The 141193-nt window shown below is 47.6% G+C and overlaps 6 protein-coding genes and 2 long non-coding RNA genes across 17 annotated transcripts; 3 read left to right on the top strand and 5 right to left on the bottom strand.

Annotated features, from left to right (window-relative positions):
• Nucleotides 1-4697: 4697 nt before the first annotated feature.
• Nucleotides 4698-8645, top strand: LOC126086321 (protein FAM187B-like). Its single transcript, XM_049902473.1, has 2 exons — nt 4698-5413; nt 8273-8645. The coding sequence occupies exons 1-2, from the start codon at nt 4698-4700 to the stop codon at nt 8643-8645; spliced, it is 1089 nt and encodes a 362-aa protein (XP_049758430.1).
• A 15340-nt stretch (nt 8646-23985) lies between these two features.
• Nucleotides 23986-46557, bottom strand: LOC126085502 (uncharacterized). Its single transcript, XR_007519289.1, has 3 exons — nt 46476-46557; nt 29244-29391; nt 23986-24071 (listed from the first exon to the last, which is right to left on the bottom strand). It is a non-coding gene; the product is annotated as an uncharacterized LOC126085502 (long non-coding RNA).
• Nucleotides 46558-60293: 13736 nt separating this feature from the next.
• Nucleotides 60294-73640, bottom strand: FXYD5 (FXYD domain containing ion transport regulator 5). Of its 5 annotated transcripts, XM_049901182.1 has the most exons (10): nt 73503-73640; nt 73010-73135; nt 72622-72758; nt 70929-71009; nt 70152-70208; nt 68088-68186; nt 65180-65251; nt 63375-63410; nt 63220-63294; nt 60294-60611 (listed from the first exon to the last, which is right to left on the bottom strand). In XM_049901182.1, the coding sequence occupies exons 1-10, from the start codon at nt 73628-73630 to the stop codon at nt 60562-60564; spliced, it is 861 nt and encodes a 286-aa protein (XP_049757139.1). In that variant the 5' UTR covers nt 73631-73640; the 3' UTR covers nt 60294-60561. The 5 variants fall into 5 exon arrangements, with proteins under 5 accessions (XP_049757139.1, XP_049757140.1, XP_049757143.1 ...); XM_049901183.1 differs by lacking the exon at nt 73010-73135; XM_049901186.1 differs by lacking the exon at nt 73010-73135 and having other exon boundaries at nt 72698-72758; nt 73503-73585.
• LOC126085610 (uncharacterized) lies at nt 72489-83001 on the top strand. The gene is made up of 3 exons (XR_007519315.1): nt 72489-72550; nt 73214-73270; nt 82654-83001. It is a non-coding gene; the product is annotated as an uncharacterized LOC126085610 (long non-coding RNA).
• FXYD7 (FXYD domain containing ion transport regulator 7) lies at nt 74038-88617 on the bottom strand. Of its 2 annotated transcripts, none has more exons than XM_049901187.1 (6): nt 88485-88617; nt 83022-83051; nt 80717-80791; nt 80552-80594; nt 80350-80390; nt 74038-74549 (listed from the first exon to the last, which is right to left on the bottom strand). In XM_049901187.1, the coding sequence occupies exons 1-6, from the start codon at nt 88513-88515 to the stop codon at nt 74527-74529; spliced, it is 243 nt and encodes an 80-aa protein (XP_049757144.1). In that variant the 5' UTR covers nt 88516-88617; the 3' UTR covers nt 74038-74526. The 2 variants fall into 2 exon arrangements, with proteins under 2 accessions (XP_049757144.1, XP_049757145.1); XM_049901188.1 differs by having other exon boundaries at nt 80561-80594.
• A 164-nt stretch (nt 88618-88781) lies between these two features.
• FXYD1 (FXYD domain containing ion transport regulator 1) lies at nt 88782-93069 on the bottom strand. Of its 3 annotated transcripts, none has more exons than XM_049901250.1 (8): nt 92959-93069; nt 91816-91880; nt 91369-91401; nt 90851-90925; nt 90617-90653; nt 89285-89334; nt 89039-89090; nt 88782-88941 (listed from the first exon to the last, which is right to left on the bottom strand). In XM_049901250.1, the coding sequence occupies exons 2-7, from the start codon at nt 91874-91876 to the stop codon at nt 89068-89070; spliced, it is 279 nt and encodes a 92-aa protein (XP_049757207.1). In that variant the 5' UTR covers nt 91877-91880; nt 92959-93069; the 3' UTR covers nt 88782-88941; nt 89039-89067. The 3 variants fall into 3 exon arrangements, with proteins under 3 accessions (XP_049757207.1, XP_049757210.1, XP_049757208.1); XM_049901253.1 differs by lacking the exon at nt 92959-93069 and adding an exon at nt 92556-92644; XM_049901251.1 differs by lacking the exon at nt 92959-93069 and adding an exon at nt 92273-92353.
• LGI4 (leucine rich repeat LGI family member 4) lies at nt 92654-107510 on the top strand. 3 transcript variants are annotated; one of them, XM_049901249.1, is made up of 9 exons: nt 92654-92730; nt 98489-98560; nt 98789-98860; nt 100263-100391; nt 100521-100592; nt 100822-100991; nt 104005-104169; nt 104284-104789; nt 105916-107510. In XM_049901249.1, the coding sequence occupies exons 2-9, from the start codon at nt 98541-98543 to the stop codon at nt 106228-106230; spliced, it is 1449 nt and encodes a 482-aa protein (XP_049757206.1). In that variant the 5' UTR covers nt 92654-92730; nt 98489-98540; the 3' UTR covers nt 106231-107510. The 3 variants fall into 3 exon arrangements, with proteins under 3 accessions (XP_049757206.1, XP_049757204.1, XP_049757205.1); XM_049901247.1 differs by lacking the exon at nt 92654-92730 and adding an exon at nt 97927-98096 and having other exon boundaries at nt 100263-100334; XM_049901248.1 differs by lacking the exons at nt 92654-92730; nt 98489-98560 and having other exon boundaries at nt 98580-98860.
• An 81-nt stretch (nt 107511-107591) lies between these two features.
• FXYD3 (FXYD domain containing ion transport regulator 3) lies at nt 107592-115052 on the bottom strand. Its single transcript, XM_049901254.1, has 8 exons — nt 114830-115052; nt 111281-111342; nt 109907-109939; nt 109775-109798; nt 108839-108913; nt 108725-108761; nt 108147-108184; nt 107592-108033 (listed from the first exon to the last, which is right to left on the bottom strand). The coding sequence occupies exons 2-8, from the start codon at nt 111318-111320 to the stop codon at nt 108023-108025; spliced, it is 258 nt and encodes an 85-aa protein (XP_049757211.1). The 5' UTR covers nt 111321-111342; nt 114830-115052; the 3' UTR covers nt 107592-108022.
• Nucleotides 115053-141193: the final 26141 nt, after the last annotated feature.

Below are 141193 nucleotides of genomic sequence, written 5' to 3'. Positions count from 1 at the left end.
GACTTGATACCATTAATCAGTTTTGGAAAATTTTCAGTCATTATTTCTTCAAATATTGCTGATGTTCCTTTTTCTCTCTCTTTTTCTTCTGAGTCTCCATTTACATGAACAATTGAAATTTTTTGCCATGTTTAATGTCTCTTATACTCTTCTGTATTGTCCCATCTTTTTACTTTGTATGCTTCTGTCTAGATTTTTTATATTCTGCTGACCAGTCTTTCATTTCACTAATCCTCTCTTCTGTTTTGTCTAACAGGTTGTTACCCCTTTTTGTGAATTCTTAATTTCACAAATTTTACTTCTTAATTATACTGTCCCCATTTGATTCTTCTTGTAGATAGATTAAAACTTGTCATCTTGTCACCTCTTGGACATATTCTCTTAAAGTCCAAATTTGATAACCACAGTATCTGAATCACCAACGTTCTGCTACTGTTGTCTGCTTTTTTCTCTTCGTTTTTGATCTTTTGTTTCTGTCTCCTGGCATGCCTGGTAAATTTATTATTATTATTATTATTATTATTATTATTATTATTATTGAATGATGGACCTTGTATATGAAAAATTGTAAACATTCAGGATGATGTTTTTCTCCCCCAGAGAAGGCAGTTAGAGCGGGGACAGATCCCTTTGATATAATCAGGGAATGAAATATTTGTAGATGTACTTAAGGTTTTATGGGGCCTTGTATATGAGTCGGAATTGACTCAAGGGCAATGGTCTTGTTTTTGTTTTTATTTGTCTGTTTACAGTTTTCCCTTCCTCCTAGCTTGCTGCTCATCATGGGTTTCAACTGAGAATCAAGGAACTTACTAAGGCTTTTTCTCCTTGTTAGACCGTGAACTCCAACTTCTGTCTCTCCAGCTATGTGACATTGCGGTGAGCTCTGTTCGTCCTTTTTCTTGTTAGTAGCTGTTTTATGTTGGTTTTGTGTAATAACACATTAACCTTACCCAAAGAGAGGTCTGGTCTTTGCCCTCAACTCCTGACTATCTCTAAGCCCTTGGAATGTTCTGCCTGCCAGGACTGTCGTTGTTTACCTTGGGGCCTTTGACCACACTGAATAGTCTAATAATTTTATTCATTATGAGTTATTTGGGCTGTTTGGTATCAGCTCAACCTCCAGAGGGGCTGGAGACTGATGGTCAGTTACAGAAGCAGTCACCCATGTCTACATAGTTAAGCCCCAATAAAAACTCTGTATACCAGGCTTCTGGTGAACTTTCCTCATTGGCAACACTTTATACATACTGTGTTGTAAGGTTTCCAGGAAACTAGCACTGTCCATGACTCCACTGGGAGAGGACAATTGGGAGCTTCCTGTTTAGAACTCTCCTGGACTCTGCCCCATGCATCTTGTCTTAGTCATCTAGTGCTGCTATAACAGAAATACACAAGTGGGTGTCTTTAACAAAGAGAAATTTATTTTCTCATAATGTAGTAGGCTAGATGTCCTAATTCTGGGTGCTAGCTCCAGAGAAGGCTTTCTGTCTTTGTCAGCTCTGGGGGGAAAGTCCTTGTCATCAATCTTCCCTGGACTAGGAACTTCTCCACACAGGAACCCTGGGTCCAAATAATATGCTCTGCTCCCAGTGCTGCTTTCTTCATGGCATGAGGTCCCCTTGTCTCTCTGCTCGCTTCTGTCTTTTATGTCTCAAAAGAGATTGGCTTAAGACACAATCTAATCTTGTAGATTTAAACATAACTGCAGCTAATCCATCTCATTAACACCATGATGATAGGATTTACAGCACATAGGAAAATCACATCAGATGACAAAATGGTGGAAACCACACAATACTGGGAATCATGGCCTAGCTAAATTGATACACATATTTTGGGGGGACACAATTCAATCCATGACACATCTTCTCCTTTGGCTGATTTTAATCTGTGTCCGTTCACTGTAATAAGCCATCACCATGACTATAACAGGTCCAGTGAGTTCTGTGAATCTTTTTAGTGAATTATCAAACCTGAGAGTGGCTTCGGGGACCCCCAAAATTTCAACTGGTGTCAGAAATGGCGGCAGTCTTAGAGATGCCTGAACTCTGCAGTTGGTGTCAGAAGTGAAAGTGGCCTTCTGGACTATTCCCTTGTTTTGTGGTTGCTGGCCTCTTGCCTCCATGCACCTTAGTATTCTGCAAATTTCTTGAGGACAAAATCTTCACAGAATGTTGGGATTTAACTCACTTCTCTATGGTTTTCTTTCTCTGAGGTCTCAACTTTCCAGGTCCTGGCTACTTTTGTCTTCTGAAATCCAGTTTTTGTCTCCCCAGCCCCCATGAGACTACCAAAAACTCTGGACAGTCATTTTCTGATTGGCCTTTATGACCCAGGACTAGAATCAGCAAATGCCCCAAGGGGAAAGAACAAAAGTTAGACTCTGGTTCACTTTAATGAGTCTACATGCTTCTCGAGATCTTGGCCCCTCAGGTCTTAGCTGTCTTGATGTCACGCTGGAGCCTTCAGGAGTCTGTTTTTTTTGTTGTTGTTGAACCTGGCCTTTATAGTAGTTACCAGTAAGAGGGCTGGTCTGACACAAGATACTCAAATGTAGCAATAAGCAGAAGACTCATCCAAATTATTTAAAGGATAGTAGGGAATCTGGATTCTCATATGAAATCTCTTGGATTTTACACATTGGTCACTGATTTAAATATTCTAAAAACATACTGGAGAAGCCAATCAAAACATATATTCAGGCTGGATTCAGCCAGTTTGTTACTTCTCACCTGGATAAAATGAAAATTGGAAGTGGAGTTTCTCACAGTCTACCCATAGCCCATCTTATCCGTCTGGAAAAGATTCCCTAGGTGGGGAAAGAGAGACAGAGACAGAGAAGATGGGAGATGGAGGGAAATTAATAGGGGTATAAATTTTAGTGTGTCTCAGATAGAGGGGCTGGGAAGCAGGCAAAAATGCTAGATGGTTTTGTGGATCTGAGAGCAGAAGGGATACATACCCCAACTCTCCACTCCCTGAGTGAGGGTGACAGTAAGATACTATAGAAGGAACACTTCTAGAGAAAGTCTAAGTTTACAGCTTATGGCAAAAACAGCCTGTAGAGGTTCTTGGGTTCCCATATGGGGTAGGGACATGACTGAGAGACAACTGGCCATAAAGAGACACTTAAAGAGGAAGGCGGGATGTCTTGGTAGAGATCTAGGAGAATCCCTGACACCATCTCCCACCAAACCCGTTGTTGTCAGCCAATTCTGACTTATAGGGACCCTATGAGACAGAGTAGAACTGCCCCATAGGGTTTCCAAGGAGCAGCTGGTAGATTCAAACTGTGGACCTTTTGGATAGCAGCTGAGATCTTAGCCGTTGTGCCACCAGGGCTCCATCTCCCACCATGCTCCCCCTTTCCCACTCCCTCATCCACTCTGGCATCCATGCCCTTTAAATACACTAACAAGGCAGTTATGTTAAGGACTGACCCTGTGTTGGGAATATTCTTTCCTCCAATGGCCACGTGGCTCCTTATCTCTCTCCACTCATATGTTTGTTGAAGACTTATCTCCCCAGGGAGGCCTAACCAAAAAACGAAACACCGAAACTATTGCTGTTGAGTCGATTCCGACTCATAGCGACCCTATAGGTCAGAGTAGAACTGACCCATAGGATTTCCAAGGCTGTAAATCTTTACAGAAGCAGATGCCACATCCTTTTCTCGTGGAGCAGCTGGTGGGTTCGAACCACTGACCTTCTGGTTAGCAGCCAAGTGCTTAAACCACTGTGCCACCAGGGCTCCTTGAGGCCTGACCACCCTCCCTCAGATAGCTCACACCCACATGTCACCCCACCACTTTCCCTGTTTCCTTGCCCTGTTTTCTGTGTAGCGATCACCATAATCTGACAAGAAGTATTATATATTTGTCTGCTGCCCATCTCTCTCACTAGAAGGCAAGCTCAAGTAGAGCAGGGGTGTTGTCTAGCCTGTTCAAAGCTGTGATTAGAATAATGGCTGGTGCGTGGTAGAAATTCAGCAAAATTTGTGAAGTGAATGATGGAAGCTCAAGCCGACACAGAATTATTTTTAATTTTAGACCAAGAAGGAGTTTAGGGATGAGATTGGGAAGGGGTCAACAGAGAAAAAATATTTATTCATTTGTTTAAAATGAATTGAGTTAGGCAGATGTCTGGAGGAAGAGCCAGGGACTGCCACTTGCAAAAGTCCTGAGGCAGGAGCCTGCCAGCTTGCCTGACATGTTCAGGAAACTGGGAGGCCAGCGTAGCTGAAGAGAAGGGACTGAGGTGGAGAGGGGCAAGAGGTTGAATGATGACCAGAGAGGCAGGGTTTGTCCACTGCTCTATCCCCGGCACCCAGTATACTCAGAACATGGTAGGTGTTACGGGAAAATGTGCTGAATGTTTACATTTGATGCCTTAATTCTCTAGGGACCTCTCTGAGACTGCGGACTTACCCCTTGAGAAAGCAAGAGGATAGTATAACAAAACCTGAATAGACAAATTAATTTCCCCCCTTTCCCAGAACAGAGAGCTTGGAATAGAAATTAAATAGGGTTGTCAGCTTTTCACACACACACACAAAATAAAACAGGAGCGTGACCTCATACACCTGTACTGTGGACTGTGACTCATCCTGCTGCCCAGAGCTGAGCCCTGAGTTCCACAGATGACCTCACAATCGCCAAGGTGGTGCCCAGCCCCCCGCTGCAGTTCAGTCTACCATGTCGACCACCCTGGGGCTGCTGCTCAGCCTTGCTCTCCCTGTGCTGGGGACCTATGTTTCCATCAGCTGCCCCGGCCACAAGCAGTGCCAACAGGCCCTACTCTCTGGTAATGACATCCTTCTGCACTGCAGCTCCCCTGGGGCATATTGGTACTACTTTGTGACAGAGGAGGCCAGCCAGCCCATCAACCTCTCCAAAGTCCCCAATGTAGAAATACTACCTCAGGGCAGCCTTGTCATTAGAAGTCCGCTGCCATCCCAGACGGGCTTCTACAGCTGCCAGAACGAGAACGGCACTCAAGTGGTGCAGTACGAGATCGACTTCCAGGATGTCACCACCCTACATATTACTCACAAAGACCTGGGTCAAAAACCCCTGGAAAATGAGACCCTGAGCCGAGGTGAGGGGACAATCATCTTCACCCGCTGGGAGCCCTGGCAGGACTGTAACCGCTGCGGGGAGCCAGGAGAGCGCAAACGCCTGGGGTACTGCTACATCCAGGAGCCGCTGGCCGAGGCCATGCCCTGCTGGCTCTATCTGGAAGAGATGAAGGTGTGGTCCAGCCGCATGAGGCCCGAGCTCCAAATAGAAGCCTGCCTTGAACAGTGCAAAACTTCTGGTTTCCACTGGGAATATGTCACCTTTGACAGCTTCAGTTTCAATGAGGAGTCAGACTCTGTGTGGCTCACCTGCCCCTCAGGATCCATGTACAGGTGATAGAACCCAGGCACGAGCCCAGTCGCTGGCCCCTGCACAGGCTCTGTATCCCAACCCGTGGCCTTCATGGTCAATCTTTGCAGAGAAGAAGGGGCTGTCAGTAGGTCAGGCCCACTGGTTTTCTCCACTGGCTTGTTCAGATATTGGTTTGGGAAGAATCCTCTGGTGCTCACGCACTATCAAATAATATGCATAGAATAACACTCAATGAGAGCTTAGCTGATTGTGTCTGGCCTGTGCTGGGCAATGCTGAGCACAGAGCAGTCATCCAGACAGCTCCAGGCCTTGCCCTCAGGAAGCCCACAGTCCAGCAGGGAGAAAGCCCAGCTCAGTGCTGTGATGGAGGAGCACCAGGCAGAGTGATGGGGCTTTCATGGGGACCTGGGCAGAGCGATAGGGCTGTGATGGGGGAACCTGGGCAAAGTGATGGGGCTGTGGTGGGGGAACCTGGGCAGAGGATGGGGCCGTGGCGGGGAACCTGGGCAGAGTGATGGGGCTCTGGTGGGGGACCTGGGCAGAGTGATGGAGCTGACATGGAGACAACACAGGAGGCTGTGGCACTAGAGAGAAACCTGTTTCATTGGGGAGGATCAGCAAGAGCTTCCTAGGGGAGGGGATGGTGCCCTTTGACAACATCCATAGGAACTGTATCATGAAGCTCACACTCATCCATGTTCATGTCTTCCTGCCTGAAGCCCCTGGAAAATCTTCTCTTTACCGCCTCTTCCACAGCCCTTCTTCTTCCCCACCCCTTCAGTAATAAGGAATAGAGCCGCTCACAGGCGCTGAGCTTTGCTGAGGGCCAGGCCCTGGTAGGCTGTTTTCATGGACAGCGTCCTTCACTCTGTCCTCCCCGGCCCCAGGAGCTGTGGACTCAGAAGGGGCCCATTTTACAGGCAGGAAAACTGCACCTTGGAGGGTCACAGTCCTTGCCCAGGAATCCATGGTGGGATGTTGCAGTGTGGGCCCCAAAGCCCACAGACTTGGCCATTGGGTTCCCCATTCACTCTCCTTCCCCACATGCTAGGGGAAGACACTAGGGGTGGGAGCGGGGCACCCAGAACAAGGCCTGGTGCCTCTGTGGCCCAGTGAAGGCTCTGTGGAACTCTGGCTTCACCGCCTCCATCTGGTCCTCTGTCCTTGTTTATTCCAGCTGTGACTTCTAGGCCTCTCTTTCTCTCACTCTTTGACATTTTTGTCTCTCTTTTTCTCCTTTCTCTTTTAAGTATAAAAGTCATATCTGCTCCATAAGGAAAACACAATGCAGAGGTGAAGGAAACTGAGCTTGAACCCTTCCTCCGTCTATACTGGGACACCTACTCCCTGTCACGGAGCCCTGGTGGCACAGTGGTTAAGGGCTTAGGCTGTTAACCAAAAGGTACGCAGTTTGAATCCACCAGCCACTCCAAGGAAAACCTATGGGGCAGTTCTACTCTGTCTTCTAGGGTCGGTGTGTGTCAGAATTGACTCGACGGCAACGGGTTTCGTTTTGGTTTGACTCCATGTCATTGGGAGAAAAGAACTCCCGAGTGGCAGTCACAGAGAACCTGTGATACCAAGGGAGGTTATCAAGGATTCAAGAGTTGACCATGTCTTTAGGGAGAGCAGCGGATTGGAGTTCCTTGTGAGGTTTCTGTCCTCGGCTCTGGATTCAGCCAGGCCTGGCTTCTCATCCCAGCTCTGTCACTTTCCAACTGTGTGGCCTTGGGCTTCTCTTTGGGCCTCAGTTTTCTCATCTGTAGAATGCGGATCTTGCTGGCCCTGACCTCCTGGGGTCATTGTGATGTTTAAGGGGTCTGATGCATGTAAAGTGCTTACAACCATGTCTGACAAATAGTTACACACTCTGTATATACCAAAACCAAAACCAAACCCAATTCATAGCGACCCTATAGGACGGGCTGGAACTACCTCATAGGGTTTCCAAGGAGCAGCTGGTGAATTCGAACTGCTGGCCTTTTGTTGAGCAGCCGAGCTCTTCACCACTTTGCCATCAGGGCTCCACACCCTATATAGGTGGTAGCTGTTGCATTTACGATTATCTGCCCGGTTACAATAGCAGTTAATGTCTGCAGAGCATTCCCTCGGCCCCTTAGCCGTGCTGGGCATGTTACATACCTGATCCCCTTATTCATTTAACATATATTCACTGAGCACTTACATTCCAGGCACTGTTCCGGGCACATGGGGTACGGTCAAGGCCAAAACCGACAGAGACTCCTGCCCACATGGAGGAATAAACCAACTACATGGGTAGACATATACAGTGTTTTAGATGGTGATAAGGGCAGGAAGGGGCATAGGGAGTAGAGGAGATTAAAATTTTAAGTGAGGAAAGGGTCAGGGAACACCTGTCCAAGATGTTTCCATTTCAGCAAAGACTTAAAGGAGGGGAGGGAGACATGTGGACCAAGAAAGAGCACTCTAGGCCAAAGGAACAGCCAGGGAAAGGCCCTGAGGTGGGAGTGTGGCTGCCATGTCTAGGGCCCAGTGTGACAGGGGTGGAGCGAGTGAGGGGGAGAGTGGAGGAGGTGTGGTCAGGCAGGTAAGGGGGCACAGCATTCAGGGAATGTCCTCACTAATTCCTCCAAATAACCCTATGAGATAGAGACAGTTGTTACAGCCCTACTTTTCAGATGAAGAAATAGACGCTCAGAGGGCTAGAAGCATTTGCCAGGTGGCCCAGCCAGGAAGGCCTGGAGCTCCGTAGCTGCCCCCCACCTGCCACTTTTAATGGGAGGGATGTTCTGTATCTGCTGTCCCCCCAGGGAGGAGATGGCACTATCTCCACTTCCCTTGGATGCTAGTCCCCCCTTCCTCCTGGAGCCCTGCAGCTGACCTTGTCCTCCTTGCAGGCCCGTCATCTGGGAAGCCAACAACATTCCCTTGACCTGGCGCATCCAGCTCTCTGGTCAGGACTTCAGCACCGTCATGGACTCCTCCAATGGTGGTAGCCGGCTGCAGGTCTTCCAGCCTGCCATTTACTCGTGCTTTGTGCAGCAGGAGCTCATGGCTCGATTCAACCCCACATCCAACCCAGAGGTGCTGGAGGCTCAGAGGACAGTGGAAGGTGGACGGCGGCAAGAGGCAAGGAAGGCCGACTCCGTCCTCAGGGGACTAAAGCTCATGCTGCTAGTGGGCACAGTCCTGGTCCTGGTCGGGGCACTCTTCAAGGTCCTCCGCCCTTCCCAGGGCAAAAAGTGCGATCAGGTACTGCTGGTGAAATAAAGTGAGGCTTCAGAGCCTGAGCGATTTGCTCCTTGTCCCTTCATTGCCTCAGTTGTACCTCCTATGGCAGCTGCTCCATGCCCGTCTGGCTCTGAGATGCTGTGTGAACCAAAGCAGACCTGTGGCAATAGCACCTTAGCGCTTCCCAACGCCAGGCCCTGCTGTTAGCTCCTTAGTAACCCCCACTCCACAGATGAGGAACCTGAGGCAAGACCCCTTATCTACTCGTTTAAGGGGGACTCCAGTTCAAACCTGGATTGCCTGGCTCAAGCCCTGGGTTCTTCAGAAGGAGGAAAGGAGGAATAGGACGCGGATGTTCTCAGGGTGAGCTTCCCGTACAGTAAACGGTAGCCGCCTCACCCACTCCACTCCCCCAAGGACAGGGACCAAGATGGGGGTGGGTAACTCCCAGACCTCCCAGGTCTGCACGGGGCCCCTGCCTTTCCTGCCCTCTCCCCCATCCTGCCCTCCTCAAATTGTGCCCACAGCATCTAGTCTAGCTATATCTCCCCAAGTCAGAGGGTGCAGGGGAGTGGCGGCCCAGAGAAGTGAGAGCACACATCACTTGGGGTCCAAGAAGGAAAGCCAGGCCCCTTCACCAGGACAAGGCGCCAAGCCTGGCCCAGCCAGCCAACTCATGGGAATCACCAGGCTGGCTGTTCCCAGAAATTATACACTCTGCTTAGCAGAGTGAGAGAATAAGAAATAAAATATTAATGCCTTTTAAAATTCATTGCCCTAATATCCCATAGTGAAGCAATGACTGTGGGATAGATCTGAAACTCTCCCCAGAAGTTCTGCCCCAAGGACAGAGGCAAGAGCTCACCCCTCACACACCAGACAATGTAGACATAAAGCTTAGGGCTTTGCAGTAGGTACCCAGTGGCTCAGCAACACCTGCAGAATGAGGGGATGCTCATTGAGAATTACAGGGGCTTCACTGGAAAGCAGAAGGAGAGAGATAACAGCAAAGATACTAGCAGACATTTTGGACACACTGGTGCGGTTAGAACTTAAATCTTTCACAAGTATTATGTCCTTGGAACCACCCACAAGGCTAGCATTACAATTATTACTATTAACCTCATTTTGCAGCTGAGAACACCGAGATCCAGAGGGCTCAAGCAACCTGCCTGAGGTCACAGCTTGGGAATGGGCCAGTGACAGGAGACCTCTGGAGGACCCCTCGGACTGCTCCCAGGGACCCCCTGGTTTCTTCTACCCATACCAGCCCCTATTGTGTGTATAGTGGCTGGAAGTAGGACAACCAGAGCCAAGCACAGGTGCAGTGCCCAGGCCCATCTGCATAACACTGAAGGCCACACGAACCTCATAACCACACCTGTCAGTGTTTACTGTGGCAGACGGACCCTCAGGTGACCCCCAGTGATGTCCCACCTCTTGATGTCCACGCGGAAACTCTGGTGGTGTAGTGGTTAAGTGCTATGTCTGCTAACCAAAGGGTCTGCTGTTTGAATCTGCCAGGAGCTCCTTGGAAACTGTATGGGGCAGTTCTACACTGTCTTATAGGGTCTCTATGAGTTGGAATCGACTGGATGGCAATAAGTCTTTTTTAAAGGGTGTCCATGAGGAGCCTTGGGGGGTGCAGCAGTTAAGAACTCAGCTGCTAACCAAAAGGACAGCAGTTGGAATCCACCAGCTGCTCCTTGGAAACCCAATGGGGCAGTTCTACTCTTCTTTCAATCTCTTTTCCTCTGTTGTTCAGATTCGAGAGTCTCTATTAACCTATCTTCAAATTCATTGTCTACTCTATCAATTTGCTATTGAGTCTATTCAGTAAGATTTTTACCTGGGTATTATTTAGTGCAACAATTTCCATTTGGCTCTTCTATTTCCATTTTCATACTTTCTATTTTAATATTTGCTTTTAGGGGAACCTTAACTGAGACGCTGGGGTTGCTAACTCAATGGTCTCCAGGAGCCAAGCAGACAACAAAAAGGAGGGGCAAGGCCTTGGGGAAGCTGTGGGGTTGTGGAGAGTTCTCATAAGTGGGGTTAGGGGAGTGAGGGCTGTGGAAGTGAGTCATAAAATTTTAGCTGGTTTGCTGATTGCTACGCAGGAACATAGGCCTGGTCCTCCTAAAAGTTTCAAGTGATTCTGGAAATCAGGATTTTTTGTAAAACTCTCCAATTTATGAATGTTGTTGACTCAAAAATAAGTTTTCAAACACAATGCAAGCCAAATAAAACATGTCTGCTGGCTAAATTCAGCCCACAGGCTTTATTTTGTGAGATTTCAGCTTCAGCCTTTATTAGAATCAAGGGTATATCTACTTTTTCAATTATTCATTCGACAAATATTGAGGCGGAGCCACCAGGATCAGCTTCTCTGTAGAGGTGATGTTTTAGCTCATACTGCCAAAAAAAAAAAAAAGCTGAACAAGTAGAAATCTGGATGAAGGGTGTATTAGTTTTCTGTTGCCACTATGACAAGTTACCACAAACTAAATGGCTTAAAACATCACAAACTTATTGTCTTACAGCTATGGAGGTTAGAAATCTGAAATGGGTCTTCCTTGGCTAAAATCAAGGTGTTGGCATGACTGCGTTTCTTCTGAAGGCTCTAGGGGAATATCATTTTCCTTGCTTTTTCCAGCTACTAGAAGCCACCTGTGAGGAGCCTTGCTGGCACAGTGGTTAAATGCTGGGCTGCTAACTAAAACGTCAGCAACTTGAACCCACCAGCCATTCTGTGGGAGAAAGATGTGGCAGTCTGCTTCTGTAAGATTACAGCCTTGTAAACCCCATGGGGCAGTTCTACTCTATCCCATAAGGTTGCTACGAGTTACAATCGACTCAGCGCAACAGGATTTGTTTTATTTTTGGTTTGAGAGGCCACCTGCATTCCTTGGGTTCTAGCCCCTTCCTGCATCTTCAAAGTCAACAGTGTAGCACCTTCAGATCTCTCTTTCTGACTCTCTGGCCTATGCTTCCATCATCACACCTCCTTCTCTGACTCAGACCCTCCTGCCTTGTGATTAGATTGGAGGAAGACCCATTAACAGCTTGCGATATGTAGATGACACAACCTTGCTTGCTGAAAGTGAAGAAGACTTGAAGCACTTACTGATGAAGATCAAAGAGTATAGCCTTCAGCAGGGATTACGTCTTGACATAAAAGAAAACAAAAATCCTCACAACTGGGCCAATAAGCAACATCGTGATAAACAAAGAAAAGACGGAAGTTATCAAAGATTTCATTTTACCTGATCCACAACCAACACCCACGGAAGCAGCAGTCAAGAAATCAAAAGACGCATTGCTTTGGGCAAATCTGCTGCAAAAAAAAAAAAAAGCAAAGATGTCACTTTAAGGACGAAAGTACGCCTGACCCAAGCCATGGTGTTTTCAATTGCCTCATATGCCTGTGAAAGCTGGACAATGAATAAGGAAGACCGGACGCTTGATGCCTTTGAATTATGATGTTGGTGAAGAACATTGAATATGCCACGGACTGCCAGAAAAACGAGCAAATCTGTCTTGGAAGAAGTGCAGCCAGAATGCTCCTTAGAAACAAAGATTCTGAGACTTCATCTCACATTATTTGGACATGTTATCAGGAGGGAGCAGTCCCTGGAGAGGATATCATGCTTGGTAAAGTAGAGGGTCAGTGGAAAAGAGGAAGACCCTCAACAACATGCATTGGCACAATGGCTGCAACAATGGGCTCAGGCATAACAACAATTGTGAGGATGGCGCAGGACAGGGCAGTGTTTCATTCTGTTGTACATAGGTTCACTATGAGTCGAAGCTGACTTTACAGCACCTAACAACAATGCTCAGATAATCAGAATGATCTCCCCATCTCAAGATCTTTAACTTAATCTCATCGACAATGACTCTTTTACCCTGTAAAGTAATATATTCACTGGTTCTGGGGATTAGGAGTGGACACCTTTGGGGGCCATTATTCAGCCTACCATTAAGTAGTTCCAGGCAGAAGCAATGTATGTAATAGCCCTAAAGTGAGTGTTTGTTTGGTGGTTGTAGTTAACCAGGGTAGGAGGCAGTCACGGAGGGAGAGGACATCAAGGATGTAGCCAGGGGACAGATTACATAGGTCCCTGTAGGCCAAGGTGAGAACTTTGGACTTTATTTTGTGTGAAATGGAAGCCACGAGAGGATTCTGAGCAGAGGAGAGACATGATGTGATATTCATGTAAAATGGTGATTCTGAGAACGGGGAATCCGTTACAGGCAAGGGTAAGGCAGCACTTAGGTTGGGGCAGGGAGTAGCAGGCATTTTCCATGGCCGACTGGACAATGAGAAGCTTGCAGCACCAAGCAAGAGGAGCAGTAAGGCCAGGCCTCGCCACTCCCTCCCACTCCCTGCACAATGCAGATAAAAGATAAAAGTCTTATATTTCATTTTTAACCATCCTATTCTGCCCTTTTCCTTTCTGTATTGTGATTTTTAACTTTGCAGGTCTACTTAAAACATGGGCAGAGAGAACATGGAATCAGGTTCAGGCTTTGAAGTGTCTTTCGCTTTGTCCACGTTCCATTGGCCAGAACTCAGTTACATGGCTCCAGTCTTAGTCATCTAGTGCTGTTATGATAGAAATACCACAAGTGGATAAAGCAGAGATTTATTCTCTCACTGTTTAGGAGGCTAAAAGTTAGAATTCAGGGTGCCAGCTCCAGGGGAAGTCTTTCTCTCTCTGTTCTGGGGGAAGGTCCTTGTCATCACTCTTCTCCTCATCTAGAAGCTTCTCAGAGCAGGGACTCTGAGTCCAAAGGACACGCTCCACTCCTGGCTCTTCTTTCTTGGTGGTAGGAGATTCCTCTCCTCTCTGCTAGATTCTCTCTTTTATATCGCAAAAGAGATCGACTCAAGATACAACCTAATCCTGTAGATTGAGTCCTGTCTCATTAACATAACTGCCTCTAATCCTGCCACATTAGCATCAAAGAGGTTAGGATTTAAGACACATAGGATAATTACATCAGATCACAAGATGAAGGACAACCACCACACAATACTAGGAATCATAGCCTAGCCAAGTTGACACACAAAATTTTGGGGGGACACAATTCAGTCCACAACTGCTCCCATCTAACTGCAAAGGAGGCTGGGAAGTGTGGGCCTAGGAAGAGGAGACACATTGTTGGGCACCTAGTCAATTACTACCACAGTACAGCCTTCAAAGATGGTGACCATGTCCTCTGAAGGCAATTTTAACCCCCAGAAAACTCTGTAATTCTGATTCCTTGTCTTAATGATTCTTTACCTTGGAGTGATATTTCCATCAACATCTTTGAATTTCTAAAGCTTATAAATACTCTTGTTTCTTTGTTCAGGCATGAGAGGATCATTGGCACCTATCTCTTTTCTCACATGTAGGTAAAAATAAAGCTTCAAATCTGCCAGAGTCCTATTTATATAAAGAATGTCGATCCTTTTAACAACAGCTCCAGGCACATCCTGTTGGACTTCTCTGTGAGCTTCCAGCCATATTCCTCCTGAATTCTCTAGCAAATCAGAGATAAATTTGCATGTGCTTAAATCCCCATGACGCCCATTCATTGCTCCTAGAATCAAGCTTCTCTTCCTGGCCTGCGAGGTCTGCACTCCTGGGCCCCTGCTCACTTCTTTCCTTACACCACACTCACTCCCTCCCTTCTCTGAGCTCCAGCTACACTGGCCGCCTTTCAGCCCCTCCAACTCATCACCTTCCCCACCACGCTAAGCTCTTCACATGGAAAACCCTTCCTTTCTCCCTCCTCTTAGTTATTCAGGCCTCACCTCAAGTTCTATTGCCTCATGGAAGCCCTTCCTGGCTACATACACACTTTCGGAATGGTCGTTAGCACTGCTCACCAAGCCTCCCTGGCTCGCTGCCTTCCAGACACAGAGTAAGATGGCACTTCCCAGCCTCCTTGAGGTTGGGTTGTACCATGTGACTAGTTCTAGCCAATGAGATGTGGACAGAAGTGACACATGTCTCTTCCAGGCCACAGCACTTAATTGCTCAAGCAAGACCCTCTAGAATGTTTCTTCCCCCTGAGTAGAACCCATGATACTTGAGATGAAGGCTGTTCTGCCAGCCTGGGTTGAGGAGTGAGGAGATGTGGAGCAGAGCACCAGCTAACCCACAATGTGCATGACACATAAATAAGAAATCAACTTTTGTTATCATAAGCCACTAAAACTTGGGGGAAGTTTGTTACTGCAGTATAACCTAGCCCATCCTGACTGATAAACTCTCCTTCCAAAAAACACTTGTCACTTTTGCAATTTTTCACTTGTAGAACTGTCACTATTGGATTGATATTTTTCTCCAGTCACTGAACTGAGAGCTCCATGAGGCTGGGGATCATTTTTGTTGTTGCTGTTCCCCCATTATATCCCAGCTCCTGACAGAACTGATGCAGAGTAAGAGTTCAATGTATGTCAACTGATTGTTGGAATACATGAATGAACAACTTTAGAAAGCAGGTACTATAATCCCCATTTTACAGGGATGAAATGGAGGCTCAGAATGGTTTCATTGCTTGCTCAATGTCACATGGCAGATAAGTGGCAGAGATTGGATCATAGCCCAGGTCTAATGGAGTTCAAAGCTTGTTATAACCACCATGCTGCTACCTCCCCTGAACAGAACAGCCTTGGGGTACTGGGTATACCTTTTGCCAAGGACATTGGGCTCTGCTTCCAAGGGCTGTCTCTGTGTTGGTGATACGAAGGGCTAAGTGTCTTGGGAAACTCTAGCCCATTAGGCGTCTACTCTGGAATGATCCATTGCTGACCAGACAAGGCAAGGAGCTTCATGGTGGGAGTGGTGATTGTCAGCCGTCTCACTGCCCTTCATTTTCTTTCTTTTTAAAACAATTGCCATTTAATGAGCACTCACACTCTGCCGGCCACTGTGCCAAGAGCTTGAGGATCGTTACCTCATGGCATCCTCACTACCATCGCAAATGGCCCTTCTTTGTCACAGGAAGAAACTGACACCTGGAGAGCTGACTTCACTTGCCCTGGATACAAAGGTATTAATTTGTTATGGTTGTAAGACAAACCATCTCCAAAATTAGAGATTTAAAACAAGTATTTATTATTGCTTATGAGTCTACAGACTCACTAGGTGGTTCTTCTGGTCTCACCTGGGATTGCTCATGGCTCTGCTGATCTTAAAACCCAGCCATGTTCAGGGGTCGACTGGCTTTAGGCTGGATTAGATACTGTCAGCAGAAGCATCTGGGCTCTCTTCCATGTGGTCTCTCAGTCTCTAGACGGCCTGCCCAGGCTTGTCCAGATGGTGGAAGAGGCCCAAGAAACTCACTGTAAACCGCAGGACCTCTTGGGACCCAGACTCAACACCACCAAAGACTGAGAATAGGGAGGTCTGAGTTTGCCATGTGACCTGAGGGTCAGGTTCTTGGAAGGCCCCTGAGCAAGGTTGGATTAAACCAGATATATCTGTTATCTATCGCCTCATAAGAAATCACCCCTGAATACAGTGGCTTAAAACAACATTTATTTATCTCTCCTTTCTGTCGGTAATATAGGCTGGGCTCAGCTGGGTGCTTTTCTGGTCTTGACTGGGCTGACTTATGCATGTGTGGCTAGCTCTGGGTCAGCTAAATGGCTCTGCTTCAGGAGGTTGGTGGCAGTTGGCTAGGGAGCCTCTGGTCCCTTACCCGGCACCAGATTAGCCCAGAGTAGTTCACAAGTTCCAGGAGAGCAAGGGTCCAGGAGAGAAAGCAGAAGTCTCAAGGCCCCTTGAAGCTCATGCTTAGAACTAACACAGCATCACTTCCACCATGTTCTATTGGCCAAAACAAGTCAAAAGCCCAGATCAAAGAGTGTAGAAATAGACACCAGCTGTTCATGGAAATAATAGTGCAGTCATATTGTAAGAGTGTATAGACAGAGGGGTTGTCTTAGGCTGGGTTCTCTAGAAGAGCAAAACCAGTGAAGCCTATGTATACACATACATATATATGTATGTGGCTACATATATAAAGAGAGAGAGAGAGAGATTTATTTCAAGGAAATGGCTCACGCAGGTGTGGAGCCTGGCAAGTCCCAAATTCAAGGGTCAGATATCAGGCTGGAGGCTTCTGATGACTCATGTGGTTGTGGGGGCTGGTGAACCCAAAATCTGTAGGTCAGACAGCTGGCTGCTGGCTCACATTCCAAGAACCAGAGGTCAGGATCCAGAGAGAGCGAGCTTTGCCAAAATATCCATATATATTGGATGCAGCCACACCCCCGAGGAAACTCCCTTTTCAACTGATTGGCTGCTCACATCAGCGCCAATCATGGAGGATGAGGACACAACATCTGCTAAACCACTGAGAATCATGGCCTAGCAAGTTAACACATAATCTTAACCATCACAGGGGTAAAGGATCGCATCCGTTTTGCAATTACTCTGCCATAGGCAGTGTCTTAGGCTGGATTCTCTAGAGAAGCAAAACTAGTAAAGTGTATACATAAACCTCCATTTTGTGATGTAATGTAATCATCTCCATAATATATGATCTAGATAGATAGATCAGATCACATTACATCGTGGAGATGATTACATTATACCACAAACTGGAGGATAACTGCCTTATTACATAACTGCCAAACCACTGAGAATCATGGCCCAGGCAAGTTGACACATAACTTTAGTCATCACAGACAGTAAGTGACAAAGCCGGGATTCTAACCTAGGAGGCACACTGTGCCCATATATCCTACTTTTCTCAAGCTGAATCACTTTTGTTCCTTTCCCTTGCTTCCCTCACCTCTTTGCATATCTTCCTTATATGTTATTTGAGCCCCAAATACCCTTCTGTATTAGAACATATTTGGCTGCGAGTAACAGAAATTCAAGCAAAATGATTTGAGCTAAGAAGGAATTTATTGGCTCTTGTAATAAAAATGTCCTGGGGTAAGTTTTGCTTCAGGTACAGTTAGATCCAGGTGCTCATATGACGTCCTCCAAAATTTTCTCCCTCTATCTCTCTGCATCACTTTTTTTTTCTGCATTGCCTTGACCCTCAAGCAGACGCTTCTCAAGAAGAGATGAGATCTCGTTCAGTAGCTCCAGGATTACATCAGAGCAGCTTAGCAACCTTCGTGGAAAGACAGCACACATCTCATAATAACAGCAACAAAAATGGAGTTCTTACTGTGTGCCAGGCACGGTTCTAGGTACTGTGCAGGTGTCAGTGTATTTAATCTTCACAATTTATACCTTGTTGTTGTTGTCAGGTGCTGTTGAGTTGATTCTGACTCATAGCGACCCTATGCACAACAGAATGAAACACTGCCTGGTCCTGCGCCATCCTCACAATCCTTGTTATGCTGGAGCCCATTGTTGCAGCCACTGTGCCAATCCGGCTTGTTGAGGGTCTTCCTCTCTTTCACCAAGCACGATGCCCTTCTCCAGGGACTGATTCCTCTGACAACATGTCCAAAGTGTGTGAGACCCTATGAGGTATAAATAATCATCATCCTCATTTTACAGATGAGGAAACTGAGGCAAGGGGAGTTTAAGACCCTCGTGTAAGGTCACCTAGGTGGTGCGTGTTAGGCCTGGGAGTTGAACCCAAACAAGCCGCCTTCTTGCTCTTAACTACCACATAGTTCCAGCAGAAAAATAGTGTCCAAGTAGCAATCCTTCATTCAGAGAAGTTACACTGTGCCCCACGCTATTCTGAATGCTTAACATAGAATAATTCGTGTAATCCTCCCAGCAACCCTATGAACTAGCTACTGTTATTACCTCCATTTCACAGATGGGGACACTCAGGCCCTAAGAGGGTGGGTAGGCCTGAGGTCACACATGGGGCAGCTGGGACTTTGACCCCAGCAGTGGGGTCCAGGGTCCGCATCTGCCAACCCAAGGGTGCCAGGTCTGGTCTTTGGCTCATCCTTGAGCCATGGGTGAGGTCATCCGCTGAAAACTTCGTGAAGACGCAGTGGAAGGACGTCCCAAGGGCAGTTCGGTGCTCTGGCTACTGTGTGTCCACTTCTCCCGTCTCTCCTTCCACATGCTGCCCAGCATAGCCTTCCCGGAACTCTCTGGTGAATGGGCTGACCTAATGCAGGCTGGGCCAGAGGGTGAGTCCAGGCAAACAGGCCGGGGGCTGGGACCTGAGTCACCAGGCAGGGAGGCTCGCCAAAGGCTCAGAGTGGCCAGTGTGAGCCTGTGTGCAGGAGCCCGTGGGGGTGGTGGGAAAGACACCAGGTGCCACAACGCAGCTGGGGTCCCTTCAGGTCCTGCCTCATGCTCCTCCACCTGACCGTGACCTTGACACCTGTTAAGCCTCTGCAGAACGGTCCTCACCCACCACCCTAACAGGAAGCCTGGGCAAGATGACAATTCATATTTAACACATTTATGAGAAACCAAGAAGTGGCTATTTATAGCCTTTTGATTTGTCTGCCAAGTGAGAACTGGGTAAATATACTGACATCTCCTGAGCAGAAATCATGTAATGCCACCTGCCTCTTGACCAAGACAGCAAGCATGGCCTTGTCAGATGATCAGGTCAACCCGTGGGAATGGGGACAATTGTCCCAATTTTGCAGGGGGGTGGCTGAGGCTTGGAGAGGGGAGGCGGCTTTCCCAGAGTCTCACAGTCAGTGAATGGCCCAGCTGGGAATAGAATCCACGCGGACTTTTAACTCCTGCACCAAACTGCCTCCTCTGCACAGTGGGTACAGAGCTACCAACACCTTTAAGAGTAGAACCCTTTTCTATTGTTCACAGAACTCTTTTGAAACATTGTGTCTGCTTCCTGCTAACCTTAGAAGGTTCCCACATGCAAACTCACCCAGCCTCAGTTGGTTCTCTGATAAGTACCACAATTGTCCTCATTTCGCAGATGTAAGAAAGTAATACACCCATTAAAAAAAAAATTCACACTAAGCCCATTGCCGTGGTGTCGATTCCAACTCACGGGGACTCTTGGGTCAGTATAGATCTGTGCTCCATGGAATTTCCAATGGCTGGTTTTTCAGAAGGTGATAACCAGGGCTTCCTTCCAAGGTGCCTCTGGGTGTTAGCAGCCAACCTTTCCGTTAGCAGCCAAGCATGTTAGCTGTTTGTATCACCCCCCGGGGACTCCATGATGAGGGAAAACCTGTTGCTGTCCAGTCGATTCCAACTCATAGTGACCCTACAGGGCAAAGTGGAACTGCCCATAGGGGTTTCAAAGACTGCCTGGTAGATTCCAACTGCTGACCTTTTGGCTAGCAGTTGATCTCTTGACCACTGTGCCACCAGGGCTCCAGTACACCTGTACCAGTTGAAAAAGATAGCCAAGGTGGCTCTTCCAGGCTGAGCGTCCTTTGATGGGTTTGCGATTTGCATTTTTCCTGCCACTGGTCTTTGGCTCATCCTGTTCTCTCAGCATTTTCTCCCAATGTTGTTGTGTTCTCTGCAGCTGAAATTCCAGTGAGGACACCAGCAATGAGTTAAGAAAATGTCCACCTTTGGAGGAATCTGACATTTGATTTCTTCTTATTCTGCAGTGGCCTTTTGTGGCAGGGGGTTCACAGAGGGTTCCCAACTCAATGGCCTTTCATGAGGCCATCTCTCTGCACCTGTTTCCCTGTATGTCAAAGGGATTCAGGACTAGTACCCACCTCATCCATATTGCTGGGAGGACTAAATGAATCCATACATGGTGTCTGCGTCATCTAGTGCTGCTATAACAGCAATACCACAAGTGGATGGCTTTAACAAAGAGAAATTTATTTCTTTACAGTTAAGCAGGCTAAAAGTCCAAATTCAGAGTGTCAGTTCCAGAGGAAGGCTTTCTCTCTCTGTTGGCCTTCTCATCAACCTTCCCCTGGACTAGGAGCTTCTCTGCACAGGGACCACTGGTTCAAAGGACACGCTGTGCTCCCGGTGCTTCTTCTTCTTTTTTTTTTTTTTTTTAATGTCTTCGTTCATTTTATTCGGTGCTTCTTTCTTGGTGGTTTGAGGTCCCTACTCTCTGGTTGCTTCCCTTTCCTTTTTATCTCTTGAGAGATAAAAGGTGGTGCAGGCCACACCCCAGGGAAACTCTCTTTACATTGGGTCAGGGATGTGACCTGGTAAGGGCGTTACAATCCCACCCTAATCCTCTTTAACATAAAAATTACAATCACGAAATGGAGGACAACCACACAAAACTGGACATCAGCCAAACTGATACACATATTTTGGGGGAGGGGACATAATTCAATCCATGACACATGGGTAGTGCTTAGAACAGTGGCTGGCACAGAGCACGTGCTACATGGATGCTTCCTTTGGTTGGTGGTGGCCTTGATATCCGACCCTGGCTTTGGAGAGCAAAGCCCTCCACCCAGGTGTGTCCACGTGGACTTTCCTGGCTTCATGCTTCCGAGGTGGAAACTTCCTTGTGAGCAGGCTGACTGCGCTCCAATGGCGACCGCCAAACCCTTCTCACTGGCTCTGATTTTTGTGTCTGTTTTTCCGGATCTCAGCTGTGGGAGTATGGGATGTCCACATCACTGAGATGCACAGACACCTGGACCTCGTGAGGGGAGTCCTCCAGATTTCTAGACTCATGGCTTCTGGCCTCATTTCCTGATTGTCTGACACGTTGATCTTGCCACAGACCCTTGCCACTCTATCCTACCCTCCACCACTTCCTCCCTGAGGCAAGCGCTAGTCACGGCTTGTGCCGTTATTCCCATGGTCACAGTCCTTACATCTCTTAACAAAACGTTTATGCCATTATTCTCTGATTTATTGACATGACACATGTTAGCTGTTCTCTGTCAACTTCTTGCTCTGGAGGGGGAGGTTTCAATTCATACCATGTCCCTTCTGATACATGGATACCAGCCAACTTCCTTGGGCCTTAGTTTCTACATCTGTAAAATGGGCATAATAACGGCACCTACTTCATAAGGTTGTTGTAAGGAGCAAATGACTTAATTCACATAAAGCACTTAGAACAGGGCCTTGCCCACGATAAGGATGGTAGACATGTTGGTTATTATTGCTATTATAATTATTGTCTTCATTTTTGGTTTCCCTGTTAGTTACCTTCTGTGACGGATTGAATTGTGTCACTCAAAAATGTGTGTCAACTTGGGTAGGCCATGATTCCCAATATTGTGTGGTTGTCCTCTATTTTGTGATCTGATATAATTTTTCTATGTGTTGTAAATCCTAATCTCTGCTTGTGGTTAATGAGACAAGATTAGGTTATGTTAAAGAGGATTAGGGTGGGATGCAACACCTTTACACAGGTCGTAGTTCTGCTCCTATGTAAGGGGAGCTTCCCTGGGGTGTGACCTGCATCACCTTTTATCTTAGGAGAGAGAAAAGCAAGCAGAGAAATAGGGACCTCCTAACATCAAGAAAGAAGAGCCAAGAGCAGAGCACATCCTTTGAACCCAGGATCTCTGCACTGAGAAGCAACTAAACTAGGGGAAGATTGATGACAAGGACCTTGCCCTGGAACCAACAGTGAAAGAAAGCCCTCTCCTGGAGCTGGCACCCTGAATTTGAACTTCTAGCCTCCTAAACTGAGAGAGAATAAATTTCTCTTTGTTAAAGCCACCCACTTGTGGTATTTCGGTTATAGCAGCACTAGATGACTAAGACACTTTTGTAACTTCCAATAATAGAATCTCCATTTCTTATCCTTGTCTTTCCCCTTCTTTAGCCCAGAAAGTGGGCATGGTGGTCATGAGCTGCTGAAAACAACACCTTTGGGGGGCAAAGCAGCTGGGGAGAAGGGCCCAGAGCCTGATGCTGTGGCGTCCACACAGACCCTGGCTGTACTCTCCCTGAGGAGGTTATGGACTTCTGCCTGGTTTTAGCCACAATTATTTTGAGTATCGGCCCCAGCAGCAGACCCCATTTCCTAACTATACATAGGATTTTATTTTTCCTCAACATATTATTATGAAAAATTTCAAACAGAAAATTTGAATGAATTTTACCGTAATACGCGTACACCTGTCACCTTAATTGTTAACATAGTCCTATATTTGCTTTACCACATACCTGTCAACCAATCCATCCATTTGGGCTTTTTTCTGATGTATTTTAAAGTAAGTTAAAGTGTTTTAAAGGAGCTACCGGTACTCTTTATGCCTTCAAATTTTCAGCATTTATTTCACTAGAGTTGAATGTTTACAGTTCTTTTGTTTTAGGTAAAATTTGCATACAGTGAAAAGTCACATCCTAACCATACATTTGCTGAGTTTTAACCAATGCATACATTTATGTGATCCAAATCTCTATTAAGATCATCTTTCCATCACTCCCCAAATTTCCTTATACTCACACCAGCTGTACCCCTAAAGGGAACAATGGGCCTGATATCTTCATACCTTGACTATTACATTGTCAAGTGTTGAAGACATGTATGTTCCGGGAGTGGCCTTAATTAAATCATCTGGTCTCTGTCCAGAGGTTGGTTACTAGAGTTGGGGGGAAAAAAAAATTCACTGCCCTCTTCTATAGAATAATGTTATGGTTTGAATTGTGTCTCCCAAAAATGTGTGTCAACTTGGCTAGGCTATGATTTCCAGTATTGTGTGATTGTCTACAATTTTGTGATCTGATCTGATTTTCCTTTGTGTTGTAAATCCTACCTCTATGATGTTAATGAGGCAAGATTAGAGGCAGTTATGTAAACGAGGCAGGACCCAATCTACAAGGTTAGGTTGTGTCTTAAATCAGTTTCTTTTGAGAAGTGAGCAGAGAGACATGGGGGACCTCCTACCACCAAGAAAGCAGCACCGGGAGCAGAGCCCGTCCTTTAGAACCAGGGTCCTTGCGCTGAGAAGCTCCTAAACCAGGGGAAGGTTGATGACAAGGACCATCCTCCAGAACCGACAGAGAGAGAAAGCCTTCCCCTGGAGCTGGCACCCTGAATTCGGACTTCTAGCCTCCTAGACTATGAGAGAATAAATTTCTCTTTGTAAAAGCCATCCATGTGTGGTATTTCTGTTATAGCTGCACTAGCTAAGACAAATATGAAGACCATAATCAACATGATCTATCCTGAAGATAACCTTCGTTCACCATCGTACACGGCATTGATGGGGCTTGGAGGCAATAAGGGGCTCTCATTGTTGACAGCCAGAGCCCCCCTGTTGGGAGAGAGGCATTGGCCTGGGCACGGAACTGGCCGTGTGGTTTAAGATCCTGTGTCAGCAGCGGCTTTCCCACCTGGTGAGATCACTCACCCTGGGGTGGTGTATCATGCAGGATGCTGTTTGCTGCAAGTAAAGGAAGACCAAATTCCAAACATCTTAAAAGGCAAGGGCCTTTATTATTTTACAAAACAACTAGACCCGCCAAGATAGGGGGTTCTACAGTGATTAATGCATTATCTGAATGGTATCTTCACGGACCCAGACTCTTGGTGTGTTGACAGCATGATCCCTCATGGAGGTAACGTGGCTGCCACTGTCTCAGGCATCACCTGTTACAGATGGAAAACATTACAACTCTGTAGGTCCCGTTGCTAAAATCTTACTTGGCCCCTTTCCTCCCATATTGGTTTTGTCCTTGATACCATCTAATGGGGTTTGAGGATTATAGGCTCTTCAGAGTGCCGGTCCAAGGAATTGCAGAAAGATAAGGAGAAAAATTCTGCACAGCTGCAGAAAGACAGACGCTCTTTAGCATCATAAAACTCTTCTTGCAAATGTTTTGAGTAGGCCATAGGAACTTCAGAGGTCATTACCAAGTTGTGTAAAAAGAAACATTAATCCTCCAAAACCTGTAATCCTGATTGAGTCTCTTACTTAATAATTTATTGCTTTGGGAATAATGCTTAAATTGTTCTGTGAATTCTGAAAGGAATAAATATTTGAGTTTTTTCTTTGTTAACCCAGAAGAAGGTTATTACCGTTCCTTTTTCTCCTGCATAAATGGAGGGGAAAACAAAATAAATGACTGTCATATTTCAGCTTTAAACAAAGACTTTGAGAGAGTCTACTTTCATTTCAATTAATGCCTCGTCACACTACCACCCTTTCTGCAGGAGGCAAATAAGGGGCTTTTTTTCCCCTACATTACTTTTTAAGAGCAAATCCATTTTCCCCAGAAGGCTCCTAATAACCACCCCCCAGCAGACTCCTCCTTACATCTTCACGGCCAGAGATGCATCAAAACCCCTCCCAGACCCAACCATTGACAAGGAGACTAAAGAACTACTACTGGCTCCAGGGCTGAGGTTACTCTTCTGGAAGATATAGAGAGAGGGAGGAGGAACAAGCACATAGAACCAGGCTCTACCAACAGAGAAGATGGAAGGAAAAGGCTTTTGTTTATTAATAACTCAGGTTCCCAGTTCCTGCTGCTGGCTGTGTGGCTGCTTTTGTAGTCACCCCACCTCTGGCCTGACACCTTGATTCTGCTCTTCTCCCTCAGCTTGAACCCAAACCACTCAGGCCTGTTAGAATAGGAACCTCCGGAAGGGGAAGTGACACCTGCCCACCTCTCTTAAGAGGAAGGTACCTAAGCTTGACTGCCTGCATGTATTTCAGGCTTGGTTATCAATCGGGCCTTCTATTGCAAATGACTAAAACCCAAACTAACTTGAACACAAACACTTCTTATAAAAGAGACGTACAGGAGGTGTGTGAACTGCAGGTATAGCTGGATCCAGGTGCTGAAAAATACCCTCATGACTGTGACTCTCTCCCTCTCTCACTTCTGCTTTCCTCAGTATCGATTTCATTTTCAGGCAGGTTCTCTCCTCGCAATGGCAAAGACGGCCCCCTGCCGCTCTAGCCTTACAGCCTACCATATAATTAACCACCAAAACCCACTGCCGTTGAGTTGATTCTGATTCATAATGAACCTATAGGACAGAGTAGAACTGCCCCATAGGGTTTCCAAGGAGCGGCTGCTGGATTTGAACTGCTGACCTTTTGGTTAGCAGCCGAGCTCCTAACCACTGTGCCACCAGGACTCCCTATAGTACCAATGAAAGGCCTGCAGCTCTCTCTCATTGGCCTTACTTGGATGTTATGCTTATTTCTCGTGCTGGAGAATGGGAACCAAACCACATAGACTGAGAGAAGGGAAGGGTGGCTCCCAAAGGAAAATGAGAAGCAGAAAAGGACGCCTGGCAGGCTACTATCTCTCTCTGTCTCTCTCTCTCAGACCGCTCCTGGGAACATCACTGTATTCCATTTTATCGTGAAGAACAGTTCACCTCCCTCAAGAACCATCTTCACACCTGCTACCCAGTTCATCAAGGGGCCCATCAGAGCTGAGCAACTGGGAAGGTTACACATATGAAAAAGAAATACACATATTGGAAAAATATTTCTTAAACAAGACAAAAAAATCAACTCAGATGGATTGATAAATTTGGCTATATGAAAATTAAGAATCTTTGTCATCAAAAACACCTTCAAGAAAGTGAGAAGACAAGTTACGAGTTGGAAGAATATATATGCTGTATGACTAACTGATAAAAGACAAATATATAGAATATTATATAAGGAACTTCTCAAATCAATAAGAAGAAGCACAAACAAACCCATTGAAAAATAGGCGAGGGGTATGAACAGGCAATTCACAGAACAGGAACCAGATCTGACTGGTAAACCTATGGAAGCATGTTCATTGTCACTAGTTGCCAGAGAAATATAAATCTTATCTAACGTCTTAGTTATCTAGTGTGCTATAACAGAAATAACCACAAGTGGATGGCTTTAACAAAGACAGATTTATTCTTTCACAGTCTACGAAGCTAGAAGTTGGAATTCAGGACACAAGCTCAAGGAGAAATCTTTCTCTCCCCTTCAGCTCTGGGGGAAGGTCCTTGTCATCCAGCTTCCCCTGGTCTAGGAGCTTCTCAGCACAGGGACCCTGGGTCCAAAGGATGTGCTACCCTCCTGGTTCTTCATTCTTGGTGGTGTGAGGTCCCCATGTCTCTTTGCTTGCTACTCTCTTTCATATCTCAAAAGAGATTGGCTTAAAACACATTCGTAGATTGAGTCCTGCCTCATGAACATAACTGTCACTAAGCCCAACTTAATTAACATCACCGAGGCAGGATTTACAAAGCATGGGAAAATCCCATCAGATGACAAAAAGGCCAATCACACAATACTGTGAATCATGGCCTAGCCAAACTGACACACATATTTTGGGGGACACAATTAAATCCAGAACATCTTATTTCACCTTATCTTGGCACCCGTCAGATAGGCCACGATGAAAGTGGTCAGCAATGCCAGTCTCTGTAAAGGACGTGGAGTGCAGACAATGTTGCCCCTGAGAATATACACTGTATAACAGCCTTAAAAACAGCTTGGCATTACTTCCTAAAGCTGAACATGTGTGCACTCCATGACCTGTAGTTCTACTTTTAGACACACACAATAGGAAACTCCCAGAAGCGATCCAAAACCAAAACAGGGGATGGATGAACTGTGTGGCATGTTCACCCAGAAGTCAAAATCAATCAACTACAGCAACCTGCACCAAAATGGACGAATTTTATCAGTGAAACACGAAGTGGAAGGGAAAGTTCCAGAGGTTATAGCAGCATGATTCTCTTTACATGCCTACGTAATTTATTTAATTTTTGTTACTGTTGTTGAGAACATACACAGCAGAGCGTACACCAACTCAACAATTTCTGCATGTGCTATTCAGCAACACTGATTCCATTCAAGTTGTGCAACCATCCTCACCTCTTTTCTGAGTTGTTGCTCCCCCATTAACGTAAACTCACTGCCCCCAAGTTTCTAACCTAATCTTTCAAATTGTTGTTGGCAATTTGATCCCATGTAGATGTAGATATATCTTAAAGGAGCACAGTGCTCGAGGCAGACACCCTTTACTCGTTAAGGTAAACTATTGTTTGGGTTTAAGAAGACTTCGGGGGATATTTTTGGTTTCAGGTTTAAAAACTATTTTAAGGCAGTAGTTTCAGGGATTCATCCCACCTCCATGGCTCCAGAAAACCTGGATTCCATGAGAATTATAAATTCTTTCCTACATTTCCCCCCTTTTGATCAGGATTCTTCTATATAATCTTTGATAAAAATGTTCACTAATGGTAGCTGGGCACCATCCAGTTCTGGTCTGATGGCAAAGGAGGCAACAGTTGTTCCTGAAGGCAATTAGCCACACATTGTATTTCCTCCTCCTATTCCAGACTCTCCTTCTTCCTCTGTCACTCCAGGCAAATAGAAACTAATTGTTTTACTTTGGATGGCTGCTTGCATTCTTGCAAGTTTGTAAGACCAGGTACTATGCAACAAACTAGGAGGTAGAACAGAAACACTAAACATGTTATTAGCCCAATTAACTAGAATGTCCTGTGAATTCATGACCCTAAATCTCCACACAAAGAAATCAAATTCCATGAAATAGTTGTTCGTATATAAACAGCCTCAGCAGCTGCTCTTTTTCCTTTCTTTTTCTCATTTCTAGAAGTACGCCTATTACACAACTTTGGCCAATTCAACATTTTACAAGTGTACGATTTATTGACAGCAATTATATTGATTGGCTTTGCAATCCTACCCTTAATCAATGCAGTTTTTCCATCACTGTAAACCGAGACTCAGTGCTCCATAGCAACAATCGCCCCCTTTTCCCCTCCTTCCCACCACCCCCCATAACTACTAATGAACTTTGGTCTCTATATGTTTCACTGTTCTTGCCTTTTTATGTAAGTGAGGTCATAAATATTTGCCCTTTTGTGATTGTCTGATTTCAGTCAGAATAATGTCTTCAAATCCCATCCATACTGTGGCATTTATCGAGACTTCATTTCTCCTACTGGCTGAGTAGTATTCCATTGCATGTGTGTACCACATTTTGTTTATCCATTCATCCATTGATGGGTATTTATGTTGTTTCCATCTTTTGTCTATTGTGAATAGTACTACAATAAATATTGATGTACGAGTCTCTGCTTTCAAGTCTGTTGGGTATATACCTAGGAGTGGAATTGCTGGGTCACGTGGTAGTCTATTTTTAGTTTGAGGAAATGCCACACTGTTTTCCACAACGGCTGTGCCATTTTGCACTCCCATAATCCTCTTTTATGAAGTTATAAACACCTACACACATATACTTTTTAGGAATCACAGATGTGCAATAAAACAATATACATATCAAGGAAAAATAAGTAGAAATTGCTTTCCTCTTTACACCACCGTGGGAGAAAAACATATAAACTTCTCTTTAGAAAGAAAACACCTCTTAATCCGTGTCTTAGTTTCCTGATGCTGTGTTAACAAAAATACCACAAGTGGGAGGCCTTAAAGAAGAGAAATGTATTGTCTCACAGTTTTAGAGGCTAGAAACCCAAATCGGGACATCAGCTCTAGAGGAGAGTTCCTCCTTGTTGATAGCCCTGGCATTCCTTGGCTTGTAGATGGGCTCACACATGGTCTCTTCCCACTGTGTGTCAGTCTCTGTGTCTGTTCTGCTCTCTATCATTGGACACCTCTCAGAAGGGATTAGGTTTAGGACCCACCCTACCCAGCTGGCCTCATTAACATAACAAAAGAACAACTGTACTTCCAAACAGAGTCATATCCACAGGTACAGGGTCAGGACTTCAGCATACCTTTTTGAGAGACACAAATCAATCCATAACACCCTGCCTCCTCACCTCATGGCCAAGTTGGGCTTCCTCACAGCATGGTGGTCTCAGGGCAGTCAACTTCTTACATGGCACCTGGCTTTCCTCAGAATGGGTGTTCCAACATGGAAGTTGCAAAGCTTCTCATGACCCAGTGTTTGAAGTCCCAAAATGTCACCTATTGGTTAAGGCAAGTCATTGAGGCTAGAGAGGAAAAGAATTAGCTCCGTCTCTTGATGTGAGGAGAAGCTTTTGTTCAGGGAGAAGGGGAATTAGTAGTGGTCATGCTCACAGGTGACTGATCGAGATGGGGTGGGCATGGTGTCTCTGGGATCTTCAAAAGTGGGATTTTATTTGGGGCTCTCAGCCTGGGGGTAGGAAGAAGAACACTGTTTCTTGGAGAGGGATACCATCCTTTTCACTCTCTCCTGGGTGCTTCTGGCCTAGCCCTGATCCTTCTCCTCCTCTTCCAGTAGATACACTCATGGACAAGCCATCCTGGCCCCCAGATGCCCATTTCCTCAGCATCGAGCCCTAAGCCTCTTCAGTGTCAATGTCACTTTCACTGCTCTCCAACCTCATTTCCCCTGAGCTGACTTCATGAGTCCACACCAGCCTCCTTTCTCTTCCCCTGACCACCAAGCTCCACCCCTCTTGTTGGCCCTTGCCCTCGCTCTTCCCCCTGAGATCATCCTTCCCATGACTTCTCATCACTCAGGTCTAGGTCTCAGCTCAAGGACCGTAATAGTCTGCCATCCATTCATTCCGCAAATATTTATTGACCCATTATGTGCCGGACCGTGTTCTAGGCACTAGGGACACAGCAGTAAGCAAGACCTTGCTACCGCAGAGGTGAAACTCTACCTGAGGAAACACAGAACATGTAAATAAACACATAAGACATATAAGTGTGTCCATAATAAACGTTACAACTAAAGGAAGGAGGCTCAGAAGTGGCTGGGGTAGAGGGATGCAATTTCAAAGAGGGAATCAGGGAAGGCCTCACTAAGAAGATTAACTTTGACCAGAGACCTGATGGAGGATACGGAGGGAGCCATGTGGATATACGAGGGAAGGGCATTCCAGGCAGAGGGAACAGCAAGTGCAAACGTCCTGTGGCAGAGGCATACTTGGTATGCCAGATGAATGGCAAGAAGGTTAGTGCATCTGGAGCAGAGTGAGGATCAGAGAGTGAGATGGCGTCAGAGGATAATGGGCGATGAGATCATGTAGGGCCCCAGCCCAGTTTGAATATCACCTCTCCAAGGGAGACTCCCTGACCCACAGGCTGACATTCCCTCTGCCGCCTGCTCTGTGTGACTGTATTTCTCTGTCTTTTTAATATCTAGGCCAGTGCCTCTTGCCAGAAAACTGGTGCTTCATTCATTCATTCCTTCATTCATTCAACAAGTAGGTTTTGAGCACATTGTGCTCATTCCTGTAGTTACTACTGGCGAGGAGACATGAGACACAAGAATCACATTCTAAAGAGGGAGGACATTGTAATCAAGTAAAATAATAGTAGAACAAGATAACTCCAGAGAGTGATACGAAGAGAAGAAAACAGAGTGATACACCAAAATCGTTCCCGATTTTGACTCATAGTCACCCTATAGAACAGAGTAGAACTGCCCCATAGAGTTTCCAAGGAGCACCTGGTGGATTTGAACTGCCAACCTTTTGGTTAGCAGCCGTAGCACTTAACCGCTAGGCCACTAGGGTTCCCAGTGGAGTGATAGGGACTACATTAACCTTGTGGTCCAAACCAAAAAAAAAAAAGAGAGAAAACCAAATCCCTTGCCGTTGAGTTGATTCCGACTCACAGCAACCCTATAAGACAGAGTACACCTGCCCCATAGGGTTTCCAAGGAGAGGCTGGTAGATTCAAACTACTGATCTTTTGGTTAGCAGCTGAGCTCTTAACCGCTGTGCCACCAGGGCTCCAGGGAAGGCCTTTTCAGAGGTGGAAATGTTGGAAGTAGAGCCCTGAGGAGCGGCAGTGTTCCAGGAGGAGACACGTGCAAGGGCAAAAGTCCTGAGGAAAAACGACATTTGATGTCTAAACACGGGGATGAGTGAATAAAAGAACAGATGCGTCCAGGCAGGGACTGTCTACAGAGCCCCATCTCCCTGCTCACAAGGAACGCATGAGCCCCCATGTGGTAAGAGGGGAGCTAGAGTTGAGAATGTAGACCTTGAGCGGGGAAGTGGAGAGTGCAGATGTCTCCAGAGAGGAGAAGAGGGGGAAGGAGGGTGTGGGCTCCCCGAGATCCAGCAGGAGGGGCTGACAATGGACCCCACCTAGGGGCCACATCCCACACCCCTCCCTTCCCCAACCCAAACCGTCCTCTCTCCCACCCCTCTCCCTCTCCCTCATCCACCTAGCTTCCTTTTTATCTTCCTCAAACGCATCAAGTTTGTTCCCACCTCAGAGCCTTTGTGCTTGTTACTGCTACCTGGAATATCCCGCCCCAAGAGCTTCGCGAAGCCAACTCCTTCTCAGCCCTCAGATTTCTGCCAAGGTGTCCCTCCTCAGAGCAGCCTTCCCTGACCACACCAACTGAACTAGCCCTCTCCCCTGAGTCCTGTCACCATCACACCACCCTGCTTTACTTCCTGTCTCTGAAACGTTTAATGTTTGTGGGTCGGTTGTGGTCACAGCTGTCACGTCAGTGCCCTGCATAAGGCCAAGGTCTTGAGACCCAGTACCTCAGAGCCTTCACCACCAGGGACCTAACTTGGGTCCCTGTCAGTTCTCCCATGGTCCTCTCTGTCCCTCGTTTTCTCCCTTTCTAGAATGAGCATAACAATAGACACAGTCTGTCATAGGTTGAATTGTGTCCCTCCAAAATGTGTGTCAACTTGGCTAGACCTTGATCCCCAGTATTGTGTGACTGTCCACCATTTTGTCATCTGATGTGATTTTCCTATGTGTTGTAAATCCTACCTCTATGATGTTAATGAGGCAGGAATAGAGGCAATTCTGTTAATGATATAACACTCAATCTACAAGATTAGGTTATGTTTTAAATCAACCTCTTTTGAGATATAAAAGGGAGAAGCCAGCAGAGAGACAGGGGGACCTCATACCACCAAGAAAGCAGCGCTGAGAGCAGAGCGTCCTTTGGACCTGGGTTCCTGCACTGAGAAGCTCCTAAACCAGGTTCTCCCCAAAGAACCCACAGAGAAAGAAAGCCTTCCCCTTGAGCTGCACCCTGAATTTGGACTTCTCTCCTCCTAGACTGTGAGAGAATAAACTTCTGTTTGTTAAAGCCATCCACTTGTGGTATTTCTGTTACAGCAGCACTAGATAACTAAGACGCAGTCTCTGAAGACAACAAATTTAAAGCACATGGAGCAGTGACGCGGTCAGAGTAGGTGTTCCATTATTTTAAAAAAAAAAAACACGAAGCCATCGAGTCAATTCTGACTCACAGCAACCTTATAGGCAGAGTAGAACGGCCCCTTAGGGTTTCCAAGAAGTGCCTGGTGGATTCGAACTGCTGACCTTTTGGTTAGCAGCCAAACTCTTGACCACTGACTTGTCATTATCACCCCCGAGTTGTTGTAAATGTCTCTCGGAGGGAGTTGGGTGCAGCAGTTACCAGCTTGGACTCTCCAGTGTACGGATTCCAGTCATGACTGTGGCTTCATGGCTGTGAGACCCTGTCCAAGTGGCCTGCCTGCTCTGGGGTGCAGTTCCTCCCTCCATAAAATGGGGCTCATTGCAGCACCTGCAGTCCCCTCTGCTCCCCCAGCCCCCTACACACACACACACACACACACACACACACAGAGCACAGTGGTACAGGTTTAATGAACTTATACAGAAAAAGTGTCTTGTGCAGGGCTCCAGGCGGCAAATGGAACGTGACATATGATGCAATCAGTACAGCCAACTGCAACCCACAAAAGGGTTTCCTGGCAGGACACGTGACCTCACTGAAGGCCTAAGTCTGGTTTCACCTACAATCCTCCCACCTCTCCCACCTCAGCTTTCAAGGATCAGCTACGGGTGGGCTGTCCTTTAATGCAGGAGGATAGGGACAATGAACATCGTCACCAGGATGCTCCCTGTCCTGTCCATGCTGTCACCAGGTGAGGGCAGCTGGGTGGAAATGTTCCCACAGCTCTGGGCTGGGCACCCTCACCCAGAGTAGTTTGGGCTTTGGGTGGGCAGGCCAAAACAGGAAGTTCCTGGGCTTCCAAGCCCGACCTCTCTAGGAATCCTTTCCCCAGATTTGGGAGCTCAGTGGTCTTAACCCTTTAGGTCCCTGGGGATGGGAGACAGGGACTTGGGAAAGCCAAAGTTTGTTTTTAGACTTTGGAATACTTTTTTTTTTACACAAACTTGTAACGTGTACAACCAAAAAAATACGAAGTCTGATGTAGTGTTCCTGCTTTAAAAAATTTTTTTTCCATATAAGGACATAGAATACAGGGCAAAGCTACTAAACTAAATAGAATTGCTGTTAATAACAGTGGCTTTCAAATGTTTTTTGACTGAAAGAACATGATTTTTTTTACATTACAGGACAGGACGCGCACACGCACTCACAAAAGTTGCCCAAAACACTACTTAATGATTGCCTAAGATGAGCTCTGATACAGTGACATTTTCTCTTCTCTTCTACTTGATTTCATTTTTTAAAAACATGTTGGTCAGGATGTTCTAAAATGATCTCATGAACCACTAATGAGTCTACTCACAGTTTGCAAAGCTCTAACTTACATGCAGGAAAACTCAAACCAAACCTATTGCCATGGAGTTGATTCTGACTCACAGTGACCCTATAGGACAGAGTAGAACTGCCCCATGGGGTTTCCAAGGAGCAGCTGGTGGATTCGAACTGCTGACCTTTTGGTTACCATCCCTAGTTCTTAACCACTGCACCACCAGGGCTCCAACATGCAAGGGAGGATGTCTTAACACTAGGGAAAAGTGGGAAGGTTACATCCATAAAATATTTCTTTAAACTGAATACATTTTCTTGATGAAAACCCACACTTCTGCTTAAAAAAAAAGAAAAAAAAAATCCCCCTGGAGAGGATGAAGAGTTTGTCACGAGCCAGCATAGGTAGGGGAAGCTCTGCTTTGTGGGACTAATTTTATTCATTCATTCAACAAATCTGTGCTAGGTGCTGGGGACTCAGCATCAGTGGTGTGCTGGAGCCAACTTATACCAGCTCACGAGAATCATTTGCCAAAATTTTCAGGAATTTTATCAGCTGCTTGAAATCCCATTAGCTAAAAAAAAAAAAAAAAGAAAAACTAACCCATTGCCATCAAGTTGATTCCGACTCATAGCGACCCTATAGAACAGAGTAGAACTGCCCCATAGAGTTTTCAAGGAGCACTGGGCGGATTTGAACTGCCAACCTTTTGGTTAGCAAACATAGCTCTTAGCCACTACACCACCAGGGTTTCCTAAGATCACATTGGTAGCTTCAAAGTGGCCATGGTGAGAGATTTATATCACAGAAATCAGCAAACTCTACCAATCAGCCCACTCCCTCCCCCCAGCTGGTTGTTGAACACTGATCAGCACATTACACAATTACAAATATAAACGTAATCATGATAAATACTATGAAGGAAAAGTATAGGGATCCATGAGAGCGTATATTATAGGGGGCTCCAAGAAGATTTCCTTGGAGATATGAAATTTGAGCAGAGGCTTGAAGGATGAGAGGACTTAATTGGAATAAGGAATGTGGGAAGGGTATTTCAGGCAGAAGGAATAGCATGTGCAATGGCCTTGTGCCAAAAGACAGAATGATGAGTCTCAGCGATTTAGCTGGATAGACAGAAAGTGGGAGCAGGACGAGAGGTGGAGAGAATGGGCTGGAGATGTAGACATTCAGGCCAAGGAGGACCTGTACGCTGGGTGAGGGGGTGCTTTTTATCCTAAGAACAATCAACACAAGGCTGCTTGCATGTTGCATGGGAGATGTTCTTGTGAATGTCCTTTCCATACCGTATTCCATCAGATTCTGTGAACTAGATGTATGATGCAGCATTTTACCACCTCCTTCACTGCTGCAGGGGAGCGAGAATATCTCCATTTCTAATGACGAACACTGGAAGGTTAGCAGTAAGCATAATAAACAAAAAGCAAACCTGGAGAGGTTAAGATTTTACTTGCACAATGGAGAAAGGGCTGAGTTTGAAGTACTACTGAATCCGTGGTGACTTTACCATTTTCTATTCCTCTTGTATCCCCTGACTTGAGTTCAACACAGCCAAAAACCTGGAAGTGATGTCTGTGGTGCAGACAGAGAGACATCTAGGAGAAGCTTGGCTGAAGGAGCAGAAAAGGGAGCTTCTGAAGCTCAGACAAGGCAAGGAAAATCCCCAAGTCTTTGTGTTTCTTTCTTTTTTCTCTGTTCTCTTTCAGGCAACCCCTTAGCGGCAGCCATGGCAGCAACAGCAGCTGACTACAAGAGCCTGTGGGAGTCAAAACTATAAGGGAGGGGGACTTTCCTCTTCATTTAGTGGAATCCCAGCTCTAAGAGGGTAGGACCAAACCCCATTGCTTTCCCCCCTTCCCTCTCCTCTCATCCATTCGTCCTAGACCTAGCACAATCAAGGAAGTGAGCAGTTTCTGGCCAGAATACAAAAAAGGGGAGCTCATGAAACTAGAAAGTGCCAAGAAGATAGTGAAGAGGGAGGGGCTTAGGAACATCTCTCCATAAAGTTATTTATGATCTCTTGAGCTCATCTGGCCCTAATTAGCCTACTGAACACTTTGAGAACTGAGCTAGTGGTTAGATTTCTGCCTAGGTATCAAACTGTCCATGGGGTGGCACATATGTGGACAGATACAACAGCACTACAAAGTCTTCAAAAACTAAACTGACATTGGAACCACAGATCACAGACGGCAGGTTGGAACTTGTAACCTGGACCTACCCAGGTGAACTGGCGGCTAAAACAAAAATTTCAGCATTCTTCATAGGTTTTAAACAAGACAAGGAGTACCATAAAATAATATTCAAAGTGTCCAGGATGCAATTCAAAATTACTTGTATATGAAGAAGCCTGAAAATCTTAATTCTCATGGGGAAAGAAAATCAATAGATGCCATCAAAATGACACAATTGTTGAAATTATGTGAAAAATAATTTAAATCAACTATTATAAAAGTGCCCGCATGCGTCTGTCAGTTTGTCGTACTGTGGGGGCTTATGTGTTGCTGTGATGCTGGAAGCTATGCCACCAGTATTCAGATACCAGCAGGGTCACCCATGGAGGACAGGTTTCAGCTGAGCTTCCAGACTAAGACAGACTAGGAAGAAGGACCTGGCAGTCTACTTCTGAAAAGCATTAGCCAGTGAAAACCTTATGAATAGCAGCGGAACATTGTCCTATATAGCTCTGGAAGATGAGCCCCCCAGGTTGGAAGGCACTCAAAAGATGACTGGGGAAGAGCTGCCTCCTCAAAGTAGAGTCGACCTTAATGATGTGGATGGAGTAAAGCTTCTGGGACCTTCATTTGCTGATGTGGCACGACTCAAAATGAGAAGAAACAGCTGCAAACATGCATTAATAATCGGAACCTGGAATGTACGAAGTATGAATCTAGGAAAATTGGAAATCGTCAAAAATGAAATGGAACACATAAACATTGATATTCTAGGCATTAGTGAGCTGAAATGGATTGGTATTGGCCATTTTGAATCAAACAATCATATAGCCTACTATGCTGGGAATGACAACTTGAAGAGGAATGGTGTTGTACTCATTGTCAAAAAGAACGTTTCAAGATCTATCCTGAAGTACAACGCTGTCAGTGATAGGATAATATCCACACGCCTACAAGGAAGACCAGTTAATATGGCTATTATTCAAATTTATGCACCAACCACTAGGGCCAAAGATGAAGAAATAGAAGATTTTTATCAGCTGCTGTAGTCTGAAATTGATCGAACATGCAATCAAGATGCATTGATAATTACTGGCGGTTGGAATGTGAAAACTGGAAACAAAGAAGAAGGACCAGTAGTTGGAAAATATGGCCTTGGTGATAGAAACAATTCCAGAGATCGAATGATAGAATTTTGCAAGACCAATGACTTCTTCATTGCAGATACCTTCTTTCACGAACATAAATGGCAACTATAAAAAAAAAAAAAAAAATTTATACACATGGACCTCTCCAGATGGAACACACAGAAATGAAATTGACTACATATGTGGAAAGAGACGATGGAAAAGCTCAATATCATCAGTCAGAACAAGGCCAGGGGCCAACTGTGGAACAGACCATCAATTGCTCATATGCAAGTTCAAGCGGAAACTGAAGAAAATCAGAGCAAGTCCACGAGAGCCAAAATATGACCTTGAGTATATCCCACCTGAATTTAGAGATCATCTGAAGAATAGATTTGACGCATTGAACACTACTGACCAAAGACCAGATGAGTTGTTGAATGACATCAAGGACATCATCCATGAAGAAAGCAAGAGGTCATTGAAAAGACAGGAAAGAAAGAAAAGGCCAAGGTGGATGTCAGAGGAGACTCTGAAACTTGCTCTTGAGCATCGAGCAGCTAAAGCAAAAGGAAGAATTCATGAAGTAAAACAACTGAACAGAAGATTTCAAAGGGCCTCTCGAGAAGACAAAGTAAAGTATTATAATGACATGTGCAAAGAGCTGGAGATGGAAAACCAAAAGGGAAGGACAAGCTCGGCGTTTCTCAAGCTAAAAGAACTGAAGAAAAAATTCAAGCCTCGAGTTGCAATAGTGAAGGATTCCATGGGGAAAATATTAAATGATGCACGAAGCATCAAAAGAAGATGGAAGGAATACACAGAGTCATTATATCAAAAAGAATTAGTCAATATTGAACCATCTCAAGAGGTGGCATATGATCAGAAACCGATGGTACTGAAGGAAGAAGTCCAAGCTGCTCTGAAGGCATTGGTGAAAAACAAGGTTCCAGGAATTGATGGAATATCAATTGAGATGTTTCAACAAACAGATGCAGTGCTGGGGGTGCTCACTCGTCTGTGCCAAGAAATATGGAAGACAGCTTCCTGGCCAACTGTTTGGAAGAGATCCATATTTATGCCTATTTGCAAGAAAGGTGATCCAACCGAATATGGAAATTATAGAACAATATCATTAATATCACACGCAAGTGAAATTCTGCTGAAGATCATTCAAAAACGGCTGCAGCAGTATATCGACAGGGAACTGCCAGAAATTCAGGCTGGTTTCAGAAGTGGACATGGAACCAGGGATATCATTGCTGATGTCAGATGGATCCTGGCTGAAAGCAGAGAATACCAGAAGGATGTTTACCTGTGTTTTTTTGACTATGCAAAACCATTTGTGTGGATCATAACACACTATGGATAACACTGTGAAGAATGGGAATTCCAGAACACTTAATTGTGGTAATGAGGAACCTTTATATAGATCAAGAGGCAGTTGTTCGGACAGAACAAGGGGATACTGATTGGTTTAAAGTCAGGAAAGGTGTACATCAGGGTTGTATTCTTTCACCATACCTATTTAATCTGTATGCTGAGCAAATAATATGAGAAGCTGGACTATATGAAGAAGAACGAGGCATCAGGATTGGAGGAAGACTCATTAACAACCTGTGTTATGTAGATGACACAACCTTGCTTGCTGAAAATGAAGAGGACTTGAAGCACTTACTAATGAAGATCAAAGACCACAGCCTTTAGTATGGATTACACCTCAACATAAAGAAAATAAAAATCCTCACAACTGGACTGATGAGCAACATCATGATAAATGGAGAAAAGATTGAAGTTGTCAAGGAATTCCTTTTACTTGGATCCACAATCAACAGCCGTGGAAGCAGCAGTCAAGAAATCAAAAGATGCATTGCATTGGGCAAATCTGCTGCAAAAAACCTCGTCAAAGTGTTGAGAGCAAAGATGTCACCCTGAATACTAAGGTGTGCCTGATCCAAGCTATGGTATTTTCAATCGCATCATATGCATGTGAAAGCTGGACAATGAATAAGGAAGACTGAAGAAGAGTTGACCCCTTTGAATTGTGGTGTTGGTGAAGAATATTGAATATACCACGGACTGCCAAAAGAATGAACAAATCTATCTTGGAAGAAGTACAACTAGAATGCTCCTTAGAAGCAAGGATGGCGAGACTGCGTCTTACATACTTTGAACATGTTGTCAGGAGGGATCAGTCCCTGAAGAAGGACACCATGCTTGGCAGAGTACAGGGTCAGAGGAAAAGAGGAAGACCCTCAATGAGGTGGATTGACACAGTGGCTGCAACAATGAGTTCAAGCATAACAACAATTGTAAGGATGGCGCAGGACCGGGCAGTGTTTCGTTCTGTTGTGCATAGGGTCTCTGTGAGTTGGAACCAAGTGGACAGCACCTGACAACAACAAAAACAACATTATAAAAGTGCTCAAAAAGAAATCGTGAACACTGTTTAAACAAATATTAAAATATAAAGTATCATCAAAGAAATAGAAAATATCAAGAAGAATCAAATGGAAATTTTAAAACTGGAATAAATACAACAACCAAAATATAAAGTCACTAGATGGACTCAATAGCAGAATGGAGATGAGAGAAAAAACTCAGTGAACTTAAAGATAGACTGATAGAAATTATTCAACCTCAACAGCAGAGAGAAAAAAGAATTTTAAAAATGAGCAGAGTCTCAGGAATCTCTGGGACGACAACAAAAGGTCCAACATTTGTATCACTGGAATCCCAGAAGGAAAGGAGAAAATGCAGTGCTGAAAAATTATGTGAAGAAATAATGGCTGAAAACTTCCCAAGATTAACGAACTACATAAACTTACAGATTCAAGAAGCTAAGTGAACCCAAGAAATCTATGCACAGACAAGTCATAATCAAACTTCTGAAAACTAACTGCAAAGAAGAAATCTTGAAAGAAGACAAAGAAAAACAATGCATTATCTATAGGTGAACAACAATTCAAATGATTTAACATTTCTCATCAGAAACCACTGAGGCCAGAATGAAGTGGTCCAATATCTTTAAAGTGGTGGGGGAAGAAAAGAATTGTCAACCCAGATTCCTAATATCCAGTGAAGATATTTTTCAGAATGAAGATGAACTAAAGGCATTTTAAGATGAAGTAAAACTAAGAAAACTCGTAGACAGAGGAACTGCTCTATAAGAATTGCTAGAGGAAGTTGTTCAGACAGAAGAGAAATTATATCAGAAGGAAACTTAGAATATCAGGAATGAAGGAGTAGCAACAGAGATGGTAACTATCTGGGTAAATATAATAGACCATTTAGACTATGCACCTCTGTAATCCTCTAAAATCTGTTTGACAACTAAGATTTTTAAAAATTTCATTGCCTGATGGAGTTTTCAACAATGTAGATGTAATATGTTACAAATATAGCTCAAAGTGGGGAGAGTAAAGGGACCTATTATAAGGCTTCTATATTTCCAATGAAGTAGTAAATAGTGTTTCTAAATAGACAGTGAAAAGATCAGTATACACTTTGTAATCCTTAGAGCTACCACTAAAAAAAAAAAATACCACTAGATATGGTCAAAATCATGATAACTTAAAATGGAATACTAAACAATTTTCAAATAAGTCAACTGAAGTCAGAAAAGGGGAAAGAGGAACAAAAAACAGTGAGAACAAATAGAAAAGAAATAATAAAATGGTAGACCTAATCCAAAGGTATTAACAATTACATTAAGTGTAAATGATCTAAATACACCAATTAAAAGACAGATACTATCATAATGGACCAAAAAACATGTCTCAACTATATGCTGTCTACAAAAACTCCTTCAAATTTAATGATATAGGTAGATTAAAAGTAAAATAGTGGGTAAAGAAATACCATGAAAACCTTGATCACAAAAAAGCTGGAGTGACTATATTAATATGAGACAAGGTAGACTTCAGGGCAAAAAATAAATAAAAACTACCAGGAGTAAAGAGGAACATTACATATTGATAAAAGGATCAAATACCAAGAAGAAATTATAATTGTAAGTGTGTATGAACCTAACAACAGAGCTTCAAAATACAGAAAGCCAAAACTGACAGGACTGAAATGAGAACAGATAATCCCACAATTGTAATTGGAGACTTCAAGACTTCCCTCTCAGAAATAAATCAAAATAGTAGAAAATTTAATAACCAAGCATATCAAAGTATTGAAAATATCATCAACCAAATGGGTTGACTCAACATTTATGGAACATTCCACCCAACAGCGGAACAAACATTTTTTTAAGTGTCCATGGAATATTCACCACGATAGACCATATCAGGAGTCATAAAACAAATCTTAACAAATTTAAAAGAATTGAAATCATTCAAATCATTATCTTTGACCATATTGGAATTAAACTAGAAATCAGAAATAGAAAGATAACAGGAAATCTTCAGTCACTAGGAATTTAACCAGTCAGTGTACATTCATGGGTCAGACAAGTCTCAAAGGAAATTAGAAAATAATTTGAATTGGAAAAAAAATAACAAACATCAACATTTGTGGAGTGCAGCTAAAGAAGTGCTTAGATGGAAACTTATAGCATTAAATTATTATATTAGAAAAGAGGAAAGTCTCAAATCAGTAATCTAAGCCTCCACCTACAGAAACTAGAAAAGAAAGAACAAAATAAACCCAAATCCAGAACAAGGAAAGAAATAATAAAAATAAGAGCATAAATCAATGAAACTGAGAACAGAAAAGCAATAGAGAAAATCAATTAAACAAAAAGCTGGTCTTTGAAAAATCAATAAAATTGATAGGATTCTAGAAAGATTGAGGAGAGAGAGAGAGAAGACAGAGACAGTAAAAAATTACCAGTATCAGGTAGGAAAGAAGCGATATTACTACAGATCTCACGGATACTAAAAGGATGATAATGGAATACTAGAAACAACTTTACATACATATATTCGACAACTTATATGAAATAGATCAATTCTTCAAAACCCACCAACTACTAAAACTTACCCAAGATGAAATAGCCTGAATAGTTCTGTAGATATTAAATTCATTGCATTTGTAGGTAACAACCAACCAAAAATTAAATCTCCAGATCCAGGTGGTTTCACTGGAGAGTCCTATAAAAGGTTTAAAGAAGAAATATCATCCAACTTTTCATAATTTCTTACAGAAAATAGGAGAGGTAGAAGCACCTCCTAACTCATTCTATGAGACTAGCATTACTCTGATAATAAAACCAAAGACATACCAAAAAAAAAAAATTTCATAACAATATCCTTCATTAGTATACATACAAAAATCCTCAACAAATATTTGTAAATTGTTAGAGCAATATAGATGAATAATAACAAACTATGACCAAGAGGGGTTTATTCCAAGAATGCGAGTGTAGTTTTATATTTGAAAATTAATCAATGTAACCTAAGATATTAACAGTCTAAATAAGACTGTAAATTCATATAACCATATAAATATATGCAGAAAATATATACACAAAACATCTGTACATAATTAAAAAGGAAAACTTAGAACTAGAAAACTTTCTCAATCTGATGAAAGACATTTACAAAAATATTAAAGTTAATATCAAACTTAATAATGAAAAATAAGTGCTTTTTCCCTTAAGACTGGGAACCAGACAAGAATGTCCACTATCACCATCTCTATTCAATATCATACTGGAAGTCTTAGTCAGTGTATTAAAGCAGAAAAGGAAATAAAAGGCATACAGATTGGAAAGGAAGAAACAAAATTGTCCCTATTGCCATGTGACATTATTCTCTATGTAGAAAACCTCAAGAAATTACAAAAAAAAACTCCTGTAAGTAATAAATGAGTTTTGCAAAGTTGTAGGAAACAAGGCCAACACACAAAAAGCACCCATATTGCTATATATTTGCAATCAGCAATTGGAAACTGAAATCAAAGAACATGAAAATACCATTTACAATCACCCCAAATAAAATTAAATATTTATGTACAAATATAATAAAACATATATACAAGTTCTTTATGCTGAAAACTATAAATGTTTGTGTACAGGTATTTGCGTGGACTTAAGTTTTCATTTCTCTGAGATACACGCCTAAGGGAGAAACGGTTGGTTGTATGGTAAGATACGCTTAGTTTTACAAGAAACTAACAAACTATTCTCCAGATGGAGTAAAATTGCTCGGAACTACACACACACACACACAACTGCATGTGGAAACCGGTAACATCAAAATAAGGCCTGTGGTTTAGTTAACCGTATTGCGTTAACATCTGCTTCCTGATTTTGATGTTACACTATGATTATGCAAGATGTTACCATTGATGGAAACTGGGTAATGAGTGCACAGGACTCTCTGTACAATTTTTGTAACTTCCTGTGAATCTATAATTATTTCCAAATGATTATGTATTTTTTAGTTAAAACATAAAAAAAGAAAATTAAAAACTTAATGGTGAAAGACCTTGTTAAGAATATAAAAAGACAAGTTACACAGTGGACAAAAATATTTGAAAATCACTTATTTGACAAAAGACTTGTATCCAGAATATATAAAGGAGTCTCAAAACTGAACAATTAGAAAAAAAATGGATTAAAAAAAAAAAAACCTTAGACAAACCACCAAAGAGGTTATATAGATAAAAGCACATGAACAGATGTTCAACATCATTAACTATTAGGAAAAGTGAATTAAAACCACAATTTTATACCATTACACACCTATTAAAAAAAAAAAAAGCAACAATACCAAGAGGATGTGAAACAACTGCAACTCTCATATGTTGCTGGTAGGAATGCAGAATGACATGGTCACTTTGGAAAATGACTTGAAAGTTTCTTGTAAAGTTAAATATACACTTACCATATGACCTAGCTCCTGAGTATTTACCCTAGAGAAATGAAAGCTTACGTTTAAACCCAGCGTTCAGATAGGAAAGATAAAAAACCAAATGGAAATTTTGGAGTTGAAAATTACAATAACAGAAATGAAATACTCACTAGAGGGACCTGACAGTACATATGAATTGGCAGAGAAAGATTTAGTGACTTTGAGGATAGATCAATAGAGATTATGTTACCCAAAGTACAGAGAGGAAAAAGAATGAAGAAAAATGAACAGAGTCTCAGAGAAATATGGAACACCATTAAGTGCACCAACATATGTCTAATAGGAGTAGCAGGAGAGGAGAAAGAGGGAAACAAGGACACAAAAAAATTCAAAGAAATAATGGCTGAACATTTTCAAAACTGAAAAGTGTTAATCTACACATCCAAGAAGCTCAGTGAACTCCAAGTTGTATAAAGGCAAAGAGGTCTACAGACACAGCACAGTAAAAATGCTGAAAGTTAAAGACAAGGAGAAAGTCTTAAAAGCAGCAAGAAAAAAATGACCTGTCACTTCCAAAAGAACTCCAATAAAATTAATAGCTGACTTCTCGTTAGAAACAATGGAAGCCAGAAAGCAGTGGGATGACATATACAAAGTGCTCAGAGAAAAAAACTCTCACCCAAAAATTCTATATCTAGTCAAAACATCTTTCGAAATGAAAGCAAAATAAAGACATTTCCAGGTAAAAACAGAGAAAATTTATTGCTAAGAGACCTGTCTTACAAGAAACACTAAAGGGAGTTTTTCAGGCTGAAAACAATAATTTGAACTCACATGAAGAAAACAAAGCACTGGTAAAGGTAATTATGTAATTATAAAAAAAAAAAAAGAAAAAAAAATTTTAAGACTGTGTAAATTCGTATTTCTTCTTTTTCTCTTAACTAACTTAAAAAGCAATTGAATAAAACAGTATTACACAATGTATTGTTGCATCTATAACATACAGAAATGTAATATATTCATCAAAAATAGCACAAAGGAAGTGGATGTAAGCAAAGATCTATTGGGCTAAAGAAATGGCTCCAGATGGTAACCCAAATGCACAGGAAAAAATGAACCAGAAATGATAAATAAGAAGGTTACTATAATAAAAACTAAAATATGTACTTGATGTCTTTTCTTCTCTCAGCTTCTTTAAAAGATGTACAATTACATAAAGTAATAATTATAACAATATATTATTGAGTTTGTAACATTTACACATGCAATATGTATAACAATAATATAAAACGTGGGAAAAGGAATACAGCTTTATAAGAGCTATATATCACTGGAATTTAGTGTTAATGTGAAGCTGATTCTGATACGTTAAGATGTATATCATAAGGCCTACAATAATCTCTAATGAAATAACTCAAATAAATAGTGAAAATCATTAAGGAAATTAAAACGCTACATTGTTTTGTTGTGGTTGTTAGGTGCTGTCGGGTCAGTCCCAACTCACAGAGATCCTGTGTACAACAAAACAAAACACTGCCCGATCCTGCACCATCCTCACAATCGTTGCTATGCTTGGGCTCATTGTTGCAGTCACTGTGTCAATCCCCCTCATTAGGGTCGTCCTTTTTTTTTTGCTGACCCTCTACTTTAGGAATTGAATCCTCAATTTTCTCATCTTTGGCATTAGTGGTTGGTGCATAAATTTGAATAATAATCATATTAATTGGTCTTCCTTGTAGGCGTATGGATATTTTCCTATCAAGGAAAGCGTTGTACTTCAAGATAGATCTTGAAATATTCTATTTGACAATGACTGCAACACCATGAAGAATATTCAATTAATGCAAAAGAAAGCAGTAGAGAAGGAATAGAGGAACAAAAAGAACACAAGAGACATAGAAAATGAAAAGTAAAATGACAGACATAAATTTAACTGTGTGAATAACATTAAATATGAGTGGGTTGAACAATCAAATCCAAAGACAGATGTTGTCAGACTGGACAAAAAAAAAACAAGATTTAGGTATATTCTGTCTACAGGAGACACACTTTAGATTCATAGATACAAATAGATATAAAATACAGGGATGAAAATTATCTTGCAAACAGCAGCCATGAGAAAGTTAGAGCAGCTATAAAACCAAAAAAAAAAAAAAAAAAAACCCAGACCCATTGCTGTCAAGTCAGTTCTGACTCACAGCGACCCTACAGGACAGAGTACAACTGCCCATAAGGTTTCCAAGGAGTGCCTGGTGGATTGGAACTGCCAGCCTTTTGGTTAGCAGCTGAACTTTTAACCATTATGCCACCAGGGTTTTCTAGAGTGGCTATACTGATTTTAAACAAAACAGACTTTGAAAAAAATAAACAAACAAAAATGCTACTAAAGATTTGTTGCTGTTGTTAGGTGCTGTCGCCTCAGTTCCCACTCATAGTGACCCTGTGTACAACGAAATGAAACGTTACCTGGCCTCGCACCATCCTCACAATCATTGCTATTTTGGAGCCCATTGTTGCAGCCACTGTGTCCACCCATCTTCTTGAGAGCCTTCCTCTTTTTAGCTGACTTTCTTGTTTACCAAGCATGATGTCCTTCTCCAGGGACTAGTCCCTCCTGATAGTACATCCAAAGTAGGTGGGGCACCACATGATCTTATCAATTGATGCAGAAAAGGCATTTGACAAAGTCCAACACCCGTTTATGATAAAAACTCTCAGCAAAATAGGAATTGAAGGAAAATTCCTCAACATAATAAAGGGCATCTATGCAAAGCCAACAGCCAACATCACTCTAAATGGAGAGAGCCTGAAAGCATTTCCCTTGAGAACAGGAACCAGACAAGGATGCCCTTTATCACCGCTCTTATTCAACATTGTGCTAGAAGTCCTAGCCAGAGCAAGTAGGCTAGACAAAGAAATAAAGGGCACCCAGATTGGCAAGGAGGAAGTAAAATTATCTCTATTCGCAGATGACATGATCTTATATGCAGAAAACCCCAAGGAATCCTCCAGAAAACTACTGAAAGTAATAGAAGAGTTTGGCAGAGTCTCAGGTTATAAGATAAACATACAAAAATCACTTGGATTCCTCTACATCAACAAAGTAGGTAGGGCAAAGTTTTGCCATCCTTGCTTCTAAGGACCATTCTATCTGTACTTCTTCCAAGACAGATTTGTTTGTTCTTCTGGCAGTCCATGGTATATTCAATATTCTTCGCCAATGCCACAATTCAAAGACGTCAATTCTTCTTCGGTCTTCCTTTTTCATTGTCCAGCTTTTGCATGCCTATTAGTTGACTGAAGATATCATGGCTTGAGTCAGGCGCTCCTTAATCTTCAACACAACGTCTTTGCTTTAAACACTTTTAAGAGGTCTTTTGCAGCAGATTTACATTTAATGCGTCTTTTGATTTCTTGACTGCTGCTTGCTTCCATGGGTGTTGATTGTGGATCTAAGTGAAATGAAATCCTTGACAAATTCAATCTTTTCTCTGTTTATTATGATGTTGATTATTGGTCCAGTTGTGAGGACTTTTGTTTTCTTTATGTTGAGGTGCAATCCACACTGAAGGCTGTGGTCTTTGATCTTCATCAGTAAGTGCTTCAAGTCCTCTTCACTTTCAGCAAGGAAGGTGATGTCATCTGCATATAACAGGTTGTTAATGAGTCTTCCCCCAATCCTGATGCTATGTTCTTCTTCCTATAGTCCAGTTTCTCAGGTTATTTGCTCAGCATTCAGATTGAATAAGTATAGTGAAAGGATACAACCCTCATGCACACTTTTTCCCATTTTAAACCACTCAGTATCCCCTTGTTCTGTCTGAATGGCTGCCTCTTGGTCCACGTACGGGTTCTGCAGGAGCGCAACTAAGCGTTCTGGAATTCCCATTCTTCACAATGTTATCCATAACTTGTTATGATCCACACAGTTGAATGTCTTTGCATAGTCAATAAAACATGGATAAACATCTTTCTGGTATTCTCTGCTTTCACCAAGATCCATCTGACATCAGGACTGATATCCCTCATACCATGTCCTCTTCTGAATCTGGCTTGGATTTCAGGCAGTTCCCTGTCAATGTACTGTTGCAACCGCTTTTGAAGGATCATCAGCGAAATTTTACTTGCACGTGATATTAATGATATTATTCAATAATTTCTGCATTTCATTAGATCACTTTTCTTTGGAATGGGCACAAATATCGGCCTCATCCAGTCAGCTAGCCAGGTAGCTGTCTTCTCCAATTTCTTGGGATAAACAAGTGAGCACTTCCAGAGTTGCATCCATTTGTTAAAACATCTCAATTGGTATTCTGTCACTTCCTGGAGCCTTGTTTTCCGCCAATGCCTTCAGTGCAGCTTGCACTTCTTCTTTCAATACCATTGGTTCTTGATCATATGCTACCTTCTGAAATGGTTGAATGTCAACCAATTCTTTTTGGTGCAGTGACTCTGTGTTCCTTCCATCTTCTTTTGATGTTTCCTACATAGTTCAATATCTTGCCCTTAGAATCCTTCAACATTGCAACTCAAGGCTTGAATTTTTTCTTCAGTTCTTTCAGCTTGAGAAATGCCAAGCGTGTTCTAACCTTTTGGTTTTCTAACTCCAGGTCTTTGCACATTTCATTATAATACTTTATTTTGTCTTCTACAGCAGCCTTTTGAAATCTCCTGATCAGCTCTTTTACTTCATTATTTCTTCCATTTGATTTAGCTGCTCAAAGTTGAAGAGCAAGTTTCAGTCTCCTCTGACATCCATTTTGGTCCTTTTTTCTTTCCTGTCTTTTTATTGACCTTTTGCTTTCTTCATGTATAATGTCTTTGATATCCACAACTCATCTGGTCTTCAGTCATTAGTGTTCAGTGCATCAAATCTGTTCTTGAGATGGCCTCTACATTCATGTGGGGGTATACTTGGGGTCATACTTTGGACTTGTTTTAATTTTTTTCAACTTCAACTTGAACTCGCATATGAACAATTGATGGTCTGTTCCCCAATTGGCCCCTGCCCTTGTTTTGACTGATGATATTGCATTTTTCTCATCTCTTTCCACAGATGTAGTCAATTTAATTCCTGTCTATTCTATCTGGTGAGGTCCACTGGCAGAGTTGCCATTAACGTTGTTGAAAAAAGGTATTTCCAATTAATAGGTCATTGGTCTTGCAAAATTCTATTATGTGATCTCTAGTGTTGTTTCTATCATCAAGTTCATGTTTCCAACTACTGATCCTTCTTTGTTTCCAACTTTCAAATTCCAATCACCAGTAACTAACAGTGCATCTTAATTGCATGTTTGATCAACTTCAGACTGCAGAAGTTAGTAAAAACTTTCAATTTCTTCATCTTTGGGATTAGTGGTTGGTGCACAAATTAGAATAATAGTGGTATTTACTTTCTTCCTTGTAGGCATATAAATATTATCCTATCATTGACAACATTGTATTTCAGGGTAGATCTTGAAATTTCCTTTTTGACAATGAATGTAATGCCATTCCTCTTGAATTTGTCGTTCCCGGCATAGTAGACCACATGCTTGTCTGATTCAAAACAGCCAACACCAGTCTGTTTTAGCTCACTAATGTCTAGAATATCTATCTTCATGTGTTCCATTTCATTTTTGAGAACTTCCAATTTTCCAAACTTCTAATTTTCCTAGATTCATACTTTGAATGTTCCATGTCCCCATTATTAATAGGTATTTGCAGCTATTTCTTTGCATTTTGAGTCACACCACAACAGCAAATGAAGGTCCCGAAAGCTTTACTCCATCCATGCCGTTAAAGTCGACTCTGCTTTGAGGAGGCAGCTCTTCCCCAGCTATATTTTGAGTGTCTTCCAACCTGAGGGGCTCATCTTCTGACACTGTACAGGCAGTGTTCTGCTGTTATTCGTAAGGTTTTCACTGGCTAATTTTTTAGAAGCATATTGCCAGGACCTTCTTCCTAGTCTGTCTCAGTCTGGAAGCGCCACTGAAACCTGTTCACCATGGGATACCCTGCTGGCATTTGAAATACCAGTGGCATAGCTTCCGGAATCACAGCAATGTACAAGCCACCACAGTATGACAAAATGACAGTTGAGTCATGGCTACTAAAGATAGAGGGACATTTTATAATAAAAAAGGATTAATCCATCAGGAAGATGTAACAATCATAAATGTAAATGCACCAAAAAACATGAACCAAAAACTGACAGAATTGAAGGATGAGATAGACCATTTAACGATAGTAGTTTGAGTCTTCAATACCCCATATTCGATAATGGATAGAACAACTAGGCAGAAGACCAACAAGGAATTATAATGATGCTTGAAATTATTAGTTATCAGGGAAATGCAAACAAAAACCACAATGAAATACCCCTTCACATCTACTAGGATGGTTGTAATAAAAAAGCAGAAAATAACAAGCACAGAAGAAGATGTTGAGAAGTTGGAACTCTTATCCACTGCTGTTGGGAACGTAAAATGGTGTAACCACTTTGGAAAATAGTCTGATAATTTCTCAAATGATTAAAAACAGAGACTTACCATTTGACCTGTCAATACCACTCCTAGGTATATACTCAAGAGAAATGATAACATACGCCCACATGAAAACTTTTACACATATATTTATAGCTCATTATTCATAATAGCCAAGTGGTGGAAACAGATCAAATATCCATTACCAGCCAAATGGGTAAATAAAACTACATACAATAAAAAATATATATGTTATTCACCACTTTAAAGAAATACACCTTACAACATGGATGAACCTTGAAAATAATATGCTTTGTGAAAGAAGCCAGTCACAAAGGGCCACATGTAATATGATTCCATTTATATGAAATGTCTAGAATAGGCAAACCTACAGAGGGATAACATTGCGAAGAGCAGGAATTCTAGAACACTTAACTGTGCTCATGAGGAACCTGTACATAAATCAAGAGGCAGTCGTTTAAATAGAACAAGGGGACACTGTGTGGTTTAAAATCACGAAAGGTGTGCGTCAGGGTTGTATCCTTTCACCATACCTGTTCAATATGTATGCTGGACTATATGAAGAAGAACTCAGCGTCACTCATTAACAACTTCTGATATGCAGATGACAGCCTTGCTTGCTGGAAGTAAAGAGGAGTTGAAGCATTTACTGATGAAGATCAAAGATCACAACCTTCAGTATGGATTGCACCTCAACATGAAGAAAACAAAAATCCTCACAACTGGACCAATAAGCAACACCATGATAAACAGAGAAAAGATTGATGTAGTCAAGGATTTCATTTTACTTGGGTCCGCAATCAACATCCATGGAAGCAGAAGCCAAGAAATCAAAAGGCACATTGCATTTGGCAAATCTGCTGCAAAGGACCTCTTTTAAGTGTTAAAAAGCAAAGATGTCACCTTGAAGAAATAAGATGCATCTGACCCAAGCCATGGTGTTTTCAATCACCTCATACGCGTGCAAAAGCTGGACAATGAATAAGGAAGATGGAAGAAGAATTGAGGCTTCTGAATTGTGGAGTTGGTGAAGAATATTGAACATACCATGGACTGCCAAAAGAATGAACAAAATCTGTCTTGGAAGAAGTACAACCAGAATGCTTCTTAGAGGCAAGGATGGTGAGACACACTTTGGACATGTTATCAGAATGGACCAGTCCCTTAAGAAGGACAACATGTTTGGTAAAGTAGAAGGTCAGTGAAAAAGAGGAAGACCCCCAAGGAGATGGATTGGCACAGTGGCTGCAACAATGGGCTCAAACATAGTGAAGATGGAGCAGGACTGGGCAATGTCTCACTCTGTTTTACACAGGGTTGCTATAAGTTGGAAATGAATCAACAGCACCTAACAACAACAACAACATTTGGGGAGAAGGCAGCTGGAGATTGGGTTGTAATTCAGCTCTCCACACGATTAGACTTTGGGCCTGGTTTTCAAAATTCTTGGCCCGGTGACTACAAAAGACAAAAGCTTCTTTTAGGGAAGTCATTTAGGAGCTCTCGGGTCCCTATGTTACAGGTATCTACAGGTGATAACTTGAGTAACTTTACCTCTGGAAAGATCATTAATGCCCTTAAATCTAATCAGAGCAGAGACCCAATTTCAGAAAATCCAGTACCAATTCAGAGAACTCATACTTAAGATCTTGTTCCTCTGGTACTACTTTTAGTACCAAATTTTGTATCAGCAAAACAGAACAACTAACACACACACACAGGTTTGCTGCAGGGATTTGATGGTATGCAATTATGGAAGCTGTAAGGCTTTTGTCTCTCTGTTTGATGCTGGAACTTGGAGTTCACAGTGTGGGCAGTCAGGAAGGGAATATAGATGTAAAGTAGGGAATAGCAAGAACATGTCGGAACCCATAAGCACAAGTTGAAATCCACAAGAATGGCCTGAACCCCATGTCAGCTCTTGTTGCCTTTGACCTTGGTAGTGTGAGCATCTTGCCAAAGTCAGAGCCCTTCATCATGGGACTAAGCACAAACATCTAGCTCTGGAGTTGGAAAAGCTGAAGGAGAATTCAGGGGCAAATGAAACCGTTGCAGGCCCAGCTGCTACCCTGCGCCAATGAGGAGAGCCAGCAGATAAGGGACAACAGGTGTGAGCCACAAAATGGCTCCTCCACACACAAGAGCTCCCACAAGAATGTCCCTTGAGTCCTACCCTAACTAGAATGGTACAGGGAAGCGAATTCTGGGAAGTGTACCTTAGCCTAGCCAAGCTGATACATTACAAAGCCATGACAGTGGGTCCTAGACTCCTGTTTAATCTCCCACCAGCAGGAGCTAGAGTTCATGGATTCTCCAAGCTCCTTAGAAGCAAGCACAGTCACTGAAGCAAGCAAGCATTGGGATTCCCTTTCCAACTCCTCAAGAAAAGCACAGTCTCATAGTCTCTCATGAGGAAACTAGATTCCTTCTAGTTAATGTGATTTGGCCTCAATCCTTCCCAAACGAGACCCGTAACAGAATTGTGTCTAGGAGCCTGGCTGCATTACAAGAGCCTCTCCATCAGCTCCTGACAGAATCTCTCTCCTGATGTAGGAGGAAAGGAGGAGGCTTCAGTTGAGACCACTACACAACAGAAGAAGGGTGCCCCATGCTGAAAAGAGGTTTGGGCAGCAGACGAACAACCTTCTGGGGGCGCAGGGGAGGGGAGCTGTTGGAGAGACCCCTGGAGGTCTCTCCCAACTCTGTGGTTCTACGTTGCTGTACCCTGCAGAGACTAACAGCCCCCAGTCTTAAGAGTTAAGTTTTCCTTTCCTATTTGAATAAAAACGGGTTGAGCCTCTATTCCTTGACTTGGGGAAGCCTAGCTTCCTCCCCACCAAATCAACAAATTCTGGGGGGTAATGTTATCCCTGATGATAGTCCGGGTGGCAATAGGCTCGGCTAAAAGACTACACTGCCCCGCTTCCTTCCTCCTAATAAACCAAAAAAAAAAAAAAAAACCCCAATTAGAAGGAAACAAAAGACTTTGGGAGGGAATCCTGGGAAGGCTCTTTAAAAGGAGCCCACACTCCTGGCTGTGCCTTTTTTTTTTTCTTCTCCTTTTTTCCTGGATGGTGGGCATGAGGCTTCTGCAGCTATTTTGTGATCTTGAGGATTAAAGATACATGCTAAAGGTGGCAGAGCAGCAAGTCAGTAGGAGCCTGGCCACTTAACGACATCAAGCAACCCCACCCTGGCCTTGGACTACATACTCCAGAGTTCTTCTTCATGAGAGAAATAAATAATGTTGTTTAAGGCACTGTTGCTTCTGGCTTCCACCTCCTACAACTGAATACTGACTCCAGAATTCTTGCTATGTGTGATAATGAACATACTTTGTAGTAACCTGCAGTGTTGGTGTTAGTTATCTAGTGCCACTATAACAGAAATACCACAAGTGGATGGCTTTAACAAACAGAAATTTATTCTCTCACAGTCTAGGAGGGAAGAAGTCCAAATTCAGGGTGCCAGCTCCAGGGGGAGGCTTTCTCTCTCTGTCAGCCCTGGTGGAAGGTCCTTGTCATCAATCTTCTCCTGGTCTAGGAGCTTCTCATTCCAGGGACCCTGGGTCCAAAGGATCCACTCCTCTCTTGGTTCTTCATTCTTGGTGGCAGGAGGTCCCCATGTCTCTCTGCTCACTCTCTCTTTTGTATCTCAAAAGAGATTGACTCAAATTACAGTCTAATCCCTTAGACTGAGTCCCACCTCATACCATAACTGCCTCTAATCCTGCCTCATTAGCATCATAGAGATTAGGATTTACAACACGTAGGATAATAACATCAGATCACTAAATGGTAGACAACCACGCAATACTGGAAATCCTGGCCTAGCCAAGTTGACGCACATTTTGGTGGGACAGGAATCGATTCCAACTCCAGCTCCCTCCCTACAGAGGGATTGTACTGTCCCACTCTACTGAACCCAAATGTGGCCATGTGACTTGCATCGGCCAATGAAATATGCGCAGAAATGAAGTGTGTCTCTTCCTGGCAGAGGCTGCAAGAGCAGGTGTGGGTCTCATCACCTTGTTTGCTTTTCCTTCTGTCATGATAACAAGAAATGTCTCTGATAGTGGCTGCTCAGAAGCTTAGGTCCCTCCATACCTCCCATTTGACCCACAGTGGACATGCATTTTGAGAGAGAAACTAACTTAGTTGTAAGCCACTGAGATTTTGGGATTATTTGTTACTGTTGATTTTAAGAAGAAATGAGCTGGTTTGATATAGGGAATTAGAGGCTGACAAGTTCTCTGGAAAGCCTAGCGGGGAGGGCTCTAGGCTGAAACTCTGCAAATGGTTTCCAGAATAAAACCTAACTAACTCACCTGGGAACTTTTTGTTTGTGATGGTTAAGATTGTGTGTCAGCCTGGCTGGGCCATGATTCTCAGTGGGATCTGCTGAGTAGCCAGTCAGATGAAAGGAAGTTTCCTTGGGGGGTGTCGCCTGGATCTGAATATAAGCAGACGTTCTGGATTTTTGCTCACTCTGGATCCTGCAGCTGCCTCTTATTTGTCTGTCCTCCAGCTCTTGGGACTTGAGCTATCAGCTTATCTGCCCGATCATCACAGCCTATAAGCAGAGCCCTGCTCTTTGACCACAGATCTTGGGTTCGCCAGCCCCTGCAGCTTCGTGAATTGGGAGAAGTCTTGCGGTCTTGACTACCAATCTTGGGATTGCTCAGCCTGTGAGCTAGAGCCCTGCTTTCCGACCTGCCTATCGGGTTGCCAGCCCCTGTGGCTACGTGAATCAGGAGAAGCCTCTATCCTAATCCATGGACTTGGGACGTTCAAGCCTCTACAATCTCTTGAGCCGTTTCTTTGATATAAATCTCTCTCTATATATATATTTATACGCTTTACTGATTTTGCTTCTCTGGAAAACCCAGCCTAAGACACCCCTCCACCCCTGTCTTCAGGAGGCCCTGTTGGGTGTGTCAATGTCAGGATCGTGTTGCTGTGAGATCCAAGAATCAGGAAACCATCACCACTCAGGACACAACTGCCTTTTGGTTTTCAGTTTTATTTTATTTCATGTTGAGTTGTAGCTTATATGTAGTAAAGTACACAAATCTTAAGTATAATGTTTAATGAGTTTTGACAAATATACACATTCTCGTACTCTAATACGTACCACTATCAAGGTACTGGGGTCCTGGTGAAACAATGGTTAAGCATTTCGCTGCTAACCAAAAGGTCAGCAGTTCGAATCCATCAGCTGCCCCTTGGAAACCCTGTGGGGCAGTTCTACTCTGTCCTATAGGGTCGCTGTGAGTGGGAATCGACTCAACAGCAATGAGTATCACGGTACAGAACATTTTGATCCACCAAGAAAGTTCTCTTAAGCCACTTCATCGCTTATCCACCCACCCCCAATCCCTGTAGAGACAACTGCTATTCTGACTTCGATTACCAGCACTCAGTTTTGCTTATTCTAGAACTTCATATAAATGGAATTTTACAGCATGTGCTTTTTTTGTATCCAAATTCTTTCTTTCACTCAGGAAAATGCTTCTGAGAGTCATCCATGTCGTGCGTATCAGTTGTTCTTCCTTTTTATCGCTGAGTAGTATGGCATTGTATGAACCTACCACAGTTTGTATCCATTCATCTGCTGACAGACATTTGAGTTGCTTCCAGTTTTTAGGCTATTATAAATAGTACTACGATAAACATTTATATACAAGTCTTCGTGTGGACATATAATTTTACTTCTCTTGGGTAAATACTTAGGAGTTGAATTGCTCTGTTGTGTACCTTTTGAGGAACCCTGGTGGCACAGTGGTTAAGAGCTTAGCTGCTAACAGAAAGACTGGCAGTTTGAATCCACCAGCTACTTCTTGGAAACCCTATGGGGCAATTCTACTCTGTCCTACAGGATTGCTATGAGTGAGAATCAACTCGACGGCAACAGGTTTGGCTTTTGGTCTTTGGTACCTTTTTAAGACACTTGTCATACAGCTACCTAAAGTGATAATAACAATTTACTGGCCATTAGAAAACAGCCAGTTAAGCAGAATGTTGATCACTCTAATCTCCTATGAGGGCCTCTAATTAATAGGGCTGATCCACACCAGACCACCATGTCAGAGGGCATCTTGGAAATGTAGGGTTAGCTTTTCATCTCTGCCGTATGGGAAAAGACATAGGAGGGGGAGCAAGGACATTGAGCACCAATCCACCAATCGTCCACTCAGAGGGTCAGCACCGCCCCTGTTTCGCTCTCACCTGCCACACCTGAGCAGGTCGTCAGGTATTCTCCCAAACCTATGATTCTAAAAGCCCAAGAGGTGTTGGCACATAAGATGGTTTTAGTCCCCAAACAATACTGAATCACATGATGAGAAAGCAAAGCACCTTTTGAATCTCTTTTAATCCATCAAGCAACAGAGGGAGCAAATATCTTTGGATGTTAGGGTAACGCTCACACCCCTGATACTCCCCAGTCTCCCCAAGGATAGAACAGATCCTGGCTCAAATCCCTTGACCAGTATGATGGGTAAAGTTGTCTGTCAACCTGACTGGGCCATGATTCTCAGTGGTTTGGCAGTCACACGATGTTGTGATCACTTCCATGATGAGATTTGATATAATTTGATCACCTCCACGATGGGATCTGTTGTGAGTGGCCATCAGTTAAAAGGGAGTTTCCTTGGGCATGTGGCCTGCATCGAATATAACTGAACAAGTCTTGTGGGCTTTTGTTCATTCTGGATCCTGTAGTTGGCTCCTGTTCATCTGACCTCCAGTTCTTGGGACTTGAGCTAGCAGCTTACCTGTGGTTTTGTCTGCCGCTCTTGGGATTCATTGATCTTCACAGCCTGTGAGCAAGAGCCCTGCTCTCTGAACTGCTGATCCTGCTTTTGCCAGCCCCTGCAGCTATGTGAATCAGCAGAAGCCTCTTCTGACCCATGGACTTGGGATGTTCCAGCCTCTACAACCGCATGAGCCATTTCCTTGATATAAATCTGTATATTTACTTACATGCTTTACAGGTTTTGCTTCTCTAGAGAACCCAGCCTAAGATAACCAGCAACCTAGTATCCAGCTTGAATGCAATAAAACTTTCTTTGTTTTCACTGGATTTATCTTTATGGCTGTCTTCTATTTATATTAAGCAATACTGGTTTTCCATTTATGATTGTGCCTTTAAATCTGTATATCATTTTCCATTTATGATTGTGCCTTTAAATAAATCTGTGAAAGATGATCTTTGAAAAAGTGAATTATATAGGACAAAAAGGATGAAAATGAGGCAAAAATTGTGGAAGGGATATGTGTTGACGTAGTTTGAGAAATATTGTCCTAGAAACACCTTCTGCATATTGATGTGGCTTTTTACCCAGCCCAGGCAACCTTGTCTGTCAGCATTTCCCATTCTAAGAGATAATTTCTCTTCCCTAATATACCCCTCTTCAATATAAAAGTGACCTACAGTGTGAGATACATACTATACCTATCGCTCATTATGTACATCATCAGGTTGAGCCCTATGAAATTGCTCTTTTAGTAGGTAAAAAAAAATATTTGAATAATAATTTGATGTAGTACATTCTCTGTGTATATGTGTGTGCATGTATTTATGTGTGTGTATTCCCTTCTGATTGGCTGGGCATTTGTCCTGATTAGTAGGTGGCAGGTGTCAATCATAAAACACTTTAGTAGCTCCCTGCATGTATATATATATATATATATATATATAATATGTATATCACATACTGTGCTGTTGTGGTTGTTAGGTGCCATCAAGTCAGTTCCGACTCATAGCAACCCTACGTACAACAGAACGAAACACTGCCTGGTCCTGCGTGATCCTCACAATCATTATTATGCTTGAGCCCATTGTTGCAGCCACTGTGTCAATCCATCTTGCTGAGGGTTTTCTTTCCTCCTTATTCCTTACCTCAACTTTACCAAGCATGATGTCCTTCTTCAGGGACTGGTCCCTCCTGATGACATGTCCAAAGTATGTGAGACGAAGTCTCACCATCCTTGTTTCTAAGAAGCATTCTGGCTGTACTTCCTCCAAGACAGATTTGTTTGTTCTTTTGGCAGTCCATGGTATATTCGTTATTCTTCACCAACACAATTCAAAAGCCTCAATTCTTCTTCAGTCATCTTTATTCATTGTCCAGCTTTCACATGCATATGAGGCAATTGAAAATACCATGGCTTGGGTCAGGTGCACCTTAGTCTTCAAGGTGACATCTTTGCTTTTCAACACTTTAAAGAGGTTTTTTGCAGCAGATTTGCCCAATGCAATGCGTCATTTGATTTCTTGACTGTGGCTTCCACAGGCGTTGATTGTGCATCCAAGTAAAATGAAATCCTTGACAACTTCAATATATATATATATATATAGTTTTACACTTATTTGTGATGCACTCTGGCATCTTTTCTATCTTATTACCTCTTTCTTCTTTTTCTGTTATTTTCTGTGCTACTCATGACCCACTAAATTGATTTCATAACCCATGAATGGGCTATGACCTGAAGTTTGTGAAACGTTGTTATGCAACCACCTGTGAACAGGATCTTGTCTCTTTACTTTGGCAGGATACTTAAACCTGAGCAGAAGGCCCCTTACCCTGAGCTTGGCATTTCAGAGGCCCCGCTCTGACTGCTCTCCTCCCACATGCTGTGGAGTCCAAAGGGCTTTGAAGAGTGACCATCTGGATTTTTGTGTCCCTCCCCTCAACAATGCTCCAAGTTCCTGCAACCCTTAAATTGCTCTGAATCACTTCCAGGGCCTGTGTGACCTTCCTGGTGGGCACACCCCTAAGCCAAGGGGTGGCTGAGAGGCAGTCATTTGTGGGTTGGAGGTGTGGATGGAGCTTGGATGCGCAGGCTGGGATGTCTATACTCATGTGCATGAGGCCTCTTGCAGTGTGGAAGGAACCCAGGGTGGGAAGAGAAAGTGGGACACTGTCATGAGTTGAACTGTGTTCCCCCAAAATATGTGTATCAATGTGGCTAGCCCATGATTCCCAGTATTGTGTGATTGTCCACCATTTTGTCAGCTGATACGATTCTCCTATGCATTGTAAATCCTATCACTATGATGTTAATGAGGTGGGATTAACAGCAGTTACAGTAATGAGACAGGACTCGATTTACAAGATTATGTTGTGTCTAAAGCCAATCTCTTTTGAGATATAAAAGAGAGAAGTGAGCAGAGATACAGGAGGACCTTGGAACACCAAGAAACAAGAGCCAGGAGAATACTGCATCCTTCAGACCTGGGGTCCCTGGGCTGAGAAGCTCCTCAACTGTGGAAGACTGATGATAAGGACCTCCCCCGAGAGCCAACAGAGATAGAAAGCCTTTCCCTGGAGATGGCTCCCTGATTTTGGACTTCTAGCGTTCTAGACTGTGAGAGAATAAACTGCTGTTTGTTGAAGCCATCCACTATGGTATTTATGTTATATCAGCACTAGACGACTAAGACAGACACAATGGACCACATGCCTCCACTTATGGTTTTCCAGGCCACTGCTAATGTTAGAGGTGAGCTGACATTGGCTACCAGGCTCTGTGCACAGACAAGGCCAGGGGTCTCAAACTGCCCATAGACAGAACCCAGCCTTGATTCTCTCACTGGCTAGAGTCGTTATCATTGACCCCATCCCACACCCACCCTGTCCTGTCCCCCACCTGCTCCACACCAGCTGGCCTCATTCACTTTGTCCCCTGCCTTGGCTTTTGAGTCTGTGATGTCTTCCTTTATCCCTCAGGAAACCTGTTCCTAGCCCTTGCCCCTTTCTTCTAGTCCCCTTTCACAAATGACCAGAGACACAGGGTTAAGGACCACAGTGCTTTACTTTTGATCTGAACAGAATGCATAACTTGGGGGGTAGTGCCAGGGAGAGCAGTGCTGGGTGGGCAGGGGGCTTGGGGACGTCAGTCCCAGCTCTGGAACCATCTGTGTCTTCCCTTTTATGCTGGGCTTCATACACTGACCACTCTGTAGGCTCTATGAAGGGAGCGAGGAGGCTGGGCACGGTGAGCTGTTGGGGGAGCTCGGTGTTGGGGTGCCAATTAGGCCATCGGCACCCACTTCCGATGGACTCACCTGCAAGAATTCCGACAGAATTTGGACATCTGTCTATATTTGCCACCTGTGGGTGAAGGAAATCATTTGATCATGAGTTGGAACGGTATTGATTATGTGTATGATCTGGGTGCTGGGGAACAAGGCCGATCAATCCCTGCCTCTTGGGGAGCTCAGAGGCAGCTCTACAACCAAGTGAACAAGAAGCCAACACTGGCCCAGCCAGTGTGAGGCCCCTGAGGGAGAGCTTCCCGCATTCACACACAGATAAGCTCTTTGAAAATTCACAATATTTTGTGTATTATTCATTCATTCAGCAAATATGTACTGTGAACCTATCACGTGCCAGGCACTGGGAACACAGGCAAGAACAAGAAAAAGAAAAAAATCTCTGCCTTTGTAGGCCAATATTTTTTAGTGGGGGGGAATCGACAAAGAGAAAAATAACTAAGCCTAACGTATGTGGCGTAGTGGTTAAGTGCTACGGCTGCTAACCAAAGGGTCAGCAGTTCAAATCTGCCAGGCACTCCTTGGAAGCTCTATGGGGCAGTTCTACTCTGTCCTATAGGGTCGCTATGAGTCAGAATCGACTCGATGGCACTGGGTACTGGAAACATATAGATGATGATAAGTCAGACAGTGATAAGTACTATGAAGAAAAATAAAGCCAGGAAGGGGCAGAGAGGTCCAGGGCCAGAGGCATCCTCATGGAGAAAATCAGGCTCACGGAGAAGGTGACATCTGAGTAAAGACTTGAAGGAGGTAGGGAGATGTCAGGTGGGCATCTGGAGGAAGAGTGTTCCAAGCAGAGGGAACAGCCAGTGCAAAGTCCTTGAGGACACAAGTAGGCTCAAGGGACAGCAGGGAGGCCAAGAGGCTGGACCAGAGTGAGTAAAGGGGGTCTTAGGAGCCAAAGGAGATGTGAGAAAACAGTAATCTACCTGTCTCCTGGCTGCTGCCCTGCTTCTCTCACTCCTTACTTCCCTGGCCTCATCTTACCCCCAATCTCCCCCTTGCTCACTCTGCCCTAATGGCCTCCTCACTGTTATTGCAACCTGCTCAGATCAGTCCTGCCTCCAGAGATTTGCACTTGCTGTTCCCTCTCCCTGGTTTTTAAATCACCTTTCTTATCATCAGGAATCAGTTCAGACTTCACCTCCTCAGAGGAAGCTCCTTCTTCACCCCGCTCGGTCCTGTCATGCTGCTTTATTTCCCTCGTAGCAAATATCTTTCTCTGACTCACCCTGTCCATGCATGTAGTTAATTGTTTATTGTCACCTCCCACCAGATGGGAGCTCCCTGAGGGCAGAGACCAGGGTGGCTTATTTCCTCTGTGTCCCCAGCATCACCCAGCACAGGCTGGGCACAGAGTGAAGCCCACAGACATTTGTTATTGGAACAATATGTGGCCTCAGAGCTAACATTCAGGCTCTGCCTTCACGCAGACCTGGGTCTAGTCCTTTCCTGATTCTTATATGCTGTATGGCCTCGGGCAAGCTCCTCAACTCTCTGAGCCCCAAACTCCCCACTGGGGAGGGAACAGAGCCTGACACCAAGTAAGGCTCAGTAAACACAAGTTGAACGACTGAGGCAACAGCACCTGACTCCCAGACTCAACGAGTACCAGGCACACATTAGCAATATTCTTCCTGAGTATTAGTATTCTGTCTCCCACCTACAGGCAAAAAAGGTAGTTGTGATCATTTTCCCAATGAGGAAATTGGACAATAGAGGTAAGGAAACTTGGCCTAGGTTATACAGCTTAACTGAGAGGTTGCAAACTGGTGGTTCCTATGTTTTATTTGATGCATAGAAAAAAACAAAAAAATTAGTTGCTTTGCTTGTTATTCTCCATTTGCTCCCTGCCCTGCCCTGCACTGGTCCTAGGAGGCTGACCTGACAGGCCATATGCCCCCAGCCCCTCACCCTCTAGCTCACAACTGCCAGGGAGGCACTGGCAGAAGATTGGAGGGGGCAAGAGGAGAGAGGTTTAGGTATTTGACCCCCAATCCCTTGTGTTCTCCCTGCAGGGCTGCAATGTGGTAGTCCCTGAAGCCCTCTCACTGAGGCCACAGCTCCTGCCAGCAGCCCCTTCCTACAATTCCATCTCTCACCATGCCCTGGCATAGCCATTATTTCCTTTTACCCCCTCCAGGCTGGGGTGATAACAGCTCTCCTTTGTTGCTAGTCCTAGGGTGCTGCACCATCCCATTACCCAGCTTGTGCCTCTGTAAAAGACTCTCCATTAAACTTGAGTGTCCATCTGTCACCTGCCACAACCCTGACTGACACAGCTGCTAACTTCTAAGCACAGCTCATTCTTAGGCTAGCCTACTGGAGGATAACCGCACAAGAACCAAAGTCCCTAGAAACAGAGCTACTTGCCAACCTGCAACTAACCTCATGACACATGCATAAGTGCAGCTGAGACCAGAAGAACCACCCAGCTGAGCCCAGCCTAAATTCCTAAACTGCAGAATCAAGAGCTAAATAAATGGTTGACATTTTAAGCCATGAATTTTTGGGGTGGTTTGTATACAGCAATAGCTAACAGATACTCCTCATTTAAAATGATCTTTCCCAGGGGTCTTCAAGAACCTAATCCTCAGTCACAGTGCAGGCCAAGGCCTCTCCTTCCCAGTCTCAGTGCCCCTCCCACCCAACCCCATTCTCACTGGTGAGGATGATGATGCCAGTGATGAACAACACAGCTGCAATCAACAGGCCCCTTTTCCGGAGGGTGTCCTCGTCTGCAGAGAGAAAAATGGAGGGGCACAGTCAGAGGAACCTTAACCCTTGCTCCCCTCCCCAACTCCCTACAGTGACTTACCATAGAAGAAGGGGTTGTCCGTAACCTCACCCGACCCTGGATGAGACAGACAGGGAGCAAGTCAGACTTCAGCAAACGTTTGTGGGGTGAATAAGTCAGGTAGAGGAGACACCTGGGTGTCGGACTTGGTACACTTGAAATAAAACCCAAAATTCTCACCGTGGTGCACAGTCTGGCTCCCGTAACCTCTCTTACCTCATTTCCACCACTCTCCCCATCACTCGTTATGCTCCAGTCCCACTGGCATTCCTGCTGTTGAACATACCAGGCACTTCTTACTTCAGGGACTTTGCACTGGCTGTTCCCTCTGCATAGAACACCATTTCCACAGACATCCACATGGCTCTCTCCCTCACCTCCTTCTCAGTGAGGCCTTCCCTGGCCCTGTATATAAAATACACCCCCCAGTTACTCTAACCCTAACCTTGCTTTATTTTTCTTGATTGAAACTTAAAATCACCTGACATATATTTATTATGTTTGTTATTCACTGTCTCTCTCTCCCCCACTAGAATGCCAGCTCCATGAGGCAGAGATTTTTGTTGGTTTTGTTCACCGCTATGTCCCCAGCACCTGGCACACAGAGGACGCTCAATGAATATTTGCTGAATCAGTAAATAAATGAATGGACTCTCTATGTGACCTGTGGGCATATCATTTCCATTTGTTCACTGGGGATTGACTGGGCTGAGAGTAGAGGATAAGATCATGAGAGGAAGAATCAACGTGTCCCTATAAACAGAGCTCCCTGATGACTTGTGTCATGGATTGAATTATGTCCCCCAAAAAATATGTATATCAACTTGGTTAAGCCATGATTCCCAGTATTATGTAGTTATCTTCCATTTTGTGATTGTAATTTTATGTTGAGAGAATTAGGGTGGGATTGTAACACCACCCTTACTCAGGTCACCTCCCTGATCCAAAGTAAAGGGAGTTTCCCTGGGGTATGGCCTGCTCCACCTTTTATCTCTCAAGAGATAAAAGGAAAGAGAAGCAAGCAGAGAGTTGGGGAACTCATACCACCAAGAAAACAGCTCCAGGAGCACAGCACATCCTTTGGACACAAGGTCCCCGCACCTGAGAAGCTCCTCTACCAGGGGAAGATTAAGGACAAGGACCTTCCTCCAGAGCCAACAGAGAGAGAAGGCCTTCCCCTGGAGCTGACGCCCTGAATTTGGACTCGAGAAAATAAATTTTTCTTTGTTAAAGCCATCCACTTGTGGTATTTGTTTATGGCAGCACTAGGTGACTAAGACAACCTGCAAGTGGCCTCAGATACATGAGTAAGTCCAGCAGAGACCAGAAGAACCACCCAGCTGAGCCTAGCCTAAATTTCCAAATTGTAACATCAAGATCTAAATAAATAATTGTCATTTTAAGCCATTGAGTTTTGGGTTGCTATGTATGCAGTATTTATTTATTTATTCATTCATCTATTCAGACATTTATTGCATGCCTACCCTGTACAGAAGAGCCCTGGTGGTGGTCGGCTGCTAACCAAAATGTCAGCAGTTTGAACCCACCAGCCACTCCTTGGGAGAAAGATGTGGCAATCTGCTTCTGTAATGATTACAGCCTTGGAAACCCTATGGGGGCAGTTCTACTCTGTTCTAAAGGGTCACTATGAGTTGGAATCAACTTGACAGCAAATGGTTTGGTTTTTCTGGTACTCTGTACAGTCTCGAATTCATTTATTCACCTAACACATGTTTATCGAGGACCTACTCTGCGCTGTGAAGCGCTGGAAATACACAAATAAACAGAAAACAGCCTGTTCCCAGTCTGGGAAGGAAGTCACTTACCAGCTGTCCTGGGAGTAGGGGAGTCTGTCCAGATGTCTTTGCTTGGGGATCGTCTCTTGGAGAGCGTGGTGTCTTCAGTGAGATCAGCAGAGTGGCCAAAAGAAGGCAGGGGGCAGGAGTGAGCCATGGAAGCATAAACAAGGGGCTTCACTGAAAGTCTGTATTTGAGAGAAGCCCTCTCCCATGCCTATACATCAGGTGTGCAAAACACGGGGCATCCTCCTTCCTCCTACCCATGGAGGCAGCAAGTAAGGTGGGTGTTAAATATTCAGGTAAGCCTGCACCTGCTGGTTAAGGCTGGCTGCTTCATCCCCCAAGGTCCCCTGCCCCCTCCCCCAGGACCTCCTCCACAACTAAAGGATAACACTTGGCATAGCCAAGGAGGGGGACCTCCAGAACTTTCATGCCCAGATATGCTGTCCAGAGATGCTTATTATAAAACATTTTGAATATCACCTCTTCTTCCCCCAGACCGAAAATACCAGACAGTTCCTTTCTTCAAAAAAGAAAATCAATGCCCCAAAGAAAAGAGCTGCCCTCTGGCACTGAGAAATGTCCCTAGTGAAGTGGTCACCCCTGTATGATGCCCCAATGTGAAGCCAGTGGGTGGAGAAGTTGTCCCATGAGCCCCAAGTTCCCCAGTCCCCCCTCAGTGCCTCACCCCCTAAACATGAGCAGACAGCCAAGGATCACGAGATGTTCAGGGAAAGCCTTGCCAGGAAGAAGGTATATGTGAGATCAGCAGTAAGGACAAAGATGCCAAGATCACAGAGAATGTAAAGGACAGCCATGGGAGTGTGTGGAGTTTGTGCACACTGGAGCTAGAGAGCCCGGGTTCAAATCCTGGTTCTGCCACATTTAGCTATGTGGCCTAAGGCAAGTCAGGTAACCTGTCTGGGCCTCAGTTCCCTCCCCTGTAAAATGGGGTATCAATAGTTACCACCACCTAAGGTGATTGTGAGCATCAAATGAGCCAATGGGTAAAAGCCAAGCATGGTGCCCAGCACCGAGTAAGCTCTCTGCAAACACTAGCCATTGTTGTTACTTTCTGCTGGGGGTCCCTCCCTTCTAGGAGGAGCGCCCCCTTTCTTGGGAACTACTGCCCCTTTCCCATGCCATGTGGCTCCAGTGGTAGCTGTCAATTGTACCCCAGGTCACAAAGGGATCATGAGACCCCAGTCCAGCCAATATGGGTCCACCCTGGAATCTTTCAAATCCCAAGCAGGTATTTTGAATGATGAAGCTGGGTAGCTATGAGCTGGGCGATGCCAGGAATTATTTCCCTGCCATGCAGAAGTGAAGCCAAGCACAAGAGCAGCAAAGATGAAGGAGGAAGAGAGGCTCTGGGGGCTTTCATGTCCAGGTTTTGGACAACTTCAAGGCTCAGCTGTGCTTTTTACTCAGTTCTATGACCCCTTTGGTCCAGGAGAGACCCAGTTACAGTTCTATCATGTATAACCAGGAATATGGACTAATACTTAGAGTAATTCAAATCAGCAAGGACTCAAAAATACATAAATTCAGAAACACGAAAATGTTCCAGTGATTGAGAAATAGGACACAACCATTCCCCCCGCCCCGATTTTTATGCCAAATCAAAAAGGTGCTCTTCCCCAAGACACTTTATTTCCACCTGTTGAAAGACAAATTATGTAAGAATGAGATGTTGACCACCATTGCTGGAAAACTGTTGTAACAAATCATAAAAATCTGCAAGGGGAATGGCACAACCTTGTAGGTGGTGCTCTTGTGTAATGTCCACTCTGCACAACCGTGAGCACCTAGGGGTGGCCCATGCTACAGTACTTCGCACTGGGTTTGCCTCCTCACACAGGTATTGAAGGCCACCTGTTGCATTCATCTCAGCTCAGCAACCTTTCCCATTCCTTCTGGTAACATTCGCTCACTTGTCCTAAAGGGAACCATCTCTCCTCCAACTCTTGGTCTATATGGCTCAGGCAGAGCTGATCTCCTTCTCAGCCCAAGATGGGTCAGGCCTGGCCAATCAGATCAGTCCATTTCCTAGGCTCCATTGGGTCAGACTGGACAAGTGCCCTGAGCTGGGCCAATGAGAATCAATCTAAACGTGTTTATTCAAGGAGGAAGGGATAAAGTTGCTCACCGTGACACTGTGTGTATGGCAGAAAAATCTGGAAGCAACCAAGATACTCATCAAGAGGTATGTGACTACATTAACTCAGTAATTGTGGCTAGGTATATTGGAAAAGAGATACTCTCTAGCTTTTGTGTGTGTGACCTAAACTTAGAACTACGAGACCATTTTTATTATCCACAGGGGAAAAACCACCTGAGAACAAAGACAACAGAGCCAAAAGAGAGACCAAGTCAGCCTTGGTGACATGGTTGGAGCCCCTTAATCCAGCTATGCCTGAAACTGGACTTTACGGAACTTACATGGCCAATAAATCTTTTTTTTCTTAAAAGTTGGGTTTTACGTCTTTTGTGGCTAAAAAAACTTCTGCTCTAGTATTAAGAAGACATACACAAAGGAAACACCCATAGCCACAAATTCAGCACCAGCCCTGTGAGAGGATCCAAACAAAAGAGGGTCCCCAAGTCTATCAAGTTTGGGAAATGTTGCACACTAGGTGAACTCCCTTGGGGATGCTCACTGCAAATTAGCTTTTTAAGGACTCTGAGAAGTCCTGCCATAAAGAAGCATGTTTAACGTTAACTCAGGGCTTCCCCAGCACTTTTGACCATAGCCCAATATATATATATATATATATATATATATATATAAATATATATATATATATACTTTTTTTTTTCAAGTGTATTAACAATTCCCCAGATGGGTGCTCTGAGAAACGTGTTTGGGGAAAGGCCGACCTAGACAGAGAACTAAACAAAAATTTCATGTGGAGTTCTTAGTCCCAGGCTTTACCTTCCTTGCCCGTCACGTCCATCTGGTCCTCTGTTGTTAGAAGCTCATCCTTCACCGTCGGTTGCCGGGTCTGGGCCTTGGTCTGGCTCTGTGTTGTTTCTAGGGGAGGACGACAAATGTGTGAATTAAGGAAATATAGATCCATAAAACAGCAAGGGAGCCCTGGTGGCACAGTGGTTAAGAGCTCGGCTGCTAACCAAAAGGCTGGCAGTTTGAAGCTATCAGGCGCTTGTTGGAAACCCTATGGGGCAGTTCTACTCTGTCCTATAGGGTCACTATGAGTCGGAATCAACTTGACAGCAGTGGGTTTTTTTTTGTTTTGTTTTTTTAGGACAGCAAGGGACCATCTCCCCTCTATCAATTGGCAAAAATCAGACACGTTGATAAATCTAGTGTTGCTGTGGGATGGGCAATGTAAGTCAGGGACTACCTGTACACTGCTGGCATGAAAATTGGGGCAGCCAGTTAAGAAAGCAATGCTTTACAACAAGTTTAAACGTTCATGTCCTGTACCCCATAGTGTTATAAGTAAAAGCAGGGGCTCAGGAGCTAGGTGCCTGGGCTCAAATCCCATCTGCATTGCTGGCTTGCTGTGAGATCTTGGACAAATTACTCAGGGTCTCTGTTCCATTATCTGGGAAATGAGGATAGTAGCAGCTTTAACACATAAGGATCTTGTGAGGATAAATGAGTCGACACAAGTTCTAAAGAACCGTGCCTGGCACATAGTAAGTTCTAAACGTGTTTGTTCACGGAGGAAGGGACAGGTTGCTCCCTGTGACACTGTGTACAGCAGAGTCTGGGAGCAACCAAGGTACCCACCAAGAGGTGCGTGGCTACATTAACTCGTGAACTGTGGCAGACACCCCGTGAAGTACCGCACAGCAGGGAAAATGGGCAAGGGGGAGCCTTTCTATAGCAATGTGGGAAGAGCTTCTAAACATGCTACCCAGGGCAGTAAAAGCCCAAAGCTGCAGGACAGCACTCAATGACATCCTTGAGCTCATGCAGAAATACCACACAGTGTATTTTCTCCAGTACGACGTACAGGTAGTCCCTGACTTAAGAAGGGTTCCCTTACGACAACGTAAGTCAAATACCTCTTTATTTATTTATTTTAGTTTTCAACATTTTTGCCTTTTATTATCAGTAGCTTTATAAATCCGATCTTTATGTGTCTTTGAGGGCTGGAAACATTTCATATAAACATCTGAGAATGATAACATCAGCAAATTGCATGCTGCAACATTGTATGTAGTACCTATTACTAACAATACGATGCTAAAAAAAAAAAACAGATGGTAGTAAGTACGGTTGGTGATAACTCGGAAACATTGTAAGCGGGGGGCTACCTGTATCTATTTACATACCTGCTTGGGATATATCATTGGAATTACCCCAATGATAATAGTGGGGGAGACCTCTCAGAGATGGGGTAAAGGACAAGGATTGGGGAGCACAGAAAAAGGGATTTAGTCATACGTTTGTACCACCTACAGTATATTTATGATTTCCAAGAAGAATGTGTTTATGTACTACCGTGTCATTAAACATTAATTGAAAAAAAAAACATATAACATTATGTTATAATCTAAGAAAAAGTTCAAAAATATTTGAAAATTCAAAAAAGGAGAGAAAAGGATGAAATGAATGGGGTTGGCACACAGGGAGCTTCGGGGGTGTTTGCAAAGATCTGTTCCTTGGCTGGAAACGCCAGTGGCGTAGTGGTTAAGTGCTGTGGCTGCTAACCAAAGGGTCAGCAGTTCAAATCCACGAGGCACTCCTTAAGATCTCTATGGGGCAGTTCTACTCTGTCCTATAGGGTCACTATGAGTAGGAATGGACTCAACAGCAATGGGATTGGTTTGCTTTTTTTTATTCCTTGACCTGGGTGGTGGTTACACAGGGGTTTGATTTAGAGTAATTGAAGTTTTACATGTATGGTTTTTGTACTTTTTATTTAAAGGAGCAGAGGACTCAGAGCTGGGAGGCTGAAAAGGGTAATCAAGGACTCAGGGTGTCAAAAGACTCACCTCCCCACCCCCTACCCCTGCCCCCACTCACCATCGGTCTTTTGAGTTGAGGTCTGAGGGGTAGACTGGAGTTCTGGGTGGACTGTGTCTGCAGTCAGGAGATAGGAGTCAGGGAGAGAAGAGAGAAAAAATGGGGGGAAGCTCCAGGGATACAGATTTAGGGGGATTCTCATGGCAACTCGGTAAAAGTTTGAAGTGATGGGAATGACTCAGTTAATCTAGCCATTTGCTAATTGTGCCCATATTGCACCTCATTCCCCACAGATGGCCATTCCCCCTACTCGGTACCCAAAATTCCTCTGGGGAACCACTCTTCCCAGACTCTCAGTCCACTTCATTCAGTGGGGCAGGCACCAGCCCATTTAGAAGTTGAACATGAGCCCCTGGCCAGGCCAATCAGAGCATTCCATGCCTGTGACCACAATGATTGGCTCAGGGGTGACCATGTGACCTGAGCCTGGCCAATGACACTCAATTCTGAGATATTTGCGGGAATGGGGAAGAAAGAAGTCTCTTTCCTCTGGATTCTTAACAGGTAGGATAGAAGCCCTGGGCTTCTGAGAGTCACATTTGGGAAAGCCTGCCTGAGAATGAACCCAATACAGAGAAAACAGAAGCAAGAGATAGAGCCAGGTTCCTGATAGCATCATTGGAGCACCTAGATTCAGCCATGCCTGAAGGTCTATCCCTGGACTTTTCAGTTACACAAGTCTATAAATTCTCCATTTAGCCAAGTCATTTTGAGGTTATTTGCAATGATAGGATCTGTCCTATCGTTATCTTTATACACCTGTCCCTCTTTCCTCACCTGTGACTTGAGTCAGGACGTGACTGTCCGTAGTGTCTGGTTCCATTTGAGGAATGGGTGTGGTCTTCTCCAACACCTGTCCTGTGGAATTAAGGATGAGAAGTCATGGTGGGGGAGGTCTGCTCTCCCCTTTCCCACCAACCATCCCTCCCCTTCTGAGATCTTAGGGGTAACTCAGGAGGTCCTGTCTGCTGGGAGAACCGTTCAACTTTGCCACATCAACACTGTCTTAGTCTGAAGCTTTGATGAAATCTGTTCAGCATCATAGCCACACACAGCTTCCACTGGTAGACAAGTGGTGGCTACGCTTGAGGTACATTGGTCAGGAATCGAACCTGGATCTCCCTCGTGGAAGCCGAAAATTCTACCACTGAACCCCCACTGCCCTCTCATGGGGCTACGGAGAGGGTGAAATGAGATGGAGCAGGGAAAGGGTCTCCCTCACTGTTTAGCGCAGCAGCAGTGCTGGATACAACTACTGCCCACCCCCTGCTCCAGATGCCAGCCTCTCCCTCTTGGGCCATCACAGCACCCCTGGTGTCTCTCCCCCTGTCCTGCCATTCACAGCCTGTTCCCCACACAGCCAGAGGGAGCCTGGCAGCTCCTGAGTCAGATCAGGGCCCTCCTGGCTGAGCCTTCTCCTGGCTCCACCTCACTCCAGGACAAAGCAAAGTCCTCACCACAGCCCATAAGTTCCCCCTTTATCTAGTCCCTGGTCACCCCTCTGCCTTCTCCTCTTCCCACTCCACCCCTTGTTCACCCCAGCCCAGACTCCCAGCCTGCCTGCTGTTCCTCAAACTCACCACCCCCAAATACCTGCAAGGCTTATTCCCTCATCTCCTTCCAAGTGTTTGCCCAAATACCACCTCCTCGTTGAGGCCTTCCCTGATCTCCCTATTTAATCCTTATTACCCTTCTCCATAGACTGATCACCTTCAAGCATACTATATAATTTACTAATTTATTGTTCATTGGCTATCTTTCCCCACTAGAATGTAAGCTCCTGTTTTGCTCACTGCTATTTCCCCTGGTGCCTAGAACAGGGTTTGGCAAGTAGTAGATGTTCGATAAATATTTGTTGAATGACTGAAAAAAGACACGAAAGCCATTTTATCAAAGAGAAATGGGAGCAGCTTCAGAGGTGTGTATACTCTGGGCTCTGGGGGCAGGCAGGATTGTTGTAATCCCAGCCCTTCCACTTTCTAGCCTCTAGCACAGGGTGTTTCCCCTCACCGAGCCTCAGTTTCCTTATCCATAAAATGGGCATGCCAATATGTACAATAAGGTAGGGTTGAAGCCAAAACAGGATGACACATAGAGCACCTGTCACCCAGATCATGCCCACAAACCACAGTTACTGCCTCTGGGGACCGTTTACCAGGCAGGACTGAGACGTCTTGCTCTTTGAACCAGTGCCAGCTCACCCTAACTAACTGTGCCTCGCCCAGGGGCTCAGGAAGCTGCTTTGCTGAGAGCCCAGGTTTCCTGGCTACCCGGTAGAAAACCAACACCCATCTTCCCGCCAAATCAAACTCAGCAAGTTCTTCTTGGAGGGGAAATGGAGGGTGCTCAGCAGGACATGGTCTGGCCAGACTCACTGGAAGCAGCCACGCAGGCCTGAGGTGTTCAAGGAGGGCTAACCCCACCCCCTGCAGAGGGATCCCCAGTTCATAGGGCAGAAAGCCACACTCACCAGCTGCCCACCCAGCAGCACACTCAGGGCGCAGCTTGGGGCTCGGAGAGCAGGGCGGACAAGGGCTGGGCCTTACCTCTGGTAGGGAAAACCAGGCCAAGGATACTGAGGAGACACAGGCGACCAGAGGGTGACATCTACGGGGCGAGCCAGAGCTGGGGTCAGTCACGATGCTAGTAAGGCAGGCCCGAGCAGCCACCACCCTGGGTGGGGGGATCCTGCAGCCTCGGCCCTCCCCTCCCAAACAGCCACCCCTGGCCTCAACGACCTCATGCCAACACAAACAGCCAACTGGGGGGTGGGCTCTGAGGCACAGGGTCCCAGGCGGCCACCCCTTCTTCTCCCCTCAGATCCCTAAAGAAAACAAGGAGCATCAGACCAAACTGACCTTTCAGGGATGCTCTGAAGGCTGCCCGCCCGGCCCCCGCGCCTGGCCCAGGGTGGCTGTGACAGGGGCAGGGAGGGGTCTGGAGCACAAGGAGATATCTCAGGGGGCCTCTTTCCTCCCCGGGGCCTGTCCCCAGAGCACAGAGCGGAGGAGTCAGCAAGAAGGGGGAAGAGGAAGAGTGAGTAATATGCTCCTGTCTTGTAGGAAAAAGTGAGCTGGTGTCACGGGCCGCTGTGCGGGGACAAGAGAACAGGATGCTGGGTAGGTCTGGTAGGACTGGTTCCAGAGGGATGGAGGGGAGCTGGGGAGACCGAGGCACAGGAGGGGGACGGGCAGTGAGCAAGGCAGCCCAAGGCAGTAACAAAAGAGGACGCAGAGAGGAGCAAGCCTGAATGGGGGCAGAGAGGCACAGAAAAGTTCAGTCTTCTACCCACCTGAGCCCGGCCTGGGGCAGAGGGGCGGCGGGTGGAGGTGGGTGGGAGGAGGGACTTACGTCAGAGCTGGGGGTCGCGAGCCGGCTGGGCAGTGTCGTAGGGAGAGGGCAGCCGAGGTAGCAGCGTTGAGGAGGAGGGTGTGGCCAGGGGAGCGCTGGCGGGCGGGGACCCGGACCGGCTCAGTCATTTCCTTTTGGGTTTCCTGGTTTCAGAGCCCGGGGTGGGAGCAGGAGGAGGGGAAGCTGAAGACGACGGGGGGTAGGGGCGAGAGGCGGGGTAGTGGCCCCCACCAACCGGGTCTGGGGCTGGGGAGGTGCAGGCAGGTCCTGGGTGGGTGGACTCCTCTGCGGAGGGGAGGATGGGAGGAGGAGGGGGCGACGCTAGGGAAAGGGGAGGAGGAAGGGGAGGCGAGCGAGTCTGGCCGGAGGGACAAGGCAGGAGGATGTCCTGGGGAAGGGGCTAGGATGGGGTCGCTGAGGGAACGGAAGCGTTAGGAAGGCTGGGGGAAGGGAGGGGGCAATTCTGACGCCATTGAGGGAGGAGAGGTTCTGAATTAGGGGAGGGGGCTCCTCGGGACGTTGGGGGAGGGGAAGGAGGCCGAGAACGAGGGAGGGGCAACTCCGGGGACAGCTGCCCCAGGTTCAGTCCGCACGTCCCCCCCAGTCCGTTACTTCCCCACAGACGAGAACACACAGACAGACAGGAGAAAAAAACAAATGCACATTTATTAAGCTCACGACAGAGACACCGAGGGATCCGGGGAGCGAATCCTCGGGCAGATGACGGGGAGGTGAACGGGAGAGGTACCCGGGGATTCTGGATAGCTGGGGGTGGACTCCCGAAACGCCCGAGCTGGAAGCCCGAGTCCCTGGGTCTGGGATGCAGACAGGATCTTTGGGGGATCGGCATTGCCAAGGCCTGGGGAGGGGCGGCGGGGTGCAGCGGCTCCAGCCTCGAGGTGGGTGTGGCGGCTCATTCGGGGGAGCGCTCCCCAGCGCAAGCCTGGGGTCCCCACCGCCTCCACCCGGGCATCAGGCTCCTGCACTCAGGCAGGGACAGCTGTGGAGGTGCCGGGGGCTGGTCTTACACGCCGCCGCCGCCAGGGGCTGGAGAGAGAGAAAACTGACATCAGCGACCAGAGGGGTGGGAGCAGTCCCCCTCCCCAAGGCCCGGCTGGTGGCCCTCGAGCCCATAAAAGTGGGGCCCCTCCCAGGAACTGTCACCCTTGGGCTGGCACTGGGGAGCTGTCCTGCCCTACCAAGCCCTAATGTCTGGTCTATATGGGGACACTTCTGTGGCTTCCATCCTGCCTCACAGGGGCTCTAGGGGACACTTCTCTGATGAAGCTAGACCCCCAGACCAACCCAGGCTTTTCTGAGGCCAGCTTCCAGCCAGAAAGGGAATCCCCACCCCTTCCTATGCCCCATCTCTCTCCTACACTCTCCACCTCCCTCTTCTACCCTCCATCCCTCCTACACTGGCACCCCTCTCCTACAGCCCCAATCCCCCTCTGCACCCCCGCCTCTCTCCTACACCCTGTATCCTAAATATTTGGATACAAAAGGAATTCTCTCCATTTCCTGCCCACTTCTAACTATAATTTAATTAGGGCAAGTTGATATATTTTTAAACTGTACCCAGGTTCCAGGGCTAAGTACACACCTCCGTCTCCCCCACAAAATGCTTCTTCCTTGGGTGGATCTACATCATTCACACCCATTAATGTTTTCAGGTCCACTTAAAGGAATGTGAAATGTATGAAATCCACACCAGATTCCCCAGGACACTGAGTACCTCAAGGCCCATATTTTTTAGTTATAAGAACTTTATAAAAGGCAGAGATTCCCAGCTCTGGTTTTATTTAAGTCCCTGAAAAGGAAGCAATCCCACTAAAAACAGGTCAAAACAGTCTTACATGATTAAAATAAGCGCCTTCAAGAGTCACAGTCTTTCATGTACACACTTCACCCCACCTTCGCCCTCCATCTCCTGCCATGGTCCTTTATACTTTCCATCCATCTACATCCACCATCCTCCTCCCACACCCTCCACTCTCCCTACACCACCCACTTCTCCTACACCCCACCCCCACCTCACCGCCATCCCCCCTTTCACCTTCATCCTCCTCTTCAATCCCATAACCTTTATAGACCCTAACCCCTTAGATATTCCCAGACCCCCATACCTTCATCCCCCTCTTATACTCCCATTATCCTCCTCACCTCCACTCCCTCCTGCATTCTTCCCCTGCTCATACCCTATCCACCTCTACATCCACATCCCCTTTCAAGACCCCCACTCCTTTGCTACACACCACACCTCCTCCTACCCCTACCTCCTTCTCTGCCTCCAGCCCCCTTACACCCTCCCATCCTCCTCACTCTTTATCCATGTCCTTACCTTCCGTCCTTCTCATGCTTGCTCCATCCTCAGACTCCCTACATCCCTGTATTCTCTGTGTCCCACATCAGTGGTTTTTGATCTGTGTCGTATGCTTCTCTCTTTCCGTTATTTTGACACAGTCATTCAGGACTTCATCTGTCAGTCTTTCTATCTCTCGGTCATTTGATCCTCCATCTGCCCAGTGGAACAATGAAGTCTAGAAAGCACTCTATCTTCCTGTCCTCTCAAGCGCTCAACTCTTGGCATTCTGACTAGCAGAAGGCCTTTTCCCACATGGGGCCCCTCTGCTTGTGGGTTTGTGGCTTTCTCCCCTGTGAAATTAGTTCATCTTTGCTTTTATAGGCTAAGGTACTTGTTTCCGGGAAGCTTTGTGAGCTCTTTAGGACATTTCACGTCCCACTGAACCTCCATGGCTGAGCATTTTTGATCTGCAGGGTTTAAGCCTCCTACTGAATTTTCCCACATACATCTAATGCCTTTGCATGGCCCCATTCCCAGCTACATCGAATGCAACCCCTATTCTGTTGTTGTTAGATGCCGTCGAGTTGGTTCTGACTCACAGCAACCCTATGTACAACAGAACGAAACACTGCCCGGTCCCGCTTCATCCTCACAATAGCTGAGCCCATTGTTGCAGCCACTTGTTCAGAGTCTTCCTCCTTTTCATTGACCCTCTACTCTACCAAGCATGATGTCCTTCTCCAGAGACCGGTCCCTCCTGACAACATGGCCAAAATACTGGAGATGAAGTCTCGCCATCCCTGCTTCTAAGGAGCATTTTGGCTGTACTTCTTCCAAGACAGATTTGTTTGTTCTTCTGGCAGTCCATGGTATATTCAGTATTCTTCACCAACACCACAATTCAAAGGCGTCAGTTCTTCTTCGGTCTTCCTTATTCGTTGTCTAGCTTTCACAAGCATATGAGGTGATTGAAAATACCATGGTATCATGAATTGAACTGCGTTCCCCAAAAATATGTGTCAACTTGGCTAGGCCAAGATTCCTACTATTGTGTGGTTGTCTTCCATTTTGTGATCTGATGTAATTTTCCCATGTGTCGTAAATCCTAATAATCTCTGCCTGTGGTTAATGAGGCAAGATTAGGTTATGTTAAAGAGGATCAAGGTAGGGTGAAATACCTTTACACAGATCACAGCCCTGATCCATGTAAGGGAAGTTTCCCTGGAGTGTGGCCTGTTTATCTTAGGTGAGATAAAAGGCAAGAGAATCAAGCAGAGAGACAAGGAAACTCATGCCACCAAGAAAGAAGCTCTGGGGGGGAGGAAGCACGTCCTTTGGACCTGGGGTCCCTGTGCTGAGAAGCTCCTAGATCAGGGGAAGATTGATGACAAGGACTTTCCCCAGAACTGACAGAGAAAGAAAGCCTTCTCCAGGATCTGGCACCTTGAATTTGGAATTCTAGCCTCCTAGACTGTGAGAGAATAAATTTCTGTTAAAGCTATCCACGTCTGGTATTTCTGTTATAGCAGCACTAGATAACTAAGACTCATGGCTTTGGTCAGGTGCACCTTTGTCTTCAAAGTGACATCTTTGCTTTTTAATGTTTTAAAGAGGTCTATTGCAGCAAGCTTGCCCAATGCAACGGGTTGTTTGATTTCTTGACTGCTGTTTCCATGGGCATTGATTGTGGATCCAAGTAAAATGAAATCCTTGACAACTTCGATGTTTTCTCCATTTATCATGATGTTGCTTATTGGTCCAGTTGTGAGGATTTTTTAAATTTTATTTTGAGGTGTAATCCATACTGAAGGCTGTATTCTTTGATCTTTATCAGTAAGTGCTTCAAGTCCTCTTCACTTTCAGCACGGTTGTGTCATCTGCATATCACCAATTGTTAATGAGTCTTCCTCCAATCCTGAGTCCAGCTTCTCAGATTATTTGTTAAGCATACAAATTGAATAAATATGGTGAAAGGATACAACCCTAGTGCACACCTTTTATGATTTTAAACCACTCAGTAGCCCCCTATTCTGTTTGAATGGCTGCCTCTTGGTCTATATACAGGTTCTGCATGAGCACACCTAAGTGTTCTGGTATTCCCATTCTTCACGATGTTATCCATAACTTGTTATGATCCACACAGTCAAATGCTTTTTCCTAGTCAATAAAACACAGGTAAGCATCTTTCTAGTATTCTCTGCTTTCAGCCAAGATTCATCTGACATCAGCAATGATATCCCTTGTTCCACGTCATCTTCTGAATCTGGCTTGACTTTTTGGAAGTTCCCTGTATATGTACTTCTGCAACTGTTTTTGAATGATCTTCAGCAAAAATTTTACTTACATGTAATATTAATAATATTGTTTGATAATTTTCACATTCCATTGCATCACCTTTCTTTGGAATGGACACAAATATGGATCTCTTTCAGTTGGCTGGCCAAATTTCTTGGCACAGATGAGTGAGCACTTCCAACGTTGCATTCATTTGTTGAAACATCTTAATTGGTATTCCATCAATTCCTGGAGCCTTGTTTTTTGACAATGCCTTCAGTGCAGCTTGGACTTCTTCCTTTAATACCATCAGTTGTTGATGATATGCCACCTCCTGTAATGGTTGAATGTCAACCAGTTCTTTTTGGTACAATGACTCTGCGTCTTCCTTCCATCTTCTTTTGTTGCTTCCTGCGTCGTTCAATATTTTGCCAGTCCCAAAGCCAAACCAAACCTGTTGGTGTTGAGTTGATTCTGACTCTTACAGGACAGAGTTGGAATTGCCCCATAGGGTTTCCAAGGAGCAGCTGGTGCATTCAAACTGCCAACCTTTTGGTTAGCGGCCGAGCTCTTAACCACTGCACCACCAAGGCTTCATTTTGCCCATAGAATCCTTCAAGACTGCAACTCGAAGTTTGAATTTTTCTTCAATTCTTTCAGTATGAGAAATGCCAAGGGTGTTCTTCCGTTTTGGTTTTCTAATTCCAGGTCTTTGCACATGTCATTACAATACTTTACTTTGTCTTCTCAAGCTGCCTTTGAAATCTTCTGTTCAGTTCTTTTACTTCATCATTTCTTCCATTTGCTTTAGCTACTCTGCCTTCAGGGGCAACTTTCAGAGTCTCTTCTGACTTCCGTTTTGATCTGTTCTTTCTTTCCTGTCTTTTTAATGACCTTTTGCTTTCTTCATATTTGATATCTTTGATGTCATCCCACAACTCTCCTGGTCTTCAGTCATTAGTATTCAATGTGTCAAATCTATTCTTGAGATGGTCTCTAAATTCAGGTGAGATATACTCCAGGTTGTACTTTGGCTCTCATGGTGGACTTGTTTTAATTTTCTTCTGTTTCAGCTTGAACTTGAATATGAGCCATTGATGAGCTCTTCTGCTGTCAGCCCCCAGTCTTGTTCTGACTGAAGATATTGAGCTTTTCCATCGTCTCTTTCCACAGAAGTAGTCGATTTGATTCCTGTGTATTCCATAAGGTGAGGTCCACGTGTATAGTCACCATTTATGTTATTGAAAAAAGGTATTTCTGATGAATAGGTCGTTGGTCTTGCAAAATTCTATCATGTGAATGTGATCTCCAGCGTCATTTCCATCACCAAGGCCGTATTTTCCAACTACTAATCCTTCTTCTTTGTTTCCAACTTTCACATTCCAATCACAAGTAATTATCAATGCATCTTGATCACATGTCTGATCAATTTCAGACTGCAGAAGTTAGCAAAAATCTTCAGTATCTTCATCTTTGGCATTAGTGGTTGGTTCGCAAATTCAAATAATAGTCATGTTAACTGGTCTTCCTTGTAGGTGTATGGATATTATCTTATGACTGACAGCATTGTATTTCTGGATAGATCTTGAAATGTTCTTTTTGAAGATGCATGTGATGCCGTCCCTCTTCAATTTGTCATTCCCGGCATAGTAGACCATATGATTGTCTGATTCAAAATGGCCAGTATCAGGCCACTTCAGCTCACTAATGCCTAGAATATCCATCTTCAAGCGTTCCAATTCATTTTTGACAACTTCTAATCTAGATTCATACTTTGTACATTCCACATTCCAATTATTAATGAACACTTGCAGCTGTTTCTTCTCATTTTGAGTCACGTCACATCAGCAAATGAAGGTCCCGAAAGCTTTACTCCATCCACATCATTAAGGTCGACTTTATTTTGTGGAGGCAGCTCTTTCCCAGTCATATTTTGAGTGTCTTCCAACCTGAGGGGCTCATCTTCCAGCACTATATCATACAATGTTCCATAGCTATTCATAAGGTTTTCACTGGCCAATTTTTTTAGAAGTAGGTCACCAGGTCCTTCTTCCTAGTCTGTCTTAGTCTGGAAACTCCAGTGAAATATGTCCACCATGGGTAACCCTGCTGGTATTTGAAATACTAATGGCATAGCTTCCAACATCACAGCAACACACAAGCCACCACTGTACAACAAAGTGACAGACGGGTGGTGGACCCCCATTCTAATGACCCCCACTTTTGCTCCCACCTAGCCTCCTCTCAGAGCTACACACTTTCACTCACCTGAGGAGGGAAGCTCCGACTTACAGGATTTGCACGTTGGGCTGTGGAAGCAAAAATGAGAGAGAAAAGCATAAAGAGGTTCAATAGCCACAGGCTTTATGGGAAATGTGTGACAGGCCCAGGGGGCCTTCTCTTAGGGAAGCCTCCCTACACCTCAGGGTATTCCCACCACCTTTCCCCTTTCCCCCCATTGCTGCCAGACCTCTCAGACCTGGAGTCCGCCTTTCTGCACTTCACCTTCTTGCCTGTTAGGAGATAGACAGAACAAGGAGACAAGACATAAGGATGTGGACAAAAGCTGACAGGGGAAAAGCCCGGGGCGGGGGTCTTTGAGGCAGCTTCGGAACTCAGGAAGGGTTACACTTACTGATGATGATGATGATACCCAGCAAGAACAATATGGTAGCCAGAGTCATGCCCACGGTCTGTACAGTGTCGTAGTCTGGGGAGATAATGGGGGACATCATCTCAGCCCCACCTGGAGCCTCAGTCCTGACCTCAAGGCTGACCACCCACATGCCCAAATTCAGGGATGCTGCAGGCCATGCTGGATGCTTCTCCAATGGGTTAATTGAGAACACGGGCTCGGGCATTGCTTGCTCCTCAAAGATCTCTCTCTGTTTCTCTCCTTCCCTCTCTCTGGTCCTTCTGCCCTAGCTAGCCATTTGTTAGGTTTATTTATTTGTTTATCTTCCTCTCTAATGCCCCCATCCTGGTCCTGTCTACCATTGTTGCCCGTCGGGACTCTTGCAGCAGCCTTCTCTATGGTCTGGCTCTTCCGCCCCACCCTCATAGTGCATCCCCTTCATGCAGCCACAGAGACCCTGTGAAGACCTGAGTCGGATCAATCATGTTTCTCCTCAGCTCAGAGCTTGCCCCTGGCTCCCACTGCACTCACGGTAAAATCAAAAGCCCTCCCCATGGCCCACAAGGCCATTTAGTATCTAGTCCCTATTCCATGGCGTAGTGATTAAGAACTCAGCTGCTAACAAAAAGGTCGTTCAAATTCACCAGCTGCTCCTTGGAAACCCTGTGGGACAGTTCCACTCTGTCCTGTAGGGTTACTATGAGTCGGAATCGACTTGACAGCACCTAACAACAACACCATTCCTTCTTGGGCCTCATTCCACTTTGCGTACACCCTAGCTCCCCTCCTTCAGCCACGCTGGCCCCCCTGCTGTTCCCACAGCATATCAGGCCGTTGCACTTGCTGTTCCTTCTACACGAAAGCTCTTCCCTCACCACCTTGTGGGCTTTATTTAAATATCAGTGAAGCCTTCCCCAGTTGTCCTGTTTAGAAATTCCTATTCTCACCTCAACACTTTCTAATCTCATTCCCTCTATTTTCCTTTGTAAGAACTATTTTTATCTGATATACCACAAATTTTCACATTTATTTTCTTGAGTATCTGTCTCTCCCATTGAGTGTAAGGTAGAGGAGAGCAGGGGTTCTCATCTGTCTCGCTCACTGCAGTGTCCTGGTGGGTGGTCAGTAAATGTTTGCTGGGATGTGAACATATGCAGCACCCACTCCGCCACCAGTGGTCCAGGTGTCTGCCCTCAAAGAGGTGGCTTTCATATTGTTATCAAGCACTACAAAACACAAAACAAAACCAAAATAGCCCAGAGTCTTGTGACCACGGTGGGGTGTGGATGTGGCTCGCTCCTGTTGCCGGGATAGCCAGGGGGCCCCCTCTGAGAAGAGCAGTCAGCATTTGCTCTGAGGCCTAACAGAGAAGAAGGAGCCTTAGCCTGGTGTGTGGAGAGCTAGGAGAGGCTATTCCTGGCAGAGAGAACAGCAGGTGCAAAGGTCTTGAGATGAGAAGGAACTTGGTGTATCGGAGGAACAGTAAGAATGGCAGAGGGAGAGGTCAGGAGGGTGTCTAGAAGGGGGACTGGGCCCAGATCTGCCAGACCTGGGGGTAACTTCTTTGAGCTTTCACGATTTGATGGCGTCATCCAGTTAAATCTTTCCTACAACCCTCGTAAGACAAACAGAAAACCAACCCGTTGCCATCAAGTCAATTCCGACTCATGGCAATCCCGTGTGTTACAGACTAGAACTGCTCCATAGGATTTTCTTGGCTGTAGTTTTTACGAAAGCAGATTGCTAGGCCTTTCTTCCTTCGCACCACTGGGTGGGTTCCAGTCGCCAACCTTTAGTTTAGTTGCTATTGTTGCTGTTAGTTGCTGTCTAGTCAATCCCAACTCATGGCGACCCCATGGGAGTAAAGTACAAACTGTTTTTGCCACCCAGGGACACAGCCCCCATAAGTGCAAACTATTACTATCCCTTGTTTACAGGAGGCCTCAGACAGATGCAGTTGTTTGACCACAGCTACACAGCTGGTAAGTGGATAAGCCGGGATTCAACCCCCAGCAGCATAGCCTTCCCCCATCTGCTTCTCTGATGAACACAATGCACCAACCCAGAGTGAGACCTCAAGGGGCCCTGAGAAGCTGTGGAATCCCCAGCCCCATCTGGTTCTGCCCTCCTCAAGCGCAGTCATTGTGAGCTGCATCCATGTGGTCACACGGCCAGTGATCCAGCAAGTGTCACATGGCTAAAGCCAGGACCACACCAGCAGTGACCAGTGGGGATCTGCTGCCACCCCTCCATCCAGCCCCAGAGTGTCCCTCAGAGCACCATCATCACAGAGTCCAACACTCACCATAGAAAAATGGGTCAGGTTCCTGAGGAGCTGTGGGCAGGAAGGCAGAAAAAGAGAGAGGGAAAACATTTCAACACTGGGTTTCCTCATGTTTTAGGAATCCAGATGGGGCCACTGGGCCCATAGTTTCTTTGTGGAAAACTGTTAAAAAGGCCCCTTGCTCTGAATGATACAGGTGACCTGAAGAGAGGAGAGTAGGCTGCATTCTAGCCCCCACTTATTATATTGATTGGTACATTCCCCCATGCAGTGTACAACCTACGCAACTGTACAAGGCAGCCCTGATCTCAGGCCCTTGTGGAGGTCTGATGCAAGCTATGGACCCATTCCCTAAAAAGCACATACGTGCTCCTGTTTGCATGTGATGCCAGGGACAATGCACAGATCCCATTTCCCACCAGTGGACTGCTGAATGTCTCACTAATTGTCCCCTGAACACTTCCCAAAACTTCTCAGCCACCGGAGGGCTCCCAAGGGCAGGCACTGCAGCTATTGTTCTCAATCACTCACCAGTTGCTGAATTCAGTATAAGGGAGCCCCACTATTTAATATCCTACAGTAAAACCTGCAAAAGCCGGAGCCTGTGTAAGGAGGAAGCCTGTCATAGAAGGAAAACTAAAATATTTTCCACTAATAGAGAGCAATAGAAAAGTGGTAAGACTGTACCCTGTTAACGGCAGGAAACTTTCAAGACCCAGAAAAACTAGGCAGTCCCATCAAGTTCCAGCTCTCACAGGTTTACTGTATATTGCCTACTTCTAAGACACAGTCATGAATTATGTCCCCCCAAAAACACGTGTATCAATTAGACTGGGCCATGATTCCTGGTATTGTGTGATTTTCCTACATTGTAAATCCTGCCTCTATGATGTTAATGAGGGAGGATGGGCGGCAGTTGTGTTAGTGAGGCAGGACTCAATCTACAAGATTGAATTGTGTCTTGAGGCAATCTCTTGAGAGATAAAAGAAAGAAACTAGCAGAGAGACAGGGGGAACTCATATCACCAAGAAAGCAGTGCTGGGAGCAGAGCGAGTCTTTTGGACCTGGAGTCCCTGTGCCTGAGAAGCTCCTTGACCAGGGCAAGATTGATGAGAAGGACCTTCCTCCAGAGCCGACCGAGAGAGAGCCTTCCCTTGGAGCTGAAGCCCTGGATTTGGACTTCTAGCCTACTAGACTGTGAGAAAATAAATCTCTTTGTTAAAGCCATCCACTTGTGGTATTTCTGTTATAGCAGCACTGGATGACTAGGACAGACACCACTGACTTATAAGAGTCAAAGCCGATTTCATGTGTGTGAAGATGTGTGTAACTCTACCACATGAAATGTGCCTGTCCATTAGAAGACTCACCCCAATTTCAGAATTGGTAACATGTGGATAAAATGTGTGTGTGTCTGTGGATCTACGCCTGTCCATCTCCCACCTCTTTGCCCCAAATCACATTGCCCTTCAGGTGAGCTCAGAACACCCTTTGCATTGAAGAAGCCCATCTCAGTGGCTCTCTAACTTCTCTGATAGCTCTTAGTACATTCTGTCCTGTCTAGAGCAGAATTCTGCAAAGTGTGGGGTGTGTGCTAATATGGGAGGCATGCCAGGGCAGTGCAAGTGTTGTCATTAGTCTCTTCTTTCCCCTTCCAGGCTCAAGGAAGGATACCCCTTTGAGTTTGGGTGGGACCATGTGATAAATCTGGCCAATGATTATCACGGAAGTGCCATGGTCACTTCCAGACTGGAGCATTTAAGTGCCCATGCAAGACTCTCTAAAGCTCTTTTGCCTCTGGCCTGGTGACCGAGATGTTCAAGAAGGTGGCTGTTCCGGTTTTCTTTGGTGAGTAGAGACCCTGGGTTGACCTGCGATGGACACAAAGCATGAGTGAGGAATAAGCTTTGGCTGTCATAAGCCATTGAGATCTTGGGTACTATTTGTTATTTCAGCATGGTTTAACCTAAACCTAAACGAAACACAAAATATGTTTTGCCCTTTTCAGTTCTCTGCCCAGCCTTCAAAGCAGAAGTCTTAGGTTGGTGCTGATGCGTCTTTAACACCTTCTAACTGTGTTAAGCTCCCCCTTGACCCAAGAGAAAACAGGCCTTGAGCTCAGAGCCTTCAGGAGGCAACTATATCTAGGTAGAGATTTGTGACATTATTTGGTTTTCACCTTTATTTTTTGAATTTATCTAACCAGCACTGGATAGCACTGACTGACTCCACGCCAGGTTCTCTGCTGGGCACTTTATAGATATTGACACATTTAATCTTCACAGCAACTCTTGATGTAGGCGCTACTGTCATCCCCATTTCACAAAAGAGGGACACAGGGGCCCAGAAAGGTGAAGTCACTTGCTCAAGATTGTTTTTATGCTTGCCTTCAACTTAAGGCAAAAAATGCCGTGTTTCTGATTAGTCCAAGGACTAATGGACCACAACTACAACAGCCTCCACCAGACTGAGTCCAGCACAACTAGGTGGTGCCTGGCTACCATCATTGACTGCTCTGACAGGGATCACAATAGAGGGTCCCGGACAGAGCTGGAGAAAAATGTAGAACAAAATTCTAACTCCCCCAAAACAAAAAAAAGACCAAACTTACTAGTCTGGAAGAGACTGAAGAAAGTCCAAGAGTATAGCAGCACCCAGACACCCTTTTCACTCAGTACTGAAGTCACTCCTGAGGTTCACCCTTCAGCCAAAGATTAGACGGGCCCATAAAACAAAACGACACTAAATGGGCACATCGGTCCAGGGGCAAAGACGAAGAGGCAGGAGGGGGCAGGAAAGCTGGTAACAGGGAATTCAAGGTCAAGAAGGAAAGAGTGTTGCTATGTCGTGGGGTTGGCAACCAATGTCACAAAACAAAATGTGTATTAGTTGTTTAATGAGAAACTAATTTGCTCTGTAAATATTTACCTAAATCACAATATAAAAAAGTGCTGCGTTTCCATTTGTGGTGGTGATATCAAATAAAGCTAATGAAGTTTCGCAAAAGTTAATTATTTGATGGAAAAACATTAAGTAAATAGTAATGCGGGCAACATTTGGATAGGACTAATATAATGAAGGTGGTGCTCAAAAGCGTCAAAGAGGAAACGTTTTAAAGTCATCTGTGTTTCTGCCCTAGCTCCCCCCACCAGATGGTAGATAACGGTGACTCTTCTCTGCATTAATCCTGGCATTTAAAAAAGACTCTCAGAGAAGTTTTCTGGAGTGAATGAATGAATGTGAGGCTCTCCCAGCTACAGAAAGCTGCACAAAAGGTGGAGCAGTTGTGTCATCTGGCTTTTGTCTTCTGTGTTTCCACACTCTCCTTCCCTGAGAGTTATCAGGAACCCAGGGGGTGAGCCCCTGTCCCAGAATCCTCTTTGGTTCTTCCCTGAGTGCTTGGTGCTCCATGCAGAAGGTCTCTCCAGGTCCCTGCTGCCTCAGCAATCTTGGCCCTAGCGGCAAGGCTGGGCTAAGGGTGGAGCCAGGAGGCAGAAGGAATGTGCACCACTCTGGGCCAGTTGCCAAGGAGACACTAGGAAAGAGGTGGTTACTATGGCAACTGGGGCATCCTGAGAAGTGAAGAGAGGTGATGGGTCCAGGCACCTGAGGCTGGGGTGGGGTCTGCTGGAGGTTTGGGGATTTGGTCTCTGACCCCAGGGCCAACCCTGAGTCCCCCTCTCTTCTCTCTGCACCTCCCATTTGTGCCCCTGCAGGCTGGTTTCTGGCCAAGCTGAAGGTTCCTCTCATGGATAGGGACCCATGCCCACCTATGCTCACACATCCCTTTTCAGCTTGTCCCTCCAACCCCCCATTCTCCCTCCTGCTTCCTGGAGGGACCAAGAGGCCTCCAGCTCCTCCCCCTACCCCCACCTAACAATTCATTAATTAGTTTCCTTAAGTGACTTGCAAAGCACAACATGCTTCCCCCTTTCCCTGATTTCCCAAGACCTGCTGTGACTGGCTAAAAGTGAGAGGGGGCGCTGAGGCGTCTGTCGTTCCACCTCTGCCCATCTGCTGCCATCGATCCTGCTAACCACCACCTCTGTGAGAAGAAGCCCTGGGCTCCTGCCAGGCCTGCTGGCTCAGCCCTGCCCCCTCTCCCCAGGGGTGGCTTCCAGCCTCTGCAGCCCCTCCACCCCCCGCCCTGCTTCGGATTCTGCAGATCCGGCTCAGTGCAGCAGCCCCCGCCTGCCGGGAAAGGGGGCAGGGAAGGAGAGATCGTGTGGAACTGGGGTTCCCTTCACTTCCAGGGGCCCCTTAGCTCCCCTGGCTCTGCCTCAGTGCTAGACACCTTTCCCATGCCTACCTGCCCCATTAAAGCACTCTTTCCTTGTTCCTTTGCAGAAATGGGTTCACGAAAGGAGGCTGTTAGGGGCTACCAGTGTTTAAGTGGGTACATAACTGGGTTAATGAGTGTGAAATGCAACTCAGAGTGCGCTGGATGGGGATTTGGGGGCATCTGTGTGCACACACCCAAGTGCACCTCCTCCACCACACAACACCCTGGATGCAGGCTGGGCAGGAGGGCCCCCACCCCATTCCCACCCGTGGGGGCTCACTGCAGTGGTTCGTGCCCCACCCAACGCTGCCTGCCTCCTCCTTTCTTCTCTCTTTCTATTGCTCTCTCCTGTAGGTCTGTATCTCTCTGTCTCTGTCTCCTTTTCTGCATCCCCTCTTGCCTCTATCCCCATCTCTCCGAGTCTGTCCCTGGTTCTCACTTTCTCTCTCTCTCTCTGTACATACACACATATATATACATATCGACTGCCTCCCTCTCTCTTTCTGTCTCTCCCTTCACTCTCTGAATCTCTTCAAGCCTCCTATTTGCCTCTATTTCTCTTTGAGTCTCTCTTTGTCTCTCCCTCTGGGGTTCTCTTAGCCTGTCTTTCTGTATTCCTTTCTGTCTCTCCGTATGTCTTTCTGTCTCTCTTCATCTCTCTTTCGCTCTATCACTTCCTCTCTCCAGCTCTCCATCCCCGTGGCTTTCCCTCTTTCCTTCCTTCCCTCTATGTCTGTCTGTCAGGAATGTCAAGAAACACCCACCATAGGATCCAGCGCTCAAAAGAAGAAGGATCCCCCTCCCTCCATCACTCCGTGAACCTCTGACATCTGTGAGAACCCCTTTGGCCGCAGATCCACCGCTCCCACCCTCCCAGCCCATCTCTGCTTCTCTCCTACCGCCACAGTGCTGGACCAGTCACCCAGTTGCCATGGCGACCAGTCTGAGTTATCCCTCTCCCAGGGGCCTCCACTTTCCAACCGCGGGTCCCATACAAGGACTGCACTGCTGGGCAGGAGGTGTCCAAGAGACCCGAAGGGGCGCTAAGGGGTGTGCTACAGGGGCCTCCACCCAGGGGAGGAGCGGGCATCCCCCCCCACGTCCCTCTCTTTCCAGTCCTGGAATGTCCCCACACCCTCTCTTCTAAGCTCTCCGACCCCACAGCCCCCCCCCCCGCGTATCCTCCCCAGGCGCAGCTCACCCTTTGTGGGGGCCTGGGTCGGGGTCACCATGCCGGGCTGGAGCAGGGGGCTGCTGGATGCCTACGCGGTGAAGGCGCGCCTGCAGCAGCAGCTGGTAGCCGGACGGACTGAGGTGGGGGGATGTGAGGGGAGCCCTGGTGTTGGGGGCGCCTGCAGCCAATGGGGGCCCGGGGAGCCCGCCCCCGGCCGGGCCACCCCCGCCCCCGCCCCCGCCCACTGCCGACGTCCCCGCCCCTTCCCCGAGGGTGGGGGCGCCCCCTGCCGGGGCCAAAGGGGTGCCCAGGCTTGCGCGCAGAGGGACTGGCCGACAAATCGCTGTCAAGAGAGAAAAGCATGTTTTATTGGACGTCTGGGTGGCACTGGGGAGTCTGTGGGGACAGGGGTGGACAAGGGCGTCGTCCAGGTGGCGGTGGGCGCTCGGGCGGTGGGTGAGAGAAGTCAGGTGCCAGGGGAATCCTGTGCAGGTAAAAAGGGTAAGGGGCGAGGAGACAGCTCCCCCCAGCCCTCCTCCCGGCCTCCTCCCTCCCGCACTTCCCCCTCCCCAGCCCAGCACCTGGGAGTGTTCCACGGCGCCAGGTGTTTCTACCGCCTGCGGCTAGACAGACCTGAGGGGGCACGGAGAGTTCGGGTGTCAGGAGGGGCACCTGCGGCTCCTCTGGAGGGGTTTCTAAGGCAGAACTCCCACCTTCGGGCTTCAGACCAAGCCCGCCTTCCGCGTGCCCAGGCAGGACCAGGAAAGGGGTCTTTGGAACTCGCCCTCACTCCCGAAACATCCTCCCCCGCCACCGCCCCCACTCACGGCGGATCGAGCTGCGGAAAGTTCCCTCCTCCTCATCAGGTTCCCCGGTCCTGGGAAGGAAGAGGCAGAGAGAATGCGGATGGAAAACCCTCATTTCAGAGACCCCTGTAGAGCTATGGCTGCTAACCAAAAGGTCGGCAGTTCGAATCCACCAGCCGCTCCTTGGAAACCCTGTGTGGCAGTTTCTATTCTGTCCTGTAGGGTCGCTCTGAGTCGGCAGTGACTCGACAGCAATGGATTTGTTTGTTTGTTTTTTGGTACTGAGGCCCGGAGATGGGCAAAGGGTAGGCTCAGGGTCCCACAGAAAATCAACAGCATCCAGGAGCAGCCTGTGTGTGGGAACCCATAGAATAAGGCCGGGCAGGAGGCGCTCCAACCTAACAGTGGACACCACTGGGAGTATTAGGAAGAGACTTGAAGTTGGAGGGGGAGAGAGGGTCAAAGGGACTTGAGGGCAGACTGCAGTGAGCCGGCCTGGGTTTGAAACCCAGGACCCCCACCTTCCAGTTGAGTGATCTTGGGCAAGTGACTTTACCTCCCTGTGCCTCAGTTTCCTCATCTGTAAAATGAGGGCAATAGTAGCACCTTCTAATAGGGGTGGTGTGAGGGATAAATAAGATATACATAATGGAAACATATCTAGCATGTGATTAAAAAAAACCTGTCGCCACTGAGTCGATTCCGTCTCATAGCAACCCTATAGGACAGAGTAGAACTGCCTCATAGGGTTTCCAGGGAGTGGCTGGTGGATTTGAACTGCTGACCTTTTGGTTAGCAGCTGAGCGCTTCACCACTGCACCACCAGGGCTCCTAGCACATGATACACACCCCATAAATATTAGCTATTATTTATAATAACATCTGTAATTGTTTTCACATGGAGAAGATAATGCATACATTGCCTGTGCTTAGAAACGTTATTTAAAGATGAATCAAAGAGCTGGGAACAGGGCTTGCAGCTAAACTGGGACACCCTGTGAGGTGATCTCATTTCTGTGTCCCTTGCTTTCCCAGCACTTACCACGCTCTGTGATTTTATATTTGTGGGGTTGCTGGAATCCACCACCACTGGCCCCACTGGGCTGGGCGTTCTGCCAGGCAGGGCAGGGGCTTATTTCCCGCTGCCTCTCCAAGGCCTGGCTGGGGGCCTGGCACGTAGTAGGTGCTTAGTGCACACTGCTGAAAGACTTCTGGCTGCGGACCGGATGGACGTTCTCCGCCCCCCCCAGCGGCCTTTTGGGCGGTAGTGGTCGGGTGAGTGGACGTTCTCCGCCCCCCCAGCGGCCTTTTGGGCGGTAGTGGTCGGGTGAGAGCTCCAGCGGGGCCTCTTACCTCTGCTGCTGGTTGAATTTGCACCGGCATCTTCTGCCTGAGGGGCGGAGGGAGAAGAGGGCTGAGGTTTTCCCTCCGGGCGGCCACACGGCGGCGCTGTTGCTCCAGCTCCCCATCCCAGGGGGCGGGGCAGCGGGGAGTCCAGCCCCTGGCAGAAAGGGGGCGGGGCCGAGGGGGATATGGGCGGGGCGGGGCCGGGGGCTGGGATAGAGGCGGGCGGGGCAGGGGACTCACTGAGGACGATGAGGATGCCCAGGATGAAGAGGACCCCTGCGATGACGAGGCCTCCAATCCGCAGAGATTGGTAGTCTGCGGGCAGTGGGGAGGCGGGCCGGGGCAGGGAGGGGACAAGGAAGAGGAGAGGGGCAGATGAAGGAGGGGAGGGGGGGAAGGACGCGGGGGAGGGGGGAGAGGAGATCAGAGAGCACGGCGAGGAAGAAGCGAAGGAGGAGAGGGGAGGAGGGCGAGCGGGGAGGGAAGGAGGAGGGCATCTGGGGGGAGAAGGAGAGGGGCAGGAGGGAGGGGATGGGGGAGCAGGGAGGAGAGGAAGAGCGGCAGCAGCTAGAGACGGGGCCCTGAGACCCAGAGAGAGCCAGGGTATGAGACAGAAGAGTGGTTGGGATATAAACAGTGAGAGAAAGACAGAGAGGAGGCATAGAGACAGAGAACGTGTGAAGTACAGAGGGAATATAAGGCGCAGGACAGGCAGACCCAGGCCCTCCCCCAAGACCCCACAGATAGACCCCCCTCACCATAGGTAAATGGATCGTGTTCCTGGGAAACTTCTGGGAAGAGAGACAGACATCAGGAGCTGGATACTTCCTGGGGCCTTTTCAGGGCCCCACCTTTCTGGGCTGGGAGTTTGGGGGCTGTTGGACCTGGAGAGGTTACTCACCCTCCCTGGGTTCTAGCTGGCCCCTCTGCACTGTCCTGGGCTCACTACAGGTCATCTGTGATTCCATCATTCCGCCAAGAAGCTGACCCCCAATACCTCCTGCCTTTGCCTGACCTGGGGCATCTTCTCCCCTCCCTCCAATGCCATCCTGTGACTGGACCCCATGTGCTAACTCCCAGCTTATTAGTGTCCCAATTGACTTGGTTTAGGTTGGGGTCTCCCACCTTGGTTATCTCGTGGAGTCTCCCTTCCCCAGCCACCATTGGGGCTGAGGTAGGTGGTAAGGTGCCTCTCCAAAACTCACCTGCTTTGGCCATGGCGAGGAGACCCACACAGAGAACCAAGATGTGGCTGAGAGATGTCATTGTCCTAGGGAGACATTGAGGGTCAGCAAATGTGTACCCTTGACACCCTCCCTGCCCCCATCGGGGCCTGAACCCAAGGGATTAAGTCAGAGATGGTCCCAGGACTTAATCCCACAAAAATCAGCCAGCTTGGTCGCCCCTGGAAACAGGGACGCCCCCTCCTTCATGGGAACATGGTGTCACCAAAACAACCCACACAATGGGGGGGAGGGCCACATGACAAGAGAACCCAAGAAGGGCAGGCGTGAGACACATACAGCCCACAAGGGTCTCGGAGGTCTTGACCTCCCTGCAGCAGTTCCCAGATCCCTTAAACCTACCCAGGAATGTCTCATCCCACACAGGTGGACAGACAGACACACTGTGTGAGACAGTGCGACACACTCAAGGGCCCACCTGCTTGCTGTGCCCCGTGAAATCCCAGCTCTCCTTGCCCTCCGCGGCTGTCTCCTCTCTGCCTGACCCTGGGTATAAATATCTCCCACTTCACCCTGGAGGAATTCGCCTTGCACCGGCCACCATAGCAACAGCCTTCCTTCCCCCACCCGGGGGTCAGACACAACCCTTCTGGGGCGAGGCCCGGCTGCCTCGGCGCCAGGGGCTGCCCCCCATGGGAAAGGCCACCCCTTCTCCTCTCCTGGCAGTGATGAAAAAACAGAACGACCCCCCCTTGACCTGCCTCTTTCACAACCGGACAACACCAGGCGGGTGGCATGAGGCCCAGGCCAGCGGGCCCGGGGGATGGAACACGGTGGAGCTGGAATGGAGGCAACACCCTGTCCCAAAACTTCTGCTTGAAATACTCATCTGGGCTTCCGGTGCCCCCAAACAGTGACGCAGCTGGAGCTACACACGTGAGTGCCCGAAGCCCACACCTAGCCGGGGTACACACGCAGCAGTAGAGAAGGGAGGAGTTGCACTGACAACTCACCCTGGAGGGAACCCCACGTTCCAACCCCACTCTCCTTCCCTCTGGGTCTGGCCTGCCTGGGAAGCCACGGGCTGGCCCTCCTGCTCCCGAAATAGGCAGCCCAACCAGGCAAGGGGTAAGGCCTAGAGGGGAGGGGCGGGGGGGCTCTCACCCCAATCAGGCTGTCCCCCGCTGAAAGAAGCCCCCAAACATCCGGCTGTCCCTGTGCCCGGGGTCGAGCACTTTGGATCCCCTGGCCCAGAGCTGGACGCACCGCCCCCAAGGATCTCCCCTCACAGCCCCACCCTGCCCTTGCCCTCCCCAACCAGCAGCTGTAACTGGAGCCGGGGCTGGAGGGGGGCCAGGGGGCGGCCCCCAGCCCAGACCGCCCTGGCCCGCTAGGTTAACTCTCTCTGCTCAGTTGGAGGAACTGCGGGCAGCGTGCTAGGAAGGCCTGGAAGAGGAGGCTGCTGACCAGGACGTCTGCAGAGATCTGGACTGTGTGCATGTACACACACACACACACACATGCACGCACACACACACCTCTCGCCCACCTTAGAGAGATTCTGAGCTGCAGAGGGGTAGAGGGGTGTCCATGATTTTCTGCACTGCTCCCTGGGAACTGGGCCCAGTTAGGGCCTCAGGTCACCTAGTCTGTGTGCTTAGGAGCCCAGTGCTCCCTGGCCTCAGTGCTCCATGGACCCCTCAACACTGCCTCAGGACTGCTTTCCGGGGATATGATTGTGTGGGTTGTCTGCTGCTGGCTGGGTGCCCCCGCCAGGGGCGTACACCATGCACACACCCACACAGAAACCCCAAGACCCAGACTCACAGCCAGCACCGCCTACGCAGGTTACAAATCACTGAGACAAACCCATTTGTGAATGCCACACACACACAGACACACATACACACATATCCACTGAGATGGATGCCCACGTGGAGACACGATGTCATAGCCAGGGCGAACGCACACTCACAAATGGCCATCCAGTGGCACCAGTACACACACGTAGATACACTCAAAGATTCAGACATGCAGGTGGCACTCCCACGCAGTCTGACAGAGGTGAAGAGCAGCAAATGTGCGCACACTTGCACACACACCGTGTTTACATGGGCACACGTAGAAGCAGATACACAGCCAGAAACACTATTACGGGCATTAAGGTGTAACCAGACACTCTTACACGTTACCACGGAAACGGAGACACATACTTTGTTCATATTCTTATGCACAGGCCACAAAATCACACAGACGTACAGGCCTACACTGTGTTCACACACTCAGACGCCATCCAGCACACCGCCAAAACTACAGCCAGCGCCAAAGGCATGCTGATGTGTTTAATGCAAGCCTTCCTTTCCCTGAGCTCGCGTGGAGGACAACACCCCTGGTGTCCTTAAGGGAGGGCTCGATTCTCAGAGGCTGAGAAACCTGGGATAAGGTCCGGGCTGTGGCATTCCTGGTCGTGTGACCCTGGGCAGCCCATGTGACCTCTCTGTGCCTTGATTTCCCTCCTATAAAATGGAAAAATCACTAAGGTCACATGTGTAACGCCCTGCAGGGCTCAGAGGTTCCTGAACCTGACAAAATCTGCACACTCATTTTGGAGATGAGAAAATCAAGGTCCAGCAAAGGGGAGCTAATTTCCCCAAGGTCCCCCTGGTGGTTAAGGGCAGAAGTGGCCCCTTCCTGAGAGAGTCAGACACAGGCCTGGACATCACGCTCTGCAGGAAGAACAGGTAGATGTGCTTACACGCAGGCACAGGCAGGGCCTCAGAGCGTTCGGGGGGCTCCAAAAGTCTCCCTCATCCCTGCCTGTCTGAACTCCCATCCCTGCCCCTAGTGGCCCTGCGCCCCAGGGTCACCAGCAGCCCCTGGTTAATGATAACCCTGATGTTTATGCGGCACTGGGGCGGGGCGATGGTGGAGTCGGGGGCAAGCCCAGCGCGCCTGGCCAGCTCTTAGCCAAGCCTCCTTCCTTCCCTCGAGAGCCAACCCTGGAGCGCTAACCGGCAGGGCTGGGTGTCTGGCCACTTTCTAGCTGTGTGATGTTTGGGCAAATGACTTAACCTCTCTGTGGCTCAGTTTCTGCTTCTGTAAAAGGGAGATAGTATTCACCTCAGAGGAAGGCTGGGGTGATTATCCGTGTAAAATAATTACAACAAGGGCTGACAGTAAGTGATTAAAAAAGGAAAAGTCACCTATCATCATCATCGTCACCATTGCCCTCATCCTCCTTATCCTATGGCGCAGTGGTTAAGAGCTCGGTTGCCAACCAAAAGGTCAGCAGTTCAAATCCACCAGCTGCTCCTTGGGAACCCCATGGGGCACTTCTGCTCTGTCCTTTAGGTTCCCCGTGAGTCGGAATCGACTTGACGGCAACAGGTTTGGTTTTTCGGTTTCTCACCATCGTTATCAACACCACCCTCATCATGCTCATCCTAAACTGAGCGAGAGCCCTATTCTGTGAGTGTGAGCTCAGGTCTGTCTTTGTCGCTGCTGTGTCCCTGGCCTTAAGCCTTTTCTGTGCCCTTTCAAAGATCCTGTAAAGAAGTTTGTCATCCCCACTTCACGGATGAGGAAACCAAGAGCTGAAGGGCCTTGCTCAAATCATAAAGCTGCTCAGGTGCAGACCAGGAACCTGGATCCAAAGCCCAGCTCCAAGCCTGCCGAGCACCGGGGGGTACCCACCCTGTCCTGAACCCCAGAGTGTGTTGCCTCACTGTCCCAGCCGTCCTCCCCACACTTGGGAAGTTGGTACCATGATTGCTCTCACTTGACAAATGAGACAACTAAGGATCAGGGAGGTTGAGTGACTTGCCTGAGGCCACACAGGACCGAACCTGAACCCAGATCTGTGTGAGGCCTGAGCTGGTGCTGTTAAGCCCTCTGCCCTCCAAGGAGTCTACCGGGCATGTGCACCGGCAGTGAGAGGGGCTGTGTGTGTTCCTCAGCGGCAAGGGTGGGTCCCCTGACTTCAGACCTGGCCAGCCTGGCAACGCGTGTTGTTGTTGTTAGGTGTGGTTGAGTCAGCTCCAACTCCTAGCAACCACATGTACCACAGAAGGAAACAATGCCCGGGCCTGCGCCATCCTCACAATTGTTGTTACGCTTGCACACATTGTTGCAGCCACTGTGTCAGTCCATCTCGTTGAGGGTCTTCCTCTTTTTTGCTGACCCTCTACTTTACCAAGCATGATGTCCTGGCAATGTAGAACTAATCATTTAACCTCCTTGTGCCTCAGTTGGAGCCCTGGTGGCACAGTGGTTAAGAGCTCACCTGCTAACCAAAAGGTCAACAGTTCGAATCCACCCGGGGCTCTTTGGAAACCCTATGGGGCAGTTCTATGAGTCGGAATCAACCTGAGAGCAACAGGTTTGGTTTTGCTTTGGTGTCTCAGTTTCCCCATCCATAAAGTGGGGATGGTGATACTACCCACCTCATGGGGTTATTGTGAGGACTGAGTAAATTCATGAGAAGTAAGCGCCCAATAAATAATACTATTACTATTTCAGGTGTCATTCATTCATGTCCAACTTGGTAAAGACTTGGTCCAAGTGAAAATAACCAATTAGACACATACCCAAAGGAAGAATGCAAAACTTACATGGAGAGGCCCTGGAGCCACCTGCCTGGGTTTGAATCCTGGCTCTGCCCCACAGTGGGCTAGCCTACAGCCCAAGTCACTTGACCTCTCTGGGCTTCAGTTTGTCCACCTATAAACCTCGGAGGGCTGTGGTGAGGACGGAATGAGTTAATAGACATAGAACTTTTAGGGCAGAGTCTGGTGGGGAGAAAACGCTCAAGAGGGGCTGCCATCGTCACCACCACCGTCATCATTCCCTTGGCCTTGCTCCCTGCCCCCAGTGGCTGGTGGCCACTCCAGGAATTAATTTTATTTTATGGTACTTTAGATACAGGTTTACAGAGCAAATTGGGTTCTCATTAAACAATTAATACACATATTGTTTTGTGATATTGGTTACCAACCCCACAAGGTGTCAACACTCTCCCTCCTCGACCTTGGGCTCCCCATTACCAGCTTTCCTATCCCCGCCTACCTTCTTATTCTTGCCCCTGGGCTGGTGTGCCCATTTAGACTTGTTTTGTTTTATGGCCCTGTCTAATCCTTGGCTGAAGGGTGAACATCGGGAGTGACTTCAGGATCAAGGAATTACTTTTGGGTTGTTGGAGGGAGGTCCTGGATTTGGGGCAGGAAAGCTGCCCTGCCAAATGTAGCCGCCAGAGGGAGCAGCTGGACCTGAGGTGCCCACCACCCCCACCCCCAGCTGCAATGACGACGCCCTCCACACCCACCTAGAGCCAGGGGAATCTGGGGAGGGGACTCATTGGGAGTGGCCAGGGGACAGCCCCAGTCCCCAGTGGCCTCTCCTCCCACCCCTCCTTCCTGCAGAGCCATCTGGTCCCCACCCTAATGACAGTCTTCATCAGACTCCCCCAGTGGGGTGGAGTGGGGCAATCTGGGCAGGGGGCTGGCTGGGAGTGGCCATGAGGCAGCCCTCCCCCAGGGCCATCCAGTCCCTTCCCCAGAGCGGCTCTTCCTATGTCCTCTGGCCCCCTCCTCCTTCCTGCCCTCCCCGGCTGTGGTCACTGAGTCCCTTTCCCAAACCTTCAGGGAGCAAGGGACAAAGAGTGTAGGAACCAGCAAGGAATTGGAAAGGGGGGCCGGAGAGGGAGGGCGGCGGGGGAGATGAAAAATAGAGATTTCAGACAGAGGGACGCACACACACACAGAGGCGACAGACGGACAGAGGCAGAAAGACCGACAGAAAGACTGAGAGACACAGAAACAGAAAGAGAAACAGAGGCAGAGGGAGGGGGACAGAGAGAAAGACAAACGGGGCAAAGCAACTCATAAAGCCAGAAATCCAAAAAGAGAACGCGACAGAAAGGGAGGGAAAGAGAAATACACAGAAAATTAAACATCAAAGAGCTACCGGGAGGAAGACAGTCTGAAAGAGAGGCAGAGGGAGAGGAGAGAGACGCCAGGGAGAAGCCAGCCAGCTGGCGGAACGAAGGGGCACCTGGTATAGGAGATGTAGTGGCTGAAGCCTGGGCCAAGCTGGGTGGGCAGAGAGAAGCTGGAGCCTCAGACGGGGGTGAGGGGCATGGGACGGGTGGGCGTTCTGCTGCTGCTGCTGGCTGGGGCGGGGGTGGGGGTGGCCTGGAGACCCCCAAAGGGAAAATGCTCTCTACGCTGCTCCTGCTCCAAAGACAGCGCCCTATGTGAGGGCTCCCCGGACCTGCCCGAGGGCTTACCCCCAACCCTGCTGTCACTGTGAGTGCCGGGCCCTCTGTGGGCCCAAGGGTGGCCATGGGCGTCTTGGGGACCCCAGGGCTTGGGGGCAGGGGTCTCCAAGGAAACAGGGACCTGTCAGAATCTTCAAGGGGCAAGCGTGGGCAGCAAAAGGGTGTGTGAAAGGGGGCCAAGGAAAGTTAAAAGGGAGCAGAAACTGGGACTCCCAGAGGGCAGGGGCAGCACTGGGGCCCAGGGGTGGGCTGAGTGCACCGGAATCCCTGCCGGTGCCTGTCTGGCTGGCTTGCAGGGGAGATACCTGGAAGCCAGGGTCAGGGTGGCATGTCAGGGTCTCCCAGACAGGACAGGGCTCCAAGACGAGGCTGGAGCATTGAGGGGCTGTTTTCTCGCCCACCACTGCCCGTGCCGCCCAGCTCTCTTGTCAGGACCGGGCTGACCCAGCTGAAAGCCGGCAGCTTCCTGAGGATGCCGTCGCTGCACCTGCTGTGAGTGGGCCTGGCTGGAGGGCGCGCGTTCACACCCAGTGTGGGTGGGTGTGCACACGTATGTGTACGTGCGTGAGCTTCTGTGGAAGCACCTGTGTCCACGCACACACTCATTTCCACGTGCACCTGCATGTGCGCCCACGCCCACGTGAACCGAGGGTGGGAGCCAAGGCTCACATCAGGAGGGGCAGCGGCTCTGCAAAAACCCCTTTCTTGCTCCCTTGCCAGCCTGTTCACATCCAACTCTCTCTCCGTGATCGAGGATGATGCCTTCGCGGGCCTGTCCCACCTGCGCTACCTGTGAGTAAGGCGGGGCTGGGGACATGCGGTAAACCTGGGAGGAGGGGGAGGTAGGGACTCACGGCGCTGGGGAGGAGGCATTTGAAAGACCCCTCCTGGAGCACAGGAGGCCTGGCTCCTTGGCTGGGGTCACAGCTACTGATCAGCTCCGTGATCTCAGCCTGCTCACCTCGCCTCTCTGGGCTGCAAGATCTCAAAAGGGTCTGGAAAACCAGAGCCCATTTCTGGCCCGATGTGACCTGAGGGAGCCCAGGGAGGGTCTAAAGAGGACAGACAGGAAATTAACAAGAAATAACTGCGTTAGGTGGTGGTGGTGTGTTGGTGACAATGGTGGTGGTGGTGTGTTGGTGGCGGTGGTTGGGTACTGAGGGTGGGCAGTGGCGATACTGGTGACTGCAGCCGTGGTGGCGATGGCAATTGTCGTATCCGTATTAATGATGCTGATGTTGATATTGGTGATGACGACGTTGGTGATGGCAGTGACAGCGGTGCTGGTCCTAACGCTGCTGCCGACGGGAAGCGACAGCATTACTGATGATGATGGAGTGGGAATGGCGTTGATAAAAACGATGGGTGCCGTTGAGGATAAAGCTTGTGGGGCTGGTGTGGGTGATAATTACTAGCGCTGTGGGGGCTCGGTAGTTATAGTATTGGCGTTGATGTTGGGGATGGCTGCGTGTAGAATGTTGGCGTTGCGATGATGGCAACGTTACTGGTACTGAGTTTGGTGATGACAGTGGAAGTATTGGCAGCAGTAGTGCTGGCGGGCGAAGATGTGAGTGTTTGGTGTTGGCAACGTGGGTGCTAGTGCGGTGATTGTCATAATAGTGGCAGCACTGGTGATGATGGTGGCAGCTGCGTTGGTGTTGATCATGAAGGTTGTGATGTTGATAATGATTATCAGTGTGGTCGGTGTGGGGTTTGGTAATGATACTGGTGTTGGTGATGGTGGTGGGTGGTGGTGGTGTATTGCTGACTACATTGGCAGTGGTGTGACGACACGGTATGGTGCTGGTGATAATGGCAGTGTTGCTACTGGGACTGATGGTGGCGGAAGAGACACGAGCATTAGTGATCCCATGACTGGTGGAGGGATTGATGTTGGCGAGACTGGTGTTAGTGTTTGCGATAATGGTAGCAGTGGTAGTGATGGTGGTGGCCGTGTTCATGGTGAGGCTGGCAATGACCACAGGGCTGGGTTCTTGGCTCTTGAGATTGTGAGCTGGCACCTTGCTGAGGAGAGGTTTCTGGGGGAGGACTTTCCTGGGGTTGTGGAAGGTGTTGGGGGAGAATTCTGCACCTTCCAGTGGTCTATGGCTTCTTTGGGGTAAATTCCCTTAAGTGCTCTGAGGCTATAGCAGGGAACCTGGGGTCTCCTTCTCACCCCACCTTCCCTCCACAGCTTCATCGAGGACAATGAGATCGGCTCCATTTCTAAGAACGCTCTCAGAGGACTCCGCTCACTCACACACCTGTGCGTGCCTCAAAGGCCTCACTCCTCCACCTCCCCAGCCCGCTCACCCACACACCTGTGCGTGCCCCAAAGGCCTCCTCCTTCCACCTCCCCAGCCCTCCCTGACAGGCACCCACACCCCACCACTCAGCCACACAGGGCATCCTGGTATTTGCTGATAGTTTTCTCCTTCTCTCCTTCCACCAGGAGCCTGGCCAACAACCATCTAGAAACCCTCCCCAGATTCCTGTTCCGAGGTCTGGAGACCCTGACTCATGTGTGAGGATCAATGGGGCTGAGTGGGTGGGGGGAGGCTTGGGGACCCTGGACGGGGAGGCACCTGCGTCACTTTGGGTGAGCCCATGTGGGTACGGCAGCAATGGTTCTTACCCAGTCTCCACATCACCCGTGGAGCCCGCTCCTGGACCCTTGCTGGGGGAAGGGTGGGGAGCCTGACCTCCAGGAGGTGGAAGCCGGGTCGCAGCCCCTCGCCGGCCTCTTGCCCCAGGGACCTCCGTGGGAACCCGTTCCAGTGTGACTGCCGTGTCCTCTGGCTCCTGCAGTGGATACCCAGCGTGAATGCCAGTGTGGGGATGGGGACTTGCGCAGGCCCTGCTGCCCTGGCCCACCTGCAGCTCCGCCACCTCGATCCCAAGACGTTCAAGTGCAGAGCCATAGGTGGGGGCTTTCCCAGCAGGGTGGGTGGGGGTAATGGGGGCCCCCGGAGGAAGGGGGAACATCAGAAGGAATGGCTTCCAGGGCCGAGGGGCTAATGTCACTCCCTGCCTTGCCATTTCCTGGCTGTGAGAGCTTGACCACGGAGTATCACCTCCCTGAGCCTCAGTTTCCTTATCTGTAAAATGGGGGTAATGGACAGTGACGTTGGGTTGCCGTGAGAACTCAGGGACGCAGCTACACCTGCATTTGGTGCAGGGCCTAGACAGGAGACCCTTATCAGTGTTCACTCTTCTTCCTGTGGTTAACATAAAAGTGACCATTTTTTAAATACTTCCTATGGGCCAAGTTGGAGGCCTCGTGGCACAATGGTTAAGTCGGCTGCTAACCAATAGATTGGCAGTCCAAACCCACCAGCCGTTCCTTGGAAACCCTAGGGGCAGTTGTACTCGCTAGGAGTCAGAATCAACTTGACGGCAACGGGTTTGTTTTTTTGTTTCCTGTCCCAAGTATTGTGCCAAGAGCTGCATGTGCATGATCTCATCTATATTTATTTTCATTTTGCTCTTCAACAAACATATTCTAGTGCCTTCCTGGACACTGGGCAGAGTCCCTGGGTGGCGGAAACAGTTAAGCGCTCTGTCACTAACTAAAAGGTTGGCAGTTTGAACCCACCCAGAGGCACCTGGGAAGACAGGCCTGGCGATCTGCTTCCGGGTCACAGCCTTGAAAACCCCATGGAGCAGTTCTACTCTGCACACATGGGGTCGCCATGAGTCAGCACTGAGTTGATGGCAACTAACAGCAACAACACAGGCACGGGGCAATGCTGGGAGCAGGGCAGTGATGAAGACAGCCCTGGGCCCTGCCCTCGCTGAGCCCGCAGCTCAGAGGGAGGGAGGCCCAAGCCCACGCAGTGATAGCCCAAGATGATCAGGGCTCTGACGGGGAGAGAGGCCTGAGTGATGGGGCTGGGATGGGGGAACCCAGTGATGGGGGCTGTGGGGGCCCAGGGCAAGAGCCACACACAGTTGGATGGGTCATGAAGGATTTTCTGAAGGAGGAGACATTTGAGCTCAAACCTGAAGCCTCTATTAAATAGATGCTGCTAATATTAATACTATAGAGCTGCTATGAGTCGGAATTGACTCTACGGCAGCAGGGTTTTTTGTTTTGTTTTGTTTTGGTGGCTCAGTGGTTAAGAACTCAGCTGCTAACCAAAAGGTCAGCAGTTTGAATCCTCCAGCCACTCCTTGGAAACCCTATGGGGCAGTTCTAATGTGTCCTATACGGTCACTGTAAGTTGGAATCAGCTCAACAGCAATGGGTTTTGGGCTTTTTACTAGAATTATCCAAGTGTAAGACATATATTTGGTGTGTAGAATCATAGAACAAGAGGATTTAATGTAAGAGTTACTCGGTATTCATTTATTCAACAAATGTTCACTGAGGTCCACTCTGTGCCTGGCTCTGTACGAGGGGATGGGGACACTGCGGTGACCCGGAGCCCTGGCCTCATGGGGCTCGGGATCCTGGGAGTCAGGGTAGATAGACACGGAATAAAACATTGCCCAAAAAATTGACGCTACATATCATGGTAACTATACCAACCAAAAACCAAACCCAGTGCCGTCAAGTCCATTCCGACTTATAGCAACCCTATAGGACAGAGTAGAACTGCACCATAGAGTTTCCAAGGAGCGCCTGGCAGATTCATACTGCCAACCCTTTGCTTAGCAGCCATAACACTTAACTACTACGCCACCAGGGTTTCCCATGATAACTATGGAGAGTAACAAAGGAATTTAACAGGGGAGGGAGGTTTCAAACTCACATGGGGGATCAGAGAAGGTGTCTCTGAAGAGTTGACATCAGATCTTGATGTGCTAAGTGAAGAGCAGAAGGAATGGCATTCCAGAGAGCGGGAACAGCATGGGCAAAGGCCCCCAGGCAGCAGTGTTTGTGCTGTTTGAGGACCAGGCAAAGGTAGGTGTGGCTTGGTGAAGGGAAGGACACGGATGAGGCTGGAGACTGGCAGGGGCCTCACTGCGCAGGACCTCGAAAGCCACGGGGAGAGTGGACTTCATTGTAAGGACTGTGGGAAGTCATGGAGAGTTTTGAGCAGGGAGTGACATGATTTGATGGGCAATTTTAGAAGATCCCCTTTTGGGTGCGCATCCTTGGCGGTTTGGCGCGTTGCTTCAAACCCGAAGCCTAGGACAGGGCCTGGTGTGAAGTCAGGAGTTATGACCCTGAAGTCAACAGCCCAGCCCCACCACTAACAAGCTCAGAGACCTTGGTGTATCACTTCCCAGAAAAGCTAAGCTGCTGTAACAAAGAGGCTCAAAATGCTGTAAATTTAAGAAGACAGAACGGTGCGAGGTGAGCGGTCCAGGTGGGAGGGGCAGCCCCCTAGGCCCTGTCCTTGTTTCTGTGGTTGAAATTGGGATGTAACACATCCATATGCCAGCTCACGGGAAGAAAAGGAAAGAGGCCAAGTCCAGGGCAAGCCATTTTCGTCCAAGCAAATGAGGAGAGTGTTAAACCCATCACTTCCGCTCCTGTGCCACAGAGAACATGGTGTCAACATGGTCACATCCAACTTGCGGGGGGTGACTGGGAGGATGTGGCCTTTGAGGGGGGCAGCCTTGTCCCCAGCTTGAATCCTATTTAGTGGAAAATGGGAAGCGTGGATTTTGTAAGACAGCTGGCTACCTCGGCTGCTTAGCCTTATCTGAAAAGTGGATACAGTAACAGAATGTACCCCAGGGGGATACTGTGAAGTCCACAGGCTTAATAAACATGTGGTGTCTGAGTTATTATTTGATGACGCCTTGCAGCTTAGAAAAATAGATTACTATGCTTCTGGGAGTTACTACATAAGATCCTGCTTAATGTCCCCGTGAGGTGAGCACCATAATGGTCTCCATTTCAGAGATGTGCAAACTGAGGCTCAGTGATGAGGGGTCCCCCCACCGTGGGCCTGCCTGACTCTTTCCTGCCCCCCCACACCCAGAGCTGTCCTGGTTCCAGACGGTCGGGGAGTCTGCTCTGGGTGTTGAGCTCTTCTCCTACCAAGGGGAGCCCCATATGGTCCTGGCACAGCCCTTCGCTGGCCGCTGCCTTGTCCTCGCTTGGGACTACAGCATGCAGCGCTTCCAAGCCAAGGAAGAGCTGTCTGGTGAGCCCCCTCCTGCCCTCCAGTCCTCCCTCCTGCCCTCCTGCCCACCCCGTGCCTGGCACCCAGACCTGCTCCGCCAGCCTGACCTGCCCTCCCGCCTGCCCTGCCCCCCAGCGCCCTCGGTGGTGTCCTGCAAGCCGCTGGTGCTGGGCCTGCGCCTCTTTGTGCTGGCTGCCCGCCTGTGGGGAGGCTCACAATTGTGGGCACAGGCCAGCCCCGACCTGCGCCTGGCCCCGATGCAGGCACTGGCCCCGCGGCGGCTGCTGCGACCAAATGATGCTGAGCTGCTGTGGCTGGACGGGCAACCCTGCTTCGTGGTGGCCGATGCCTCCAAGGCGGGCAGCACCACGCTGCTGTGCCGTGACGGACCGGGCTTTTACCCACGCCAGAGCCTGCACGCCTGGCACCGGGACACGGACGCCGAGGCCCTCGAGCTGGACGGCCGGCCCCATCTGCTGCTGGCCTCCGTCTCACAGCGGCCTGTGCTCTTCCACTGGTCTGGGGGCCGCTTCGAGAGGCGCACAGACATCCCTGAGGCCGAGGACGTCTACGCCACACGCCACTTCCAGGCTGGCGGGGATGTGTTCCTGTGCCTGACACGCTACATTGGGGACTCCATGGTGAGGCTGGGTCCCAGAGGGATGAGCAGGCAACGGGGTGCACAAGCCAGGCCTGACGCCGCAGCACGGAGCCCCGCTGAGGGCTGCTCTTTCAGCACTGACACCACCTACACGCTGGCCTCCAAACTCTGGCCTGTGTCATGGGCTGACCTTTGAATTCTGACACCACCTAATGTGCTGGCTTTTGGACTCTGACCCCATCCCAACACAGACTCCACGACTGTGACCCCTCAAGGCTGACCCTAAGTCCCCATCCCTCTACACTGACACTGGCACCTAAGATTCTGATTCTCCCCTACCTCCCCAAACTCTAACTCTGACACACTCCAGGACTTAACCCTCAACCACAATCACCCCTCCCCCCCCACACACCCTGAGACTCTAAGCCCCCGAGACTCATGCTGGTGTTAAGCCCTTCCCACTGCCAGCAGCCCTGGTGGCATAGTAGTGGTTAAGAGCTTGGCTGCTAACCAAAAGGTCTGCAGTTTGAATCCACCAGCCACTCCTTGGAAACCCTATGGGGCAGTTCTACTCTGTCCTATAGGGTTGCTATGAGTCAGAACCAACTGAAGGGCAGCTAACTACAACTGCCTGCTCACCTCCCTCCACTCACTATTCTCCTGTCCTGCCCACTTCCCTCGGTTTCTTGAACACTCCAGTCCTTGTGGGTCCCAGGAAGGGTCTGGGATTTCACCTGGAGTAAGGTACAGCCAGGGGAGAGGTCTGAGCCTATGAGAGAACTGAGCTGACTCAGGGGTCCGCAGGGTCTCTGTGTGTGGAACAAACCACGGGGCGGAGGCGGGAGCACAGGGACTAGAGAGGTGGCTGCGTCAAGGGTCCAGGTGTGCGATAGCTGGGGGAGGACCAGGGTGCAAACAATGGAAATAGGAGAAATGTATAACTCTCTCGTAGGTAGAACTGACAGGATTTGCCTAACTGATTCTATGTGGGGTGTGAGGGAGGGATAAAGGTCAAGACCGACCCTAAGGTGTGGGCCTAAGCAGCTTATTTCTGAAGACACGAAAGTGGCAAGGGTTTGGGGACCCACGAGCCTTCCAGAGCCTGGAGGACTACGGGCAGCCGGGCTCTTCTGAGACCCCAGGCCTAACCAGCGACTGCCCCACAGCTCATGCGCTGGGACGGCTCCATGTTCCGCCTGCTGCAGCAGCTACCCTCTCGCGGCGCTCACGTCTTCCAGCCAGTGCTCATCGCCAAGGACCAGCTGGCCATCCTCGGCAGCGACTTTGCCTTCAGCCACGTCTTCCGCCTCGAGCCTGACAAGAGGCTCCTGGAGCCAGCACAGGAGCTGGGACCCCCAGCCTTGATGGCCCCCCGCGCCTTTGCCCACATCACGGTGGCCGGCAAACACTTCCTCTTTGCTGCCTGCTTCAAGGGCCCCACACAGATCTACCACATTCACGAGTTAGACCTCAGCGCCTAATACCAGTCGGGACCCTGGTCACGGCTGGGGGGCTGGGATGGGTGTCCTAGCCCTCTGGATGCACCCTTGACTGGCCTCCTGGCCCAACTCGGGGTGACGACTGGTTCTGTGAGATGCTGACCACGGGCCAAGTTCACCAGCCACAGGTCCAAGCCTTGGCCCATTCTTGGAGGATCTGGGTCCACTGGGAGAAATGGAAGGTCCCAGCCTCCTGGACCTTCAAAGCTGCCCTTCTAATCTGAAGCAACGTCTGTGTCAGGCAGCTGCGCTCACCAAGGGGGCTGAGGCTGGGTCACTGAGAGAAGGGGGAAGAGCGAAGTCATAGTGGAGATAACCTGCCAAGCTCCACGAGCCCTGGAAGGTCGTCTCACCCGGCTCCATCATCCCCCGCCTCTGAACCGGAAGAAGAGGAGACAAAGCTCCCTTTCCCTCTAAACTCAATCTGGCCAATCGCTTTTAGCGCCCGCCTCAATGACGTCATGAGTCGCTGGGCAGTTTTCCTGCCAGGCCTGCTAACTCCCTCTGCTGCTTGCGTGTCTGCCTGATGCAGGAGGATGCCCAGGACCCATCCCTCTTGCACGTGCGCGGGGAAAAGGTGGGAAAGTGCGAGGTGTTGCAGGGAGCCCCGGTTGCCCTCCCGGACCGGGCCGGGGGCAGGGAAGAGGACAGAAAGTGTATGAGCTCAATAAACACGACGTGCACCCGCCCCGCCTGTGACTGTGGAGTGACTGGGAGAGGGTGTCTCGTCAGGAACATGGGGGAGCTGGGATTCCGGAAGAGAGATTTTGGAGGCGGGAAGACGCAGGGCTGCGCTCTGGCTGCTCATGGTCAGCTATCGCGGGGTCTCTAAAGCCGTGTGGGGGCTCCATGAAGTGCCTAGGGATATAAGGGCATTATTTGGGAACAGGTTACAGGTTTACTGTGGGTCTCTTTTAGGGGTCATGGCTCAGGACATTGTAAAAGATAATTTTGCGTGTTTTGAAGGGTTTTAGGCATTTCATGGGTGGCTCATGAGGACATTTTGGATGTCTGATTGGGTGTTAGGGGTCTCAAGGTAGTCTGAGGCTCATGGGAGGGCCTCACACTTTGTGGTCATTGTATGTTACTGGGAGTTATTTAAAGGCTTCACAGGGACAACTGGATGTTGGGGAAGGTCTGTAAGAAATGGGGTCTCAGAGGTGAATGGGAGGGTCATAAGGGTCTTACTATTAAAATCATAAGCTATCTGGGTGTTTCCATCATGGTAGGGTGATCCTACATCCTAGTTTTCCTGGGATGGTCCCAGTGTCCCCTGGGGTGTCCCAGAATTCCATCTGATGAGATCCCTCTTTAAGTCTCAAAAACATCTCCCATTTGGCTACTGGAAAAATTTTAATTGCATATGTGGTTCCCATGACCATGGAGGCAGAGGGCAGACCCCGTGCCACCCACCAGGCCACAAGGGGGCAGCCCTTTGGCTTTTCCCAGTGAAGAAATTCAGCTGCTGGCTTCCATTCCAGCCTTCAGTGCTTGTCTGCCTTCTCCCAGCCCCAAAACCCTACCCTAGTGCACACATACGGAGTCTTAAGGCTGTCTGGGCAGGAGGCAAAGATCATTTTAGAATGAAAAGTGAATAAAAAGACCCCCTCCAGTGAGAGGTGAGATGAGGCCCTGGCAAGGCAGCCTGAGGAGAAGAGGGAGAATCCCGTCTCACAGTTTATGCTCTCCAGTCAGCCAGGGGAGTGTGCAGAGCCAGGAGCTGGGGAAGAGAAAGGCCCTCTGCCCTCTCTTGGCTGGTCCGTTCTCAGCAGTCCTAGGCAGATCCTGGGAGAGATGATGGGGTCAGCTCGTGTGGGTGAGTAGTGTTCTTTCCTCCCAGCATGCACATGGGCGCACACACATCACATTCTGCTCAACTCTATTCTGTCCCACCTTACCTGGAGTGATGAGAGGCGGGGCTTCCCCTGCACGGTGACTAAGGAAATAAAAGTGGTGAGATCTGTATTAGCTGTATCCACCCCCGTTTGTCCTTTCCCTCAGGGCTAGAGGATTCCCAGCTTGCCCAGACACGCCCTCCCAGCTATTTTTCCACATATAATCCCAGGGGCCAAAGCGTTTCAGGATTTAAACCCATCTGGGGATTATCAGGGAGCCCTGGTGGCACAGTAGTTAAGCGCTCGGCTGCTAAGTGAAAGACTGGTGGATCAAAGCCACAGCTGTGCCACAAGAGAAGGATGTGGCAGCAGGCTCTGCAGCCTTGGAAACCCTATGGGGCAGTTCTGCTCTGTCCTGTAGGGTCACTGTGAGTCAGAATCGGCTCCATGGCAGTGGGTTTTTTTTTTGTTGTTTTGGTTTGGGGATTATCAACTATGACTAATAAACCTGGGAAATCTTAGTGGCAGGAATTCCCCAGGGCAAGGGCTAGAGGCCTGTTCTCTTTCTGCAAGATTTAACTCTTTCATCCCTGAAAGGTGTCAATCCAGCATGAGGCAGGCACCGTGGGAGCCCATCCTACCTGGGCTTCTGGCTGAACTTGCATTTGCATTTGCCACCTGTAGGGGAGAGGTGCGTGGTCAGGGGAGGGCACCCACAGCCTTGCCTTCTTTCCCCTCTCAGTTCCTATACTTACTCAAGAGCACAATGACACCGATGCCACACAGAACCACTGCACAGATAACTCCACCGATCTGCAGGCTGTGCCAGTCTAGGAGAGAATCAGAGGGAAGCTTACCACCAGCTTGTGTGCTCCCCATGCGTGCCCCCACCCACCTGACAAGTATGTGCTGTGCACCTGCAGTGTGCAGGCGCTGGGGATCCAGCAGTGAGGCAGACAAAACCCTAGCCCGTCTGCCACTCACAGTCTGGCTTACCCACAAACAAGATTATGATATAGGGTCAGGTAGAGACAAGTGCTTGAAGAAAAATAAGCAGGGTCAGAGGTTAGAAAGTCGGGGGTAGCTCTTTTAGAGTGGTGACAGAAGGCCTCTCTGAGGAGGCCACATTTGATCAGAGACAGTGAGATGAGATGAGATGAGGGAGGGAGCCATGTGGACACAGGGAGGAAAGTATCCAGTCAGAAGGAACCACAAGGACAAAGGTCTGGAAGCTGGGAGTATGTCTGTTGTGTGTGAGGAACTGAGGGAGGCCACCGTGACTGGAGCCGAGTGAGTGATGGGGGTGGGAGGAAGTGAGGGGTACGGAGTACAGAAAGGAAAGGGGTGGGTAGGGATGAGGCAGGTCATGGGGAACCTGGAGATCATATGAAGACTTTGACCAGAGAACTACACTCCCCCGGGAAATTTTCTCAAGTCAACCCTTAAACTATAACAACTGCTTCTTGTGAGAGCTGCCTTCACTTCCTGTGTGCGTCTATCTTGCTGGAGTAGACTCCTCCCAAGAGCCAGGTCGACATCTCTTGTTCCGTCGGTCTGTGTTCAGTGTTCCCATCCTAGACCCTTCCTGTCCTCACCCCTTTTCATTCACATCAACCCCTCATCCAACCTTATATAGGACCCTCGGCACAAGACAGTATGTGTTGGGTGGGGAGGGGGGTACAAGCTCTCACCATAGTAGAAAGGACTGTTTTTATCTGCAAAGAAAGAAAAAAGAACATGAGATCCAGGACAACAGCTAGAATGCAGGGATCCTGGGGGAGAATTAGGGTTGGGGCAGGCGGGGGGAGTCCAACCTGACTCACCTTCTGGGTCGTTGGCGTCCAGGGCAGGCAGGCCTGGTGAGGAAGAGCAGGAAGTACAGGAGATGGTGATGCCAGCTTCGGCAAAGCCCGTGGGCAGGGTCACTAGGGCCTTAGGGACCTCGGGTGAGGGTCCCTTGAGAGACAGTTCCCCACCTCCCAAATATGCAGGGGTCCAGCTGCAGACTCTGCCCACCCCACCACAGAGATGTGGACTCGCCCACTCTTCCCCACAGCTGCCAGTCATGACAGCATTTTACCACCTGAAATATGGTCCAATCTGAGTGATTTTGGGTCATTGCCTGGCCCCATATTTCTAGACACCCTGGCTAATCATGTCTCCTGAAGAAATGGAGGCGTTTCCTTGTCGGAATGACAAATGGTTTCAGTCCCAGGACCCTGCTTCCAATAATTCAGTCATTCTCACAGCCCATTTCCTGAGTATTCCACGTCCGCGCCCTACCTGTTCTGTCATTTACTCACCATTCCTCTTGAAAGCAACTCACTGTTATAAACTTAAATACACTTGGCAAAATAAATACTTAAATAAACTTATTTAAAAATGCAACCCTACATCACTACCCTGGGTGGAATACCAGTGTGCCTGATGTCACGGATAAAAATAAATGCAACGAAAGCAAAGGATTAGAGTTAAACTCTGGCTAGAAGTGGTGGTAGTGGCCTGCCTTAGATCTGAGTCTGAGCTCCCTTCTTTCTTTGTTAAAGGGAGATTAATAATTTTTATCATATTTAAACAAGCACATAGCGCTTACTCTGTATCAGGTACTGCTTTAAAAACTTTTCAAACATTAACTTGTTTAATCCTGGAAATGACTCTGTGAGCAGGTACTGTTATTATCCTCATATTTACAGATGGGGAAACTGAGGCACAAACGATTTTGGTAACTTTTTCAAGGCGCCACATAACCACTAAGCTCCCAATTACCTCTCAGAATAAAGTGTTCGATTCTGACTTATAGTAACCCTACAGGACAGAGAGTAGAACAGCCCCATAAGGTTTCCAAGGAATAGCTCGTGGATTAGAACTGCCGACCTTTTGGTTACAGCTGAGCTCTTAGCCACCGCACCACCGGGGCTCCAAAATAAACTGTCAGGGCGGTGTAAAGACCTAGCACTGGGCCAAGCCTCCTTCTTGTTGTCCTCGGAAGATTTACAAGGTGACTCTCTAGCTGCATAAGTCACTGCTATAAGAGGCCCTGTCTTACATGTCCCTTGAAATCAACAGTGCGACACTATCCTAATATTCACCACCTCAACACGGGTAGCTGAAAAGCACCAGACAGAGGCACACATGAGGCTTGGCTCTGCCAGGCTGAGGGTTCAGGAGAAAAGACAGTTCCAGGAATGGGAACTCACCTGCCAGGAAGACGAGCAGGCTCAGGACCACCTCCTGCATGTCAGCGTGCTGGGCTGGGGGTCTGAGGGAGAGGGTCCAGCTTTAGCAGGGCCACCAGGGTGCTGGGCCCTGTGCCTCTGATTTCCACTACCCTCCCATCCTGCTTCCCACCGGGGGTACACAGCTCACCTGGGGCAGGAATGGGCCTTGAAACTATGGGCTGAGAGACAAGAAGAAGTTGAAAAGTGAAATGGGGTCTGGATGAGACTCAGACCTGAAGAGGGAGCAGCAATAACTCCGTGGACACAACTTGGAGCCCTGGTGGTGCAGTGGTTAAGAGCTCTGCTGCTAACCAAAAGGTTGGCAGTTCAAATCCACCAGCTATTCCTTGGAAACCTTATGGGACTGTTCTTCTTTGCCCTATATGGGGGTCACCGTGAGTCGAAATCTACTCACCGGCAATGGGTACAGACACCAAACACGACTTTAAGTGAATCACCCCGGCAACCAAATGAGGGGGTGCTGCCTACGGTTATCCCCATTTCCAGATGGGAAACCAAAGGGTCTGAGAGGTAAAAGCAGGTGCCCAGGTCACCTGGCTAGGAAGCGGGATTTAAACCAGATCTGGCTCCACAGTAGCTGTTCCTAACTCAGGGACTGCAGGGCCTAGGGCGTTTTGGGGTGTTGGGAACCAGGTGGCAGGAGGCTCGCACTCCTGGGAGTGTCTCCTACAGACAGCTTGGAGCCTGCCCGGCCCTGCCCAGACTTTGCAGACCTCAGGCTGGGCCAGGGCTGGAGCCTGAGCTGGTGTCTCAGGCTGCTCAGGTCAGAATGTGAGGTAGAGAGAATTCGGCCAGACCTGGGGAAAGGATCTGATTTCTTCCAGTCCCATCTTCTGCCCCCGCCCTTATTCCTGCTCTTGCCACTGCCCCCTCCCAAGACCTTGTCACAGTCTGGTTAGGAACATATGTTAGCCCCTGCCTGCAACCCTTGTTTCTTTCATTCCTGCCCCAGACCTGCCCCAGCTCTGGCTCCTGGCCCCACCCCTACCCCAGCCCCTGGCCCCACCCTCACCCCAACCCCTGCCTCCACCCCAGCTCCTGGTCCAGCCCCTGGCCCTGCCCTCACCCCAGACTCCGCCCCCACCCCAGCTCCTGACCCCGCCCCCACCACAGCCCCTATTCCTGCCCCCACCCCAGCCCCTACCCCCACCCCAGCTTCTGCTCCTACCCCAGCCGCTGACCTCGCCTCCACCCCAGCCGCTGGCCCCACCCCAGCCTCTGCCCCTACCCCTGCCCTTGGCCCCACCCCAGCCCCTGCCCCTACCCCAGCCCGTGCCCCTACCCCAGCCCCTGGCCCCACCCCAGCCTCCGCCCCCACCCCAGCCCCCGCCCCCACCCAGCCCCTGCCCCCAGCCCCTGGCCCCGCCCTGCCCCTATCTCACTGCACCCCAGGCCCTCTCCAGCCCCAGCCCTAACCCCCGCCCCAGCCTAGCCCCTGTCCCTATCCCAAACACCTCATCTTTCCCCAAGTAGGCCAGAAAGAACCCTTTTCCTTCCTATTCCTGGCCTGGCATCAGCCCTGACCTCCTACCACCTTGTGTGCCTGTGGTAAGCCCTTAGGCCTCTGTGTGTCCCTTGTCCCCTCCCTGTCCCCTGCCCAACTGCCACAAACAGACATCGTCATGGTCACGATAGTAATCGCTGACATTCTGTCCCACTCACCCTGTACTTGCCACTGCCAAGGGAACTTGCCGTGTTTCCGCTCATTTAGTTCCCCCAAAGCTCCCTGAGGTTGTCTGTTATGTCCCCCATTTCTGTCTGGCAAAACCTGTGCTTAGAGGGGGAATGGAGCTGTCAGGTCCAGGATGGGGACCTGAGTAGGTCTGGGCGTCCAGTCACTGAACCACCCCAGCAGCACCCCTTCCTGGCTCTTCCAGAGCATCCTTTGAGTCACAAACCCCTCTGGCCCTCAGACCAAAGCCCCAGGTCTCTTCCAGGAAAGGAACCCCATGATCATTCAAACACCCTTCACTTTGCCTAAGTCCACGGGCGCCACAGACTCAGCTGACAGCCCGTCGGACATTCCCTGATGGGTCCCTGCAGAAACTCCTGTGTGCCGCTGGCAAGTGTGTCCCCATCTCTTTTTCTTTATACCCTGCATATAACCTCCACCCTGAGATTCTGTTTTCTGCATGTCTGCACAGTCCCCTTCATCTCCCTGTGCCCACTCCAGGTCGTGGGTGTCCCTGTCTCCTCTCAGCTTCCCTGTTAATCACGTTGGCTGGAGTTGCCATTTTGGTTTGAGCATCCATCTCTTGTAGGAAAAGGGCTTGTAGCTTTGCACAGCGTTCTCAATCATTTGAGACCTCAGAGAGGTTTGGAGATAGCTGGTGGGGGTGTGTTGGCAGGCCAGCTAGTGGTTACAGCACAGGTCTGGTACAGCTGGAATGCCCGTCACGGAAGCTCCCCCACGAGGCTTCTGTTACTCCATGAAGAATGCTAACACTAGTAAGAGCGGCCAGTGTTTTCTGAGTTGTTTCCCCCATACTGGACACTGTTCCCAGCTCTTTACACTTATTCACTCTTATAACCTTCACAGATCAGTGAAGCTAACACTGTCGTTAGCCCATGTAGCTGTGACATCTTCCATTAACCTGTAACCCCAGTGACTTCAGGTTAATGCTCTATCCGGTCACCCTGTGACTGTTGAGACTCAACCCTTAAGCTTCTTTGCGTGAAATGCTCCAAGCTGCCCCTAACATGTGGGGCCTCCATTATTCTGCATTCTCATGACATTGTCTAGCCTCCCAACACAGGAGAGACTGATGGATGGAATCAGCCACACCTAACCCCTGCGCAGAAATGTCCAGCCCAAGCTCTGCCAGGGGTACTGAGAGCCGGGTGTCTGGGAATCTGCTCTCACCTTCCCCATCCAGGCTGCTGTCTGAAGAGGTCCCTGGGCCCTCCCCACCCCTGGAATTGATTACACTTGGTGTGGCTTGGAGAGGAGGGCAGCTCTATGGCTGGATGTCCGTTCCCTGTCTACCCCTCTTTGCTCCTTCCTGGGTTCTGACACAGGCCTGGGGACCGATTCCACAGAGTGCTGGCTCTGTGTCCTCCCTCCGACTGCTGCCACCCCCTCTGTCCCTCCATGACAGTGGCCAAGTCTTCACTGGTGTACAGAAGGACTCCCCCATATCGCTGAACAAGCTCTGCATTTCAGTCACTCCAGGCAGCCACCACCCCTTCTCCTAGGGGTCTCCAGGACCCCCAAAAGAAAAAACCCAAAATCTGCTGCTGTCGAGTCGATTCCAACTCCAGGACCCACGTGTCCCCAATACACCTAGATACCCCGGGTCCACTCGGTCACCCCCAATCCACTAAGATACCCTTGGTTCACTTGGATACCGCCAGTCTTCCCATGTTCCCCAGCCCCACTGTGGGCCTCACCCTCATCCCAGCGGGCTCACCCAGCTCCCTAACAGACGAATGGGGTGGGGGAGAGACAGGGGTGGTTTGGGAGCAGAGTCAAGTGGGGATTGGAGGGAGGGGGCTCCAGCCACTCACCTGTAGGTGCTGCAGGCTGAGTGGAGGTTCAGGAGAAAGCTGGGGCTGCTATACCTGACTCCTACCTTTATGCACAGCTGCCACACCCTGAGCAAACCTGGGCAGGTAGAGAACAAGTCAGACTCCCTAAGGCTCTGGGGCACCCCCACCCCACTCCTGCTCTTAAAGGGACAGCTCCACTTCCTCCCCAGCCAGGAGCACAGCGAACTGCTCCCCTCTAAGGCCACAGCAGCCTCAGACAAGGAGGGGAAATAGGATGGGCTGGGAGTCAGTTCCTCACATGAGCAGAGGGGGCTTTCTCTAATCTCCTGCCCCCAGAAAAGAAACTTGAAGGGGGAAGGTTCTGGGGTCTTTAACAGGAGAGTTTCTACATGGCAGGGGCATTGAGGGAGAGGGAGGAGTTAGTGGGGGTTAAGGAGGTCTAAAGTCCCCTCCCAGGCCACAGTTTGTTGTTGACAAGGTTTGAGGATCTGCAGAAAATGCTGGGATGACCAAAATTGTGAGCAGGGAGGGGTATGCGAAGGACATAGGCGGGCTTAGGAGTGGGGACTGTTGGACCTTTGACTGGGCCGTAACCCCGACCCAGCTCTGGGGAGATTGAGAACTGGCTCCCAAGCCCCAGGCCTGCATTTACCAGGGATGCAAGGATCATGATACCAGGATGCCTGGATCCACGGAGTAGGCAGTGGGGTGGGAGCTGCCTCCCACTCCAGATGAGGCCTCCTGCATTGGGCAAGACTTCTTCCTCCTTGCCCTCCTCCCTGCCCCCGCTACTGATGGCATGCCTTCCGGCTGGGGTCTCTGCAGGCCCCCACGTGGCCCCCTTTGGGGTACCCCTTCCCCCAATTCCGCCTTCTTAGACAGAGGAACTTTTGTCTGGGGGCTGGACAGAGAACAAGGAGCCTTTGAGTGGCTGGCGGAGGATTGGGGTCATGAGGAGGGGCAGGGCCAGGGAAGGGGTGGCTCTGAGCTGGCCACCAGTTGCACTTCAGGCGACCCCCAACGCCCAATGCCATTGTGGGGGTGGGGAGGAAGGCCGCAGGAGCCAGGCCAGGGAGGGGGTCCTATCGAGAATGTGGGGTGCAGAACAGAGAAAGGGGTTCCCTGGATCAAGACCCTATTAGGGGACTGGTCTGCTGGGGGCAGGGGAGAAAGGACCCACAATTTCTCAGCAGGGAAGGACAGGGTGAAGGGAATGTTTACCCAGCCATGTGCTTTCTGAATGTAAGTCCCTCAGGCAATTTCTCACTCCCAGGTCCTAGACCAGAACAAGGCATTCCCCCAGCCCCAAAGAAGAGGGGCCAGTCCCCACAGGGAGTGGAGGGGGCACTCAGTATGGGGTACAATCAAAGGGGGAAGCTCCAGGGGACATGGAATCAGAGGAAGAGGAGGCCTGAGGGGAGGATCCTGATCCACTTAAGGGGGACTTTGTGTCTGGGTAGATAACATCTATTGCCTAAAAAAAAAATTGCCTAGACACTTCAATATTCAATGGCCCCGAGAAGACCCTTTTGGTGGTCTTGGGAGTGGGGTGGTGTCTCCCTCTGCTGGGATGTCGCAGAACTGCAGGAGTCAAAGAACGAGAAGGCAGGTACCAAGGCTGTAAAGGGGGGCTGCTCCAACCTCCCTTTATATGTGCCAGAGTCTGCAAACTCAGATGCCAAAGAACTCAGGCAGGAATTGTGAATGAGTGAAGCAGTCAGGTGTGAGACTATATGGCATGGTGGTGTAATGTGGCAGTAACAGTCTTGTCCCTCGTCCAGCTTCAGGGAAAATGAGAGTCAAAATCAGCCCAAAGGTATGTCTGACCTCCACTCTGCAAACTGTTTGCCAATTCTGACACCAGCTGTCCCTCCCTTGGCACTCTGTACTTCTCTGCTAGGTTTGAAAATTCATTGCAATGGCCACACAGAGCTCACAGACCACACTCACAGCTGTATGGTTTATTAGGGAAGTAACATGAGATCAAGATTAACTTGGAACAGGACTGGCATCAGAAAGCATACAGACAAGGCCTGGAAGTCTCCCCCAAAATGAAGAGCACGTCCCTCCCTTCCTTAGTGTAAGACGGCTCTCTCTTTCTCAGCTGTACACACACCCTCAGGACAGGACTCCTCTCAGTCCTACTTGCTTAGGCAAATGTTACAGCTGTTCTTAGCTCTACCATTAAGTTCTGAGGTACCCCACTCTGCCAGCAAACTTCTAGCTCAAAGGCACTCAGCCTTCTTGCTCCAAGCGTTCCCAAGCCCACTGTAGCCCCTTGCTCGGTGGGCCAGGAAGCCCACCACACCATCTTGCACTGGTCTCCTGGTTCTGCTGCCACCACTCCAGTGTTGCAGCTCTTTCTGTCTCCTGGGTCTAGGAGGTTCTCAGCACAGGGACTCCAGATCCAATGAACACACTCCGCTCCAGGCTCTTCTTCTTGATGGCAGTGCGATCCCTCCTCAACCTCTGTGTAATGGTTGGTTATATAGGCAAGCGGCTCAATCCTATTGGTCGAATTTTATGCACTCTATTTGCATAATAACTGACCAATCCCCTCACTGGACTAAACTGGCCAATCCCCTGGCAAGTGGCTCCATCTATTTGCATAATAACTGACGTTTTCTGTGGGCAGGGACTAGCTTCTTCCCTGGGCAAAGGTAACAACCTTCTCCAAAGGACAAGGGCAACTGTAACAATGCCTCAGATCCCAGGGGAAAAAATCTCCCAAGCTGATTTCTTTTCCTCCTATTTCATAGAACCAAGGCAAAAGACCACAAGAAGGAACTCATTTCACCAGGGTGGTGACTGGGCAAACTGGAGACCTCTTGTCTTATCTAAAGGATCAGTCAACAAAAGAAGGGAACAAGCTCACGTAGATAGACAAAGAAATATCTCCCAGAAATCTTGCTAAGGGAGAAAAGTAAGGTGTCGGGAAACTGTGGATTATGCTACTATTTGTGAGGGTAAATACACACACACACACTGTACTTTTATATGCTTGTATAAGAATAAAGTGTCTTTGGAGACTGGCACCCTTAGTTACTTCTGGGAGGGGAGCTCCGGGGGACTGGAGGATGGGGTGGAATGGAGACTCACTTATGAGGTACCCTCTTGTACCTTCTGAATTTTGTATCTTGAGAACTACCTTGAAAAAAAAAGTTTAAAAAAATTAAGGGGTAGCTTCTACACAGTTCTCGCCGATTGCCATTCTATGTTCAGTAGATGTAGATGAATCTTCATGCAGAATTCCCAGTGCTAAAAGTTGACTCAATTGAAAAAAAAAAAAAAAAACTATGCAAGTCAAACAGAACGCATCTAAGGGCTGGTTTCAGTGAGAGGCACCAGCAGTTAGAGACTCTGCCACCCTCGTTTCCTGGATCTTTAATCACCCTGGTCTTACATTCTGATATACAGATGTTTATGAGACTTACACCCAACCCAGGCCAACCGCGATTTCCTCCTGAGGCTGGAATGGAACGTGGCGCCTCCCAGTGTAGGTTAGGCTGGGGTGTGGGTTTATGGCTGGGAGGGGCAGAACCCTGAGACCCCATGTGGAAGGGCAGATGCATGCATGCTGAGAGCCCGGGAAAGTCTGCAGGAAAGGGCATGGGGCAGCCACTTATATTTTGTTGAGAATTGGCTCTCTTTTGAGGTGAGGTTTCCAGGCCAATTTTGCTTCAGACTTATATTTAAAACACACTCAATTTTATATATTGATATATCCATGTAGTCTGAGACTCATGACATGTTTGAGTTATGACGAGCCACACTTACGACCGTCTTTTTTTTTTTTTTGTACATCTTATTGTTAGTAATAGGTACCACGTACATGGCTGAAACCTGTTCACATCACAGCAACGTTCAAACCTCCACTGGCAGATGAGTGGCAGCTGTGCTTAAGGTGCCCTAGCTAGGAATCAAACCTGGATCTATCGCATGGAAGGTGAGGATACGATCACCGCCCTATTTATATACAGTAAAACCGGACCAAGCCAGAACCTGCAGAAGGTGGAAACCTGTCAGAGAAGGAAAACGCAAATATTTTCCACTAGTAGAGAGCAATAGAAAAGTGGTAAGACTGCATCAGTTAAAGGCAGAAAACTTTCGAGACCCGGAAAAAGAAGGCAGTCCCATGGAATTTCAGCTCTCACAGGTTTCGCTGTTTATATAAATAATATGTGTTATACATAAATACAAGGTTTGCAGTTCGAATCCATCAGCTGCTCTCAGAAACCCTATGGGGCAGTTCTACTCTGTTCTGTAGGGTTGCTATGAGTTGGAATTAACTCAACAGCAATGGGTTTTTTTGTTTGTTTTATGTGTAAACATATATATTTATTGTATTACATATATAATAAAATCCCTTGAAATATTTTTCCCATTTTACTTCTGAAATCATTTGGCTCTGAAGAAACTATTGAAGTTGTGATTGGCTATGATTTTTCAACATCCTGGGAATTCTTGCAAAATGAGAAGGTGCCATCAAGTCACTTCTGACTCACAGCAGCCTTACGTACAACAGAATGAAACGTTGCCCGGTCCTGTACCATCCGCACAATGTTGGAGCCCGTCGTTGCAGCCTCTGTGTCTGTCCACCTCGTTGAGGGTCTTCCTCTTTTTTGCTAACCCCGTACTTTACTAAGTATGATGTCCTTCTCCAGGGACTGGTCCCTCCTGATAACATGTCCACAGGATGTGAGATAAAGCCTCACCGTCCTCTCTCCTAAGGAGCACTCTGGCTGTTCTCCAGAATCACAGTTTTCAGGAACGCCGAACTAAAGCAAAAAGTTAAGGCCATAGGATGTTTCATAGTCATTGATTCAAACTTCTATTAATTTGGGTTTTGCCATTTGCTTTTGACATTCAGAGGTCAGTCATTTTTTTCAAGGCTGTGCTTTTGTTGTGAGTGTTGCCCTAGCAAATGTATAGGCCCTACACGGGCCAGCCTGGGCCCTGCCCCCACCACAAGGGAGATACCCTGGTGGGGCTGGGGCTCTGCTTCCTGCGTCCTGGCTGGAAGGCCGGGCTGATGGCCTGGGGAGGTGTGGCTGCAGAGATGCTTCTAGCTCCCACTTCTTGGGCAAGGCGCGGACGGAGAGCCTCCTGGGCAGGCAACTGTGGCCCCCGGGGCTCTGCTGAGCTGCTCCCTGTGGCCTCAGGATTCTGCACCTGAGGGAGAAGAATGAGAGCTGCCAGGTGGTCCATCCCTGGGCCCTGTCCTGCCACCTTGGGGCAGTGTGGCTGTGGGTGTGTTGCTGTCTGCCTGGTTCCCAGGAGCCAGTGAGGTCTGTGAGCAAGTGCCTGCAGACACAGGGCAGCCGGCCGGAGGGTCTGCAGGCCCCCGGAGGTCTGTCCGCTCTGTTCCTGTCATCTCATCACCTACCAAGAGAAGCTGGGAAGGTGGGTTTTTATAACACCATCTCCTGATTTTTAAATGTTGGTGACTGACTTCTAATTTTCTTAACAATCTGTGGGCTAAACAAAATGTGTCCAATGGTTGGATTAGGCCCTGGGGCCACCAGTTTGAGATTCCTGTCTTAAGGACTTGGTAAACTGTGGGGAGATTAGGTCTCCCCAATCCCTGTTGAGGAGCCTTAGTGGCACAGTGGTTAAGAGCTTGGTTGCTAACTAAAAGGTCAGCTGTTCAAATTCACCAGCTTCTTCTTGGAAACCCTATGGGGGAGTTCTTCTCTGTCCTATAGGGTCGCTATGAGTCGAAATCAACTAGAAGGCAACGGGTTTCATCTTGCTTTTTTTTTTTTTTTAATCCCTGTTGTCATTCACCTTGCTTCCAGCCACCTCAGTCAGCCTCTGTGCTCTTCTTGGAACACTCCAGGTATGTTTCTGCCTCAGGGCCTTTGTACCTGCTGTTTCCTCAGTCTGGAATTCTTTTCCCCCACACCTGCACAATTTATTCCCTTACCTCTGTCAAGGTCTGCCTCAAATTCCACCTTCTAACATGCCCGCCCTACTTAAAATTGCATCTGCCCTCTGCCCTTTCTAACACTTTACCCTGACTTCTTTATCTTCAAAGCATATTATAAGAAACTTATTTCGTTTTTGATGATCTGATTTCCCTGCCAGCATGCCAGCTCCTCCCAAGGATTTTTATCTGAATTATAAAGCTGCCTGGCACATTGTAAAAATGGCGTGGGGCAGCATCTGACTTCCTCTGACTTCACAAGGGTGAAGGAGAATCAAGGTCAACAGCCCAAGGCTGATTCCTACGAGGCAGAGGTAGGACAAGCCTCCTCTCTCTGCCATCTTTACCAATTCTGACGCCACCCGTCCCTTCCAAGGTGCTTTCTAACTTCTGGGCTGAGCTCTGTAATTCATTGCAATGGCCACACAGAACTCACAGACAATACTCATGATTATGGAGTTTATTAGGGAAGTAACACTTACAATTCAGGCTCAGGAACATCCAGGAGACAGTTCTTCTATCACGACAGCCTCTTCTTAGCCGCGTCCGCAGGCACGCCTTTCTCTGGTCTCTTGGCCTCTGCTCGGGCAAGTTTTACAAAGCTCTTTTGACTCTGACGATAAGTGCCCAGAGGCACCCCACGCCACCAGTAAGCCTCGGCCAGAAGGCATTCAGCCCTAACCCTGTGGGTTGGCAAACCTGGCTTCACCAGGTCCCCAAGGTACCCTACTCCTCCAGCAAATCTCCTGCCCAAAGGAGCTCAGCTTTCTCACTCTGTGGGCCAGCAAACCCACTGCGCCGCCTCCTGACAGTCTCTCCTGCCACCATTTCTCTGCCACCACTTCTCATCATCTTTGGTGTTACCCCTTTCTCTCAGTCTCCTGGTTCCAGGAGCTTCTCAGTGTGGGAATCCCAAGACACGCTCCACTTCTGGCTCTTCTTTCTTGGTGATGGGGAAATCTTCTCCTTCCGCCTCTGGGACGGCTCATTTTAAGCCTAGCAGGATGGCAAAACTGACCAATCCCCTCGTTAGGGTTCCATAGATCTCATTTGCATAGTCCCCCCCCCAACACAGATGCTATGACCTTTTTTTGCATTATTAGCAAGCTATCTGACCCCTTGGTGGGCCACAATTACCTTACTGATATACTCCCACCCAGTCACTTGGGCAGGAGTTAACAAGACCATGGCAAGAAGGTCACACAAAACTGATCCATTGCACCGCACACCTAGTGGGTGCTCATGAGTTATTTGTTAAATCATGAAAGTAAGGCATCCTTATGCCTTCCAGCCCCTGCTTCAGTGCAGGCTTGAAGGAGCTGAGGTTGGGTGGTGTCCCAGTTATCTAGTGCTCTATAACAGAAATACCACAAGTGGATGGCTTTAACAAGGAGAAATTTATTTTCTCACAGTCTAGGAGGCTAGAAGACCAAATTCAGGGCATCAGCTCCAGGGAAAACCTCTCTCTCTCTGTTGGCTCTGGAGGAAGGTCCTTGTCATCAGTCTTCCCCTGGACTAGGAACTTCTCTGTGCAGGAACCCCGGGTCCAAAGGATGTGCTCTGCTCCCGGTGCTACTTTCTTGGTGGTGTGAGGTCCTCTACTCTCTGCTCACTTCCCTTTCCTTTTATCTCTTATAAGATAAAAGATGGTGCAGGCCAAACCCCAGGGAAGCTCCCTTTACTTTGAATCAGGGAGGTGACATGAGTCAGGGTGTTACAATCCCACCCTAATACTCTATAACATAAAATCACAATCACAAAATGGAGGACAACCACACAATACTGGGAACCATGGTCTAACCAAGTTGATACATATTTTAGGGGGACACAATTCAATCCATGACAGGTAGTGAGGGCAGAACTGCTAGTAGAGGCAGGTGGGCATGGAGGACCAGGTTTGCTGACAGGCCTGGACCAACTTTCTCATCACTGGGGAAGCCTTGGGCTATGGCTAGTGGTCTCAGGTATAAGCAAGAATTACAGAGAAGCAGGAGGGGGCAGGCCACATATCTGAGATTTGGGATGGGGAAATAACAGCTCAAGAAGGGGGACCCTGTAGCCTCATCCCCTAAGGCAAGGAATTCAATCTGGTTGCTCCAGGGTTGGATCCAACCACTGCACACGTTTCCTTTGGTTCACAACCTGTTACAAAAACGAAAAGTTGCCGACATTTAAACATCAGGATGTTTCAGCCTAACAAGCTGGATTTCTCTTGGTAGGTCTGGTCTAACGGGCCCACGTTCCCATTTGGCAGCACTTGGAGCGGCAGGTCTGTCTCCCGAGGGTGACCCAGGCCCCATCTTCCCTTGATTTGAGGCATTATTGGAGGATGAGGGAGAGGGAGACTCACAAGTCGCTGTGACCCCAGGTCTGCTCTTGTCATCCCCCATCTCAGACCTACCTTCCATCTATGTGACCATCATTTGCAGTGTAGATCCTGGACAGACAGCTGGCTCCTTGCACCATGAGGAGTGTCTTAGTTATCTAGTGCTGCTATAACAAATACCACAAGTGGATGGTTTTAACAAACAGAAATTTATTCTCTCACAGTTAGGCTATAAGTCCAAATTCAGGGCATCAGCTGAAGGGTAAGGCTTTCTCTCTTTGTCGGCTCTGGGGGAAGGTCAATCTTCCCCTGATCTAGGGGCTTCTTAGCACAGGGGTCCCGGGTCCAAAAGACTCACTCCACTCCTGGCTTTTCTTGTTTGGTGGTAATAAGGTCCCTCTTCGACGGCACTGGGTTTTGGTCCTCTCTGCTCACTTCTTTCTTTTATATCTCAAAGGAGATTGACTCAAGATACAACCTAATCCTGTAGATTGTGTCCTGCCTCATTAACATAACTGCCTCTAATCCTGCCTTATTAACTTCACAGAGGCTAGGATTTACAACCCATAGGAAAATCACATCAGATCACAAAATGGCGGACAACCCCGCAATACTGGGAATCGTGGCCTAGCCAAGTTGATACACATTTTTGGGAGACACAATTCAACCCATAACAGGGAGCAAGAGCCTGTGCCAAGAGGCGTGGGGAGAAAAAGACAGTTGGCGAGCCTGGGCCTGCCTCCATCTCTGCATGGGGACTTGGGCATCTTCCTCAGAAATGAGAACAGCAAGAGGGCAGGAAAAGGAATCTCTCCGTGCAACCTCCTTCTGATGATGAAACGCTGGCACCACTGATCCTTCTGGCCGCACCTCCTCCCACGCTCCCCTCATTCGCTCACTCCACTGCTGCACTGGCCCCTCACTCTTCCTCAGACATCCATGATAGACCCCCACTTCAAAGCACCAGCTGGTCCCTCAGCCCAGAGCTCTCTTCCCAGCTTTTCACATGACTGATTCCTTCTTGCTCCCCAGGTTTCAGCTCAAACATCACCTCCCTGGAGAGCCCTTCCCTGACAGCCAGCTAAGTCACCTATCACGGCAGAGGATTTCCAGCAGAGATCCCATCACAATCCCAAATTATTTTATAATTACCTGCCTCCTAGCTCACACTGGGTGCCCCCTAATATGAGGCAGGAGCCAGCTCTGTCTTATTCCCAGCAATGCCCCATCCCTGAGAATGGGTCACCATGAAGGCACCTGGTAGAACTGATGGGCCGGGGATGGAGCGTGGCCACCAGGGTCAGGTGTCTTGGTCCATGTCCATGTATCTGCCGTCTGGCTCAATCTACCTACATCTCTGAATTCTCATGGATAGCTAGGGAATGCAATGGGGTGTGGTTTGTGCTGGGAAGATCTCCTGGGCTGTTACCCTGAGTCCAGGAAAAGAGGGGGTGCTTGCCCAGGTGAGCTGAAATGACATGAATAAGGAAAAGCTAGATCGTGGTTCATGATTCCTCTCCCGAAAAGGCTCTGTCAGGCAATTGACAATGGAGAAAAGAGAGTCTTCTGAAAATGCCTGGCCAGATAGGGGCAGGAAAATATTTCTGAACCGCAAGAAACTTAGAAAAAAAATATGTATATATGTATATATATGTAAAGATAAAGATGTAGGTAGAGATAACAGAAATAGATACTAAACCCACAGCTCTTAAGTCAGTTCCATAGGGTTTTCAAGGCTGTAAATCTTTACAGAAGCAGACTACCACATCCTTCTCCTGCAGAGCTACTGGTGGGTTCAAATTGCCAACCCTTTGGTTAGCAGCCTAGAGCTCTAACCACTGTACCACCAGGGCTCCTTAAGATACAGATAGATAGAGCAAAGGAGGAAAAATATTAAGAAAAAGTGAATATATGTGAAGGATATTTGGGTTCATCATACTGTTCATGTAACATTTCTGTAGTTAAAAATTTTTCAGACTAGTCTTGGGTCTTAAAAGCTAGTTGAGCAGCCATCTAAGACACTCCACTGGTCTCACCCCTTCGGGAGCAAGGGAGAACGAAGAAAACTAAAGACACAAGGGAAAGTTTAGTCCAAAGGACTAATGGACCACAACTACCACAGCCTCCACCAGACTGAATCCAGTACAACCAGATGGTGCCCGGCTACCACCACTGACTGCTCTGACAGGGATCACAATAGAGGGTCCCGATCAGAGCTGGAGAAAAATGTGGAACAAAATTCAGACTCACAAAAAAAGACCAGACTCACTGGTCTGACAGAGATTGGAGAAACTCTGAGAGTATGGCCCCCGGACACCCTTTCAACTCAGTACTGAGGTACTCCTGAGGTTCACCCTTCAGCCAAAGGTTAGACAGGCCCATAAAACAAACAATAATTCACGTAGCTCAACCACGTATATGCAACTAAATGGGCCCACCAGCCCAGGGGCAAGGACAAGAAGGCAGGAGGGGCAGAAAAGGTAAACGAATGGGAGCGGTGAACCCAAGGTCAAGAAGGGAGAGCGCTGACACGTCACGGGTTGGCAACCAATGTCACAAAACAATACGTATATTAACTGTTTAATGAGAAACTAAATTGCTTTGTAAACCTTCATCTAAAGCACAATAAAAAAATTTTTTTTTCTCAAAATGAAAGTTGGGGAAGGAAAAGCAGTTAAAAATCTTAAAGTTAACACGAAATAATAACTCACACAATGAAAAACAACAGGAAAAAACAGGGAGAAAAGTAAATTTAGAATTGGGTAATCTAGAAGTTAAATGTATAGAGCTTAATCACACTTAGAAAAATATATATATTTATACATATTGTACACCCATTGCCATTGTAGTCGATTCCAACTCATATTGACCCTGTAGGACAGAGTAGAGCTGTCCCATAGGGTTTCCAAGGCTGTAAATCTTCATGGAAGCAGACAGCCACATCTTTCTCTGGAGTATATATATCATAAGAAAAATCATACATATTATATATTGAATATTATATATCTATCTTATTTTTCTTTTAGATAAAAACCTGTGTTCTTTTGTACCCTCTACAATGTCTCCCTTTTCCTTCCTCCTGGGTCAGTTCACAGTCCCTGACTCCCCTCGGTGCCCAGCTCAGCGCCTTCCTGGCTACGGGTGACTTCATCCCTCCTCACTGTCTGGCCCTGGCAAGGTGGGGCGCGAAGCTCTGAGGCCGGCTAGCGCTAGTGCTGGCAGCCTCCTGCCTGGCCGCAGAGGCAGGGAGATGAGTCTGCAGTTATAAGAGGTTGGGGCTCCTGCCATCACATCCCTCCTTCCCCTTGCACCTCATCGTCCAAGAAGACTGAGCTGCACCTGGGCGAGAGCCAACTCCAACCCCCCTCCCCGCGCTTCCCTGAGTCATCTACCGACTGTTGCTGACTGTTTCTCTCTATCTTCAACCAACAAAATTGTTATATGCGGCTGTAGAATTTACTGTCTGCTAGGCAGGCATTGGAGCCCTGTTGGCGCAGTGGTTAAAAGCTCGGCTGCCAGCCAACAGAGGTCAGCAGTTGGAATCCACCAGCCGCTCCTTGGAAACCCTAAGGGGCAGTTCAACCCTGTCCTATAGGGTCGCTTTGAGTCGGAATCAACTTGATGGCAACGGATTAGGCAGGCATCATACTCCGAGTTGAGGAAACTGGCACAGAAGAACTAACTCACTTAGCCACAAGTCACAGTTAATTAAGGGTCAGGCAGACTTGGAATTTCAACCTATGTTGTCAGGTGGACGGTGACAAAAGGACAGCAGAACCCCACATAACTTTGAGGGTCCCAAGAAAAGACAGCACGGTTAGATGGCCAGAGAATTTTTCTAGACTCTGCCCACTCCCTGTTCCACTGTCTCAACCTGGGTCCAGCCTCCTGGCCCATCGCAGCAGCTGTCTTCTCGTCTCCCTCCTCTAGGCCCTGCCCCCATGGGTTATTCCCCACACACAGCCAGAATCACATCAGGCCCCTCCTGGCTGAGCCCTCCCCTCACCACACCTCAATCCAGGTGAAAGCCAAAGCCCTCACCATGGCTGACAAAGCCCCTCTTCCTCCATCTGTCCCTTGTCACCTCTCTGACCTCATCATCTCCCTTCAGCCCCTCCCTCCCTCCCGCAGTCAGCTCCAGCCAAGTACTTGCTTCCCAGCAGCCCCTCCACTGTCCCAGGCACCATACCACCCCGTATACATTTGCACTTTCTGGATTCACATTTCCGCCAGATGGGCACATGGATTTCCCTCTCACCTTCTCTCTTCAGGTCTGTTCTTAAACATCACCTCCTCAGTGAGGCTGGCTTTGGCCACTCCATTTAAAACTGAGCCTTCCTCCTGAAACCCCTTTCCCCATTATCTCTCTTTTTGTTTTTTTTTTTGTCTGTAGCACCGATCACTTCCTGACATACTGGGTGTTTGTACACTCACTGACTATGCTTATTGTCTCTCTTTCTTCTGGAAGATTGGCTCCATGAGAGAGGGACCCTGGCTGTTCTATTCCTGCTATTTTCCTAGCACCTAGCACATGGTGTAGTGGTTAAGATCCACCACTGATCACCAAAAGGTCAGCAGTTCGAATCCACCAGGCGCTCCTTGGAAACCCGATGGGGCAGTTCTACTTTGTCCTATACTGTCTCTATGAGTCGGAATTGACCCAGTAGCAGCAGATTTGGCTTGATTTGGTTTAGCACAGGGTCTGGGGCCCTGGTGGTGCAGTGGTTAAGAGCTTGGCTGCTAATCAAGATGTTGGCGGTTCGAATCCACCAGCCACTCCTTGGAAACCCTATAGGGCAGTTCTACTCTGTCCTATAGGGCTGCTATGAGTGGAATCAACTCAAGGGCAACCACTGGCAGGGTCTGCCACATGGTAGGTGCTCAGAAAATATTTGAGAGTGCAAATGAAAGCTATTCTCGGGGGTTACCGTACCGTATTCCAGGCCCCATAATAGAAGAATCAGGCATGCTTCGCTCCTTAATCGGTCACAATTTGGGGGGCACACAGTAGGCCCACAGGTGGAGAGGGAAAGGACTCAGAGCCAGGCAGCCTGGGTTAAATCCTAACCCACCACTCTCTCACTGTGTGACCTCAGGCAAGCAAGCCTCCCTCACCAGGCCTCAGTTTCCCGTTTCTGTACCTTAGGGATAAGAATGGCACTCACCCTGTAGGGCTGCCCTTTGGGTTCAATGGGGTTGTTGTCTGAGATGCTCACAGCATGACTAATTCTGAAAGTTGCTTCCCTTCCTGGAAGGGAGTGGACTGGGAGGGGCGTGGCCATGTGTTTTCCAACAGCTAACAATGGAACTCTTGTAGGCAGAGGCCCTCCAGTGGAGAACACATCCACCCCTGTGGGTTCCAGACAAAAGTCTCAGGTCTCAGAAGGGAAGTTGTCCAGGGCATCTGCATTCTTTGAAGATTGTTGCAAGAGGAAATACTGGTTTAGAGAGTTTGAGGACACTGGTGTGGGCTCCCATTTCTACTCTCTCCCCAGCAAGGGGCAGCTGAGAGGGGTAAAGGGACTGCCCCCAGCTCCAGCTCCTGGTGATAGGACAGGGTAGGCTTAAGACAATCTCTGGGCCACAGCGATTGGTTGAGCGGGGTCCAATCCAACCATAGGAATTTTCAGAAGTTGGAGTAAGAAAAGGTTGAGGTCTTGCTTTGGACAATGAGGAAATCCTGGTGGTGCTGCGGTTAAGTCTACAAAAAAAAAAAGTCTACAGCTGCTAACAAAAAGGCCAGCAGTTTGAATCGACCAGGTGCTCCTTGGAAACCTTACGGGGCAGTTCAACTCTGTCCTAAAGGGTCACTATGAGTTGGAATTGACTTGATGGGAACAGGATTGGGTTTTTTGGTTTTAGACAATGGAGCTCTGGTGGTGCAGTAGTTAAGAGCTTGGCTGCTGTCTTAGTTCTCTAGTGCTGCTGTAACAGAAATACCACGAGTGGATCGCTTCAACAAACACAAGTTTATTCTCTCATAGTCTAGGAGGCTAGAAGTCTGAATTCAGGGAGCTAGCTCCAGGGGAAGGCTTCCTATCTCTGCTGGTTCTGGGGGAAGGTCCTTGTCATCAATCTTCCCCTGGTCAAAGAGATTCTCAGCACAGGGACCCTGGGTCCAAAGGACATGCTATCCTCCTGGCTCTTGTTTCTTGGTGTTATAAGGTCCCCCCGTCTCTCTGCTCACTTCTCTCTTTTATATCTCAAAAGAGAATGACTTAAAACCTAATCTGGTAGATTGAGTCCTGTCTCATTAGCATAACTGCCTCTAATCCTGTCTCATTAACATCATAGAGGTAGGATTTACAGTACATAGGAAAATCACATCAGATGACAAAATGGTGGATAATACGGGAAATCATGGCCTAGCCAAGTTGACACATGTTTTGGGGGGATGCAATTCAATCCATAACAGCTCCTAACCAAGAGGTTGGAAGTTTGAATTCACCAGCTGCTCCTTGAAAACCTTGGAGAGCAGTTCTACTTGGTCCAGTCCTACAGGGTCACCAGGAGTCGGAAGGGCAATGGTTTTTTGGCTTGGTTTTGGACAATGGGTAAACACATTTGAGGCTTGGAAGCTCTGCAGTAATTTTGCCACCCGAAGACAAATTTAACTGTATAGAGGACCACAGATCAAGAGAAATGCTGAAAAACAAAGTGGGCACCCTCGTCACACCATGCCTGATCTCCATACGGAATTTTCAGTTATGTAATCTAAAAATTTGACCTGATGGACACTTGAGGCTATGTTGGCATCTCCTGCCTGGAGGGGAGATGAGAGGGTGGAGGGGGTTAGAAGCTGGCGAAAAGGATACGAAAAGAGAGAGTGGAGGGAGAGAGCGGGCTGTCTCATTGAGGAGAGAGTAACTGGGAGTGTGTAGCAAGGTGTATATGGGTTTTTGTGTGAGAGACTGACTTGATTTGTAAACTTTCACTTAAAGCACAATAAAAATTATTAAAAAAAAAAAATTTGACCTGCGTCAGTTTTAATGAGATTTCCTGTCACTTGCAACCAAAAACAACCAGATTGGTACGCAGCGGCATCCTGTGGGCCCCAAATCACTGCCTTTCACTGGAATGTGTCACATGATTTTTACTCAGTTTGAGCCGATACATCTTCTTTTCATTGAAATCAGTGAAGAGTTTCTACAGGTCTATGAGTGTATACCCCAGCCAAGTCACAGCCCTCTGTCGCAGATAAACCCGGGTCCCGTCAATCTGGATAGACAACTTTGAGATAAACGCATTGGAGCTGCTGGACCTATTCTCCGTACTGAGTTCTACCCCACAAAGGGCAGAGTCGGAAGAGACACAGGATTCGGCAAAGACAGAAGCACAGGTGGCTGGGAACTCACAGTCCTGCTGTTGGTGGTGGTGGGTGTGTGCCCAGATGCCTGGCAGGTGCCAGCAGTGAGAGGGCTCAGGGCCCCGCACCTCTGCCCAGGCCCGCAGGAGGAAGGGAAGCAGTGCGCGGGGTGGGGGGGGGAGCCTCGCAGAGGCAGAACTGCTCACAGTGCTCCCCAGCCCAAGCCTCTCCTGCCAGCTGGTACCTGCCCCCATGAAGCAGCTGTACTGGGTGAGGGGCACGCAGTCAGTGCCACTGAGCACAAAACCCGTGTCACCTGGCAGCCTTCCTGGCGTGACATCAAGCGGCTGTCAGGAAGGGTGGGCTCTGCGCAGGAGCTGGGATGCAGGAGCCACAGAGCTTGTGGGGGCTGCGGAGAGGGCAGGCTGGCTCTGGAGGAACACAGCTGTCTTAGTCACCACGTGCTGCTATAACAGAAATACCACAAGTGGATGGCTTTAACAAAGAGAAGTTTATTTTCTCACAGTAAAGTAGGCTAAAAGTCCAAATTCAGGGTGTCAGCTCGAGGGGGAGGCTTTCTCTCTCTGTCGGCCTTCTCTTCAATCTTCCCCCAGACTAGGCACTTCTCTGCACAGGGACCCCGAGTCCAAAGGACACACTCTGCTCCTGGTGCTGCTTTCTCGATGGTATGAGGTCCCCCTATCTCCCTGCTAGTTTCTTTCTTTTATATCTCAAGAGATTGCCTCAAGACACAATCCAATCTTGTAGATTGAGCCCTGCCTGACTAACACAACTGCCACACATCCTCCCTCATTTACATCCTAGAGGCAGGATTTACATACAAGATATAGGAAAATCACACAATACCGGGAACCATGGCCCAGCCAAAATAATACACACATTTTTGGGGGGGACATACTTCAATCCAAGACAGGGGTTAATTACTAGTTAAGCACTGATGTATTGCTATTCTGAAGCATTTCCAACTAGAAGAGGACCAAGAGAGCAGAGGGAGGGTTGGGGGCCAGGAGCAGGTCATACGTGCAAAGATGAGAAGGTTGAAGCATCAGGAGGGAGTAGTGTGATGCCGATGACAATAGTGATGATGATGGTGGTAGCGATGCTCCCAGTGATGGTGGTGATGGTGATGATGGAGACAGTGGTGGTAATGATGATGATGGTGGTGGCCATGGTGATCGTGATGACGGTGAGGATGGTCAACGTGATAATGGAGATGGTGGTGGAAATGGTGATGGCAACGATGGAGACAGTGATAACGAAGATGATGATGTCCTGAAATAACATTTCCTGAGCACTGACTATATGCCAGGCCCTGCTGTGTACAGGTAACATCTCTTTTAATTCTTGTTATTTTTTCCCTGAATTCACTAACAGATACTGAGTTAACCAGAAACTGTGAAAAGTCACTATCATTTTATCAGTGAGAAGAACTACCTAACACTGAGCAGTTATCAGGAGTCTCCTTTTCACATGGCATCTTATTTATAAAAAGGGGACTTTCTATTTATGAAATAGGGACTTCCGTTACCCACCCCCCGCTTTTGCAGATGAGGAAACTGAGCCCCAGAGAGGTTAAGTAACTTGCTCAAGGTCACACAACTACTGAGTGACAGATCTGGTATTTGAAACAAGGTCTTTGGGCTCCACTGTGATTGCACATTCCCACTTGGCAAGAATCATCTGTGCGAGTGGTGTCAACCATGTAAGTAGGAAACATTTCCATATTCGCTTGGTCTTCACTCAGACACTTCAAAACTTACCTGCCTGGCCCCACTGGCATTTGGGTTTATGTACCCTGGAACAGCAGCAAAAAACTGCCTGATAGGTGTGAGAATTACACACACTTCAGGACCCTGAAGCACAAAAAGAGGTGCAAGGCAGCAGACAGGAGGTTGGAAGAGCTGATAAATCAGTCCACATGAGCTCGCACTTTATCCTAAAAGCACCAGGGAACCAAAACATCATGTATCCTGCTTACTGTCTGAAAGACCTTGCACAAGTTCCTTAATCTCACTGTGCCTAAGTTTCCTCATGGGTGAAACGGAAATAATAATAGTGCTTTCCTCAGTGGGTTGATACAGGGCTGAATGAGCTAATACATTTGGCAAAGTCATGTACAGCTCATTAAATGCCCATGTGCTTCCCCCATTTCCCAGCCCCTCACGCCTTGCAGATAGGCAGGACCATGACTTCTTGTTTTTAGGTGCCTTGAGTTGGTTCCAACTCATAGCAACCCTATGTACAACAGAACAAAACATTGTTCAGTCCTGCGCCATTCTCGCAATCGTTGTTACACTCGAGCCCATTGTTACAGCCACTGTGTCAATTCATCTCATTGAAGATCTTCCTCTTTTTTGCTGAACTCTACTCTACCAAGCATGATGTCCTTCTCCAGGGCCTGATACCTCCTCATAACATGTCCAAAGTATGTGAGACTAAGTCCCACCATCCTCACTTCTAATGAGCTATTCTGGCTGTAGTTCTTCCAAGACAGATGTTTGTTCTTGTGGCAGTCCATGGTATATTCAATATTCTTCACCAACACCACAATTCAAAGGCATCAATTCTTCTTCAGTCTTCCTTATTCATTGTCCAGCTTTCACATGCATATGAGGCGATTGAAAACACCATGGCTTGGGTCAGGAACGCTGTAGTCCTTAAAGAGACATCTTTGCTTTTTAACACTTTAAAGAGATCATTTGCAGATTTGCCCAACGCAATGCATACTTTGATTTCTTGACTGCTGCTTCCATGGGTGTTGATTGTGGTTCGAAGTAAAATGAAATCCTTGACAACCTCAATCTCCTCTCCATTTATCATGACTTTGCTTATTGGTCTAGTTGTGAGGATTTTTGTTTTCTTTATGTTGAGGCATAATCCATACTGAAGGCTGTAGTCTTTGATCTTCATCAGTGTTTCAAGTCCTCTTCACTTTCAGCAAGCAAGTTTGTGTCATCTGTATAATGCAGGTTGTTAATGAGTCTTCCTCCAATCCTGATGTCCCGTTATTCTTCATATAGTCCAGCTTCTCAGATTATTTCCCCAGCATACAGATTGAATAAGTACGGTGAAAGGATACCACCCTGACGCACATCTTTCCTGACTTTAAACTACACAGTATCCCCTCGTTCTGTTCGAATAACTGCCTCTTGGTCTATGTACAGGTTCCTCAGGGACACAGTTAAGTGTTCTGGGATTCTGATTCTTTGCAACGTTATCTATAATTTGTTATGATCCACTCAATCGAATGCCTTTGCATAGTCAATAAAACACAAGTAAACATCTTTCTGGTATTCTCTGCTTTCAGCCAGGGTCCTTCTGACATCAGCAATGCTATCTCTGGTTGTGCGTCCTCTTCTGAATCCAGCTTGAACTTCTGGCAGTTCCCTGTCTATGCATTGCTGCGGCCGCTTTTGAATGATCTACAGCAAAATTTTGCTTGTGTGTGATATTAATGATACTGTTCAATAATTTCCACATTTAGTTGAATCACCTTTCTTGGGAATAGGCATAAATATGGATCTCTTCCAGGCAGTTGGCCAGGTAGCTGTCTTCCAAATTTCTTGGCATAGACGAGTGAGCACCTCCAGCGCTGCATCCATTTGTTGAAACATCTCAGTTAGTATTCTGTCAGTTCCTGGAGCCTTGTTTTTCCCCAGTGCCTTCAGTGCAGCTTGGACCTCTTCCTTCAGTACCATCAGTTCCTGATCATATGCTACCTCCAGAAATGATTGAATGTCAAACACTTCTTTTTGGTACAGTGACTGTGTAGTCCTTCCATCTTCCTTTGATGCTTCCTGCGTGGTTTAGTATTTCCCCATGGAATCCTTCAGTATTTCAACTCAGGGCTCGAATTTTTTCTTCAGTTGTTTCAGCTTGAGAAATGCCAAGCATATTCTTCCCTTTTGGTTTTCTAACACCAGGTATTTACACATGTCATTATAATACTTCAATTTGTCTTCTTGAGCCACCCTTTGAAATCTTCTGTTCAGCTCTTTTGCTTCATCATTTCTTCCATTTGCTTCAGCTAAATACTTTCAAGAGCAGGTTTCAGAATCTCTTCTGACATCTGTTTTGGTCTTTTCTTTCTTTCCTGTCTTTTTAATGACTTCTTGCTTGTTTCATGTGTGATATCCTTGATGTCATTCCACAACTCATCTGGTCTTCGGTCATTAGTGCTCAACATGTTAAGTTTTTTCTTGAGAAGGTCTCTAAATTCAGGTGGGATATACTCAAGGTTGTACTTTGGCTCTTATGGACTTGTTCTAATTTTCTTCATTTTCAACTTAAACTTACATATGAGCAACTGATAGTCTGTTCCGCAGTTGGCCCCTGGCCTTGTTCTGACTGATGATATTGAGCTTTTCCATTGTCTCTTTTCACAGATGTAGTTGATTTGGTTCCTGTGTATTCCATCTGGCTAGGTCCATGTGTATAGTTGCTGTTTATGTTGTTGAAAAAAGGCATTTGCAATGAAGAAGTCATTGATCTTGCAAAATTCTGTCATGCTATCTCCAGTATCATCTCTATCACCAAGGCCATATTTTCCAACTACTGACCTTTCTTTGTTTCCAACTTTCACATTCCAATCACCAGTAATTACCAATGCATCTTGATTGCATGTTTGACCAATTTCAGACTGCAGAAGTTGGTAAAGATCTTCAATTTCTTCATCATTGGCCTTAGTGTTTGGTGCAAAAATTTGAATAGCTGTATTAACTGGTCTTCCTTGTAGGTGTATGGATATTATCCTATCACTGACAGCATTGTACTTCAGGATAGATCATGAAATGTTCTCTTTGAAGGTGAATGCAACGCCATTCCTCTTCAAGTTGTCATTTCCAGCATAGTAGACCATATGCTTGTTCAATTCAAAATGGACAATACCACTCCGTTTCAGCTCACTAATACCTAGTATATCAATGTTTATCTGCTCCTCCACTGTATGATAAATTGATAGATGTGTGGGGGATATACACACACACACACATTCGTCTCACTGGCTTTGCTCCTCTAGAGAACCCAGATTAAGACAACTACATTGCCTGCCAGAATGTCAACTGTGCCTAGGGGGACCAACCACCAATTTTCATCCAATTTGTGGGGCCCAAAACAAGAGTATAAATGGATGCCCACATCTTATACGTCTTTATGTTCTGAAGTTACAAATCAAGCTGCTAAACTATTTAGTGAAATATGTTCTATCCTCCTCACCTGATGCATAAACCTTCCTGACAACCTGGCGGTCAGGCCATATCAAGGACAAGCTTGAATTTAGAATTCGTTACTCCTTTGAGTCCTGGAGTTCCAAGGAGAGGCTTCTCCAGGCCTGTCCACTGTATTCTCAGCCCTTGCTTTAGCTTACACTGTAAGGGGTCTTGCATACTCTTCCTCAGACAACCCAGCATGCTAGGCAAAATCCAGTACACATCCATCTCCTGCAATGGAGCCTAGAGGTGTGCACACTGGCAGCATGGTACCCTCTCCTGAGGATGGACCTAGGGATGAAGCCTTTAGCCAGGGAATTCCAATTCCCAGAGCATGGTCTAGAAGTGCGGGGGTGAGAGGGTGGGAAGTCACACACAAGCTCTGGGTGGGCACCTTCCAGAGGCCCTTGGACTCCACATCCCATGAGGACAGGTGCAACCAGAGAGGCCAGAGCAAGACTTTTAAAGTATAGAGTTAGGACAGGGGTCCTCTGCCCAGTTCTAAGAGTGACAGAGCCTCTAGTGTCTCCCTCTCCAAAGGTGTACCATTTCTTCAGCCCTTTGCTATTTATGAGTCCATTAGTCACTGGGATCCTCGCAGGCCCTGGGCTAGAGTTGGTAATGCTTACCCGGGCCACCCCAAACTATCTTGCTAACAGCAACAGCCGCTATCCTGTCACATCCACCAGTTGGGCTCATGTAGCACCCCAGTTCTTCTGGTGCCCAGCCTCTAGCCAGATAGCAAAAGAGGTATGGTGTGGCTAGCACGTTTGGGCCAATGCCTCCTGGCTGAGCCCTTGAAGCTGGTGGTGGGCCATTGAAGGTGCATGTGTGGGGGTCTCCACAGAGTACCCCATAGAGCCAGAGTGTCCCATAGTGCATGATGTGGCACAGCGTGCGGGGCCCACAGGCATGAGGGTAGAACTTTAGCGGGTGCCCAGGCCCAAGAAAGAAAAAAGACATGCATATTTGGTCACGGGTGGCTGGGCAGGGTAGCCTAGAGAGGTCATAGTAGCTGTTGGCTGGACACACCACACCTGTGAGAGGGGACAGATGACCAGGGGTAGGGGGTTACCATCCTGAATCATTTGGTCCCTCAGTCAGAGGGAGAAAACTTCAGGGTAAGGTTCAGGGAAGTGAGGGGAGCAGGAATGGTCCACAAGATGCTTCCCAAACCACCATTGTTCTTGAAGCACCATATAATTTTGGGCCATACCTGTGAACCCCTGCTCTGTGGAAAAGAGGAGAAGGCAGTGTTTAGCTAAGCAGGGTCCAGAGTTGGCTGCCTGGATTCAAACTGCAGCCTTGCCAGTTCCTCACTGTGTGACCTGGGGCAAGTTACTGAGCCTCACTGGGCCTCAGTTTTTCCTTCTCTCTAAAATGGGTACAGTGATAGTATCTACCCAAAAAGGGTGTTTTGAGGAATAAACTAGTTGATTCTTTAAAACAATGCCTGGCGCAAAGTAAGCATTCAATACATGTTAGTTTTACTATTTTTATTCATACTTTTCTTTAAATTAACTCATGTTTAATAAAATGTCATTTAAAAAGTGAACATTATATCTGCAGTCTTAAATGCAAAAATACCTAGGGTACCAGAAACAAGAGCTGAGAATAAAGTAAAGCAGGAAAGGGGGATATGAAATGTGAATGAAGGAGAATTGAAATTTTAGAAATGGGGACAGGCAAAGCCTCACTGAAGAGATAATACATGAGCAAAGACCTAAAGGAGGTAAGGGAAGTGTCTTAGTCATCTAGTGCTGTATAACAAAAATACCACAAGCAGATGGCTTTAACAAAGAGAAATTTATTCTCTCACAGTCTAGGAGTCTAGAAGTCTGAATTCAGGGTGCCAGCGCCAGGGGAAGGCTATTTCTGTCTGTTGGTTCTAGGTGAAAGTCCTTGTCATCAACCTTCCCCTGGTCTAGGAGCATCTCAGTGCAGGGAGCCCGAGTCTAAAGGATGCACTATTCTCCTGGCTCTTGTTTCTTAATGGTATTTGGTCCCCATGTCTCTCTGCTCGCTTCTCTATTTTCTATTTCAAAACAGATTGACTCAAGATACAACCTAATCTTGTAGGTTGAGTCCTGCCTCATTAACATAACTGCCTCTAATCCTGCCTCATTAACATCACAGAGGTTAGGATTTATAACACCTACGGAAATCATATCAGGTAACAAAATGGTGGACAATCACCCAGTACTGGGAATCATGGCCTAGCCAAGTTGATACACATTTTGGGGGAACACAATTCAATCCATAACAGAAGGGAGCCACATGAATTTCTGGGGTCAAAGATTCCCAGGAAGTGGGACCAAAAAGACAAAGGCCATGAGGAGGAAGAAGCACACCTGGTGTGTTTGTTTATGCGGGAGGAACACTGAGAAGGCAGTGTGTCTAGAAGACAGTATGCCAGCAGAACATACTAGAAGATGAGGTCAGAGAGATTCGGGGAAAGGGTTGTGAAGACCATGGAGAGCCTTGGGGAGCATGGTGAGGACTTTATGTCTTGCCCGTAGAGAGGTAGGAACAGGTAGAGTGGGGTTAGACAGGGGAGGGAGGACACAGTCCAGATCTGAAGAGGGATGGGATCCGACTGGGGCCTGTTTTCACCCTAACACTTGCCACCACCCAGCGTCCTATGTGTTGCACTAATCTCTTACTGTACAACGCATGGCGTGTGTAACTCACCAATCAGAACACCATCCCACAAGGACAGAGAATTTGGTCATGCTGTCTTCCCAGCACCTAGAAGACTGTGCTCAATACATGCTTGTTGAATGAATGAATGAATGAAAACATTCCTTTTCCAATTCTCTTTCAATCTGCCTGTGGACATCAACAGGAAAGTCCTAAATTTGATGCTAACCTGTCTCGAATGCTGTTGTAACACTGCAGCCACGTCGATTCTGGCTCATAGCAACCCTGCAGGATAGAGTGGAACTGACCCATAGGGTTTCCAAGGCTGTAATCTTTACAGAAGCAGGCTGCCATACCTTTCCTTCCTGCCACATCTTTCTCCTGCAGAGTGGCTGGTGGGTTCAAACCACTGACCTCTCAGTTAGCAGCCAAGTGCTTAGCCACTGTACCACCAGGGCTTCTTTTGTGACACTAACCCCCTTAGCCCAGAGAAGGCACACTCTGTGGCCACTGCGAATTTAATGCCTTGTTTGCTTTCACTGTGTATACACATTTTTCATTAATTTCTATTTAAGGAGAGTGACTAATGGTTTTGTACCTAAGGAGCCTGGGTGGCGCAGTGGTTGAGCATACAGCTGCTAACCAAAAGGTTAGCAGTCCAAATCTACCAGCTGCTCCTCAGGAACCTGAAGAGGCTGTTCTACTCTGTCCTACAGGGTCGCCATGAGTCGGAATCAACTTGATGTCACACAACAGCAACGCACAATCAGAACAACTCTGGATCAAGTGCCTGGAAGTGGGAGGTGGCATTAGAAGGGAGTTGGGGGGAGCCCTGATTCTGGTTTGAGGCTTGGGTCACATCTCAAGGAATAGGGTTTGGGATGTCCCTGGGGATGCAAGGTTCTAGTCAGCTGAAGTGGCATCCTAGCTGGCCAAGGGATGAGGCTCCTGTCAGTGCAGAGCTGGCAAGGGTGAAGGGGCACCAAACACATCTGAGGCTGGCTTGCCTCTCAGGCAGGTGAATGGATGCTGTCATGGGTTGAATCGTGTCCCCCCAAAATATCTGTCAACTTAGCTAGTCCATGATTCCCAGTATTGTGTGATTGTCCACGATTTTGTCATCTGATGTAATTTTCCTATGTGTTGTAAATCCTATCTCTATAATGTTAATGAGGCAGGCTCAGTCTACAAGATTAGGTTGTGTCTTAAGTCAATCTCTTTTGAGATATAAATGAGAGAAGTGAGCAGAGAGAGATGGGGACTTCATACCACCAAGAAAGCAGCACCAAGGACAGAGGACATCCTTTGGACCTGTGGTCCCTGTGCTGAGAAGCTCCTAGACCAGGGGAAGACCGATGACAAGGACCTTCCTTCAGTGCTGACAGAGAGAGAAAGCTTTCCCCTGGAGCTGGCACCCTGAGTTCAGACTTTTAGCCTCCTAGACTGTGAGAGAATAAATTTCTCTTTGTTAAAGCCACCCACTCGTGGTATTTCTGTTACAGCAGCACTAGACAACTGAGACAGATGCTGTGTAGGACGCAGAGCTCAGCCAAGTCCTCCAGCGCAGCACACAGCATGTGGTTATCTAAGCTATACGGGCAGAGTTTGAAGACACAGGCCTGTGTGTGTAGGGCACAGGGTCCTCGTGCCTGTGGTCCTCAGCGAAGAGCCCACAGTGGTTCACTAGAACTCTTAAGAGCTGCTCCACCGGGGCCTGTCCTGGCAGGGCTCAGTGCCCCCAGATTCACGCTGGCACCGGGGGGATCATGGAGACTCAGCACGGACAGCTCCGAGCCTCGGCTCCTGCCTCCCCACCTGACCAGTCCCTCCCAGCCAGTCTCCTCCCACCCCTTCCAGCCTCTCCCTGTCAGCCTCTGACAGCTCCTGCTGCAGTGTAATAAACTTTCACAAACCCCAACCCACAGTTAGAAATGGTTTTCATACCGTCACTCAGCATGAGTAGTCATCAGCGGATGGGCTCTGGAGTCAGCCCTCTTGGCTTCAAGTCCAGCTCTGCCACTTGTGCCATTCAGTTCAGTAGCCACCAGCTACATGGCTTTGAGTACTTGCAATGTGCTTAATGTGACTGAGGAACTGAAGTTTTAATTTTAGTTAATTTACATTTAAATAGCTACATGTGGTTAGTAGTTGCTGCATTGGACATTGCAGGACTAAAGGCTTGCAGGGAGAGTATTTCCTCCTTTCTTTTTGAGAACTGGTAGAGTCTCCCACATTGAAGGCAAGATTGCTTTCTACCAGTGAATCAACACTGCCCTTTCTACACACATTAAAAAAAGAAAACCTGGTGCTGTCGAGTTGATTCCGACTGACAGAGACACTATAGGGCAGAGAACTGCCCCACAGGGTTTTAGAAGAGCAGCTGGTGGATTTGAACATCCATCGTTTTGGTTGGCAGTTGAAGTCTTAACTACTATGCCACCAGGGCTCCCTACACACATAGGCACATTGTAAATGTTTGACTTAGGCTGGGTTCTCTAGAGAAGCAAAGCCAGTGAAGCATATATACATAGAGAGGGAAGGAGATTTACCTCAAGGAGATGGCTTCACACAGTTGTAGAGACTGGCAAGTCCCAAGTCCGTGGGTCAGGCGTCAGGCTGGAGGCTTCTCTTGACTCACGTGGTTACAGAGGCTGACGAACCTAAGATCAGCATGCAATATGGCAGGCCACTGGCTCAAGTCCCAAGAACTGGAGGTCAGATGATGACAAGCTGTATGCAGGACCCAGAGAGAGCAAAACCCAGAGAGCTTTGCCAGAACATCCATATATATTGGATACAGACCACACCTCTGCAGGAACTCCCCTTACAACTGATTGGCCAATCACATCATGGAGGTGATTACATTACATCACAAAATGGAGGGTAACCGCAACATTACATAACCGCCAAGTTACATCATTTCATAACTGATAAACTATATCATTACATAACTGCC

The sequence above is a fragment of the Elephas maximus genome, chromosome 11, assembly GCF_024166365.1.
Source record: "Elephas maximus indicus isolate mEleMax1 chromosome 11, mEleMax1 primary haplotype, whole genome shotgun sequence".
In the NCBI taxonomy this organism is placed as follows: domain Eukaryota; kingdom Metazoa; phylum Chordata; class Mammalia; order Proboscidea; family Elephantidae; genus Elephas; species Elephas maximus.
This window is presented reverse-complemented; position numbering and strand designations above follow the sequence as displayed.

Coding starts and splice junctions, on each gene's coding strand:
- LGI4 (XM_049901247.1), top strand. CDS start 97,927: ATGGGACGGGTGGGCGTTCTGCTGCTGCTGCTGGCTGGGGCGGGGGTG. Junction 104,170..104,283: donor AGCCAAGGAAGAGCTGTCTG/GTGAGCCCCCTC, acceptor CCTGCCCCCCAG/CGCCCTCGGTGGTGTCCTGC. Junction 104,790..105,915: donor GCTACATTGGGGACTCCATG/GTGAGGCTGGGT, acceptor ACTGCCCCACAG/CTCATGCGCTGGGACGGCTC.
- FXYD1 (XM_049901250.1), bottom strand. CDS start 91,876: ATGACATCTCTCAGCCACATCTTGGTTCTCTGTGTGGGTCTCCTCGCC. Junction 90,654..90,850: donor GGGCATCCTCATCGTCCTCA/GTGAGTCCCCTG, acceptor TCCGCCCCTCAG/GCAGAAGATGCCGGTGCAAA. Junction 89,335..90,616: donor AAATTCAACCAGCAGCAGAG/GTAAGAGGCCCC, acceptor CTTCCTTCCCAG/GACCGGGGAACCTGATGAGG.
- LOC126086321 (XM_049902473.1), top strand. CDS start 4,698: ATGTCGACCACCCTGGGGCTGCTGCTCAGCCTTGCTCTCCCTGTGCTG. Junction 5,414..8,272: donor CCCTCAGGATCCATGTACAG/GTGATAGAACCC, acceptor TCCTCCTTGCAG/GCCCGTCATCTGGGAAGCCA.
- FXYD7 (XM_049901187.1), bottom strand. CDS start 88,515: ATGGTGACCCCGACCCAGGCCCCCACAAAGG. Junction 80,391..80,551: donor GCGGACTCCAGGTCTGAGAG/GTCTGGCAGCAA, acceptor TTGCTTCCACAG/CCCAACGTGCAAATCCTGTA. Junction 74,550..80,349: donor GTCGGAGCTTCCCTCCTCAG/GTGAGTGAAAGT, acceptor CTCTCTCTCCAG/CCCCTGGCGGCGGCGGCGTG.
- FXYD3 (XM_049901254.1), bottom strand. CDS start 111,320: ATGCAGGAGGTGGTCCTGAGCCTGCTCGTCTTCCTGGCAG. Junction 108,762..108,838: donor CGGTGTCATTGTGCTCTTGA/GTAAGTATAGGA, acceptor TCTCCCCTACAG/GTGGCAAATGCAAATGCAAG. Junction 108,185..108,724: donor AAGTTCAGCCAGAAGCCCAG/GTAGGATGGGCT, acceptor TTATTTCCTTAG/TCACCGTGCAGGGGAAGCCC.
- FXYD5 (XM_049901182.1), bottom strand. CDS start 73,630: ATGACTGAGCCGGTCCGGGTCCCCGCCCGCCAGCGCTCCCCTGGCCAC. Junction 63,411..65,179: donor CCCTACTCCCAGGACAGCTG/GTAAGTGACTTC, acceptor TGTCTCATCCAG/GGTCGGGTGAGGTTACGGAC. Junction 63,295..63,374: donor GGACAACCCCTTCTTCTATG/GTAAGTCACTGT, acceptor TTCTCTCTGCAG/ACGAGGACACCCTCCGGAAA.